Genomic DNA, 117,308 nt, shown 5'->3' on the forward strand with positions numbered 1-117,308 from the left:
GCTCTAACTGCCATTAATGTTACTAATAGAGTTCAATCATGGTTTAGTGAAGTGTGGTATTAGGTTCTAGGTCACTTGAAAGCACTAAATAGATCTGACCTTGGCCACTTTGTCCAACAAATTAAATAATTGATTGTCCAAATCGGTGGTGTTACAGGCAGGTAAACTCAACTCAATGGTAAGAGAACTAGCTGCATATTTAGTGTATTTCTTTTCAGGGTGTGATGGTGATGCAACATCACAGCCATAATCAAAAACCCAATTACCTGAAAAGGAACTAGTTAATCGATCTGTAAGACTGTAACCAAGAAATGAAATGATTCCCCTCGGAAAGAGACACCTTAATGCTTCTATTTTGTGAGAAAAAGCCTACTAATAAAGCAATAATCCTCAAATCAACTCAACACAGAGGTAGCAGGGAATAACCACAGGCTGAGGAGATGGTTACAAAACTTAAAATCAAGATACTGGTTCTGAGTGACTGCTAACAGGGAAAGAAGAAACAACGTAGGAAAGCTCATCACTTATATATGTTGGGTAAATGGAAGGCTTGATTGACCTGGGCTCTGCTATCTGGGTCCCTCTACTAATACTTGTATCTTAACATTAACATTAACAGTTGAAAGTAAAACAGAAAACCTGGACAGCCTAGATTTGTTCACAATGCCAAAAGAAGAAAAAATTTAAGTTGTAAGGTAGGCAGGTAGCTTGTAGGCCAAAGAAATCCTTCTAGGATATGGAATTGAGTTTTGATATGTGTAGTCTTTTCTATGGAGGAGACTTAAAAGTTAAAACAACCTCTATAATTAATCCAAAAAAGGAAAAGAAAAACCACCCCTATTGGGATTATTGTTCGCGCATGTAGATATCTATCCGTGCAGGCGTTAGAATATGACACGTGTTTATAAGAAAAAGAGAACGAATTATATTTGTTCAATTAGTTTTTTACATTTAATAAGTAAACGACGGTTCTAGATTCAGCTTTGAAGTCATCTTTCCTTGCAATGGTGGCGAAAAAGTCAAGACGTAATCTGGAAAAATGAAAATGCAGATCATGATGTAGAAAGAACTTAAGATTTTTCTTCTCTTAGCCCTTTTTTCCGTTTGTAGATAAATTGGTTGGATGCATGATATAGGTTTCTAGGGTTTGATGGTGATCTTCTTCCTCATATAATGTTTCATCTTCTATGGTAAATTAATTCTTAATTCTATGGTAAATTAATTCTTAACGGACAAAGACTTTCTACGACAATTCATTGAGTGGTTAAGGTTTGATGCTCTAATGGAGCTCATCATCCTAAACTTGATAATAGCTAGTTTAGCTTTTTGGGTGCAATGGCCAATTATGTTGAGACCAAGTTTATTTCTACGAATCTCAATAGATCTTAAGGGCAACCTTCTAGTTCTTGGTCAAATGCTAGTGAGTCAAATACATTTATACAACCTAAAATAATAGCCATGGAAGCAGGTTTAGGGTTTTGTTAAATCGGAGACATTTTTAGAAATAGGAAAATTGGTGAGAATATTACATATACCACAAGGGTTGAACCCATGACCTCTGAGATATGCGTCAGACTCTAACACTTGCGTGAACAGACATACACCCCAAGCACAAACAAAAATCCCCTCTATTAGCTTGAAGCTGTACCTTTTTCTTTTTGGTACATAAGCGTGGCCAACAGACCCAAGAAAAGTACAAAACCAAACAAGACTATCATCCAGAGCCTGAAACGTTTGCTTGAAGGATCTCTCTTAGCTCATAAGGGGGATCCTAAAGATGCATAAATTGTCCTATGGGATACATCAACATCTTTGACACCCAGTCCGCTACCACATAGGCTTCTCAATGAACATAACCAAAGCAAAAGCGACCATTTGTTCCGGCTAGTCTACAAATTCCTCCCACCAGTTGTGCTAACTTACCTTCAGTTCATTCACCTACTTTCAACAAGGAATTAAACGAGGTCTGATTCCAACACCCTAGTGGTGACTTTAAACTGTATCTTATTTTGCCTGTTGGCTTTCCGAATTTTCAAGGACTTCTACATGTAGGTTGACAAACCCAAGTCAAAATCCTCTATTCTGATGGATAGAGGTCTATGTTTTCCTCGCTTCTAATTCATTGTGTCAGTCTTCAAAGATGAGTTTTGCCTTCATTATGTAGTTGAGAAGTGTGAGGGGATCCCTGAATCCAGACTCTGAACACGTGTGAAAAATAGTACATGGGCATCTGGTCCATCTACCTTTTGCTCTTATGCTTTATTCGTAGCCGCCACTGGGCCATATGGGTTATGGTTTTAAATGGTAAGCTATAAATTTCTGATATAAGACCATGCATGCATTACATGGGAAAGCAAGAACGGATATTCAATAATATGATCCAACCAACTGGGGTTAGATGATTATTTTTTAATCCGACAATCGATTTTGAACACTACAAGAAGAATTAAAAGTACTGGGTTTCAGATCTAGCTAAGGGGAAACAAAAAGGTGCAGATGGATTGTCATTTAGTCGAAGATGGAGATTGATCACAGTGGGGTAAGTCCAGGGAAATGTCCACCAACCAGACAAACCAAGCAACCTGGAATCTAATTGAAACTAATTGAAGAGGTTAGCAACTGTTCTATGGTCCCCAAAGATTATGGATAATGATGAGGTTAGGTCACTAGGTCCATTTGAAATAATTTCAACATTTATATGATGTTGTTACCTCTGTGAATCCAAGGCTTATGTTGGTTTTTTTTTTTTTTTTTTTTTCTTCTTCTTCTTCTTTCTCTTTTGGTGTGATGTTAGTTTGCTTTGCAGCTATCAATGTTAATTTGGCTGGGAGGGATGGATCCAATATGTTAACTACGGAAGAGTAACGAATGTAGACATAGGGATGCAATACTGTTTTTTGGGCTCCATACTAGGAAAGATCAAGTCTAACTTTCTAATATCCCGATCGAAGAAATTTGTGCAGTTAGGAAGACATGCTTGATCTAATTTTGCACCTAAAACGGCATACTTGACCGCTAACATTTGTCCTATTTTTGGTAGACTTTATTTTATGTATTAAGAACATTAACATTACTTCATTCCATTCACCTACACTCTTAGACTAATTTGTTCGGCCGAAATAGCCCGGATTCTGATAATCTATGTATTTCCCTGCCTAATTAATATAAGTATTTCTATCTTTTTCATTAAAAAAAGAAACAACTATCAATTTTAGTTGACACAGCCCTTTTCATGTTTTGTAGTTGTGTTCTGTTTTTAGTCTTGTCAAAAAAATAATAAAGTACAAAATTTAAAAGGTCTGTATTTATCTTTCCAGCCATAAAGGTGGTAGGTTTGGATGAATTTTTGAAATATGTTATTGTTAGAACAAACATCAAGGAATCACGAACATAACCAGAAAAAGAAAGAAAAAAAAAAGAACATAGATGTTTAATGTGGTTTACACACCAATGTAATGTGCAATATCCACAGATGAATAAGAATAAAATGTCACTATGTAAAAGAAGAAAATAATGGAGATCTTTCAACTAGTTGTCGAAGTAATGCTACAAAAACTTCCACCCAAAACTTTAAGACAAAAATTCTAAATCTTACAATGACCTCATAAGAGAACATAGGGTACATAATTTTTAAATTTTAACTGGTTCAAACCCTCTACTTCCATCATGATCTCCCAGATCATATCATTTGGGATACTCGCCAAAATATGTCGATATAGGTTTATTTTGAAAATCAGAAAGAAGAATTCGGATCACAATGTAACAATTATTCAAAGAAAGAAGCTACATATTTTCTTCCTATCCTAATGCAAGGTAGGACGAATTTCTGAAAGATATTATTCAAAGAAGGTACATACTTTAATTGCTACATAATTTATTTTCGCTTATGAGGGAAATTCAATGAAAGTTCAGGGGCTTGAAGTGGTTTAACCTGTTGACTGGGCGGGCGCCTTCAAGCCCAAAATTCGTGATAGAGAACCATCAACGGAAGCCCGTCATTTAGGCCCATAGGAATAATGTGATGAACCAACCTTTACGCATCCCAAAAGCCCAAGGAAAAACTGGGTTATCAAGTTTAGCCCATAAAAAAGGTACTCTTCAGGTACTTCTGGGCTGCGTGTTCTCTGTGTAACTTGGAAAAGAGATTGATCAGAAATCCGTTACAGAAATACCACTAGCTTGTCCAACGGCTTCAGCTGGAGATGGGGAGACATTGTAGGTCTTTTACTAGTGAGGGGTCTGTGCTCTCCACACACCTCTTTGCCACATAAGTTCTACTATAAGCATTGAAAAAATTAATCAGAAGTGGGATTCCTAGTGGGCCTTCTTCATAATATGTGGTGGAGAGGTGTGAGGCGAACACACGCATCTACCCTGACATATAGAGGATCCGGTCTCTATTTTGTTGAGTCTAGATCACTCCCCATTAGGGGAGAGGTATGTACTACCCTCATGCTTCTTCACTATACAATAAGGGTGAGAATTCACTAGGACTCTCATTGCTGATTTATTTTTTTCATACTCAAATGTGGATCTCGTCCTATTGTGTGGTTGAAAAGCATGAGGATAACACATACTTTTACCCGAACTCAATTTCTTTCTCTAGTACTCCCATGGTGCATGGAAAACAAAGAAAAGGTAGAGCAGCAATTAGCACAGGAGGGATATGACCCACACCAAGTGGACCTGAATCTTTCTTTCTTCCAACCCAACCCGTCCCAGAACGGCCCCTCTTCCCCAGCTTCAAAGGGAACAACAGAAGCCCCAATTATGAGCCGGTCGCGCCCGGCCCCCCCCGCGCCCCTCCGGGGCCCCGGGAAAAACAAAAAAAAAAAAGGACATGTTGGGCGAGCCGGGGGGCTCCCCGACGGGGAGAAGATCCGGATTCATTATTGCAAGCACTTCCAAGTGTTTGGCATTAGTCTATTTTTTTCATTCTCCCTGATACATGTGTTTGGCATTAGTCAAGTCAAGATGTAAGAGTTTCTTTCTTTCTTTTTTTATTTTTTTTAATTTTTTTAATTTTTTTAAATTTTTTAAAACTTTTTTATTTTTTTATTTTATTGTTATATTTTATTTTTACTATACAAACGATCTTACATTAATGCCAAATATTATAGATGGACCACTTCAAAATTACGAGTTATCCATGATTAACACTTTGGGCTTGATTTGGTTAAATCATTCAAATGTAGTGTAATGATTGAATTACTCTCTCATACCTAATTCAATTCTTCTTTCACCCATCTTCTTCAAAAAAATTCCCAAACCCTAGGGAATAGTGGGGACAAGACGATAAGAGATGTAAGTTCTAGTGTGCTCAGTATTAAATAAAGATTTTTACATGTGGGTCTCTTTAGTAGACTATAAACTAATGTTGTATCTTTTTAGTGCGATATATTACGTGTGGGTCCTAAATCGATCAATACCTATAGTTGCGGTTACATGTACAAATTTCAAACCTGGAGGGAGTAAAATACACCTCAAGTTATTTAATACAATGTATTATGATTAACATGCCCTTTAATTATGTACAATATATATATTTTTTAAAACTATATATTAATTGACAATTTTTTAAAATTTTTTTTATTTTTTTATTTTTTTCATCGTACGATGAATTGTAAAAGGCAACGACAGCACTGCCCACTAAGGGGTGGGAGTGGGGACCACTTGCTGTTTGTCCGGTTCCCTGAACGATGCAACTTATAGGATCAGAAGGTCATGTATCATATACCAAGAAATGTTAAAACGTTAGAATACCTTTGGCATTTGCCTTTTGGGGGGCTTGAGGTCCCTATCCATCCATGGTTTGGTTTAGAGTTTGGAGTCTTGAGAGTGAGACACATTTGAGAGTTAAGTTATATATATAGAGAGAGAGAGAGAGATTTGGAGCAAAATCAATAGCCTGTCCAAAGATGGAGGGAGAGAGAGAGAGAGTTAACTCAGTTAAGTTATAGAGAGAGACACAGATTTTGGAGAAAAATCAATAGCCTTTCCAAAGATGGAGAGAGAGAGAACATCTGGAGTCTAACTGACGAGTAACAAGTGAGGCACAAATGCACTCTCCGCGGCGGTCCCTCCACCTCTCATTCTCCCATTCTTTTGTGACGCAACGCGTTAGGTCATGTGTCTTTCTTTGTCTGTTTCTGTTCCCAACACACCACCTTTGCCACTTTCTTGTTGTTTGCCCTCCACTCTATTCTAAATTACCAAACTGCCATTTTTTTGTTACACGGCATCATTATATTTTCTGTGGATTAAAGAGGTAGACGGGGAAGAGAGCGAATATGGATCCCCACCCCGTCGGGGTAGCACAGAGTGCTCTCCGACGGGTTACTGACCACACAAAACGTGGGGCCCACGGGTAAAATTTTAAAATCTTTTTTTTTGTGTTTTTCGAAAAGTATTTTCACCGTGGGCCCCACTCGAAGGGCACGGCTCGAGGAGCTGATCCGGACTCGAAAAGAGCTAGGATGTGACATTTCGAACGGCTAAACTTTCATATAGCACACACAACATAATAAATTTTCTATATATTGTATTTATCATAAAAAAAATTCTCCTCTTTTCACATTTTTCCACTTCATATTCGAAGGATGATCCATTAAAGGATTCACATCTGACTTTTCTTGTCAAAATTCATGTGGATCTCCTCCCGATATTTAACAGGAAAGCATTAAGAAGCATAAACCTCTATCCTAACTGGTAGACAGAACCCAATTCAAAGATGTAAACAGCAATTTTGCGGTATAACCACTTGCTTACACGGTACCTTCTGTCGGCGATTTTTTGCCCGACACGGGGCGATTTTTTGCCATGTCGCTCGGGGGCGACACGAAACCCCCCAGTGACACCGACTTTACTAAAAGTCAGCGATATATCGCCGACGGTCGATATATCGCCGTTGAATCACCGGAATCCATGGTTTTATGAATCTGTAACCCCTTGCAACCAGGTTTCTTGCATTTCCTCAACCGGCAAATGCAATAGATCTCAACAGAGATACAAACGAAGGCGCAGAATATAAGAAACCCTAATATGTAGTGAAGACAATGCAAAGAATCACCGGAATCTATGCTGTTTGCCTTAGAGATCGTCTTCTTTAACTCTGTCCCAATTGCTAACGTGTGCCCTTCCGCAGACGAAGAAAGTTAAGATGAGAATATCCAAATTGGTAGGAGTTTCTTCTTTCTTTGAACCTCCTACACAACCTACCGAAGGTTGCGGCAGAGATATCAAAATGAAGGTGAGAACTGAGAAGTTGGTACTCTCCGAGTCCGATGCAATGGAGAATCGTTAGGTGAGAAGTTGGTACTTTCCAGTTTCCACTTCATCCCACGCAACCCTGCACTCATCTGACGCTTCGTTTCCTTCACAATTCGCACAACACTTCCGCTTCCATCACTTTCTTCTCTATCATCTCCGTTAGCTTCTTCTCTCTCATCCATGTCCCTCTGTACTTTGCTACCGCCATCCTTTCACCGATCGTGGTTGTCGCTCCATCAGATGTGGTGAGTAAGAATAAGAAACCTTATCGCAACTATAGAAAGAGGAAGGTTTCGGATCTCTAGTTGCCAGCGAAAAAAAACTCTCGAAGTTATGGAAAGAACCATCTCAGACAAGAAGCAACGATCAGAGTGGATTTCAAATTTTCAATCGAAATAGGGGTTCGATGAAACCAAAAGTCGGGCGACTTTTGGCGACACGTCGCCCGAGTCGCCGTGTCGCCAGGGTACGACACGGCGACAAGGGCCGACATGTCAAACCTTGCTTGCTTATAATGATTGTTCTCTAATTTGTCCAATTATATTTTTTTTTCCTAATTAATGTCGGATTAGGTCACTTAGAGAGTTGGATTCCTTTAAAATGAAGATATTGGCTGCTGGCTCATCTGAAGAAATACATGCGGTGTACATGATATCAGCGAAAGTAGTGATGTAATGCGTATCTATTTCTTTTTCCAAAGCCACTCAAATAAATAATGTTATGTACCTAAATGATTTCACCGTGGTGTATAGGCGTTAAATTGGATTAATTTTGTATAAGATAGGTGTTGTTTCATTAACTTTGAAACTTTTGTAGCTAACATTTGATATTATAATTGAAACCATGAAAATTGTCAAGAAATGACTGAGTTTATATTTACTGAATTTTCTCTCACTCACATCAATGTTTTAGAATAAGTTTATTGAATATTTCTAGAAAGAGATATATATATATATATATATATATATATATATATATATATATATATATATATATATATATATATATATATATATATATATATATATATATATATATATATATATATATATATATATATATATATATATATATATATATATATATATATATATATATATATATATATATATATATATATATATATATATATATATATATATATATATATATATATATATAAAACAATTCATACTTTGAAGTAAGGTATCTAGACACATGAAAATTAAAGGGTAAATTAGAGATTTTACAAATGATTACACTATAATAACCTAAATAGTGGGTGGGGTACTAATACTCTATATTACTCAAAAAAGTTGACATTATGATTACCTTAATTTTGTCCTTAAGAAAATGAAAAGAAAATGTATATCATCGTTCAATTATCTTTTTCATGTGAAATAGGAATATACTTTGAGCCTAATCACAAAAAACAATTCACATTTGATAAGGATAAAATAAATAGCCACCCGGGTTCCACCACGGTCGGGTCAAGCATTCCAATCGGGATAGGGTTCAACCACGGTCGGATAAAGGATTTCGATCGAGACCGGGTTCAACCACAGTTGGGGTGGGTTCAAGGGTCGAACCAGTAAGTAGCGTAAGCACGAAGAAACCCGAAGGTTATAAAAAGAAACGTGTTCTCATCAAATTCGGGATGCACGATCATGCTGTACATGAAAACTACAACCAACTCATTAAAAAGGGAAAAATCCTACAATTAGACGGCCACCAAGAAGGATCTTGAACAAATCCAACGATTGAGAACAAGAGGTAAACCCTATATAAACTAAAGATCACACAAAGCAGATGTATCTGGAATCGTTTCGTCCAATATTTTTTTCAATTAAAGCTCTGCAACTAGCCAGAGCTCTGTGGTGATCCATTATTGATTTAACTTTCGGAGGTGGCTTCCCAACCACACAGTCAACCCACATCTAACATTGTTTTGTAGGCAAGTTTCAAGGAATCCTTAGGAGGAACAATTTTTAGATGCATCAATATTTAATGTCATATAATAAATAATAAAGGTTGCATCCTTAAAATTTTTAAATTGCTCGTTAGATCAAAATCTCGATTAAAATTGAAATCTCAACGATTTCAATCCAACCGATCAGAATGATTTGCTTGATGGTTAATACGCAGCATTGAAGCAAAGTCCTTAAAATTTCAACCCATACAACTATTTTGAACACTTATTATCTCCAATTTTAAAAATTTTGGACACGTTTTACCAACACAATGAGGATAAAATCTCTTTTCACCTACCTTTTTTTCTCTTGGAATTCCACCTTCCTGAGAAGGTGTTTCTACTTTTAAAAATAAAATGAATATATAAATGGTCCCTTTTCTATATGTAATTCCACCCCTAATCTGATAAAGCCTAGATTACGTTGAGAGACTCTTTTCCTTGTGCAAATATCAAATATAATCATAGAGGTGAGACAGATGAGAAAATAAGGTCTCCATGCATTTAACCTTCTTTCGTTCCAAAAGCACTCTCTCTCTCTCTCTCTCTTGCTCTCTTGCTCTCTGTCTCTATCTGTATCTAACATTTGGTTTCTTCTTCTATAGTGGATTGCTCAACTCGGTTCTTGCAGAGAACAGCCATGGCAGCCAGAATTCCCGTCGCTACGGGCGCTGAAATGCTCCTACTTGATCGAAATCAGTTCCTTTTTCCGAAACCTAACTCGGTTTTCTGTTCCTCATCTGTCTCATCTCCAATCGTTCTCCGTCGTCTCAGTGTTTTCCAGGCGAAGAAGAAGATGAGCTTGACTATTTGCTCTGTTATGGAGCATAAGAAGGAGTGGATAGGTAGTACTAAAGAAGAATACAGTACTGAAGAGACCACCGATGAGATTAATCCGATTTCAGTGCGAATTGCTGAGAAATTATCCAGAAAGAAATCCGAGCGGTTTACTTACCTGGTCGCGGCTGTCATGTCCAGTTTAGGAATCACTTCCATGGCTATTGCCTCTGTTTATTATAGATTCTACTGGCAAATGGAGGTTATTTCTCTCTCTCTCTCTCTCTCCGTGTCGATCCATGTGTTAGAATTTCTGGTTTCATATCAATTGTCATTGGCAGGGAGAAGAGGTTCCTGTATCGGAGATGTTCGGTACATTTGCTCTAGCCGTAGGCGCTGCCGTAAGTATAATTTTCTCTTCCTCTGTCACCAAAACTCAAGTGAAATCGATCGATTTCTGAGGGACCATTTGATAGATTCATGACTGACGGTGTTGAGGAATTTCAGGTGGGAATGGAATTTTGGGCTCGATGGGCTCACAGAGCTCTCTGGCATGCTTCACTATGGCATATGCACGAGGTTTTTCACTTCTTTAATTTCGATTCTCTTCCAAATCTTCCTGATTAATCAATTTTTTATTATTTTAAGTCAAGTCTCGAATAGATGACAGACATAAGTAGTCGAATCGAATCTGTTATTATTGACGGATTAACTAACTTGAAGAAATTGGGGATTTAACGAACAGTCTCATCATCGACCAAGAGACGGTCCTTTCGAGCTAAACGACGTCTTCGCCATTATCAATGCCGTTCCTGCAATCGCTCTTCTTTCCTTCGGTTTCTTCCATAAAGGATTAATTCCAGGTCTCTGTTTTGGTGCCGTACGTCTCTCCCCTCTGTCTCTCTGAATTACCAAACGCTCTGATTTTGTTTTGCTTTGCTTCAAAACTGCATTAGCCTTAGCTTCTGGGATTAAATAACTGTGAGATATTTTTGGTTTTGGTTTCAGATTGAAATACTGTTAGATTGAGATGTAAAGAGGAAGAAGAAGAATTATTGGTTTTTGACGTTTGTTTGAATCGTTATCGAATTTTTTATCTTTCAGGGTTTAGGTATAACAGTGTTTGGTATGGCCTACATGTTCGTCCATGATGGTCTTGTTCACAAAAGATTCCCTGTGGGACCTATCGCTAACGTGCCTTACTTCCGTAGAGTTGCTGCGGCCCACCAGGTAAGTTTATACTCACACACACATATCCAAATTGATAAAAATTTCATCAAAAGAAATTTGTTAAAATATTTCTTTTTGGTGGAAACAAATTCGAAATTGATGTTTGAGTTTGGTTAATAAAACAGATCCATCATTCGGAGAAATTCAAGGGAGTGCCATATGGGCTGTTTTTAGGGCCTAAGGTAATGCATTTTGTTCAAATAGATATATGTGTTAAAAACATCAATTGATTGAGAGGAATATGTTGAATCGGTGTGATTACAGGAATTAGAAGAAGTAAATGGACTTGAAGAGTTGGAGAAGGAGATCAATCGAAGAATTAAGCTATCGCAAGGTTCAGGATAACAATAAATTACGGATCATCTCTTTTATTTTTGTATTGAATTAGTGAATGCGATTATATTCTAGTGTTATAGAATGGAGATGATATTGTAAATTTAGCTGTCAAAGAAAAATATAAAAATATAAAAAATTAAATAAAGCCTTCAATTTTTGTTTTAATCCCTGTACCTCTTGGTAGGACCGTAGGAGTGGAAAATATATTAAAATTAGTTGTATACTTGTATGGGAACTTAAATTTATTATGATTTCTGAGTTTAAGTGGTGCTTTTGCGTGCAAAGCCAATCAAAGGATGAGTTAGTTAGTTACATGAGGGGGGATTATTGGCCTTTTAGTCGCTGTCAACTCTTTCCATCCATGCGTAACACACATCGTTCTCTCTCTGGTTCTGTAAGTGTAACTTTTGTGTTTTTTGGTTAAGTTTTTTGGTGAAACTAACTTTTTGAACTGGGGATCTCCGTCTACCCAATTGAGTTTGTCGTAGACTTATCTTGACATTAGAAATGCACCGTCACCCACGTCAACACGTGAGGAATTTACACGTGTTGCATTTACAGCCGGTGATAGATTTTAGTGGTTTCAGGTCCACCATTATGTGTAGATATTTAGAGATATATATATGAATACGTTGAGTGGACGTTTCATCTTCCACGTCGTCGTCTTTGCTTCTACGGTTCAAGTCCGACCGATTAAACCGTTTTCTGTTTTCTTTCACTATATTCTATACTGTGCCTAACCGTGATTGGAACTTGATGGTTTCGAAGTCAGAACCTGGACCGGTCAATTTTACTTTTTCTGTCTTACCAAAAAAAAAATTTACTTTTTCTTATTCTATTTATTGAAATTGACGGCAGAATCACCTTGGAGGATGTTTTGTTTGCTGTTTTGGGGTTATTTTCACTGTCGCTCTTCATCTTGGCTTGTAATAATTTTTTCAGATCCAAGATTATGATCTCTTTTACCTTTGTAACTACCACTACTCATCGATTGAAAAACCCATAAATCACAATCTAAGAGTCACATGAGAGATACTTATGTGGATTTTTGTTCGCGCCCATGCACAGCTTTTCGGCACCTCGTGTACAATTAATTTAATGGTGGACTATAAGGTCGATGCGGTGATTACATCGGTTCAGTTATTTTCTTTTGAAATTTATAGAAAATGAACCCAAAAGTTATCGAATTTAAAGTGTTAGACCCAAAATCCTTGTCTGATTTTTTTTTAGTTGAGTCCATTGTCTGAGCTGCAGTGGAGTTGCAAAGGTTCTAGTTTGCTAAAAAAGTGAACATGATTTAGAAGAATTGGACCCGAAGAGATTGTGAGGAACAAGAGGTACTGCAATTTTACTCGTTAGAAGACCAGAGAAATCGTTGGAACTCAAGTCTAAATTTTTCTAGGGTTTAAACACCTTGGGCTTACCGGGTTATTTTTTGCATTTCTCTGCAACTCGGGTTCAACTAAAAGTGAAGATGGGATTTGGAAACGAAGATGGATTTTGGAGTTGGTTTTTTTCTTTCTCAAAACTATAGTGACATTGTGGAACAGAAGGGAACATAATTGAAGTTTTAATTTAAGACTTCGGAAGGTTATGGTTTTTCTAAACTTAAGATGCATCGCTTCCTTTCTGGTTATCGAGTCAATCACGCTTCCTTTCTGGTTATCGAGTCAATCACGCTTCTCTTTCTATCTCTCAACTAGTTTATCCTTTCGGACGGCAAGAAAAATCATTTTTGGTGAAACTTTTGTCCAGTTTGCAGAGGTTTCGATCCATAGTTCCATTGTTGGATCTAGAAGTTGTAGATTTGCAACTAGAAGGAGTTGCAGGTTTGCAATGATAAGACTTAGCTTGTAAGATCTTCATGTTAATGGGGCTAGGCCGCTAGGGTATGTCCTAATCTGTATCGGTTTTGGAATCATCCCAAAGTTTGTCGTTTTGTAAATTTGCTTTAGACTAAGGGCATGTAATTGTAAATTATAAAGGTTTTCAAACTTTACGATTAAATGTAATGCATTAGAACCATTAGATTAAGTCCTGATAGGTGTCGATATAGTCTGTATAGGCGCAAACAAAAATCCTACTTATGTATCCTAGGTGTTATTAGGATTGAGAAATTGAGTGGTTCAATATATCCAATCCAAACCTTGAAATGTGTTAAAACAAATGCCATGAAACAGTGAATCAAAATAAATACATAGAGATTTAACATAGTTTACAAACTAATATGGTGTGCTCCATCCACAGATGAAGATGAAGGGTTTTTTACTTTGTTGAAGAAGTACAAAGGAACTCTTACAACCAATTGTCAAAAATGTCATTACAATAACTCTTACCCAAAGCCTTATTTGAAAATCTCAAATTTTTTAATGATATGGTAAACATACTTCAATTGAGTAAACGAATCAATCCATCGGATCGAGTCTGTTGGTTCAAAACCCTCTACTTCTACCACAAATCTCCAAAAACAAGTCATTCGAGATGTTCACAAAATATATTAATGCGAATCTATATTTAAAATGATACCCAAGAATTTATGTCACAACATAACAAAACACAATGTTGGTTCTAGTCAATTTCAGTTAGACGTAATCCACTCTTCCTTTGTGTGATGCACTAACAAGTAAGTGACTAGTCTCATGTAATTGAAACAACATTTTCTAGTGTAAGTCTTGCTCTACTTAAGGTTGTTTAATTCTGACTTAGTGATCAAAGTTCAATTTAAGAAAAAACCCATTTTCTCAGAACTCCAGAAAGGACGTGTATGTATGGCTGTCATTAATCCGCGTGGTGATGATAGAGCATTTTTGTGGAAACTCATCTTTTTGAAGTCTTGTGAAGATGAAATCATGGTATGGTGATTTACCAACCCATCTAGCTAGCAAGGCTTTTGGAATATCTCTATGTGCTCCATTTACCATCCCAGTGCGTACCATGCGTGGCAGGGTTGGAACTTTGAACCTTACCTCCTCAAAATGTGAATGCAAATTGTTTTCGTTCTTAGGGAACATTGCTCGATGATCTATACATCCACAAAGAGAAACATTTTACAGACACCATATCTTGCTTGTCGCATCCCTGTCTCTTCCCCACTCAACACAGTTCCTGAACTTTGGATCTAAAACTCAAGAGATGAGACACCACAAAGAAGAAGAAGAAGGAGAAGAAGAAAGGCAAGGGAAGGGAAGGGAAGGATCTGCTACCACGTGTGCATGGAAGGGAGGTGGCCGATTCGAAGTAAAACCTTTCAATTGATTGCATAAAAAGTGTCACAACCGCCAGATTAACTGTTTAGATTACTTGAATAAAATAAAGAATTGAACTACTATTCTGGTCATATTCTGGTCAAGGCGTTAATTATTTTATTTTTCTTTTTAAAAAGAAAAGAAAAAAATCCCTTTATAAAGCCTAGGTATGAACAGCCAAGAAAGGGACCATTAAAAGAAAATTAGGTATTATGTCTTTCTTTCTAACTAGATGTAATAATTTTTTTTATAAGGGTCCCTCCCTAGCTAGCTAGCTAGCTCCCAGGTTCATTAGATGTTGGGTAGTGAAAAAGGAGTCGGTCCCACCTCAGGTCAGGCAGGCTCAGTGGGGTCTGATTGGAGAGAAAGAAAAACAATTTATTTTAATGGGGAAAAGAAAAGAAAAGCCGAATTCCTGGGGCTTCCACGTTTTCTCTCTTTCTCTTCATAGTTCATAACAGCACCTATAAATGAACGACCGTACGATGCCAACGAATCTCCCACCACCGTCCAAAACAGTGATGAGTGAACCCCTCCCCACTATATTCTCTCTGTGGGTCCTACCTGTCGACGTTTAACCTTTTACTCATCCTTTCCCCCCTTCAGCATTGCTTATTGGATGAGACGTGTCCTAAATCTACCTTAATAAAGAATTAAGAATTGACCACCCTTTTAATCTTAAGATCCTAACTGCTAACTAGTAGAGATTAGAATTAATGATGTTTACCCGCTTTTGGGTGGTCGGTCCAATCCGGTTGGTTCCATTTCCATCTGGACAAATGTATCCACACCCACTCCACTTTCGTATAGACTAACGTGGCGCATGGGGAGCTCACTTGGCTTTCCATAATCAAACCCCCCCCCCATTTAATCACGTCTTTATTATGTAGTAAAAGACAATAAAGACTACACCTCATTTCTTTTCTTTTTTTTTTTTTGAAACTTAAATTTGATTTCAATTGTATTTTTTTATTTTATTAATGAGAAAAAAACCTGTGCTAAGATGGATGTTTGCTATTATATCTATCACTTGTTTCAATATATGGCATGTTCGAAATTAAATGAAATTCAGGAACGAACTACTACAACCCATGAAAGTGTTAAAATTTATTAGTACTGGTGCTGTGACCTCCATTTAGCACCACCGGGACCACTTAATAGGTTAAATCCCGACAATACACCAGTCTATGATCAAATTGATCATACACCGGACTTTACAACAATTCCTCTCCCTACTCTTACAATGCTCTTTTGTGCAGGTGATGTAAACCACAGGACAAAAAAAAACAGGATGCTGTTGGGGAATCACCGTCAACAATTGAGTTGTACATTGCTGGAGCGGTGTTTTTGATGGGGACAATTTCAATTTGGCTATTGTTAAGGGGTTGAGAGAAGGAATGGAGAAAGCAAGACAATACAACATACACGTCGAATCTATTTGGACTAATTGGGACCAAATCAATGATTTCATACCATGTCCTCAAAAGCTAGGGCCACTGGAATTAGTTCAAGACCTATTGATACTAGGACCATCCCTAAAAGGGATATCGATCATCAAAATAAAGCCAATCTATTTGCTGGAGATGGCACAAGGACTTGCCCATGAAGCCATAGGTAGACAAAGTGATAGGATCTGGATTGAAAGACCTTTAAATGATCTTACTGCTTTGTAATCTTTGTTTTCTTTGTATCAAGAAAAAAAAAAAAAAAAAAGGAGAGTTATACTAAAAATTATATATTAAATTAATAAATTAATAAGAGGAGAAGTACCAAAGGAGTGTGAGGAAAGCATAGTCCTTTATTTGCAAGAATAGATGACTCAAACTCCTCATTTTCATATTTCTAATGAACATCTAATCCCAACTAGAGTTGCCATAAGACAAAGCCTACTTTTATGATACTCAGGACTTGATGTTACGGTTCCTCTCATGCAGAGTAGAACACATTCTAAGGGAGTAGAATCTAGCTGCAGACTCCCTCTCTAGGAAGGCTAGAGCTCTTGGTGTGCGACCTCTTGATCATTATCCACTCATCGGTCATTAGTTGTTATAGTTTGTGTTTTAGACGGTTTCTCTATGAATTGTGATCTTTCAACCATTGCCTTTTCATGCGCAAATGAGTTAAGTAGTTCTTAACCCAAAAAAGGAAAGAGAAAGAAATGAAATTAAATAAAAGTGGCATCCCCATCAGGGGCGGACCTATGAAGGGGCCGAGGGGGGCCATGGCCCCCCAGATTTTTAAGATTTTTATATAAATTCCCTTAATTCCTTTATTTTTTCCACTTTTTTCTCTTCCTATACGTGAAATGTCGCTATTTGGCCCCCTCCCCCAATATTTAGAACAATTTTTAAAGGTAAAATAATGGGCACACATGTCATTCCTAATTAAAAACTAATTCCTCAATCCCTATTTATTCTCCCCACTATTCTTTCTTACTTTCTTCTTTTTTTCGTTTCTATCTATAAACCTGGTTAAAGGAAAATTTTGAAAAAACATCTTATTAGTTTAGGTATTCAAAAATCAAAATGTCATTTATAATTAGAAAGTAATTATTCAATCCCTATTTATTCTCTTCTATATCCTCTCTCCTCTCTCCTATTTTCTTCTTATTTATTATCTTCATTTTCTTTCTTTTTATTTATTCTCTTTGCTTTTTATAAGCGTGGGTTAAGAAAATTTGGGAAAAAAAATATACTCCACAATTAGGTACTCTTTCTATTTCTCAATTTATTTATCGTTTCTTTTTTTCTTTTTTTTTTTTATTATTTTTATTTGATTTTATATTTTATGTTTCTTTATTTCTTCTGCAATTTTTATTATTTGATTTTGAATTGTGAACAAAATATCTATAGTTAGTAGGTAACTAATTGCCAATGGTTTGCATCTCTTACCTAAAAAAAATTTGGTTTACATCTCCTACCAAAGAAAATATTGGCTTGTATCTAACTTTTTAGGGTTGAAGTCATGAGTATATATTTTTTCTATATTGTTGCTTTAATTTTACCTATATTTTGTCGGGAAAAAATATCATTATCAATAATTTATTTTTTTTTCAAATATGTGTGGGCCCCACAAAATATATGTGGGTCTATTCTTTAATATAATAAAATACTTTAGAGGTGGGACCTCAAATGAATCTTATAAGGGTCCACATAATATGTGTGACAAAAAAGTATTAGTACTTCCCTAACGGGAAGGTTATCTGGCTTTCGTTCTTCGACCCCCCCCAATATTTCATCCTGGCTCCGGCCCCTGATCCCCATGTACACTCGTGTAAGCTCCACTTACACCTTGACAACAGCCCAAACCACCAAATAGAGGAAAAGAAAAAAATAATAATTCATGTCCCCTATAAGGATAAGTTCGGAGTTGGTCTTAATCTTTGACAAATTTTCTACACGCATCTGCCCAAATCCGACCCGGTCAACATTGATTTGTAACTCCTAGTCTCTATCAAAATTCAAAGTCATTATAAGTCAATTTATGTAATTAGTGTTAGCCATTTATTTACGTTTGACTTTATAAGTGTGAATCGGATTATGTGGGGGAAAAGCTTTTCTACTTTTCCATTTTTATAAATCTCTTTTGATAGAGGATATACATGCACATAAGTATAGTTTAATTGATCCGAAATAAAATAGAAAAAGTATAGTTTAAATGTATGATGTTACTTTCCCGAAAATAATGCCTGATGACATTGATGCTTCTTTAGAATAAGAATTATTATTTTTTTAAAAAAAAGAAGATATATATTAAATATAAGGAATGTTACATTCAATTTTATAGCTATGGAGACAGGATCTCAACAGTTAGATCTGACCTACAAATGAGAACAAACGGACCCAGGCTAACCTTTGCTGTCTTTTATTCAACACCAGCTCCCAAAGGGCTTTAGAGATAATGCTTCATAATATTAATGTTTCTTTAGAATAAGAATTACTGTCTTTTTTTTCTTTTTTTTTTTATTTTTTAAAGAGACTTATATTAATATAAGGGATGTTACATTCATTTTATGTATTTTTTATATTTTTTTGATTCGAGTGCTAGCTGAGGATGGAAGAATATTTAAAAAGGAACACTTGGGATAAGGGAAGTAGGTTTAATGGTTTATATTTTTGGTATTATCTTTGGTGATATATTCTAGTGATACTATCATTTGTGTGTGTCGATAAGGTGTCTATTTTGATGCAGATGAATCTGAACATATGTGAACACAATGACACATCTAAATTATGTAATATATAGAAAGAAAAGCAAGGATTGAAATCCAAGCCTTTATGTATATAACTTAAATATGTGACGAGGCTTCACCCTTAGCTCTTTGAAGATTTTAACCCTTAACTTAAATAAGCTCATATTAAGGTGTTAGTATTTTCGCCAACTAAGTCAATGTGTACCAAATCCAATTTAATGCAAAAGGTCAAACCTTTGATAGTAGATAAAAGCATAAAAAAATTTACAAGATTGAAAAGTAAAACTTGAATTTACCAAAAAGTACAAAAATAAAAATGCATGTAAGATATAAAGCACATATGGTGGTCCAACATAAAAATAGCACTGACGAAACGTAGTCCAAAATAGAAAGAACTCTTGTGGCTGCATCAATCTACGGAATGGGCTTAAGCTGCAACCATGGGGGCCCAACTTTTATTTATAATTTTTTGGGATAAAGGAGCCCAACTTTTATTTTGAGGGGCTCAATATCCCTCCATACGTCCTCATTGATAGTCCAGAGCTTTTGAAGGAGATACTCTTCATGGCGCGATCCCGTAGCGAACGCTAGATTGGACTTGTGTCCCAACATTTGTAGGAAGAATTTATCATCAAAGACCAACTCAATTGGTAGTGACTAACGCCACAAGTGGGGAAGTCAGGTTCTAGGCTCATGGTATCTGTAAAGTCCCCACCCCTTCTTCTCCGACTCCCAATAAGTTAATATAAAGCAACCTTTAAACCATCAAAGGTCAGCTAAGTTGGCACTAACCAATGCATCCCAGGGAGGTCAGGTTCGGTCCTCCTTGATGGTATTTGTAATAGTCCCGATCCCCTAGTCTTAGTAAGTTAAATATAAAGCATCCTTAAAAGTTTTTTTTTGGGGGGGGGGGTGGAATTGAATTTAAGATCATGGATTTTGGACTTATTAGGTTGTAGTAGGACCAAACCCATCTTGTAGTTCATGGCCCATCATTCTGGGCTTAGGCTTCTACCAAAAAATAAATAAATTCTAGGCTTGGCCCATTATGAATATCCAAGAAACTAAAAGGTGCTGGAGCCCAACTTAGAGGTACCGGGTACGGTCGGTTGTTCGATTATATTCGGTTCCAAGTTCCAGCTTTCCAAACAGTGCATGTAACCCGGGTTGCTCGCTCCGGTCGCAAGAGGAAACTGCGGCAATGGATTTTCCCGCGCTCTCTGCGTCGATTCTAACCGTGAATGGTCTCGTGAAATCTAATTGTAAATTTCCTTCAAGTTTTCTAAGCCGCTATTCGCAGATAGAGGTCTGTTGCAGTGGCGGAACCGAGCATTTCAATGCATACGCTTCGACACACGGAGAGAAGAGAGTCATAGTCTCTGCTAATCATAGACCTAAAGCGATTCAACCTCTTTGCAACTCCGATAATCAGAACGACAAAAGTCGGATTCACTTCGTAGGCATCGGAGGCTGTGGTTTGTCCGCTCTCGCCATGCTTGCGCTCAAACAAGTATGTCCATCGGAACCCTAATCCTTTTCATCGTATTTCGATTTATCATTGTTCAGACAATGGTTTCAAATGACGTCACTATCGTACGGATGGGGTTTTTTTTTTGGGGGTGTGTGTATTGGGGGTGGGGCCAAGGACAGAGGTCAAAGAACCCAATCACCTCCTCTCGTGAGTGGGATTTTAATTTGCAGCAGTAGCTGTAGGCTGGCGGCCAAGATTTCGCCACATATGTAAAATTAAATCGGTTGTGAGAAAACTGTGTGATTTATATATAAATATCAAATTTTAATTTTAGGTTTAAAAGTTTTCAAATTTACAAAGTGAACTCTCTAATATGAACGGATAAATTTAAAGGTTTAAAAGTTTTTTCTCAGGGACTTCACTTTGTAAATTTAAAAACTTTTAAACCTTTGAATGTAAAATTAAAATTTAATATTTTTTTTGGAAAGTAGAAGCTTATACAATGTCCATCAAGGGAGAAGGAAGGCCTCCCGAATCAAAGTGCATTTCATTGTGATTAATAAACCAGCCAAGAAGTCTGCCGCATGGTTACTCTCCTGATATGAAAAAATACACTCTGCAAAGTTAGTTAGGTTTTTTTTTTTTTTTTTTTTTTTTGTAATTTATCTATGCCACAAGGTTTCTAGAATACTAGGGACATTTGTGAGCATCCAAGATCATTTGGACAGCTTCTTTAGAGTTGGAGTGGAGACTTACTCTTTGATCCCATGGTGCCTCGCCATCTCAAGGCCTTTTGAAATGGCCATGAGTTCCATCATAAAAATTTGATTCCCTTCCATTGCACCCACCACTGCAAAGAGGACTTCGCCTTTATAATTCCACCCAAAAAGCCATAGCCACCTAAGCCTCGTATGGGGAACCATCGTAATCGACACATAACCAACCAACGTCCGACTGTTCCCACTTAATTGACTTTAGAATGGGAAGACAATAGTTAACAATAATCCTCCACTTCTCAAAGGACTGATTCTGAGGGTTATCAGGGATAGAAATAGGCAACAACAACAACAATAACAATAAGCCTTGTCCCAACTAAATGGGGTCGGCACAAGATTCTTGCCCTCCAATCGTTCTGTCGAGGCCAGCAGAACAAGGCCTAAGCTATACAATCCCCACCACCCAAGGATCAGGCACCCCAGCTCTCTAGTTCCCAATATGGATATATGACCCGACAAGAGCATATAGGACCGTTGACGGGGGCCACCCAAACGACTCTCAAGCTATCACATGGAAGCAACCCCGAGCAACCAAAGATCGCACATTCATCAAGGCCACCATCCATCAGCATCCTCACCACACGAGTTACAAGAAAAGCCCAACACCGCACGACACAAGCTGGTCGAACAAGGCCTATAAAATTCCAAGCTTAAGGAAACGCGATCCAAAGACCCGGAGCACCTCTCCACCACCACCCAATTAATTCTTGGGAAACCTCATCTCAAACACCTCTACTATGATTGAACCAGGACCAAAACAAACCGAGGAATCTCTATCGCAAGACACCACCCACACGCGATATGACTAAAGTACAAATTAAATAGCTTGATCTACTAAGTAAAGCCGATCCAAAGCTACTCTCCAGACTAAGGAAACCCCACGGGTCTCATCAATCAAACAAACACCGCAAACGCACACACCGGGGGACCCACTGAAGTCTAGGAACATCCAACCGGCAAAAAGATAGGGCTAAAGGACCCGAGAGCCAACGAATCGGGAACATACGTCCCCCACCAACACTAGTCACCGAACCACAACAATCCAACTATATCATATATACGCAACACCCAGTACGCCAAATAACGCCAGGGACCACAGCAGGTCAATAAATACCAATGAAGATCCCTACACTCATACCCCATAAGTCTCAATAAGTAAAAGCCTCCGGTAGATCCGGCAAAACCCAAAGGCTCCAAACGAGTTAAGTGTCCAAACGGGTCAATATCTCCCCATACTCATCGATGGCTCATCAAAATGCCCCAAGTATTACAACTGAATATCTCCATGAAATGGAACCACAACACCCCCAATCAGGCACCGTGCCATAACTTATAAACAACAGTCAACCAAACTAGCCAGGGCAAGCCCCATACCAAGGGTTTCACGGACCTGTGTCGAGCATCCTCCAAAGCCACGGACATCAAACTACGATATAAGTCGGACATGGTGCCTGGTGAAAAGTGTAATGCCGAAACATAAGTGCGAAGAATGCTCATAGTAAACTGAGAAATATGTCCACCAATATCTCCTCACAAACTAATAACCATCTCAAAACATCTAACATGGTCAAGATCACTCTCCTACCTCATCAGCTATCATAAAAGACCCCCCGTGCCCAACAGATAACTCTCAACCCGCCCGAACAGCCACACCAACCAACCGAAGATCCTCAACATCCAAGCGCCAGTCAAAGCTAGCAAAAGCAGCGAACCCACACCACACCAGTCCATAAGAATGGATGATTCACCGAACACAGCCACCCAAACACAAGCCACATCACAGCAGGATCCCCAAACCGGACTACCATAACGAAGGGAGACTCAAACACACAGGATAGACCGGACCAGGAGGGACTAAGCACAACAAGACCACAAGCAGGGGGAAGCCCGGACACCGCAACGCACAACAACACGCCAGGGAAGAAACGGCGCGCACGAAAGAAAATGCAAAGAAGAAAAAGAAGATCAAAGCGAGAAAAAAAAGAACCCCCGGCCCCCAAAACAGAAAACCGAAAAGTCAAAAACACCGATAACCGGAAACCACCACCCACAGCAGAAAACCCCGAGGAGAAAAAAAGACAAGGGAAAACACCACACACCATAAACCCACCCAGCCCCCAAAGAAAGAAGGCCCGCGGCGCCGCGAGGGGGGGGCGGGGGGGGCGCGGGGGGGGGGCGCCGGCCCGGGCCAGGGGCGGGGGGCGCGCAGCTAAGGCGTCCTGAAAATGTTGGGTTTGGGGGGCGCTCACCCCGGGGCTGGGCGCAAACATTGGCGGAGTTATTAGGGATAGAAACAGGCATATCTGAGAAATTGAGAGGAACATGCAAATATTTAAGAACTTGTCCATCGCCCCTAATACAGTTGCTCAAAAGATCAACTGAATTTCTGAACCTGATTTTTTAGTTCGTTGCCGTGGAAGTGGTCGACCAATCATTTAAGCTCATCCTTCCAAGATTGTTTTGGAGAAAATTTAAAACCATTCAGCCCCATGACTGTGCTCCAAACTTGTCTGGAGAAACTGCAGTTAAAGAACAAGTGGTCTTGTGTTTCCACCTCCAAGCTACATAAGACGCAAATTGTGTTTTATTGTATGATTCCACGAGGCAATCTGAGATTTGGTTGATAAATGTTCCAAGGCGCAGAGCCAAGCAATAAAGCTGAATCGAGGGTGGATGTATGAGGACCATATCAGCGGAGCCTAGGGGACTTGTGGTGATGGAGCGCAAACATTTTTATAGGCAGATTGAAGAGAGAAAAAACCTGAATTTGTGGCCGACCAAACTGCTGCATGACTAGGAAGATTAAGATGGAGCTTTGTGTTTTTGATATCTTCCCAACGATCAATAAGAACAGGATCATAGTGGTAAAGAGTCCAAGAACATTGACTAGCACATAAACGGTTCACACGATCATCATGTTTTCTTCCAATTGCTTCCATAATGCAAGTAGTTGGAGTTTTGAGAGGGCCACCCTCAAGCCAGCAAGTAGTTGGAGTTTTGAGAGGGCCACCCTCAAGCCAAGGGTCGTACCAAAGCCAGACATTGCGACCATCCTTTAGTAAGTGCTTGATGCGTCTAGAGGCTATTTCACGGCTCTGGGAATCGCCTTGAAGGTGTTGGAACATCTACTAGGAGGAAGAAGAGACCAAACGGAATCATGCTTAAGCCATCTGTGATGAACAAAAGAAACCCAGCATGAAGAACTATTTGAAACAAGACTCCAGATATGTCGTGATAGAGCTGCTTTGTTCCATTCAGTCAAGCTTCTCAAACCCAAACCGCCTTCTGTCATAGGCCTACAAATGAGCTTCCAAGAAACCTTATAAAAACCAATGTTATTCCCGCCTTTCCAAGGAAATCTGGCCATAGAACTCTCAAGATGATTAATGATCAACTTAGGAAAAGGTATGACATTTAACCAATAACTCACTGTGCTCATCAAGACAGATTTGATAAGGGTCAAGCGTCCTGCATAAGAAAGAGTCTTATTCCTCCATGAATTTAATCTTTGATCCACCTTAGTAAGAAGAGGGGAGAAGTCTTGCACTTGAAGCCTTTTACATGATAAGGGGATGCCCAAATACTTCACTGGGAAAGAGCCGTGAGTGAAACCCAAATGCTCATCAAAGGCCATAGTCACCAGAGGATCACAATTACCAAAGAATATATTGGACTTTGATCTATTTATTGTGAGGTCAGAGATAGCTGAAAAGTCTGAAAATAATTGCTTTAGGGTCTTTGCATTTTTTGTTTGCGCTTCTCCATATAAGAATAAGGCATCTGCAAAACAAATTGAGGTAATCTTTGGCTCCTTGTAGAATGGATGGTAATCAAAAGAGCCTTCGTTGGCCGCCAAAGAAAGAGAGTTAGTAAAAACTTGCAAAACAATATTAAAAAGCATTGGTGACATGGGACATCCCTGTCTTAGCCCCCTATTAGCGTAGAATCTGGAAGATTGAGCTCCATTGAGGAAAATAACAAAACTTGGGTTTGTTACTTATGCCATAACCCATTGGATGAATTGAGATGGAAAATTGAGCTTGTTCAAAAGGGTGAACAAGAAACTCCATTATACAAAGTCATAAGCTTTGCGAAGGTCTACCATTGTAGCAAATCTAGGGGTGCCATGTTTCAACTGGTAATCATGAAGGAGCTCTTAGCTAAGTAGAATGTTATCAGTAATTTGTTTACCTTCAAGAAAAGTCGTTTGACCGATTGGCAATAAGTTTTGCAATAAATCTGTATAGACAACTCGAAACTGCAATCGGTCAAAAATCCCCAAAGGTATTTTTCACTTGTCCCTTGGGAATCAACGTCAACCGAGAGAGCTTAAGAACATCTGGCATACGGAGGGTGGTGAACAAATCCTGTATAGCTTTGCAAACGTCCGAACCAATAATACTCCATGCCTTCTTAAAGAAAATAGCTCCAAAGCCATCTGTACTAGGAGAGCTGTCATCATCAATGGCATAGACAACACCCTTGATCTCTTCTACCGAGAATGGTTGGATAAGTAATCTTCGCTCTTCCCAGTTAAGGGATCTAGTAGCTGAGATATTAAAATTTGGGCATACGATAGGGTCCGACCCACCGAAAGCATGACTAAAATAATTAACTGCTTCTGCCCTGATACCTTCCTCATCGGTGATCAAGTTCCCTTGAGCATCATGAATTGCAGAGATCCAATTTTTTGACTTGTGGAAAAAGTTTGTATTACCATCACCTTCCTTCATCCATTTGACTCTGGACTGCTGCCTGAGAGCACTTTCCCTAGCATTGATTAGGGATCTAAAAAGATGTAAATCAGATTTCTCTTGTTGAAGAAGTGCATCAATGTCGCCATACTGAAGCATTTCTGATTGGGTAAGATTTAAAGCATCTTTGGCCTCAGCAATATGAGCATCTAGATCATGAAAAGTAGATCTACTCCAGCTTTTAAACCTCTCTTTTAAAGCGTGAAGCTTGAGCAAACAAAGAGGAGCCATTAACCTGATGCTGCCAAACATCATGAACAAGAGGCAAGAAATCTCTATGGTTAGCCCAATAAGAATAAAAGTAGAATTGCTTACCCCTTTTCTGATTAAATCGCTGAAAATTTAATATTACATATATATCCCCGCAGGTACTCCCACAACTGTCCGATCCAATTTTACATGTGGCAAAATCCTGACAGCCAGCAGCAGTAGCTGCTGCTGCAAATTAAAATCCCCGTCAGTGTGCTTCCGTCAACCATATAATTGGGGTGGCCCGATGTGGGTTTTACTAGGATTTCAAAGTTTTTATCATTTTTAATTTTTACACTGCTCACCCTACATGATTAAAAATCGTGTCAGGGGAGCACATTGTTCTTCCTTGAAGGGAAATGAAAGAAAAGTGAAAAAAACATAGAATATGTGGGAGCCCATAGGGTTCTTTGAGTTTTTTCACAAAATCTTATCCCAAAATGGTGGGATTTTGTTTTTTGAGTTTTTGAGTATGGGGTGAGGAAAGTTAAGTTATACATCAGCATACAGTTCCTTAAATTTATAAAGTTTGTTTGCTCATTTTACCAACAAAGTGAGTTTTTTAAATTTCACTAGAAACGATACACTTTTTTCATATTTATATATATATACAAGAAATCATAATGTTACAAAGTAGATTGTTTTTCTGAAGTCAACTTATCCCATACCGTAGAACCTTTAGTCCCTAATGCCTGAGTAGCTAGCTTGTATAACACTTCAGAAGCTCCTTTGGGGGGGGGGGATCTTTCGAGAGGTATCCATAGTAGTTTTTTCACCTTTTAGTCCACCCCATTTTATTCCACCAAGCAAAATTTTTTTAATGATTTGGATTTACCTTCAGGGCATGGAGGTCAGCGGCTCTGATATCTTATGGAGCAGTTTCATGGATGGATTGGAAGAAGCTGGCGCCCGCTTGTATATAGGACACTCGGAATCCAACCTCCATAGGAACAATGGATCAGGTCTGCCGAAGGCCATTGTTGTCTCTAGCGCCATTCCACCAGACAACGTGGAGATTTTGTATGCTAAATCTATTGGAGTACCCGTGTTAGTATCTGTGTTGGATGTTTAGCAGTTAGTTTCATGATGATCAGATTGTGTTTACAGTAAGCTTTGCCTTCATATTAAATCTTCTCTTTTAAGTTACTGGCAACTCTAGTGAATCTCTATGCTTTGTTCAGATATAAGAGAGATTTTTGGTTGGCAAAGGTAACGAAACAGCATGATCTTATTGCTGTTGCTGGTACACATGGTAATTACAACCCAATCCTGCTTAAGTTAAATTTTCTTCCTTTTAATATCTTACATGCTTTCAATGAGTGATGCTAGACACCATATCTGTTTCTGTGTTACATTTGGGATGGAAGTATCAAAACAACAACAACAATGCTTGACCATATCCCTACTAAATGGGGTTGGTTGCATGGATCCTTGCACTCTAGTCAGTTCTGTTAGGGGTCATATTAGATACAGGACCTAAGCCAACATCTAGCTTTGAACTCAGATTTGACATCAAGCTCCTTGATGCATATGAATTGTTTATGGTTTTGGTTGAATTGCAACAATGTTATTCATGCAAGAAAGTCTGTCACTCCATGGGTAATAGTTCAACAAGAATTTTGGCTAACTCAAGACTACTAGGTGAAGAATCAAAATGGGCAGCCCCTCCAAAAGGCTGGCTAAAAATCAACATTGATGGATCAGCAAGGAAGGATCAAAATAACTCCATGCAAGCAGGGTATGGAGGTATTATCAGAGATAACCATGGCAGAATGCTTCTTTGTTTCTACCAAGGTTGTCACAACAAAACACCAATTGAAGCAGAAGCATATGCACTTAGAAAAGCTTTAAGCTGGGCTAGAGATCGTGATTTATCAAATTTGATTGTTGAAGGGGATAATCTTGAATTGATCAAGCTACTACAGCAAAACAATAGAGACCCTGAAATCTGCTGCCTCCTTTGGTTCGATTGAGTTTAAGCTTACCTTTAGAGAAGGAAATTGTGCTGCAGATTGCTTAGCTTCTAAAGGTGACAGACTCTGCAGTATTTTTGGAGTGACTCTAATCCTCCTCCCTTTCTAGTCTGGCCTTTATTGTTTGATAATATAGCCTGAACTGTTAAAAGAGGTTGTTTTATGACTGCCCCTAGCTCTTTTTGTTAATTGAATTGGGAATAAAAGTATAAGTTACTGAATTTACAGTTTTATGTATTATCAACATGTTGTGCATTAGTTGTTCTTGATTCCATAAATAGTTCACAAGCCCTTAAAACATTTGCATAATTACTAACTTTATTGCAGAAGAGCCTACAGTGTACATATGGAATAATAATGTTTATTGAAATGCTCTTCTGTGTATTACACAAATTAAAAGAAAGCAAGGAAAATTCTAGAAGGCTACCTACTAAGAATTTGTTTTAAGAATGATGATAACATCAAATGGATAGCGTTGTTATGCATTTTCAATGCAAAGAACCTTTATAGACTGCAATGGTTTAACCCCCCTTTTGGCGAACTTTTTTTTAATTCCCCTGAGTTTGTAATAATGGTAATTCCTGGCAAGCAGGAATATTGTCTTTAGCAGCAATAAACATATTACATATATTCTTAATGTTGTAAGAAAATTCCAGTTGATCATGAAGCAGTGCACGCTAATTTCATACTTAAGTTTTTCTGCTCTAATGCGTATTTCTGATGATTAATAATTGCAGGCAAGAGTACAACTGCTAGCATGCTGGCGTATGTTTTGAGTGCAATGGGAGATGATCTAACTGCTATAGTTGGGGCACATGTCCCTCAGGTATTTCTCTGTCTGCAAAGTGGTGTGTAAAAGAAATGTGAAGTCTTCATTCAGGAGGCATTTATTTCTCTTGTTGAAATGATTAGCATATTTTCAACCTAAGAGATCTTTTATGAATTGTTCCTTTATGTCAGTGAACTATATCAGTGAACTATATTATTTCTGTCAACAACCTGTCTTCTTGTTTTGCATAGAGTAATAGAATAACTACTTATGAGTTTCGTTGTCTCCTAACATGGAACTGATGTGCTGATCTTTTAAACATCCTCTGCCCTTCAGTTTCAAGGAGGAAATGTGATTGCAGGCTCCGGGCAGAATTTTGTTTTGGAGGTGTGTATTTTCCTTATGATGGTAGGCCTTAATCTGTAGGACACTGAATTTTGGTGTGGGACCTCTATGCATATGCAAGTGTAGGAAAGATTTTTGCTTTATATCAGTGCTTTTTGCAATTTATTTTGATTTGAACATTATCTGGCTATGACATCTTTTCATGTCATAAAATTGAAGGTAGACTTCAATCCCCAGCATAAAGCGTAGGAACACAGTTCATACAAGTAGATTTGACCATTACCTACTCAACAAATGTCTGATAATTCTAATTCTTATTTTCATAACACTGTAAGAATTTAACTTTTTTGGGGGACATATTCCACCTTTTCATTTTTGTTGATGCTTGAGGTGTTTTGAGCATCAGTAGATTCAATTTTTAATACTGATGGTAAGATGCTGGTTAGTTTAAAATCTTCCAATTGATCCTTCTTTGGTCAATGCTACATGCTAATATACTTTGCAAATTTTAGTACTGATGGAAGTTTTGTGCACTCTATGGTACACACCATAGGCTGATGAATATGATGGATGTTTTCTGGGATTATCGCCTTACATTGCAGTGATAACAAATGTGGAATGGGAACATGTTGACTTTTTTCAGGATGAGGTTTGATAAACATTGCACCCTTTCAGTTCTAGAATAAGATTTCATTGCAATGTTTTTAATCCATAATATGGATGACTGCATTTCCTGTCAATAGGAAGCAGTAATAAATACATTCAGGAGGTTTTTGAAGAAGATCAGGTTGGGTGGACATCTTATTTTATGTGGTGATAGGTATGATGTTGTTTACTCATTCGTTAGAAACATATGCCTGTTTTGGTGTACAAAATTAACTTTTTCAGTTTTGAACTGATCATGTTCAGAGGAAACATGTAACCTGCATCTATTTTAAGTGTAAACCTCACTGAATAGGACAGTTTTAAATACAACTTAGCTCAGCCTTATGCCAACTAACTGGGGTTGGCTACATGGATCCTTTTGTCCAATCAGCTAGATTCAAAGCCTTAACCATTAAAAAAATAGTTTAATATGATGCTATATCATTTGAGAAACTCTCACTTTTGTAACCCACTTGTCTCAGGTTAAGGTTCCTGGATGATGAAATTTCAAAAGGTCCACAAGCTGGGCTGTCGTTATGATGTGAACCATTTATTCATTTAATCTTGGAGCTCTAAAATCATGTCAGTCTGAAAAGTTGAGAGACCTATATCTAACAACTTTAGCTTCTAATGTTGTAATTCATTTTGCAAGGGACAACACAGTGAAGGTGCACGTTCCTTGTTGCATAACACAAGGCTGGGATATTTATCAGACCAGGCTCTGTGGATGCAAAGCATACAGCTAAACCTTGATGTCTACAGACTATCTACATATGGAATTGCAGATTCTAATGAATGGCATGCCTCCTCAATTCGTCCAAATTTACAGGGGGGTAGTGATTATGTACTTGTAAGTGCCATAAACATCTATGTTTTTCTAGAGATGCATAGACAATCTATACAAATAAATTTTTGAAATTTCAAAAATTTTCTCTCTCAATCAAGAATTTATTTATATTACTATAATTTAACAGTTAATTGGTGCCTTATTGTGTTTGTATGTTGCTGTTTCTTTTCAAGGTTCAACTTTAGCTTGTCTTTCCTTATTCTTTTATAGTGATCCTTCAATATGGTGTCGCCATTGGGTGTTAGTTGTGACTCATAAGTTTGGTTCAGGTCCTCACATGGGGAGGTGTGGGATCAAAGCTTATAGCTTATAGAAATTATACTTCTTGATAGACATGAGAAGTGTTTATTATATAGGAAAATTCTTCTCCCCAAGTGGTGTCACACTTGGGTGTTAGTCGCTCTCTTGATGGCTTATAGAAATTATACTTCTTGCAAGTCTTCATTAAGATTGGAAAATGCTTTTGTTCCCAAATAGTATTTTAATTTACATGTAGTCGTCGTCTTATGCTTCTGTGCTACCATGATCGCTTCACCACTACTTTCTTACTTGGTTTACCACCTTAGCACTACTAGAACTGCAGAGCATTGATGGGTTTGGACACGGAAATGATATGAAAGATAACGATGGTCATTGTTGGCTTTGTTCGTATATCGCATTTGAGTTTTGCTACAATTGTTTTTTAGCTTTTTTATGGGGACGAATGTAACTTTTTATTAGTTAGCATTCATCCAGAATTTTCTCATATAAACTGTAATTGATTTCTTGTAGTGTCATAAGGGGTGTCCAGTAGGAGACATCAGCCTACAACTACCTGGAGCTCATAACGTACTCAATTCATTAGCTGTGAGTAAACGATTTCCTTGAGTTTGATGACTTGTATCCTTTTGAAAAGAGTTTTCAGGTTTTCCAGGAATGTATTTTACTTCATGGAAACATACTCGGAATCATGTTTTTCTTAATTGATTTTGTGTCATTTACGGGTCCTTCCAATTATTGTTTCCGGCTCTCATTTCATGACTGTGATATAGCTGAAAAATTGATGGGCAAATTGCATGTATGTGATGGATGCCGTCCTTATCCTAAGATAGGGAAACATATGTACTCGTGTCTTGGTTTGGTTCCCCTGCTTTATATATTTCGCATCTTGTTGGACAGAATTCTTGGTGCATGATCACTGAGGCTCTGGCTGATTGGAAGTGAACTGAGAATAAGGGAATTGAAACTCGAGGGAAATAAAAATATAAACTTTTATAATCACCACCAACAATGTTAATGTAGGTAATTAAACTTAAATTTAGCCATTGATTTTTGCTTCATTTGTTGACCTAATTCCATTGAATTGAATTGGAAAATATGATGGGGTAATAAATCTAAGTGAAAGTTTAATTACCAATTTGGCTAGATTTAAATTTAGTCATGATTACAGAAGATACCCTTTTCTTTTTGAATCAGGTCCATTTCCCTTTGCTTCAATTATATGGAGCCTTCATTTATCTTTTGTTCTGCATATTTTTCCAGCATTCTGTTCACCATGTCATGTTTCACTGGATTCATTCTCATTATTGCTGGTGATATACTGATATGTATAGTCCCCTCAAGAACTCATTCTACTGGATCAGGGTTCTTTTGTCAAATTTCTTGTGATCCCATTTTGAAGTTCAGTTTTCATATCTATATTTATCATTCCAAGTGCAGGTTATAGCTACAATAAAAGCACTGGTCAGTGATCAGAAGCTGACTGAAGATGCACTAAACTCTCTGGGGTTGCACTTGAACAGCTTCATGGGTGTTTCAAGACGATTCCAAATGATTGGTAAGATAAATGGTTGTCGAATCTATGATGACTATGCACACCACCCTACTGAAGTTTATGCAGTTATTCGAGTGGCCCGTCAAATGTTCCCGTCTATGGCTTTATGGGTGATATTTCAGCCACATACTTTCAGGTTGACCTGGATTATACTGAGAAAATATATGCAAAGTTATTGTGTAGGCCTGCTGCATTTATGATCTAACTAGATTATGATTTTGGTCACTTTTGCAGCCGTCTAGCAGCATTCATGAAGGATTTTGCATCTGCCTTCATTGATGCAGATAGAGTTTTGATTACAGAGGCAGAACTCATAGGACTTTCATCTTCTTTTACAGCAGTTACAGATTTTGGCCCATCACTGATTAATTTGTTTTATGACTCAGGTATATGCTGCCAGAGAAAAAAACACTTGGAATGTTACTGGAAGAGACCTAGCTACTTCTATTATCAAACCATGGGCCGAGTACATTCCTTCTCTGGTATGGCAGTACTCCTAAATGTTCCAATACTAGTAATAAAAGAAATCAAAAGTAAATTTTTCTCAAAAGAGTCATTAGTTTATCCCTGAGCAACTACTGAGATCCCTAGTTGAATGTAAGAATTACTCCAACTAGAAAAGTAACAAGTGTTCTTTTACACGCATGGAAAAATTTGGACTTCCAAACCTCTTATTTGTTTGTTCATGCAACTTGTTTAACCTTGTATTTGCTTTCTTATGCTAGCAGGTGATATCATGATGGTCTATGAACTGAAATCTTCCATGAATAGTAATATAAAAAATCAAAATTAAAATTTGCTCAAAGGAGTCATTGATTAGGCTCTGTTTGCTTGGTGTAAAATTTGACCCCAAAATTTCCCGCTTCAAAAAATTCTACATGTAACATTTTACTTATTGATTGAAAAATGTCCCATTGTTTGTTTTATTATGAAAATAAACATCTTGAAATCTTTTAATATATTAAATTTCACATTTGTGAAGTGAAATTTACCATGGATAATTTTCCAGGAGACAAGTAGAGACCCCTAGTTGAATTTATGAAGTTACTCAACTAGAAAAGTAACGGCTTTTCACTCATGTGGAGAAACTCAGTTGGAAGCTACCTATTTGTATGCTCATACAATTTGTTTAACCTTGAACTGCTTTCTTATGGTAAGCATTTAATAGTATTATGGTCTATGCACTTTTTAGGAGGATGTGGTAGAAAAGCTGGTGCATGAGTTATTCAACCATCCAAATCGAGAAGTCATTGTGTTAACTCTCGGTGCAGGTTTTCCAGCTTCCCTATGATTGTATTCAGATGCTGATATCTATCTACCATAAAAAAAGAGGGAACTGATGACATTTTTTGTGATGCTTGTGTGATCAGGTGATATTACAACCATAGGCCCAAGGCTACTTCAGGAATTGCAATAGAAATCGGTGGATATGTCCCAGCCAAATTCTAGATTCTAGCTGCAGAAGGAAACCCAGCTGTGGGATTTCTGGTGTGAGGGAAGAGGATGATATGGAGGTAGCAGGTTCCATGGTTGTCAGTGAGGTTTTTGAAGTTGCTTTCAATACTTTTGTATTTTTGTGAACACAAAGACAGGAGAAAGCATTGCCAATGCAAGATTTAAGCAGGGAAAGCCCCATAAACATTAAAGCGACCAGGTATCTATCGTCTGAGTACCAGGGCTGCATGCCCAGCTGTTGCCTGAACCAAGGTGCCAGAATGATGTTGAGATTTGACGGCTTGGCTGATTAGAGCTTTGGGCACCAACAATGACTCAGGGTACGCATCTAACTCATTATGCCTCTAAGGCCCATTTGGATCATGGGAGTTCAAGCAGCAGAGAATCTGTGACACTGCATTTTAAGTTGTAGATGAATTGGCATAATAGATCCTTTTTCTGTCCGGATGAAAGTTGGAGACCTTTGATTGAAAAATCTATGGATAGACTCAGTGCTGGTAGTCATCTTGGTGAACAAAAAGAAACTGCCATGTTTTGTCTGGCAACAATGTGGCGACCTGTCTGCATTCTTGATTCAATTGAAAGATCAATTGCTGCTTTTGTGAGACAAACCCAGCAGTGGATTATCTGGCAAAATCAAGTGGCAGAGGATTAAGTATCGACTCTGATGCAGGTATGGCCTAGGAAGATGGTGGATGAAATGGACAATATGCAACATATAATCGTTGTTTCAGGTTTGGTGAGTATTTTGCTCAGACACTTTATCTGGTTTTTTATGGGGTTTGACCAACACTGAATGCCAAACAGCAGGAATTGTGGGGGATTACTCATTTTGTAACATACATTTCTCTCCATTTCTTAACTTGAAAATGTTGGCTTCATCCCGGAAAAAGAAAACAATTAGGATTTTGTTGCTGTAAGAAAATATCAAATGTATGCAACCTAGAAACTGTAATGCTTTAGGCCACCAAGGATTTTTGTGTTCATGCCTGATATTACATTCCTCTGGTGGTAGAGGCCAAGATTTTGATTATTAACTTTTGCATATGCGGGAAGAGTGACAACTTATTGTTTTTAGCTGGTCATCTAACGATGAAGGAAATAAACCAGAGGCTATAAACAAGGGTTATGTAGAGGAGATACGAAGAACATTCCTCCTTCAAAACTAGAATGCATTCCTAATTCTTAGAATGGTGGTTGCCGCAAAAGAAAATTTCACACCAGAATACCTTCACGGTAGGATATGTATATATGAGATATAAAGAAGGAAAAACTCCAAACAAGTTAGCTGTAATTGTGATACTGAAGCAAAAAATTGTGATACTGAAATGAAGGAAGGCACGGTTTATGTAATTTCTCAATTACAGCCCTTCATTTAAAACTCTTTCCGAAAAAGTTAGCTGGTGCCAAAATTCAGGCGTTTGAAATCACTGGAATGCCAAAAATTCAGTAATCTGAGAGCTCCAGTTGTTGTTTAGTTCAGTTGCTATCTGCTAACCTCCAAACAATGAGAAAAATCCACGCCTTTTGGGTTCCTCTTCCACCATTACAGCCGTCATGCTTTCCTGCTCAACAAGCCTCCATGCTGCTTGCTCAAATGCTAGTCCAGCCAATGTTGGCTGCGTATTCAACACAAGTGGGTAACCCCTATTTGAACTCCGAATTACCTCTGCATCATCTGGAATCGCTCCTAACAGAGGCAACCCCAACATTTCCTGAACATCCAGAATTGACATCATGTCCTCTCCTCTAATCAAATCCGTCCGAACACGGTTGACAATCATCTTTATGTTCTTGATTCCATCACATTCGAGCAAACCTGTAACTCGGTCAGCATCTCTCAAGCTGGAAATGTCAGGAGTGGTGACAAGGATAGCTTCATTGGCCGGAGTTATTGCAGTGATGAACCCAGCATCAATGCCGGCGGGACAATCGATAAGAATGAAATCTGGGGAACCTTCCAGCCGGCGTTTTAAGGCATCAACAACCCAGATGAGTGTTTTTCCGCCGAAACCCAGTGGAATCTTAGATCGAGGCTTCGAGATACAGAGAAGTTCAAAGTTTGACCAACGCTTGTCGCGGACTAAAGCCTGGTCAAGGCGGCAATCACCATTGAGAACCTCAATGGCAGTGTAATTGACTCGGTTTTCCAGGCCGAGGAGGAGATCGAGATTGCGGAGACCAACGTCGGCATCAATGGCGACCACAGAGAAGCCCAGACGAGCAAGGGAGAGACCGACATTGGCGGTAGTAGTGGTCTTGCCAACACCACCTTTGCCGGAGGTGATAACCACAACACGAGGAGTCTCACCGGTTAATTGAGGTTTCCTGTTCCATTGGAGGACCGATCGTATAACGTTGCCACCGTAACGAGTTCCATTCCTGAAGCTGGGTTTTGGGGCTTTCCCATTAAACAGTTTACCAGAGGTGAAGATTGAAGGACAGAATCTGTGAAAAGATGGATCAGGGCAAGTGGTGAACAATTGCAGAGAGGTCATGGCTGGGTAGAGAGAGCTAGATGGAGTTAACTTTTGATTTTGTTTTGATTTCTGAACCTGTCGAAGGTACCCAGTTCATATTCTACCAAATGGACCGACCCTATGAGATATATAATCAAACAGAGCCTCTATAAAAGAACTGAAAGGGGGGAAGAAACAAGAGAGAGAAGGGATTTCTCTATTACCAAAAAGCCCTTGTTAAGTATGGAAATGGCCCTAGTTCTCCTGCAAGTGCAAGTTACGGGAACTTCCATTTTCTCCTGGAATGTCGCCAACAAATGAAACTCAAAACCTCCCAATTCCACATTTCTCTGCCATTTTTTTGGTTTGGAACGGACCTCAGGAGTAGGTATGCTACTGCAAGAGTGCAAGGTATGAGAAAAGTCTTTTGATTCTGATTCTGCATGCACTCTTAGCTCATGGATTTCTTAAAATCGGATATATTTCTTTTGGGACCATTACATTGCTTTGGTGTTGTGTTGCGCCGTTGCCTTTGTTGGAATTGATTACTGGCAATATGATTTGAAAATAAACATGAACTAGGGAATAGAATATACTATATGGTCCTTGTTCTTATCCCAAATTTCTGAGGACCTGCCTGGCTCCAAACAGGGTGTCAAATCTAGATCTTACTTACAGGAGAATGCAAGAAAATTTTATTTTCTTTTTTACTTGCCTATATTCAATTTAGAGTTTGTTGAACTGAAAATTGTGTCCAAGCTCAGTTGATTTGTAAAATCAGCCTAAGAAATACTAAAAATGTTTCATGAAAATCCTTGGATTGCTCCCTGTAAGTTTAGACGTGTAAAAGAATTATGGAGCTGCTTTAACATGCTTTCTCATTCATGGATCTCATTAAAGTTTGATCCCAATTTGGAAGACCAAAGTGTTCACTCTTAAGGATAGTGCACCTTCAAGAGGTAAGAGCACGACAGCTTGTACATCATAAGTGAAACCACTGCATTATCAGTCGGAGGAGCTCTGCTTAAGCAAACGTATCTTGTCAGAAGAACATCTGAGTAATTATTCTGCTCTGCTCTTTGTAGTCTCCTGTGTTCTATAACAGTTGGTTCATTGTAGCAATAATATGAGTATATTTAATTGTGGGAACTCTCAGTTTCAGTCCCAAAGAAGCAAAATAATGATCTTGGGTATGGAGAGACTCCTAGTGAAAGGTGGATGTTCCTGTTTCCATGTTCTTCAGCGATTTATAGTTGAAGCAAATTTATAGAGATCCCATGCTAGAAACAATTCCTCGTCTGTGGCAAACCAATGCAGATGCCTGTGGATGGACACTCTCAAGTGGATCTTTTGGTTCCCGTGGATCAGAATATTCAACTTCAGTTGATGTTCTCTGAATAATTGAGAGATCCACTAGGATATACATATCAAAGTTTCTCAACCATCAAGGTCATGAGTGATGGAGTAGGATCTTCACATCATCACTTATGGTTGTCCTGGTACTAATTTTCTTTGAAACACAGTTGCAGAAAAAGATGAAAACAGATAATTGATCTGTACGATTCCGTCGATATGGATTCCAATATGACTTATCCAATCTTGATTGCCAAAGCCATGGATTAAAGCTTTGGACATTTCAGCAGTTATGTCCCTTCTCTGCGAAGGTGTGTTTGATCAACCTATTATGAGCTAAGATTCTCAATTGGAGGCTTAGAGGACTATGCTTCCTTCATATTTTTCTACGTCTCCACCATATATATGAGGGAGTTTACTTTGTCATTGCTTAGAAGTAGACCTCCCCTAAATATGTGGAGAATCAATACGAGGGGAACACAATCGTCTAACTACACCTCCCATATCATTGACTCTAGTAGCGTCCCGATAGTAAGTCCGTTGGGAAAGCATCAAAGTGTCATCAATTTTGACAAAAACCTGTAGTTCAAAGTTTGGGCCAAACCCATAAAACTGACCGGACAAGACAGAAGCAAGATTTAAAGTATTCAATAGTACGATATTGATATTTGGTCGATATGTATCCATATTAGATACAACTTATATGATACATTTTGACAGAACAAAAAGGATACAATAATGACAAGTAAAAATAATAACCAACTAGGTTGAACCATGGTCAGTTCGATTGCCTCGATCGGGGCGGTTTCCAGAGGTTAACCCATTGGTGAATTGAGCATAAAGGAACTCGGCGGTTATGTGAAGAAACATGATCCCTCCAAGTTCGAGATAGACAATCGTGCTTTATATGGAAATCACCATTAACTCAGTTTGAAGGCAAAAAGTCCTACGATCGGACAACTACAAATAAGACTTGTGAATTGATCCAAAGATAAAAAAAAAATAAAGCAAATTGCATTGGCACCCCAAAATATAGGCTTTAAAGCACTAACACCCCCACTTTATGTTTAAAAAGCACATAGATCCCCAAAATTGGATTTTCATTGGATATATTTGTTCCAATTTATTATTGAAAAAAGCTAAATCACAATTTATTTTTAAAAATATTCCTATAATAAATAGTGTCTGAAAAGGTTTTCAGGACAAATTGGATTAATATATCCAATGAAAATCCAATTTTGGAGTCTATGTGCTTTTTAAACATAAATTGAGGTGTCAGTGCTTTAAAGCCTCCATATTTTGGAATGCCAGTGCAATTTGCTCTAAAAAAAAAAGAGCAAACCTTATATAAATTGAAGCATAACAAAAAGGGAAGGTAATTGAATTGTCTCCCTCCATTAAATCTTTCAATTAAGATTTGCAATTTGCTAGAGCTCTTTGGTGGTGCTCTCATTGATTTAACAATTAGAGGTGGCTTCCTGACCGAAGAGTTGGCCTACATCTTACGTTCGTTTTACAGGTATTCAAAAATTAAACAATTTTCAGACACATCAAATACATATCCATGAGTTTTTCTATTAAATTACATAAATATACATTAACCAATATAATACAATACTTGGTAAGTGCCATAGTTTCTTAAAATCACCCAATCAAAAATAAATATCTATACCAAAAAAGAAAATAAATATGATATTTTAAACTTTTGTCAGTAGAGACTGAGATGGACTGTGATGTCCGAATCTTCCACCCGATTAGCGGTTGTTGATGTCCGCCGCCACCAAACCGTTAAACACTTAAACTCTTATCTACTTTTCTGGTTGTTGCTGGTTCCTTCCTGGCGATTAAGGCATAGAGCCGCAATACAGACACGTGTTTTCGATCTACAATTGAAAAGATCGGATGGCTGAGATCCAAGATAGTTGAGAGTGGGGCCCATTGATGGCCACTTTTTTAACATTTCATTATTTCCATAGTCCAGACAGAAGACCCGGAAGACCCGCAAGACCCGCTTCGAAGAAGACATGACCCGGACCCTGACCCATCGGGAGATAAAATGTCCTATTCTATCTTCGAGTGACATAAATACCCCTCCTACAAACCATCAAAAGACACAAATACCCTTCACCTTCGTTTCATGGAAAGAGGACTGTGGTGGCCCTTCTCTTCTTTTTATATCCTTTCTTCCTGTAGAAGCGTTTTCTCTCTCTGTTCGTCTTCGCACTGTTCTTTATTTCTCACTCTCTCCCTCTTCATCTCTGTGAGTGCTAGGCGAGGTAGTTAAGTTGCAGATCCTAACGCTTCACGTAACTAGACCTATTTATCTTTCTGCCTCTTTTTCTATCTATGCGTTGCAATTGAACATAAAGGCTGGGAATTCTTACTCTTTCCATCCCTGCTACCACGCTGCCAGGTGAGCATCCTATCTCCGGTGTTTTCTTTTTTCAATTGCAATCTGGTTAATGGGTTTGATCGGTTCCTGTTCTTTCTCTGATTTTGAGTAATTTTGTAGTTGGTATACTCTAATTCGATCTGTTAATTGGGTTAGCTTCATCATGTTGTTGTTTCTGTACCATCGATGTTACTTTTTAGCGGGTCGAGTCGAATTCCGATTTTTTTCATGGATCTGTGTTGGAAATTGGAAATTTGATACCGTAGAACAAAATTTGAGGCATAGACATTGGTTGGATTAGGGTTACGATATATTGAGCCATTCGTTGATCCTCCCTCACAATTCAGCGATCCCACGAGTTGTGGAATGGCTAGATTTTAACCATCTCGATTATAGTGTTTATTGTTCGGGCCGCAAGCCGCAACTCGCAACATGGGAATACTCCAATTTATGGGCATACTTGTTTCACCTTCCCAATTTGACTTTGCGAATTAGGGTTTGGGTGATTGAATTTTTGTGTAGAAACTAGTACCCTTTGTACAGTTTCTGGTTCGGAAATTTCCCAGTTCATGTTTCAATTGTGCTGGGTAACTTTGCCGTTCATCACTGCATGCTACCCAGGTTCTACGGTTGCGCAAATTGTGCATGTTGTCCCCGATCTGATATCTTATTTGCTCTTACCGTCTGTTTAGTTTTACTGATCCCTTTACTTGTGTTTTTTCTTTTAGTCTGGACTCTACCAATTGCCATTGAGGTCTTATAAGTGGGCTAGGGCTAGGGTTTGCTTTTCCACTCAGGTGCACAATCTGCTTCTCTGCTTCTCTGCTTCTTCTTTTTTCGTATCTTGCAGGGGTTAACAATTGTGTTTCTTAATTTTCATTGCAGTTAGAGAGGCCATGTGAGCTGCTTGATCTGAGTTGTGATTGTGAATTCTTCATTTTCGACCTTTTTGGTTGTTCTCTATTGGTTGCAAGATGGGTAAATGCAAAGGCTGTGGCAGAATGGTACCATGGGATGTGTCTGTGAATGCTTACCGTTTCACCCTTCTTCTGTCACCTGTAGTTTCTGTCTGGGAGTGCATCGTGCGTAAGATGAGATATTCATTTAGACCTGAGTGGGTGTAGGTTGGGCTTGTTGATCTTACATGGTATTCTCTTTACCTTGAAACTAACACATACAGTAGGTTTTCCCCCCTCTTCTTCTGTATGAAAATTTGTCACAGGGAAATGTATACTTCTAGCTGAGTTCTTTAGAAGAGAACTAGACAAGACAGGATTAATTGGTTGTAGGGAATTGTAGTGTTAATGGAAGATATGGCATGTGCTCAAGCTCCATCTGCTGTTAGGAAGGAAAAAAAGAAGCAGGGAAAAGATGAACTGGATCGACAAAAACAGGCTGAGAAGAAAAGGAGGCGCTTGGAGAAAGCTCTCGCTACTTCTGCTGCTATCCGGTCTGAGCTAGAGAAGAAGAAACAGAAAAAGATAGAAGAACAGAAACGCCTTGATGAAGAGGGTGCTGCAATAGCTGAGGCAGTTGCTTTGCATGTCCTCATAGGCGAAGACTCTGAAGATCAGTGTAAATTCAGGCTGAAAAAAGATGAACAGTTCAATCCATGGGATCATACATCCAACATTGGGCTCTTCATGGGAGGGCGGAAGGCATGCCTCCCTCATCAGGGCATATCAAAGCATTGTCTTGGAGGATTAGGGTGGGTACCTGATGCATATGGGTCTGGGTGTAGGTGGAGTGACTGGGGGGTTGATGGCTGGTCACTGTCACCCAAGGTTTTCGGTAGGGATCTTTATGCACCATATTTCTGTGAGATGGGGCAAGGAACAACTGAAATGTCTGCTGGAATTGTTGCGGCACAAGCAGTTTCATCACTTCAAATATCTGATGATTCATGTTCGGATACAATTGTCATAAATGGAATGGTAGGAAGTAAGGAGTATCAGTAATCATGGTCCTATCTCTGTAAGGAGCTTTGATCGTGGCTTCGAATAATGACTTTGTATATAGCATGGTGAATGTATCCTTGTTTGTTCGATGCAGGTGTGGTTTCGTCTATGCTGAATATCATTGTGGTGTTTGTCTTCTGAGTTTTTCTTCATTTTTGTTTCGAGTTCTCGTTTTCTGCCTGTAGGAGTCTAAGCTGTGTATTGCCATGTATTCTAGTTTTCTCAGTGTATAATGGATGGATGAGTAGTAGCACTTCCTGTGTTTTTGGTCTTTTAAGTTCTAAAGTTGATGTCCCGTTCTCCTTTTCTTTGGATTACTAGCTCACAAGCGCATTGTGCCAGAAAGGTCCAAAATTCCATGACTCAAGTACTTTGTTTTGGTATAAAGGTTAAGTTTTAATTTTTGTTAACTTAAAACCACGAGAAAATTGGCCAAAACAAAAAGTGGGGGGGGGGGGGGGGGGGATAACAACTGAAAAAGGGAGGGTGGTTTTTTTTAAAAAAAAAGGGAAAAGGATTCGGCATCTTTTTTCCCCATATCCCAACTACATGTTTACTTAAACTTGCATTGGATGAGGCCAAATCAAGGACCCATATGTGATCATATCCCAAAGTCAATGATTGAAACATTCACTTGTGAGATGCCACAAATGGAGCAAAAATCTGGAATATGACATCCTCTTTGCAACAACAATAAATCTGTTGGAAGTTTTTGGTGTAGAATTTTCCACGAGAAGTTGTTGATTTTTGGGGCTAAGGGGAGGTGCCACAGTCGCAACCAAATCTTATCCTCTAGAATTATTGCATCTGAGGTTGCTAGTTTGTATGTTGATTTAGTGCATCCCGTTTGCTATCGAAAACCAAAAAATTCTATTAGCTTGGTTTGTAACAAGGAGTTGGATTTCCAAAATTTGATTAGCAATTTCAGGTGACCACTAGTGTCTAACTTTCTCCTCCATCAAATGACCATTGAAGATGAAGTCCTCCACCAAAGATGGTGCAAGTTGTTGATTAGGAAATGAAGCCCGAGAAGGTTGAACATTAGGTATCAAAAAGTGGGACCAAGGATTGATATTTCTTCCATTCCCAACTTATTTGAAAAGTTCCTTAACAAGTAGATCTCTTGCCCAAATAATTGATTTCCATCCCCAAGAGTTAACAGGCTTTGCTTTTGCTTCCATAAACTCAACATTTTTTTAAATACTTTTCCATCATCACTTTGCTCCAAAGAGAAAGAGGAGTTGAGAGAAGTTCCGATGCTTTCCTAGCTAGAAAAAGCTTGATTCATTTTTCCAAAATCTCTAATGTTCAAGCCACGACACCACTTTGGTTGACAAATAGTTTCCCACTTGATGGTGTGTACTAGTGAGCCTTTTCCTTTTGACCAATAAAAGCTCCTTGTCATTGAGTTTAGATCCTATAAGACAACACTTAGGAGTTTGAAGCATGACATGAAGTGTAAAGGCATCACACTCACTGTAGCTTGAATCAAGACTGTTCTCCCAGCTGCCCGTAGGCATGTAGGTTTCCACCCTTGCAACCTTGAATTGACTCTTTGAATGAGGGTATCACAGTGATGCTTTTTCAATTTACCACTTACAAGTGGTGTGCCAAGATAGAGATCGAGCTCCAGGTGGGGGTTATATCGAAATGGGAAGGTAGCTCTCTTTTCACTGAAGAAGAAGTGCTTGGGCTATAATGGGATCTAGTTTTTGAAACATTGAGTTGCTACCGTGAGAAAGAACAATATCTCTAAATGATATTTTGAAACATAGCTGCTTCTTTATTGGTTGCTTGACCAATGAGTATTAGGTCATCGGCGAATGCCAGATGGGATATGCTTTCTCCTCCTCTAGAAAGCTTGATGTTTTTTATCTTCGTTTGCACTCTTGCCAATTCTAGGTGAGATGATAAAGTCTCTACACAAAGTACAAAATATAAGAGGAGAGAGGATCAACTTGGCTCAATCCCCTTGAAGGTGTGAAAAAATCTTGTGGGCAACCATTTAGGAAGATAAAGTACTATGTTGAGGTGATACAAAATATTATCCACAAGATCCATTTATCTAGAAAGCCGTAACTTCTGAAAGCTGCTTCAATGAAATTTCACTCGAGCCTATCATAGGCTTTCCTCATTTCAAGCTTGACTGCCATCAGTCCCTTCTTTCTTTTCCTATGCTGCTTGATTTTGTGCATCATTTCATAGCCTATTAATATGTTGTTTTGCATTTGTCTGCCCTTAATGAATCCATTATGATTAAAGGAAATGATCTTGGGCAGTAAAGATTTCTATCAAAGCAATATTGGTTTGATTGATAGAACTTGAGAAGGTACCTATTTGAAAGAAAGCCTGGAGAAAACTGATGACTTCCTCACCAATAGTATCCCAAGAGTTATGAAATAAATAAATAAAAAGAAGTAGAAAAACCATTGACCCTGGAGATTTGGATCCATGAAAAGGAATTGTTTGATTTCTTTCATTGGTTGTTGGGGCTGATGGCATTTGGGCATCCCTTTCTTCAATCCTCCCTCTAACAGTATCAAAGTAGCTAGCCAAAAGTGAAGGATTTGAGGTTGAATAAATGCCTTTGAAATGATCATTGAAGGCTGATGCAATCTGATCTTGATCTTGACAGGTGACGAAGAGTCCATCCTTATTAAGGCTTCTTATTTTATTCCTTGTTATGTGTTTCATAATCGCCAGGTGAAAGAAGTGGGTGTTCCTGTCTCCTTTTAGATTCCAGTTGGGTCTTGATTTTTGTTGCCATAAGGTTTCTTTTTGGTTTAGAACCAATCTCAACTTGGTAAAAAGAAGCTTTTCATGAATCTCCCACTCTTGATACGATCATGAAATCAACATTTCTATCTCAACCATAAAGCATCATTCAGTTGACAAGAGAAAATCACTTTGTTGCACTCATTTTCCATGGTTTGAAACTTTCATGGTGTTTCACCCAAAAAAAGGAAGAAAAAAAATCATGGTGTTGATTTGATAGAGATTCTTGTGCGAGTATCTAAGTGTCGTCCAGGGAGGTATGAGAATGCCAAAATTGCAAAAGTTGTAGGTGACAAATTCACTTTTGTTTGCATGATCTACTTCGGGATTTCTATCCAAATTGAATATTCTCATACTTTTGTTTTGGTAAAGTAATATTCGCATACTTTCATTTCGAAAAAAGGAGTGAACATTGTTGTGGGTTCAATCTTTTGATAAATCAAATATGAAGAATTATTTGTTTTTCTTCTACTAATAATTAAAAACCATGATAACTTTGTAATCATTTTTTAAAATTTGTAACTAGTTTTTCTTTTCTTTTCTTCTCTTTTCAGGTTCCAGCTCAATGCAATAGGATTAAGGATCTATAAGTTGGGGTGAAGCGGAAGGTTCTAATGAAGACTAATAGAAACTTCTAGGGGGTAGTTTTGAAGGCTTTGAAGTTTGTACATTGTGGGTTCTAAAGAAGAGTTATAGAGACTTGGTGGGGTTTTGAAACTGGCCATCCTAGAAGCCTAAAAATCTTAGAACAAGCCTAAAGCTACAACCCTACGGGAGAGAAACCCTGTTAATCACTTCCTTTTTCGTTTACTAGGTCTACCTCCCTGAAAATGGTACATTCTGTAGATCCACATGAGATCAAGCACTCTGAGGTGTAACCTGTTAGAACTGCAATTTCAGAAATCAAAATGATTTAATGCTACGTTAATAATCAATGAGGCTGGTTGTTTCGTGCTTGATCGTGGTGGCGGCTACTGATTAAAGCCCGCCAAATCGAGCAACCGAAGGTGCCGTTTCTCATGATGGAGTAGTGAGCGGGCTGAAGGTGTCCATGGAAGGTCTGCCTGAGCTGATTCAAACAGAGAAGTTTACTCGTATGATTATTCCACAGGCATTAGTGTAAATTGCTTATATTCACCTTGATCGGACAATTTGATTTTAGGAAAGCCGCCATGGATGCTTTGATGAAGGAAGTGAAAAACTGAAAATTAGATGCTTAGGTGAGTTTGCATTCCATTGGTAGAGGTTTTGTTATTTTTCAGTTTGCTTCCGAGAAGGACATGTCTCAATATGAAGATGTAGCCCTTGTTGGATTGCTTCGCTAGTGGTTTAGTTTCAATGTTGGAGGCCAGAATTTAATGTGAATACAGCCTAACCATTGACTAAATTAGTTTGGTTTTGTTTCACAAATCTTCCTTTTGGCATTTTCGAGTACTTTTTTCAATAGTAAAAGCAATAGGTCGTCCCACTCTTGATAACAGAACTAAACAAAGGTTTTTTGGTAGCATGTCCTAGTTATGCTTGTATCCTGGTTGAGGTGGAAAAGGGGGTGGAGCATGTGTTTGGAGTTCAAATCAGATGAATGGAACCTGACATTGGGAAGGTTTTCAGTTTTTTCCAATCTATCATACATATTGTGTATGAAGATGCCAATAAAATGTGTATCCCTTGCAAACGGTTTGAACGTATAACAACGCTATGTTGTACAAAAAGTCTAAGAATCCTATGCTAGAAGAGAAGTTGCCAGCGCTGGAGAAGACAACACAGGACAAGGTTTGGGAGGTCTTCTTAGGCATGGATAGGGAGGACTCCTCTTCGAATAAAACTCAGGAATTTTCTTAGGAGCATTTGTTGGAAACTCCAATTACTTTGAAATCTTTTGATGCACAGAAGCCATCTAATTCGTTTGGATCCCCACAAAGAAGAGTCTGTGGATGAAGTAGATTCTAGTGAATTAAATTTTATATAATGTGAAAAGTGCATAGGTGGGTGAGTTGTTGCCTAATGAAAAACCCACACTCCTCAAGATAAGGGGAGTCATAATTTGTTCTTTGCAGAAACTCTGATTCCCTTATTGCCTAATCTAAGGGAAGAAGTTAATATAATTGTCATGGACTCTAATAATTTACAAGAAAAGATGGATGCTAAAGTGAATTCTACAGTTTTAAATTTAAAAAATGCAGAAATTTTTGAAAATGATAAAGTGGTAGATACATTGCCAAAAAGGGGGCTCACACAAAGCAATTTGCACAAAATGATGATTCTCAAAATTCAGTTTATGAAGAGAACTTGGGAGTCTACCACATATTCAATTAAGGGGCCCACATGGAGGCTCATCTAGGGGTGTGAGTTACTCATTGATAAAATATCTCATGATTTGATCAAATGGTTTGGTCAGGTGTTGGGGTGAGGCCAAGACGCTCTAGTACAACTTATGAGATTAATTGGTGGAGTAAAAAAAATAGTGTAACTTGGTGCGAAGGAAAAAGAAGCAACTTTGTTCCATGGGTCTAAAGGAAGAAAATAAGTTCTCAAAAAGTAAGTGAAGGATAATTACTTTTGTAGCAATGAAAAAAATTAACTCGTTGGAGAGAGAGAAAACAATGGAATGAACAACCAAACTTACATTATTAGCTCTGGAGAGAGGTTTACTTATTTAAAGTTCTTTTAGAATGACACACTTTCAAAAGATTTACGGTTTGAAGTAGATGGCTGCAAATGTAATCTTTTACAGGAAGTTCACACAGCGTAGGGAACCAACCCAACCCAAGATTTGGAAACGCTGAAGATAGAATGCACGTTGCCAAGAATTCAAACAAAAAAATTTCCTATTTTAAGTATCTTTGAACAATTTTGCTGGTGTCATCCACACACAAAAAAGGAAAATGGAGACGATTTTGACGGCATGCCTTCCTAGCACGCACCGTTGCGGAAAGGCAATTCAAGTTTCTTACGGCCACCTTAATGAACAATCATGGCTGTATAAATCTCTCGAACCAAAGCAATTTGACAACAGAAGTACTATTCGAATCAACAGATTTGCAACACAAAAAACAAACACGTTTTTTCCTCTTCAGCCATAGAGACACCATGAGTGAAACGATCAGCATTTGGGAAGAAGGATTCCATGGAAAAAGCCTCTACCAGAGTGAGGACAGACAGGTACATGACAGCATGTCTATGCTCTTTAACTCCACTTCTCATCACTCACCATCGAATCAGCAACCCTATTTGGAGTGAAACCAAAAGCAATGAGGATGTAACATAACGCTGCATGATGGATGACCACCTAAATGTTTCAATGTCCCACTTCTCGACAGAGATGATTTCGTTGTAAAAGAAATCAAAATGTTACAGCACACTGCAGCAAATGATGCTACAGAAGCATCCTTCTCAAACATCACCCCTGGAATTCTGTTGTAATTGTTCGGTAGGTCGTTGCTGCTGTTGGGGAGTGTCTTCAGCCTGGCTTTCGAGTTCAGAATCTGAAGGTTTGTGGCCCACAGAAGAAACAAGATTTCTCAACCAACTGGCTTGGAATCTGGGGGAGCCTCCAGTGGAATTGCTTGGGGATTCCGGAGTAACAGGGGGGTTGGAGCCAATACCAGCTAGGAACCTGTATGCCACTCGGCTAGCAGATACAATCTCCGTCTTTGCTTGTCTAAACTGGACCCCAGAAAAACAAGCAGAGAAAATTCATCAGCCATGCCAAAGCTGGAAATGGGAGCAAAAAGTACATGAAAGTCAGCATATCATCACTTGCATTTAGCCTTCTCAAGATTCTCGTCTATGGACCATTCAGAATTCCAAACTTCAACGATCAACAATACAATCAAATTGTTATCAATGATGTTAATTTTCTACATACTCAAATCAGTTGCATTCTTATTCCATGACATTTCTAATCATTGAAAGAATTGCCAGTTCAGAAGTTACCATACTACAGCTACATGTGATAGTTCAGACTTGAAGGTCACAGGCTTGAACAGTCTCAAGGATGATATGAAAATTCCCCCATTCTGATGACCACTTATTATAATTTTGTCATTGACTCTCATAAATATGGAAGTCAATAAGTACATGCATTCCATGGTAAACAGCACCAACAGATTTGACCAGAAGAATATCCAAGGAATAGAATGAATTCAAGAGGAATGTCACATGCACACAGAGAAGGCTATCAACCAATAGAGAGAGGGGAGCATCTCACCCGTAATGCAGCATTTCCAGCTACTTCAGCAGCAGCATCACCAGCATTTGCAAAGCGGTTAACCCAAGCTGCAAAGACAAAATATATAATATAAGAACAAGGTCCATTCATGAAGTGCAAGAAATTTTATCAAAATCAGAGAAATTCTTGGATGAAAAGTATGTCATAAAGCTGATACTCTTATGCAGTGACTGCAGCAAACATCACTTAATTTTAAGATACCTTTAGGTCGTGCAGGAAAAAAAATCAACAAACAAGGTCTATTCAAGAAGTGCAAGAAATTTAATCAAAATCAGAAAAAATCTTGTATGAAAAGTATGTCATAAAGCTGATACTCTTATGCAGTGACTGCAGCAAACATCACTTAATTTGAAGATAAAACAAGGTCTAATCAAGAAGTGCAAGAAATTTAATCAAAATAAGAAAAATTCTTGTATGAAAAGTAAGTCATAGAGCTGATACTCATTATGCAGTGACTGCAGTAAACATCACTTAATTTGAAGATACCTGAGAAAAAACATATAACTATTGCGCTTTCATTACATCCAGATTAATAGATAGATAAGAAATGAAGTGTATCTAAGTCATGCAATGACTTGTGAAAGGAAAAGGTAAAGTTAAGCACGTTTCAAAGTAACTGCAGTTAATAAAATTAAATAACCATGAGAAGAATATCCCTTTCCAATTAGGAAATAATTGAAAATTTCCTAGGATAATCATGGGAATAAATTACCATCAAATACACAGTTCATATAACGATGTCATAAAACGGGAATTCGTTCTTTTTCAGTACATGATCTTAATAGATGTTCCTTCGCAATTATCTGCAGAAGCATCATTACCATGCCCAGGTTTTAGTCAAAAAGCCTATGGATTTGCAAAGATTAAACACAAATTGTTCACCAGAAGCATTGATTTCCTAGGTTTCCAGTTCTTTATTTTACACATATTCTTTAAAAGATTCTCTTAACAGTGCATTTGTTTGTGTAGTATGCCAGGTGTGTACTCATACTTCCCGTAAAGTTCACTAAAGAATCTAAGTTCATTTATCTATTATTTACCATTTTTTGTCTTTAAGCATGTGCAGGTATACTTGCTAAAATATTAACAATTAAGATGTCAATTATGTTGCAAACTTACTTTTTGTGCTTTTTTTTTTAAGAATCCTTCTTAGTATAACAAATATTTTTCAAGAGCAACTACTGTCCAGCCTTGTCCCAATTAAATTGAGCTGGCTGCAGGGATTCTTGCAAAAAGAATATTAATAATAACAGCAACAAGGAAAGAACATAACAAACTACAAGTGCACTCAAATCATATACAGACTACCTATGATAAGCGACATGGATCCTCGCCTCCCAATCAGGCATTTGAAGAACTCCATTTAAATAGCATTTGGAGAACTTTGTTGAACATGGCCATGCCATCTCAAATGACTTTCATGTGGCGTATCTTCTTTTTTTTTATGATTAAATAATTAAATTAAACACCAAGAAAATACGGAGGACGAAACAAAAAGGGGGGGGGGGGGGGATAGACAGAAGCCTAGCAGAAAAAACAAACTAGATGGCATTCCAAATCGTGTCTAAAGAGCGAGATTTGAAAGTCCATTTCCTAAGATTGTGTTCTCACAACAAGTGGTGGACAAAGGCACAAAAGACTAGCTTACCAATCCAGTCACAAATGGACGTGGTTTATCTTGAATCGGGCTACTCCTAAATCAGCTCAAATATTACCATTCCTAATATTTATCCCTTCTCAACATCCTCATCTCAACCGGTTGCTTTGGCATGAAGATCTATCTGCTCACTTCACGGTGCTTTGGCAACAAATTTCTTAGGTTACAAATAGTCATTCAATGCATCCCAATCAACAAAAAATATTTACTCTGAATATAACATTGACCATATGAGCACAGATACTCTCCTTGACATTACCCAGCAACTCATTAATAACCAACAAAATGGCTCAATGTGATCCCTCATGTAAGTCTACTCTGCTACTGTAGTTATTCCAGTTTATCTAACAGACCATTATATATGTACTTCACAAAGCCAAATGACCTCGGAAGCAACCCATAATCTGCTTTTTCTGCAAGAAGGATGATTTGATTTTTATTTTCAGTTTTTTTCTTTCTTGGTACAGGGAGGGGGTGGGGAGTTGCTCTGTAGCCATTTCCATCCGTTACCAGAGAACCACAACAGTCATTCTCCCATGATAAAAATAAGTGTCAATGTCATCTCCATCTTTTAGTCTGTCTAACCATTTACTCTTCATTTACTATAACATTGCTCATAAGCTTCAACAAATGGTAATTCATCTCTACCTTTTCATTCTATGGTGACATCAAATAGATGGGAATCAGATATAGACAACTGATGGCTACAACCAATTCGCACCAGCAATCATATCACCATGGTTCGTAGGGAAATCCCCTATCTTCCTCAAGCCATGGGAACCTTCTATGCCCTCCACAGGGTTGACTTCAGTGCTATTCCCCTGCAAAATAACCTTCCCGCTCTTCCCCTAGAATTTTGGAACCTCGAATGCCTCAGTCAAATCAGCTCTGCCATTGGGTGCCCTCTGCAAGCTGACCTGAAAACCCTCAATATGGAGCACCTTTCATATGCTCGCATGGGTTGATGTTCCTGCTGCCAAGGCACTCCCTGCCTTCATCCCCATTGAAGATGACAACGGTCTCCACTGTGACCAAATTATAGTGTATGACTAGGTTCTGCAAGGTGCAAGATTTGTTTGTCCTTTGGCCATAAAGCTTCCTTTTGTACCTCCGCCATGAAGTCTCCTCCTGTAGACTTCATTGCTGCAAACTCCATCATGGTGCTCTGCTTTCCCTTCCTGATGAGTGAATGGAGTTTCCAGCCACTTCCACTCTGCTGTCTCCGATCAATGCTCTTCAGCAAATCGTTGTTGAAGCCATCTCCACCACACCTTCAGCACCTAGTCTACAGGAGATAGCAATGGCCACTTGCAAAAGATCCGGTGTCCATGGTGGGAGATCTCGCTCTCACCACTTGAAAATACCGAGATCTCGGTCGAGATATACAAAATTTCGGGCATAAACTCGGTGGCCCATCTCGGTGAATTTTAGGGCCCCGGTTGGGTTGAACGCTAAAATTTGGTATTTAGCCTATTTAAGGCCTTTTGAACACACTGGTGGCCTTAGATTTGTGAGAAAATAACCCTAAGTATGTCTTCTAACTCGACCCTATGTGTAAAACCGAAATGATGTGAAATGCAAGGTTAGACAACATGTGATGTAGAGATATCAAGTAATTCAAGTTATCAACTTTCAAGTATCAAATACATTACATGTCAAACTATCAAAGAACTTAAATATTTTCAAAATTTTACAACCATAAGAAGTTTTAGAGTTTAGTAGATCATTTGTTTCCATGAAAGTGTAGATCAAAGCTAGTAGATCACCATATATTTATACTAGACTCACACACCCATTATAGAACATTCTACTTTAAAAAATTCAAATTTGGGGGAAAATCTTACCTTTGTTGAAGATCTAGTTGAAATAGGCTTGAATGATGATAATCTGATGTTGTAGATGTGTTAAGGATGTTTAGAAGTTGAATCCCCAACAAATTCCAGCCAAAAATCAAGTTTCTGGCAAGTTTTGAGGGTTGCAGTGAGAGAGAGGCAAGATATGCCTCTCTCGAGCGAGATAAGGGGTTTTAAAACCCCCTAAACCGGGTGGTTCAACCAGAGATGGCAAGATCTTGCCGAGATATGGCGAGATCTCCCATCTCTTAGATATCGTCTCTCCTCTCGTCTCACTATCCCAAAATTGCGAGATATCTCCCAAGATCTCGTGAGATCTCCCACCATGCCGGTGTCTGCTTTGGTGAACCCGCCTCAGCCTGACCCTTCCCAACCGCATAGATGCAAACCGTGATTCCTGCCTCAACTCAGATTGAGGTTCCCGCTGGCAATGATGGCTCCTCTGTTGACACTGCCTCCTTTGCTCCCACCGTACCCAGCACTGCCTCCTTGCCCAATATGGCCTCTGCACTCTGTATTTTTAACCCTTATCTTGATGTTTTCATCGTTTCAAAAACCTCACCTCCCTAGCCTAGCATTAACCCTGCAAGATCCATCTTGTCCCCATCGTTCGGTCATTGAGGCAAGCCTCCCTTCTACCATCAATGCTACTGTTGGCCCTTCAATAGATGCTACTGCTACCGCTGCCCCCTTTCTCTCTCCTCTGTTTCCCCTATAGGCCTCTCCCTTTGGTGCTCTCATTGTCCCCAATATTCCTCCCTTGGGTGGTCCCCCCTTGGTTCAACTCTACTTTAGGCCTCCTCTCTGTTCACTCTTTCTAACTAGCCAGACCACTTGGTCCTCTCCCTTCCCTACCCCTCTTCTAGGCCAATGGGCCCTTTGCTGGGCAGCCCATCCTCCTCCCAGCCCAGGTTCCCCTACTATTCTAATTCCTTCAGACCTATCCCACTTATTAACCCAACCCCATGGCCCACCCTGTTAGCCCAGCCACCTAAACACATATCTTCTCTAGAGCCTCCCCTCACTTCTCTCGACTGGCCTTCTCACCAGCGCATCCCTCAATCCCCTCTCCTCCCCTCTGGATCTTCTTCTCCTCCCTCCTTCCCCTGCCCCCCTCTCGACCCCCCTTCCTCCCTAGACACATCTCTTCTATGGACCCTTCCCTCACTTCTCTCGACTGGCCTTCTCACCAGCCCATGCCTCAATCCCCTCTCCAACCCTCAGGATCCTCTTCTCCTCCCTCCTTCCCTGACTCCCTCTTGGACCCCCCTTCACGAGGTCCACCCCGCCCCTGTGTTATTTCACTCCTTCCCCTTCCCCTCGTCACTTCCAAGTTCTTTGTCTTCTGATCATGAGGCTTGTAGAAGGAGCAATCATGCCAACAAAAGGCAGCATCAAATTAGTGAAGACTTTATTGTTGATTTCAAGTCGTTGTGAAATAATAAGAAAACGAAAAAATCTAAAAAATAAGTGTTGTCTCACGTGGTTAGTTTGCATTCCTTGTTGCTCATAGGTGGTTGCTAGGCTCGATGCCTTTTGGTTGCCTTTTGGTCGCGTGGTTAGTTTGCTTGTTGTTAAAAAATCACACCAATTACCTTTTCATTCTTGCTCCACTATTACTACTGCTCCTCTACAATTAGTTTACTCTGACTTGTGGGGGGCCTTCCTCTGTTCTCTCTACTGAAGGCCATCGTTATTATGTTTCCTTTGTGGATGATTTTACCCGATTCACATGGCTTTACACCATTGCTAAAAAGTCTGATGCTCTTCAGATTTTTCAAATTTTTAAAGCTCTTGCTGAAAACAAATTTTCTTGCTCTCTTAAAAGTTTTCAATCTGACTGGGGTGGGGAATTTAGGAGCTTCACTACTTTTCTACAGTCTTGTGGTATTATTCATCATTTGTCATGTCCTCACACATCTGAACAAAATGGCCGTGTTGAACGTAAACATCGTCATATTGTCGAAATGGGTCTTTCTTTGCTTGCTCATTCTGGTTTGCCATTGAAATTCTGGTCTGAGGCTTTTTCTACTGTTATCTTCATTATTAATTGCCTACCTACAACTACTTTAAATTCTGACACTCCTTTTCATAAACTTTTTAATCGACATCCTGATTATACCTTTCTTAAAGTGTTTGGATGTCGTTGCTTTCCATTCTTAAGACCTTTTCATAAACACAAACTTGATTTTAGGTCTTCTGCATCTATCTTTCTCGGCTACAGTCCTAAACATCATGGGTATAAATGTTTGTCTTTATCAACTGGAAAGGTTGTCATTTCTCGTCATGTTATTTTTTATGAATCTTCTTTTCCATTTCATTCAATGCCTTCTCCTGTTTCCACTTCTTCCTTATCACAATCTCCTTCATATGTTTCTTGTCCTTCTTTACCTGCACATATGGTTTTAAACTCAGTTCACATATGGGCCTACTAATGACGTTTTACATGTTGGGCTTGCTAGACATCCTACTGTTTTTGTTAATGGGCCCTATTCTTTTGGTCATATTGATGTAACTCAAACAGGGACTGTCGATGAACATTTACCAGGGACTGTTTCAATTAATAAGGTTTTTTATTCAAATAGGTTTGCTGCCAGTTCACATCCTATTATGATATCCAAACATCCTATGGTGACTCGTTCTATGGATGGGACCCGCATTCCCAAAATACCTAAGAGTTACTATGCTTCTCGGTATCCTATTCCTCTTGCTCTTTTTACTCATCTCTCATCTGAGGACGAACCAACTTGTTATAGTCAAGCATCTAAATCACTTGTCTGGCGTACTGCCATGGATACTGAGTTTAATGCTCTTTTGTCCAACACTTGGGTTCTTACCCCTCCACCATTGGATCGTCGATTAATAGGATGTAAGTGGCTTTATCGTGTTAAACATAAGGCTAATGGGACCATAGAACATCACAAGGCTCGTCTAGTAGCTAAAGGATATACACAAGAATACGGGTTGGATTATGACGAAACTTTCGGTCTTGTGGTAAAACCCACTACCATTCGCATTATTCTTGCCTTGGCTGTCTCTTCCAAATGGCCTATTCGTCAGCTTGATGTCAACAATGCTTTTCTCAATGGTAACCTCACTGAAGAAATCTATATGCACCAATCGCCAGGGTATGTGGACTCTCGATATCCTTCTTATGTTTGCAAACTGCAGAAATCCCTTTATGGCCTCAAACAGGCGCCAAGGGCATGGTTTCAACGTCTTAGTACTTTTCTTCTCCAACATGGATTTGATGGTTCTAAAACCGATTCCTCATTATTCATTCAGCATCACCCTACATCAACTTTGTATGTTCTTGTTTACGTTAATGATATACTCATTATTGGGCCCTCTTCACATGCTATTGATGCTTTACTATCCACTTTGGCATCTGAATTTGCTCTCAAAGACTTAGGTCCCGCTCGGTATTTTTTGGGAGTTGAGCTCATTCCTCTCAAAAATGGGATTCTCTTATCTCAACAAAAATATATTACTACACTTTTGAACCGAGCTGGCTTATTGGATGCAAAGCCTATTTCCACTCCTATGAACTCCTCTCTTCACTTCTCAAATATGTCTGCTAGACCAATGGCTGATCCCACACTATATTGGAGTTTGGTTGGTGGTCTTCAATATGTTACTCTTACTCGACCTGACTTATCCTATTCTATGAATAAGCTCTATCAATTTTTGGCCTCTCCTCAGGAGGTTCATTGGGTAGTTCTTAAAAGATTGATGCGTTACTTGAAGGGTACTCTGTTGTTTGGTCTTCATCTCACGCCATCTTCTTCTACTTCTTTGGAGGCCTACTCTGATGCTGATTGGGCTGGTTGCCCTGTTGATCGAAAATCGCAGAGTGGTTATCTTATTTAGTTCCAATCTTATTTCTTGGCAATCCAAGAAACAATCTACTGTTGCTCATTCTAGCACTGAGAGTGAATATCGTGCTTTAGCCCTCGCCACTACTGAGCTTACCTGGATTTTGTCTCTTCTAGGGGAATTGGGGATCTCCCAAGTATCTCCTCCGGTCTTATGGTGTGATAATATTGGTGCCCTCTATTTGACGGCAAACCCTATTTTTCATGCTCGAACGAAGCACACTGAGGTTGATTTTCACTTTGTTCGTGATAAGGTTGCTAAACATGATCTTTGTGTTCGTTATGTCTCTACAAGTGATCAACTTGCTGATATTCTCACTAAAGCTCTCTCCTCCGCTCGTTTTGGTATTCTACGATCCAAACTCAAGGTTCTTGGGGGACCCTTGACTTTGAGGGAGGGTGTTAGAGTGTAGCACATGTGTATTGTTTTTCATATATTGTACTGTTGTCATATTCTATAAATATAAGATTGTGCTCTCATATTGAGATCAAGGATTTCAGTCATTTAATACTTGTTTATTGAGCCATTTGGTTTGCTTTGTTTGGGTTTTGCCCCTTGTACTCTTGTATTTTATTTTTCTCTTCTATAATGAATTTATTTATTCATCCCCCCCCCCCCCCCCCCAAAAAAAAAATCATCAATTACAGGTCTGCGAGCTTAGCACAATACAATATCACCAGCTCAGATAAGCAGCTGCTGTTACATGATGAAGCAGCGTCAATTGTAAAGTTTGGAGGATTCAATGCAGTGATGAAACTTTCCATGTCCTTGTACAAACAATTCCTTGGATAATCGTGCTTAGCACACCATAGCATCACCAATTGTGTGATATATAATATATTGAGTTATAAACTTGACTACATATGAAGTTGATATTTTCCCAAGCAAGATCCATGGATAAAAGACAAACAAAAGAAAAATAAAACAAGAAGTGTTACCTGGAAGTTTTGGCACACCAATCCTTTCACAGAACTCATCACAGAAGTGATTACAGTTTTTCGATAATAGATCATATGAGTCTCCAGGCCACTCTCTGCTGAGTTCCCGCAGAACCTGGTTCACCTTGAAGACGGGAAAGTTTGTCTTTCCAAGGACAATGCGTTCACGATATGAATACATTGGATTTTTACCATGAGGACAACTAAAAACTCCTGAGCCATACTCACAAAACCCAAATGACCATTCCTCATCTCCGTGAACCTGCATGTGGAGTCATTTTAAAAGAGAAACCTTTACAAAACATCATGTATCCATGAGACCAACTGACACATAACCCAAAAACCAGGGAAGGTAACCAATAGAGCAAAACTTACAAAGCGGGGTGGAGAGGTGGGTTGTGTTTAATACAAGAAATACATACACTAGTGTATCCTAGAGAATGGGACCCAGGGGATTATTAACCCAATAAAATCTCTCTGCAGTTAAATTTCAAATTTCACTTCATGAATTCACATTACTACAATTTTGGGCTCTATCGTAAGGGAATCAAGACCTATCAAATTTTTATAGCTCCAGTGTCATATGAGAGGTGAAAGATCTTCAGTTGAAGACTAAATATCTCCAAAATCTATTAGATTTTAAATGTTATGGTCAACATACTCACAAAATACTTCTATGATACTGTTAATCCATCATTTCGTGAAATGCCTATGACAAGGTTACTTGAGTTTTATTTTTGCATTACCTTGGTGCAGAGGTGAAGGCTGCTCCATTGTGACCAAGAGGTCACACGTTCAACTTTCTAGAAACAGCCTCTCCGTGAAATGGGAGTAAGTCTGTGTAAATTTTGATCCTCCCCAGACATGCATATCACAAGCCTTCTACACTAGATACACCCTTTTTTAATGAATAATATTTCTCAATTTTTGAGGTTTGGTTTGTGAAACATTATTCTTCTATTAAACAAATCTGTTAATCTTGACAGATTAACCACATGCAAGAGGTTATAGGTTGTTGTACAAGATATGTCAGTGTGTAGCGCCAGATATGCAGGAGAAGGTGAAGCCAAGAGAGCAGGATGGGAAGTGGATCCATCTACAAGACCAAGCAGACTGTAGCCACACGAAAGAAGAATAAACTGTGTATTCCAAAGCATGTATTTTGTAGATGTACATTTCAGCGACAGCTAAGGAGAGACAAATGAAGAATCTGAAGAAAAACCAGAAAGAGAGCTCATGGAAGAAGACACCATGGAAGAATAAAGAACAGCTCAGACGAAAAAAGAAAAGGCTCCTGTTACAATGTGAAACAATATTCTTCTCATCAAATGAATTTTGACAGATAAACCATATGGAAGTGGTTATAGGTTGTTGTACAAGATATGATACAGTGCAGCGCACCACAGATACCTAAGGTGACTCTTCATTAACACGGTCCAATCTTGCTGAAGAGTAAGGGAGCTGAGATGCCAAGAGTGTGTCTGGATTTTATCTAATAAGCAAATCTATTAACTGATCTTTGTTTCCAACTTTTTCCATTGTTCTCATTTTTGTTCTAATAAGAAAAACCCTATCATACTGCAAACCCTGTACATTTTACGCTGTTCTCCATGAAACTTGTGCAGCAACCCAGATTTAAGATTCCATACAGCCTACACTATATGCAAAGATCTGCCTAAGATGATGGAATTGGGGGGAATTTGTGCAGGGTGTCCACATATAAACTATTTTTGAAAGATAACGGGAAACTGAATTTGATCATTTTACCAGAGAGAAATTTTCTCCAAATACCTGAGGCTTTGGCCTTTTCAAGATCTTGAAATAAGTGCAATAAGTTCAAGTTAAAGACAACAGACAAGATGGGAGGTCCGATTATACGATTCAAAAGTCCAAAGTAAATTTTAGTGTTGCATGTCAAAGGTGTAGCTTTAAATGAATCGAAGAAAGTAGTGACTGCAGGTTTCCAGATTAACAGAGGATATGACAAAAGTCTGGATGGTCTTCTTAAGTTCTTAACCTCAGACGTACATAGGGCTGGCCCTTTTCCAGAAGTCTTGAATATTCAATGCAACATTTCCTATCATTTATTTCAGGACTAAGAATAAAAATATTATGTTGAAGTCGTCATACCATTGGCCATTTCAGCTTGGATGTTCATCTCCTTCCTAAAGTTTTTGGCATATAAAGGAAGACTTGAAGGAGTTTATAAGGAAGACAAAATTGAAAACAGGAAAACTTCTTTCGTGAATGCTGATCCTAAACATTAGGGACTTCTCTAAAAATGCCATACAACATTCTCTAGAAAAATACCGACTCTAAACATGAAAATTGAGCTTCTGCAGGTTCAACGCGAAATACTCTAATAGTCTCGTATGGTTTTCATTTAACGACCACATCCAGAATCTATAGATCCTTCAGTGATTTTATTAACATTAAAATAAAAAATTTGTATATTCACAGATCTGTCGATAGGAAACAATATTGGAACTATCGCAAGTAGAACTTGTGACGAACAGCAGCAATAACAAGTTCTCCGTAACGACAAAGTTTTGGATCCAACCAAGCGCACATTCCAGAAATTACAAGAAAGAACAAAAAATAACTAACCTGAACTGCGCTATGGAAGATGCCTCCCAAACCTATCCCGTCCTTGAAGATCTTGTTGATGTGCATTATGGTGTTGTTTGTCTTTTCAGAACCACTGTTGGTGACATCGTAAACATGGAGGATCACTTCCGTCATCTTCAAAGCCAAACACCCTATCTCTCACTTACTCTCGCTCTGAGATTCTAATCTTGAAACCCTAAAGGCTTCAAAGGGTCCCCTCACCCCTGTAAAACTTGTTGTTACATGGCATCTTTTGTATTATTCGATACAAATCACTCCAAACTCCAATAAACACCGTCACCACCAACGATATCGATTAAAGGCGATTACCAATATGAATTACCAAATTCTAACTGAAATCTTGAAAAGAAAAAAGGAAAAGCGCCACCTCCAGTCCTCGGCGGCTCCACCACCACTACCACCGTGACCCCCTGATTATCCTCCTTTTTTCGCTGTCGCTTCTTGTCTCTGCTATTGTTTCCTGGTTACGATTTTGCTGCTCTCAATAAACCATAATCACATTCTCATTTCCACACAGTAGTTTAAACTTTAAAGCTGATTTCGATTCTTCAACTTTATATTTAAAATGTTGTTAACAAGAGTTTCGGTTATGGAGTCGGGTTGCGGCTAGATGATATACGGGTATGCAATCGGATCTTGCGGGTATACAAATATGCCTGCAGAAATGCCCTTGGTTTCGTATGGAAATTACGAAAATAACAGTTTCACAGTTAGCGGAAGAAAAGTAAACCTTATTGCGCACTAAAGTCGTAATTTGACTTGGAGAGGAAAGGAAGTACGCGCTCATTAAACAGATTTTTAGTGAATCACCGATAGAGAAAGCATCCGATGAACTGATGAAGACAAGTCGACAATGCCCATTAACCATTATCATTGATGTCTGATAGGTACACTATAACCGTCACCAACGAGGATTTCTCTCCCCAAAAAAAATTTTATTGGGGGCAATCGAATGCGGCGAGACTTGAACATCGTACATTAAACGTGTAGTACTTGCTATGAACAGTCGAAATCGAAATTTGACCGAAATTTTGATCTCGCAGGTAGTTGAAATCAAGAAAGACGGTCGATCTCAACCGTTGGCAGCACAATGTGTGAAGTTGAACCGATCTAATAGAGTTTGGGTCGAGTTTGGATTCTCTACCCGTTAGTAAAAAAACTAAAGATCTATGCTCCCATCACATTTCTACATCACATATTAGGAAAGAAGTTGACTAAGTTCTACCTCTGATTCATCTTGTAAATTCAAAGGTGGGCCTCCTTCTAATGTAGATGGAGAGTTGTAAGGGGAGGTACAAACCTTTATCTCGATAGATAGAGGATCCCAACTCTTATAAATATGTCTCAGCACATTAATCTCAGGCTCTCAATAGTGGGTCCAGGTCATCAGTCAAGGATTGCAGTATCATTGTGTTTGTATCAGGCACTCTGCTTAATACTAGGGGGTGCATAGAGTCTAGATCCTCTATCTGACAAGTAGAGATATGTGCTCCTTACGCCTCCATGGTTTTTTTTTTCTTTCCGGCAAGGGGTGGGGGTGAACATAGTTCCACCAAATACACAGTAGAAGTCGGTCATTCTTTTAGGCCGGAAACCGAAAAGGCCTTGTTAGCTAAGAGATTTGCAATTACATTAGAACGACTACATGGTGACACATGTTTTTATATAACCTAAATATTAGGACTATAGGAATAAACATACTTTGGGTAGTAAATTCTCAATTCCTTTTAAGATATTTATTTCTTTTTTGAGAAAATTACACGACACCCAGAATGAAACTAGTGACAACCTATTATTATCTCCAAAATTATATGGCACTCACATGCATCATTACAAATTACTTACAATTAAATTCTATTGTTAAATGATCTCTTAGGGCAGGTCTCTTATTAGCAACAAAAGTTGAGATTAAAAATATGATTGTTAAAATTGATTGCCTTGACTTCATCAGTCAGATCAAATGGCTGATATCTTTAGCCTGAAATTCTCAGGAACTCCAACCTTGTGGTTGATTCTCTGTCTCCATTAACCCTCTGATTCAGCTACCGATTGTTGGGCAGGTAATCGACCCATTTGTTTCTCCTTTTTGTGGTGAGAAATGAGAATGTCTTGACTTGTATCAGCTCTTCTTCTAAATAAATTTATTTCTTACCAAAACAAGAAGCTAAGTTTAAAGCGAGCACCAGACAACATGGAAAAGTGAAGAGGCACTTGAAATTAAAACTAAAATCCATCATTAATATTTCCAGAAAAAAAAAAACCATCACTAATTTACATTGGCAATTGAATCTAAAAATCTTGACAAGATTTCAAACGCATTTGACTCCTCAAAAAAATATTTTCATTATGGAGGCTTGATCCGGAAACATTTTGCACAATCCCTCACAGAAATACAAGAAGACAATGAAGTTCACAGGATACATGAACCAGTTCAAGCTCTCCACTTAGTTAAAACGAAGTCAAGCATCCCTATTATCAGACCTCTGTGTATAAGAAGATAAAATTACTCTGTATATAAGAAGATAAAATTGATCGGTGTATCATTGATGAGCCCACTCAGATAAACTGAGGTTGCTACCCAATTCAGCATCGTGTTGCTTGATTATTCTAGCTGACTGCAGAAGAATATCTTGCCGTGTGGAGTATAATTCATCTTTTCCCTACAGCAATAGAAAACATTAAGGCATGAAGTTATGTAGTGGCTAAAGAAAATGAAAAAGAAAAAAGAACCCTTTCAATCAACTACACATGATCCTAGAAATTGTGATTGCAACGGATCCTGTTTGAAGTACAGATCTGATAGCAACTATTTTTGGAACACCTTAGAAAAATTCAAACCAACACCTCATCAATCATCCTGAAACCTCATTTCTTTCTTTTCGGTTGGGGGTTGCATTTTATACAAATAATTAAAAGCGTGACTGATATCCATAACAAATAAAGCTAAAACTATGCAAGGATCTTTGATAAGATCATCCATACTGAAACAGTTTTCCATTTTAGAGAGAAGCAACTGATATTTTTTTGGGGGGAGGTGTGGAGGTGAAAACTCATATTCATATCAGGATGCTCTTGTTGAGCATTGCAGAATAAAGAAACTTTCCAAAGAGAATAATAATGGTTATTAGTATTAAAAATTGAATATACATAAAAAAAAATTATATAAATGCATTAAAAGAACTAATTACATTAAAAGATTGACTAATAAATTATGCAAGGAAGAAACATACCATTGGTTTAAGGTTGCATCCGATGGTCAGTTCAGCATATGAATTTTCTATTTGAGATAGGAAACAGTAAGGAGCCTCTTTTTCTAAGAAAACTCTTGGATTGGATCTTATCATAGACTTTATATCCTCTGAAATAGAGGGAATCTTGTCTAGATCATTAATTCGGAAGGGAACCTTGGTCACCATTGCACGCCAATTGGCACGTGATTTATTCACTATTACCTAGACAATTCAATTAAAATATCATCAACCAAAATGCCTTTGCCAACCTGGATAAAAATAAGTTCCACTAGCCACAGAAGAAAAAAATAATATATATATGAGAAACGAAGTCTGCAGATGCGCATGGAAGTGACCAAAAAAAGAAGTCTTCTATCCACAAAAGAACAATTCATCAACTATTGATTAGGTGAGCAGAAAAGAACTATATAAAAGAAAATAAAAAAGAGAAAATATTTGTGATCCAAATTCCTGGATTTCAAAAGAATTTAAAACAAAAAAGAACATTCTAGATGAACTGCAACAGGCTTCCTTTTGTGTGCAATGATGAAAAAAATCTTCAAACAGAATCAGCTTTATTGTATGACACTTGACACAAATTACAATAACAAAATGAGGAAATGTACTCTAAATTTATTAATTTCATGGAAATCAAACCACATTAATATATTTCCAACATCTCTCAGAAGAAGACAACCATTTAAGTTCTAATTATTACTAAAAAATTTAGGCCAGTAATATGGTCTATCGAGCTGATATAACAACTAATTGAAAGAAAGAAAATATTCCCAATTTTTACCATAGAAGTAAACAAAAATGTGCATGAGAAATTTAATTGGACCACTGGTCCACAGTACCAAGTTATTACTATGGATTTGATGGTATTTATTAGATACAACTGAAACAATAATTTCCCCTCCCCCCCTCCCCCAAAAAAAAAGGACAATCTACAAAATTCGCCCTGCACAATCCATAGCCTTAGCTGCCTTTTATTCATTTACCCTTATTCTTTCGATCCTACCTAATACTGCTAAACACAGACATGAAGACTAATGAAAAAGAAAGGACTTATGGTTTTGAACAGAAAATATAGATTCAATTGATGAGGAAATGGACGGGTGATGCAGTTAAATTACCTACATGGACTTATTTATCAAAAATACACTTTGAGAGTTGGGTGACTTATGGATCTGTTGGGCCTTTGATCCAACGTGTTTTCAGACTAATAGACCACTTTAATGACTCAAAACACCAAAACACAAAAAAAAAAAAGAGTTAACCCATTCCTTAAATAGTAAGGAAACAGAAACAACAATCCACCACCACCACCATAACCTTACCCTAATTGAAAAAATGGGGTCAGCTACATGAATCCAATACAAGATAGTAACAGAAACAAGAGAAGTAACACAAATAAAAAATGCGATATAGAAGACAAAGTTTCCCAAAGAATTAGATTGTGATAGACAAAGTAGAAAAGTTAGACCAACATATTATGTGATTGTCATATTCCTGAAGAGTGTATAGGCACAAGAAGAAGAAGAGCAGCACTGAGTCATCTGCTGCTACAGGGGATCATCCCTAGCTGAATTACTTAAGTAACCATCTCAATTGAGAAGGACAAGTGGCAAGGGTTGAGTGGACAGCAACATTACCTTTAGCTTATGACAGTGACAGAGAATGTGGTCCAGGTGGCAAGACAGGATTGGTTAATCTACAAAAGTTAGTTAATAGGGTTTTTGGGGACCATGTAAAGGGAGAGAGGTAAGGGAGGGTTTTACCTTATGCGTGAAGTCGATAGTCAAGCAAGGAGCTCTTGCTGGGGGGCAGAACTGGGTTCCCAGATGAGTATTAATGACTGTAATTACAATTTTGAGTTAATTTTAGAAATTCAGCCATTCTATCAGTAATTACAATTTTGAGTTAATTTTAGTAATTCAGCTATTCTATCAGTCTACGCTTATTTTCCTAGATTTTGTAACTTGCCAATGGCTTGTTGAATGAATGAAACGCCTGTTTGCTATCAACTCTATGTGCATTGTTAATGTTAATTGAGGTCCAGAAGAGAAATTGCTGCACAGAAATCAGGGGTCTTAACAGAATGCCATATGGCACGGTTAAGAAGTGCCACACTGATTAAATTTGTGTAGCAAATTGATGTTGTTAAGATGTATGAGCAACAAGACTATGAAGAATAAGGTAAGAAATGGCCATATTAGAACGGAGTTCAGAGTAGCCCCTGCACCTGGTATGCTATGAGAGAGTCATGAGTGGTGGCATGGTCATGTTCAACGAAGGCCTCTGGATGCTAGAGTTCGAACAAGTGATTAAATTCAGATAGAAGGAATTAAAAGAGCCAATTGCAAGCTTAAAATAACTCCAAGTGAAGAGGCACGGCAAGACATGTCTAGTTTAGGTCTCATATCTTGTATGACTTCATATTGATTGTAGACCCGATCCAGGTAGCCGACCCCATTTAGTTGGGATAAGGCTAGGTTGTAAATCACGATTGTGGTGGTTGATGTTGTTGCATCACTCTCTCTCTCTCTCTCAGTGAAAATGCATGTCTCTCTACATGTTCATTTCTTTGGGTACATTTGGACACTTGCTTGGGCAGTGCAGAAGGTGTAAATTTGTATGCTCCCCCATTCCACAAAATGACAAGAAGTCACTGTACAAAGAGCACAAATCCACAGATCTATGTGCCCATCCAAATGAGTTAGAAACATCTACAAAACGATCTACTTGGTATCTTTGTTACTCAATTATGTACAGAGAAGTGAAAAACTGAAAAAGGAAAATGCAAAGTATGAATCCAAAAGTGAGAACCCATCGATTTTGTGTTGGGCAAATATTAGATGCCAATTAAAAGAGAGAAAATAGAAATAGCACACCTGACTTGAAAACAGGGAATTTGGAACTATGACAGGGAACTTTTCAGCATTTAGTAAGGATGTTGTTGTCAGTCCCATTTCTACCACCTGACCTTCTATTGATCCAACCTGCAAAAATAATTGTTTTCTTCAGCCCAAAGAATAAATTTAATACCAGATACTATTATCAACTCCAAAAACAATTTTACGGATAAGAGGCCCAAATGCAGTACAATTTGTCCAACCTGCCAATTCCAGTCAAGGAACCTCTATCCTACAAATAGATTATAGTTGACAAGGCAAGCTGCAACAAAAAAAATTTTACACTTGAGATCTGCTGGACCTCTCCAACAGGTTCAGGTTCATATTTTCTGACAGGATTAAATTAAACATAACCCATCCAGGCCAACACATTGCATCCTTGAACATAAAAGTCTAGTGTATCATAATATGTATATGGTTGCTGCTTGGAATGGACCTATTCCATTTTGATTTTTCAGTTGGTAGGATCTTAACAAGAAGGGACTCATCTTAGTGTCACTAAAACGAGAATCAATAATGGCTAAGAAAACGTCTTATGAAAATGACAATTTTTTCTGCAAATTTATATTTATTTAACTGGCAAGCAAATCATGAATCCAAATGAGTCCATAACAAAGCACAACCTTGTGCATTCAAATGCCATGGGATCCCAATATGAAGTAATTTAATTTGTGTGGCAAAATGAAAACTTTCTGATATAAAACTCAGATGACCACAATCTGAGCCTGAAAAAAATCCATAGAGCATATTACTGAAGTAGATTTGAGTACTCCAACCAACCCATCAAAGTGAGACAAACTAATCCTAGTGGTACCTTTTAAGGCCATGCAATTTAAGATAAAAAGTAAGGCATTAGCATTATAATGATTCTCTATAACCAACTAAAATGTTTCCTCTAGTGCAGCAGTCTTTATGCAATACAATCAGACTGAAGTACTCGACCAACCAAACATAATTAATGAATTTTGTGATAACTGAATCCTGTGAGGGTGCCAGCAGACATCTAATGCAAAAGAAGAAACACCTTAACCATGGCAAAATTTGTGAAGAGAAATCAAATAGAATAAATAATAAGGTCAAAAGGCATGGCAAACTAAAGAACATGATTAATTTACTTTAATGGTATCTCCCAAGGAAAAAGGCTTTGAAGACAACCCGCTCAGCACATTTCCAAGAATGTCTTTAGATGCAAAAGCAGTGGCAACTCCTGCAAAGATAATGCAGAGAAAAATAAAATCTACTTGCAAAGAGTTAAAATATTAACAAATGATCATGACAGTAACAGTTATAATAATAACTCAATTACTTCAGTCAATAGTTGAGAATTTTGGTGATTGATCAAAAAAGTGGTCTAAAGGAATTTTGTGATTTAAAAAAAAAAAAAAAAAAGAAGAAGAAAGAAACTTATAATTCTGTTTAGCATTTTGGGTTGATGGGTTGACTTTAAGGATAGTTAATAGACAAGCTTCATTTTGTTGCTAGGGGGATTAGAGGTAGGTAAAGTTTAATTTTTAAAAAGAAACTTTTGTAATCATTAACCTATTTGATTGTATAAGTTACTTATATTTTATACCATATTTAGAATGATAAGTTTACATGTAGTTTTTATTTACTTGTCAAACGAATATTGAATAATTTGGAATTAGTCATACACAGAGTAATGACTACAAAAGCTTCCATTTTAGGTGTGAAAATTTCAGTTCCCTTCCTTTAATTCCCCCTTGCAACCAAATGTAGACACAGGAAATGGACCCTTTTCCCATTGGACATGAAAAGACCAGGTCACATACTGGTGAATCTTTGCAAGGTCCAATAGTTATTGTGCAAACAACATATAAGCAAAATTTCTATTACACAGTCAGTTTAGACAAGCATGTCCACGGTATTAGTTTGGCCATGTGGCAGGATGATGTGGCAGTTATGATTATACACAGACATGCAGAAAAGAAAATCTATAGCCATGCAGTACAAGTGTCTTAAGAAGCCAATACTCTGCTGACTCAGGACTAGATATCAAATTCTCAAGCAGATGGATGTTCTTCTAAGGGAAAAATACAGATCCTTTTCCAAATAAAGTTGTAGGGTCTCAAGGAAAAATATTAAAGCAACAGAAAGATAAAAACACTACCAGTACTTGAAAATGATAAGCTGATAAATAGAACCATCATTCAGGATACTGATGATTGTTAAAGAGATATGAGGACTCACAGATTGGAAACAAAGAGGAAAGTGCTAACATAGTCCTTTACTAACTTTTCTATTGTATGAAGGCAACACCATTTATTTTCAAAACAAAGCAAACAATTAAGAAGATTTTCCTTTTTAAGTCAGTTAATTGGGCTTCACTGCCCTTGTTGTCTTTTGGGTCTTTAGAGGGTTGCACCGTTATTGTTTATTCCATCTGGAAGCTAAATACTTTTCACTGATTAAACTAGTACAGCTTGCAGTAATTTCCTTCCTTGAAATTGCCTGCCTTTGGGACAAAACACATTGTTGGCCGGATCCTGGTATGCCAAATATGAAATAATGCTTCTTTTTCCATCCATGCATATGCCATATAAGTCATAGACAAATAGATAGACAAGAAATTATTATTCTTTATGGATTCAAATTATTCTTCTTTAAAGGATTCAAATTATTCTTCTCTATGGATTATTTGCTATTGTTTTGGTATTGATGGGAACAACACTTAGGTGGAATAACGCATACAGGACCTCATATTGATTCAGGTGAGAGTGGACCTCGGCATGTTGAAGAGATAGGGAAACAGGGAGTTGGCTACTGGGATTTTATGTTTTTTTTCTCAGCTGCTGAGCTTCTCCATCTCTTTTTGCTCAACTAGTAGGCATCAAGAAATAAAGCTTCCATTTATTGTTTGGGTGATTGGTGAATTATAAATGATAAGGGAAATTCACTGAACTAATATAACATATAAAGAAAAAATTCAATTACAGGGCAATGGGGTTGTCCGGGAAACTCTTCCCATCAGCTGACATAACAGTTTAAACTAGAATGAAACAACATAGTACAAAGTGGACAGGTTTAGTCACCTTGTGCTTATTCTTATGTTTTGCTGCTTTTCTTGATTAGTACAGGATGCAAGCCGGATATGTACACAAAATTACATGATAAAATACTAACAAAATATTTTACAAATGGGAGAGGGCGATTATCACCCTAGCTACTTTTGCAGAAATGTCAACTGTTCCCAATTACCCACCAATCTATAGCATGCTACTCAAAAGGTCTTTTGACGACAGAAAGACCAAAATGTTCAAGGTGTTCAATATGACAATGCAAAACCAAAAAACGGTAACTTTAGCATATATATTTTTTTTAAAAATCTTATGATTATATGTGGAGCAGAAAAGAAATAAACAATAGTCACACCAACAAAACATCACCTCCTATTCCTCCAACGGTCAAAATAGATTGCACGGCAACCCCACATGCCTCAGCAAAAGCCATCAATCCCAAGACAAATAGACCCACGGATGAGAGCCTGTCAAGGGTCAGCAACCCTTCTCGATCAAGCCCTACCACATTCTGGGCACGAGAAAATACATTTGTTTTCCACGTATGGAGAAACCAGACAAATGAGATTATAACTGCACCCCTCCAAGCTTGAGCAATGTATTGAGATGCAATTGTGGTCGGAGCAACTATCAGACCTCTACACATGGACCCAGGACACAAGAACAATTATAATCACAAATAAAAAGGCAATGAAGTTAAGAAGAGCTTAAGGAAAGAAGCATTAATTACAATTGAGAAAATGCCATGAAGGTGACTAGATAACGCAAAGGGTCTTCCAAAGCACCCCAGAAGCTTTTCTCATAAGGATGTTCCCAAGATAGGTTTCCAGATAGCAATGCAGCAGTTCCTTGCATGGAGTATTTGTGAAATTTCCTCAATAGCCTGGGCATGACCACCCAAGCCAACATGGTAGCAGTCAAGGTCCCACCAACAGGAATTAAAATATTTCTTAGGTATGGATTCGAGTCGAGCAATGTTTGAACATGAGGATTCAGTTCATCTGATACCTGTTTAACCTTTTCCCCCGTTTGAGCCACAACATCCGTTGCTGATTGCAGAGCATGCTTAACACTATCAACCCATTCGTTCCCAACCACATCAGTCGAGTTAACACCCGAATCACTTGCAGCGGGGACTCCTGGGTTTTTTGAACCATCACTTTTGCCCCCAAAAAACGATGAATACGCTCGATAGCTTGAGGGGCTCCCTAGAAACCCAAGAGAGAGGGTTCTCTTAGATTGCAAATTAGCTGACTCATTATACAGAATCGATCGAAAAGACGATGATCTAAACTGGGCAGCTGCTACATTCCCCGGAGAACGCTGCGAATACAAAAGTGATGAACTTCGAGGAGTCCCTTGGGTGGCTATGGTGAATCTCGCCAAGGATCGGTAAAACCGAAACGATCTCATGTTCGTAGGATGACGAAGAACAGAACCAAAAAAAAAAATCCTGCCCCAATCTCGGTTCCTTCTCACATAAATAGGTGCGTTTTTAGTTTTTGACCCTACAACCGCAATCACATGCGATTGAGAATTCTGGGAGAATTCAAGAAGACCCATAATGATTTGATGTTGTCTACATGTGTGGAAAGACATGTATGCCCTTTTACACCAACTAATACTAATATTATATTAAGGCTGTTTGGTTAACGAGTCTCAAGATTTCAAATATCTGAAGATTTCAAATCTATGGAGTCATACTTTATAAAATTAACTTTTTTGTTAACCGAATATGTGAAATGAAATTTGTGGATTCATCAGCGATTTTTGTGAATACTCAAATGTTTGGTTTTTTTGATAGTGGGGATGAAATCTCTAAATTTCACCCCATACCTATAAATTTACAGATTTACGTTTTTAGTGTAAAAAGATAAATCTCTAGATTTCATGAATATAGAGATTTTCACAACCAAACGGGTATAAAATCTTGTATTCATGAATCCAGATATTTGAAATTTCTAGATTCATATAACCAAACAGGTCCTAAATGTGTGCAGGGATTTTTAACAAAATGATGAATGCAGCGGGATGGAGCATGGGGATTGAAGTCGATGGACATATTACATCTGTCAATTTTGGCATTATAAACACTGAAGATACTTTGGAAGCAACACTAGTTGGATTGCAAGCAGGAATCAAGATTGCGCAAGATCAGGGATTTGAAGTGGATGAAGCCTAGAGTAACCATTTGGCACTAAAAAATCTCTTACCAAAACCTATCTTCTTTTTTTTTTGCCTTTATCTGTTAATTGATAACTTAATGCAGCTAGCTACTATAACACAACTATTAGGTTTGATACATTCCCATCCCTTGTGCTCCATCAATGGATCACTAACCTAGCTCTAAAAACTACTTTAGGAGGAGTATAATCTAATGTCCTACACTCTTATATTTGTAATTGTTTTTAAGTAATTTAACTTTTTCTTACTAAAAGCAAAGAAGAATAGAACTACTAATTGGACTTCAAAATGGAAAATCTAAGGCGCGGTTGGAAAAAGGGGGGAAAATCGAAAAGGAAACTCTTAAATCCTAAAAGAGAGGGGGCGGGGTGGGGGGCAAGGCCGATCGGAACCTGCCCGCCCCCCCCCAGCTAACCCACATGGTGGGATTGGGGAAAGGGGAAGAAAGGGTCCACCCGATCCTTTCCAAACCCTCCTTCTCCCCCCCCCACCGGGGACCCACAGTTTCCCACCCCCCCAAACACGCCTAAGTGAATACATCCCATCACTTTTCCAGTTTCCGGTATTCCCTTCAACAAGACAATAAGGATGGGTTTTTTCCTTTTTTGTAGATAATATATTTATTCATGTTGCATAGCCACATTAAAACAAAAGTCCTTAAACCATGGAGTAGATTAAGGGTGTCAATTGCATATCGAAACCGTTTAACTATACTGAACCGCGCCGTTTAAAACCGCACCGTACCGTACCGAAATCGATTTTTTTCGGTACTGTTCCGATTTTAGATATTCATACCGTTGATATGTACCAAATTGGTACCATACCAAATTAAGGGATATAAATTGTAATTTTACAATTAAAACACTTTACATTTAGTCTATCCCTAATTCCCTATTTCAGTTTTTCATTTCATCATTCACTCCTCTTCTTAGATTTACTTGTTTTATCTCTATTAATTAGATTTACTTGCTTTATCTTTCTTAATTTCAAATTTTATTGATTGGTTGATCACAATTTTATTAGGATCTTAATGAACTAATAACAAAAGTGGCATAAGTTCATTCGTACCAAAATTGTACTGCACTAAATACCATGTTTAAACCGTTTTCCCGTACCAATTTAATACCAAAACCGTACCGTACCATTTAAATTTGGTACGGCGGTTTTGTTTTCGGTATTCAAAGTTGGTACCGTATCGAAACCATATCAAATTACTGAAACTGTACCGATTGACACCCTTAGAGTAGATACATGCCATAGTCATACAATGGTTACCAAAAAAGAAAAAGATACAGACCGTACAATTAAACAAGCTACCAAGTAGGCCTTCTAGCCTAAGTAGTCCACAACACAATTGCAATTCCTAGTAACATGAACAAAATTAAGAGAATAAAATAAGAGCCCAACTTAACAATATTCTGGATTATGCGAGCAATAGAGATTTGGATGGGCTTCTCGGGCTGAAGCAATACATTCAACACCTCCATGCAGTCCATTTCAAAAATGAATGAAGTGAGGTCTTCTTGAATTAATTTAGGTTTTTCTCAAACCTAACAACCCTTCTCTCTTCTACCCAAAAAGAGGTGAGGTCTTCTTGGAGAGCAAACAACATAACAACTTTAAGAGCAAGAGCTTCCCCTTAGAGCTTATGAGAAGGGGTAGGGTTGGGATACAAGTCATACAACAAAGAGAATTTCCCCTCTATAGCACATTTAATCTTTCTTTTTTTTTTGAGCAAAGGCTTCAGCTCGTTTCATTTTCCATTAAAATCGAAACTTTTGGCACAAGAAAGAGTTACCTAACAACTTCCTTGTCCTCTCAAAGATTAAAGGGATTGTGCCATGTTGATTAGACCTCAAAAATTCATCGCTCTCTGAAGAGATTGAGCATTAAGCTCTTCGGGTAGAAGATCAATTCTTTCTTCTTTTTTTTCATGGATGAAAACAACAACATGGAGCTCAAGCCATACAACCCTAGGCCCTAGTGCAATATATAAGAAATAGAAATGCTTTTAAAAGGTGTGTACTTCTTTTCCGATGGAAAGAAACAAAGGTGTTACATCTAATCCTTTTGAAACTTTATGTTCAGCTAATACGATGACATAGGATTCGATGGCTATCTCCATTAATCTTACAGCCCTTCTTCCATTAACATTCTGAATGTCTTTTCTGGATGTTCTTATCACAAGTTAAGCAAAGAGATTTTCTGGGGTGATAATTCTTAAGATAGCAGATAATCTGCAAATTATAGTGCTCTTGTTGGGAATGAGTGAGAAAATCTTTTGGTTGATGCTGATTTACAAGATTATCTAACAAGTAAGAGCCATTGTTGTTAAATATGCAGTTATGAAAAATGATCTACAGAACATAGTGGTAGAATCAGACTCTGTACAATTAGTGGAATATAGTATTGACTATCAACTCCTCCTATTCATGGCAGTTGCAGTTCACCACCTCCTACGTTCATCAGTAGCACTAAATTCATTGTTGTTAATATTTGTCAGGTTTTTTTTTTTTTTTTATTTCAGTTTATTCCAATGGAAGTTATTGTGGGTCTTGGGAGGAGAAGTCTTATCTCTTATTAGGTAGCTTCATCGAATTTCAATTTCAACTTCAAAGTTTCTATCAAGTCAGCCTCAAAACCCAAGAGCGTAACTTGTTGTTCCCAATAAAAATTTTCCTTACCAAGAAAACTTGTAATAAATAAATCTTAATAATAAGAAAAGGCAAGTGGGTTCTTGAAATATTGTAAAGGAATCCTTTGACAGGAATAGAACTTGTGAAAATGGATTTTTATTGGGAGCAGTCCTTGATGCATGCAGTTAACAGTGTTGATTGTGTCACATAATTAAAATAAAATCGAAGGTTGAGAATCAAGTGGCGGGGTTTAGTTGCAAATGCTATTTTTTTATTTTTTTTTATTTTAAGGGTTTAAAGTTTATTAATTTACAAAATCAAACCCTTTATTTACCCGACAACTCCCAAGTTCCTACGCCTACTTAGAAGATGAAGGTGTGTTATGCCGTTTGATCAACTGTAACCCTAACCTCGGGTGTTCCATTCTTTGAGAAGACCATCTGTTATAGCTTAAAGTCGGTATTTTTTTGCCTTCCAAAATATATCGCTTCTTCAGCTCATCATTGACAAAAACGCCGTTTGACCGAGGATCAGGAGCAGCCAGGGGAGGGTTAGGGGTGGAATAACTTGCCAACACCAACAAGAGATTTAGTGAATAAAGTAGAACTTCAAGAAAGGGATGCACACCGATGGTGGAGAAAAATACTACAAAGAGGAAAAGAATTTTAGTCGATTTTCATTGTATCAAATTTTATCCCCCTTTTTGATGTGCAAAAAAACCAAAAAAGACAATAGAAGATTAGATCATATGTGCATTAAGTAGGTTGATGAGCATCCTAGTTGCCCTATCATCTACCATCTATCATCTCTAGTCGCAGGGATTTGAGTAGGCAAGACGAAGTAGAGAGATTTGGGAGTTTGTTGGTTGGGTAAATAAGGGTCTGATTTTATAAATTAGTAAATTTTAAACCTTAAAAATATAAAAATAAAAATTATATTTACAACTAAAGTCTCTCTACTTGATTCTCAATCGTTCGATCTTATTTTGATTATGTGGTGCGATCAACAAGGTAGACTGCATGCAACAAATAAAAATTCCATGAAAATATCAAAGAGACTTCCTTTTGTTATGGAGCTTTTAGTTTTAAAATGGGATTACATGCGGATCACCTCTTTCCAGCAGAAAGCGAAAAAGAAAGATGAAGAACAGTAACTGCAGAAACTACTTTTAAACATGGTAACTAAAGTTATCCTAACGGTGTGACAAAGGAATCGTGAAAGAGACATTTTAAAAGGCAACACGTTTTAACTAATTGCCTCGGGATAGTTATCTCTTAGCTGGGGTCCATTTCAAATTTCTTCATATGAGGAGGATTCTAGAGCCCTAAAAAACTGATTGTCAGTACCTGATCCTAATTGTAGGATTGAATTTGGATGATTTCGTGTGTCAAGATATGAAATATTTACCATCCAAAACATGATAATAATATGGGTATATATATTAGGGATAATAAGCAGTATTGTAGGTGGGTTTTGCTATTTAATTTTCGACATTATATTGAGTAATTAATTTGATCAGAAGATGATGTGTTAGTTTGGTTTGATAGGTTGATCTAGCTTTTGGTTATTTACTGCTACTCCACGGCAGCACGAGCACCCCACATTACCTGCACATTGAAAGTGCTAGTTATGGGCCAGTGGATCTGGTCCATTACTCAATATAGTCCAGTTGGTAAGAATGGTAAAGAGAAAATGTTAGTTAGTTGGCTCACATCACCTCACCTCAGCAAGGCCCATCTACGATTCCATCTTACTTACATACCTCAACTGACAATTCCAAGTTTCCAACAACATCATTGTCCTTTCCAGCCTTCCCTCCCTCATTCTCCCACTAAAAGCTTCCACGTCATTCCAAAACAATAACTTCTACCATTAAAAATTTAACAGTAGCAAGTCGGAGCAAGGATCAGCAGATCGATCTAAGCGGGTCAATCCACTATCCTATCATTTTCCCATGCATTTCACATTTATAGTATATTAAATTAAACTTTTATTTTTGAAAATCTCCACTCAAAAGGGTTCGTCATTATCAATTGAATAATCTGCAATAGTTAATTAAACTCTTTAATTGGTAATTTGAATGATTAGATTTGAAAGACCCATATTAACCTACGATCTTTCATGAAATTTGAGATTTTTACCTTTAAAATTTTGAATGAGAAATGTCATTTTGACAATTAATTAAGGCCTGTTTGGTTACATGAATTCAGAGATTTCAAAGCTCTTGATTCATGAATTCGAAATTTATACTCGTTTGATTGTGAGCATTCCTATATCATGAAATCTAGAAATTTACCTTTTTATACTAAGTTTTCTAAGGCTGTAAAACCAAGAACAAGATTACACCAGCATGTGACCGAGAGCCGCATCAATCCTGATGTTTCATCCACGTGGCAGTCATATTCAATTTATGGAACCCGCAATTTATACAAGTGGACAGTAGCTCAGACTGCAAACTTTTATTTTTTTTTAGTAATAACAAAACTTGTAACTAATTAAATTCGAAAAGGAAAGCTAAAATCGTGAGCTGTCCCGTTAAAAATTAAAAACACTAAAACGGTACTCATTACTAACGACTTTCTGGATTCAATCTCGCCTATACAGAAACGGGTACGAAAATACGCGATACTTTTGTTTTGGACAGGGTATTTCCGTAATTAGAAAACAATCAATCGAAACCAGATAAATTGGAAGAGACTCGAAAATAAAAATGATTTCGAGGAGTCGAAATGGTCAAGAGCAAAAATTTTCACTTTCCTTGAAATTATCAATTTGGTTCTTAGTTAATGACTTGACTTGTGCTCTTAAAGTTTCTCAATTCTCCCAAGCATCTCATTTAATCAGAAAGGGAAAGGCGGTCCAACATCGAGAGCTTCTGCAACTCTTCTGTTTTCTGAATAATTTCACATTTTCGGTTCAGATTTTCTCCAGAATGGTTATATGGCGAAGTGACACAGATCTGAGTTTATGGCGTTCTCTGTAAATAGCGAACGGATTGATCAGATCGTCGTTTTGAAGTCTTGATTTTTCTCTTCCGCAGTAGAGGCTTTTGCTTTTTCGTTGTTCTTTTCTTCTTTTGTTTTGTAGTTTTCAATCCCTTTCAGGGTTTTCTTCTTTGGGGGCTAGTGAAACCTGAAAACCCCACAAACCCTAGACCATGAAGGGAACGCCGAAGGGAACGCCGAAGGATTCAGAGAAGTTACTCTGGGATCAGATGAGGAGCAACTCTGCTAACCCCATTGCCATTTCTGCTGGTCCTTCCCGGACTCTTTCGAAGCTCATGGTCTGGCTCATCGTTTTTATTTCGCTTACCTACATGGTTTACACCTTGAAACTGGTTTCCAGTTCATGCAACTGTAACGAAGATGCTTTAGGTCCTCTCCACCTTTTATCCAGCTCAGCTCGAGTTTCCTCTGTAATGGCGAATCAGAATAGAACGGTTGAATCTGTCGACAAGGTCCAGAACCCCAAAATTTCTCAACAAATCGGTTTACAGGACATTGTGTTTGGCATTGCAGCTTCGGCGAACCTGTGGGAGCAGAGAAAAAACTACATCAAGCTCTGGTGGAAACCTGAAGAAATGAGAGGGATTGTGTGGTTGGATAAGCCTGTTAAGACAGAACAAGACGAAGCCCTCCCACCTCTAAAGATCTCAGGCGACACTTCCAAGTTTCCTTACAAGAATCGGCAGGGTCACCGGTCGGCGATTAGGATCTCGAGGATTGTGTCGGAGACGGTGAGATTGGGAATGGAGGATGTGAAATGGTTCGTGATGGGTGATGATGACACGGTTTTCATCGCAGAGAACCTGGTTAGGGTTTTATCGAAATACGATCACAATCAATTCTACTACATTGGGAGCTTATCAGAGAGCCATCTACAAAACATTTATTTCTCCTACGGCATGGCTTACGGCGGCGGAGGTTTCGCCATTAGTTACCCATTAGCTAAAGCTCTGGAAGGTATGCAAGATAGATGTATTCAAAGATACCCTGGTTTGTACGGCTCCGATGACCGAATGCAAGCTTGCATGGCTGAGCTCGGCGTTCCTCTCACCAAGGAGCTGGGGTTTCATCAGGTTTGTGCTTTTCCTAACCCTTTCAAGCTTATTTTGAGGTGGTTGGATTCCGTTTGTCCTCAGCCGCTGAAGGCGGGGATTCTCTCTCCATTTTTTCCTTCTCCGTCACTGTATTTTTTTCTCTCACTAGTAAGAACCACCGTCACTTCGACACTTCTACACTTGTACCGATCCAAAGCCCAAAGATCGCCATGTTTCGGGCGATATGATTATTAAGCTTGTCATAATTATGTTTAATATATAATTAGTACTACTTCTTCGCTTCATAATTACAAAGAACTTAGTTATTGGTCAAGTCACTATGAGTTCCTCGCTTCCTTGCTTATAATGTAAAACAGAAATTCCTTAAATTTCCTCTGACATTATTGGTCTCTGTAGCTGGGCTTCAATGGGCCCGAATGTGTCGGGTGCCAATAAATTGGTGGTTCTTGTTGGGCCCAAAGCAGGACCTTATTTGTCCGCGTCCATTGAATTTTGAAACCATTCCAGTCCATTATTCACTGTTGGAAAGTTTAGAAATCTAGAAATCTAGAAATCTCAACACTTGCCACCACCACTTTACAACTGGTGGAAATCGACTTGTATTAATTTGCACGTGTCACAATCTGTCTGCCGCGTGGGGCCCGCTATTTTTGTTTTTGTTCTTTTTCATTTTAGAATATATATATATAAAAAAAAGTGTTGACTGACAAAATTGATATGTGCAGTACGATGTGTATGGGAACCTTTTTGGGTTGTTGGCAGCTCATCCGGTGGCGCCGCTGGTGTCGGTGCATCATCTAGATGTGGTAGAGCCCATATTTCCCAATACGACCCGGGTGCAGGCGTTGCAGCGGTTGATGGGGCCCATGAAGCTGGACTCAGCCGGGTTGATGCAGCAATCGATATGTTACGATAAGGAGAAGACGTGGACCGTATCGGTGTCGTGGGGTTTCGCCGTTCAGATCTTCAGGGGAGTTTTCTCTCCGAGGGAAATGGAGATGCCTTCCAGAACATTTCTGAATTGGTACAAAAGAGCGGATTACACTGCATACGCCTTCAACACCCGACCCGTGAGCCGAAACCCGTGCCAGAAGCCTTTCGTTTTCTACCTCACTAACACCTCCAAAATTGATCCCGACACGCAACGTACGGTGACGGAATATGTGCGGCACCGGGTGCCCCACCCCCCTTGCAAGTGGAAGATGCCGGATCCATCAAGCGTGGATAGGATATTGGTTTTCAAGAGACCCGACCCGCATCTCTGGGAGAAGGTAATTGGATATTTCATTTCTTTTTCATTTTCATTGCTTCTTTGTTCCTTCTCATCATGATTGCTGCAAGGCAGGCCTGCAAGAGTGGTAGTAAGTAGAAAGTTAGTTGGACGTAGATGGAAAGGATTATGGAAGCTTCGCTGTCCTTTAATGGAGGTCCGGTCCTTAGTGGGTTTGGTGCACCGACTCCTACACTATGGTTGTCCACTCAATCATGCATGGATGGATGGATGGATCGGTTAAACCCCAGAGTCCAGACCGGTTAGGTTTTAAGGGTTTGACAAAACTCGTTTCATCAGCGTTGGGTTCTGGTCAATTTTTCCAACCTTAACATTTTGTATTAGAGTTTAGAGTTTAGAGTTAACAACACCACATTTGGTATTAGAATGTGAGAGGAGGGCTGCCCTAGACAGGTTTATTAGAGTGGGAAGCTGTTCTTACGAAATTTGAGGCACATTGGTCAAGTCATCTAAACTCCATAGTCTACGAACGTGGTCTCCAATGGGAGCGAGATTTGGGGTGTGACTGGGGAAACTCGGCTGCGTATACTTTGGGAAGTAGCGGGGGAGGGAGGATCTGGTCATCTGGATGGGTGGGCCGTGGGGGGGCCAGGCTTTGAAATTATGGTTTCCCACCATCGTCACTATTTTATGTGAACTAGTTTGACAATGTGTAAGATGTTTGGCTTTCTCTCATTGGTAGATTAATTTTATAAAATTCTAATGAGATCTTAGTCTTGTAATAAACTATTAGGGGTTAGCTAACCGTGTTGATTTGTTTGTATTTAAATGGAGAGGATTTTCTGACTCCAATGGTTGGATTAATGAACTCGTGTCAAGAATCGAATTGTGAGGGTTGGAGAATTTCCTCTCCATGTGGGGATGGGGATGTGGGTAGAGAATAAACTTGGCTAACTATGTGTTTTGTGTTGTGTTGTGTTGTGTTGTGATGGACAGTCTCCGAGAAGAAATTGTTGCAGGATTTTGCCTTCGAAGCGCAAAGGTATCATTTCGATTCATGTGGGTGCATGTAATGCAGGTGAGATCAGCCAAATATAATAAATACCAAAAAAGAAAAAAGAAAAAAGAAAAAAGGAAAAAGAAAAAGAGAGAGAGAAAGATGCATGAGAGCCCCAGGACAGGAGGTGTTGGAGAACCCTGGCAAAGTGTGATAAAAGAAGAAAAAAAAAAAAGAGACGCGGGTGGGGCTGGGAGGCAGTGGCACCAAGGGATGGATGATCTTGTGGTTGGTTCTTTGATTGTTTTTAACTTTATTCCATGCTTCTTCTTCTTTTTTTTTTTTTTTGTAATTTTATTGTAATTCTTAACTTTCCTCGAATCCTAGTATTATCAATTTAATTAATCATCATATCTTCATTGTTTAGAAAAAAGAAAAAAACAAAAAAAATGAAGAAAAGGTCATTTCTGTAGAGAAGGCCCACTGCCTGAGCTCTCGATGCTTGCTTGTTTATTTATTTAACAAGATTCTGACTGTGAAGCACGACGGAGAATCAAAAGCAAGCTTGCTTAAGAAGGGGAATTCCCCTTAGTGTTGTTTTAATTATTCCAGTGGACAAAGACTAGACTAATAAGGTAATGGGTGCTGGAAAGGTCTAAGATGTGATCATAGGATGATTAGTTTTTTAATCAGAGAGAATTTTTATGTACTCATTCAATAGGAAAAGGAAGGTGGACTCCCTTGCAAGATTTCCGCTGGTATGCAATTGGTCCGTGATGAATCTATACAACTTGGACTTTATTCTTTATTTTTTATAATAATGAAACCTAGAAAACAATCTACACAATCTCATGTAGTGCAAACTGTTGCCGAAATGAAAGCAACAAATATTCAAAAGAAAAGAAAAACCGACAAGTCAAGACTCGTGACATAATGGGGGTAGGTATGCTATGACTCAGGAGTCTTGACATCTGTAGGATCTTGTCATTTTCAATTCCAAGTTATTGGAAAAATTGCTTAAAGAAAAATCGGGCAACTTTCTTTGAGAAGATGAATAGTACAAAGGGAAAACCAACCCCTTTAACCAAAAACCCTTTTAAAAGGGGGAAAAAATAAATTTCCCGCAAAACAATAATTATTACAAAAAAAATTTGTTTTGTCTGGGTCGGGGGGGGGGGGGAAAGAAGGGGGGAGGGGCGAATCTTTTCAACAAGGGGGGGGTGGGGTGGGGGGGGGGAGTGGGGGGGGGCGGGGGGTGGGGTGGGGAATAAAAAAAAAAAACAACAACACCAAACCACCCCCCTTACATATTATAGTAGGGGGGGAAGTAAAAAAAAAAAAAAAAAAAAGGGAAAAAAAAAAAAAGAAAAAAGAAAGGGGGGGGAGGGGGGGGGGTGGCGGGGGGGCCCGCCCCCTCTCCATTAGGTGATTACCTCATATCAATTATCTATTGAATCAACTGAATTAATCAACCTATAAACCCTAACCTAGTCAAGCCAACCGATCATGTGATTTAACAAGAAATTGGAAGCAAGAAGAAGAAGAAGACACAGGTGTTTGATGACGGAGTTCGGCTCTTGAGCCTACGTCTCCGGGACTCGAGTGTGAATCCAATCCACTATAGGTTTGGGTGATTACAAACTAAAGAAGAAGAACAGCAAGGAACATATAACCCGAATACAAGTATCGGTTCTCATATGACCATCGAACGATCGCCTTGCTCACACGATCGAAGCCCTATCTTTCCATGATCAACAACCACCTAGAACCATAGGTACAGAAGATCGAAGATGGAAGCCATGAACGAAACCCTCAAGAGATGCTTCAAGAACCCGTAGCAGAGAGCAAATGAAAATCAGAAAAACCGAGTTGCATAACTCGTGCGAACCAAAACCCCAGCCTTAATAATAAGACTTGAACCACATGAACCAAAAGAAACCGGTTCGGTTCAATCACTAATAATAATACAAGATTACCAGATTACCCCAACATTCTCCCCCTTAATCGATCCCCAAAAACTAACTATAGTGAATTGGATGCGACCGTCATCGTCCACGTATACCCGCACACACAAGACAAAGAGAAAAACATAGTACAAAACAAATAAAGAATATGCAAAATACCTAGGCACACTAACCATGCAACACTAATGACTCCATGCGGATATACCATGCAACAGATCGCACTGTAGAGAAAACCCTAAACATAACTCATAACTCATAACTCACTCATACAACAATGAAGAGCAAACATGCACACACCGGGCATATATCCCCAAAACCGAGATAAACAGAATAAGAGTTATAAAAATTTGGGCAGACATCTTCCCTAAAGCGCAACATATGCAAACCTAATAAACAAACACAAACATACCGGACATCACCACACCATAGATAAATGGAAAAACAAGTATACAATCTCCACAAAAGATAATAACCCACCACATAGACTTACTCATGCCAACACAAGCATAATAAATATATGAATTAAAACAAGTAAGACTTTAAACAAGAGACTTGTATAAATTTCAAGAAATCCATGATGATATCCAAAACCAACCTAGATTAACAGAACCTCACAACATCAACAGATGAACAACATGGATCCTGACATAATTGTCAATGTCAATACAGCCCATAAATCTACAAATGCTTACAATATAAGCCAAGTCAAGTCTAAAACATATCATATGATACATAAGAGAACTTAACCAACTAGAGAAAAGAGATTTAAACAATTTAAATATATAAAACATAACAAGTAAGCATAAATCTCTCCCCCTCAATCAGTAGATTCCAAAACTTAGGAAATTCCTACCAAATCCATGTATTTTCATTTCAAATTCTGATTTTAAAACCTTCCCAAAGGAATACAATCATGCAATCAATATGTAAATCACATAGATGCAGATATAAGACATAGAAAATGAAATGAGAAACTAGAGGCAACTGTCAACCTAAAATGCAAATACAATGCAAAAAACTCAACCATCAAGTCTTATATATCAATGCCAAGGGTATTCAAATGAAATCACAACAGAATTCATTAACAAGTCATATTTCCAAACTTAGTTGTTAAAATGCCTAAAGAAGTTGCAAATCTTTCTTTCTTCCACACTAAAGTAAAGAAAGACAACAAGTATCCAATTACCCATTAAAATAATGAAGAGAGTAACTCAGGATAGCAAACATTCTAATAGCCTTACATTTAACCAACAAGATGAAAATATTCTAAACAAACCCAAATAGGCAATAACACTTCCTCAATCCATCAAGGCTTACTACCACTACCGGACCAAGACCTCTTCACCCACTCACTACACATGACGGGTACAAGTCACAACTAGACACATCTAGGTCACCTAGAGTAGAAACCAAACCAGAGATAAAAGAAGTAAACTCAATAAAACTTGACAACCGACCAACGCACCGGACTCAATGACCACATAAAAATATAACTGCAAACAAGACATAACCTAATCAATAAAACTGGTGCAAGTCATCTTACCAGACAACTCAATAAATCTGACAATAACTACTCCCAAATCAAAATCATACAAGCTGACAAACCATATCCCCTGAATCTCATGTGAACCCCAACCTGTGAGGACACACCCTTTTGACAACACCTATGTCAAGACCAGCACCAATGCTGAACTGGAGAACAAACATCTCCCCCTGGAGACCAACCTCTCCAAACACTTGACAACAATGTGTCAAAAAACTAGCACTCATGCTACACATGGAGACTATACCTCTCCAAAAAAACCAGGGATATATCTAATGCTATACCAAGTGAAATAGGAATCCTCATGTGTAACCAACTATAATAAACAGTCTCAACACCACCTATTACCACTCTAGCATTACAAAAACAGTCAGACAAGTATACCAATGCCAATAAAAGCATCCATGAGAGTACAAAACAACAACAAATACATAACATGCCATCACTATCATAATTGGTCAAGAATTCTCACACAACAAGGTATATCTTAACCAATAGAAAAACAGGCATAAAACATGTTGTCTCAGATTTATGGAAAAATAAACAACTTCCTTACACAAGCATATCACCTTAAAAAATAAATAGACCACCTCCTTTTAACAAAGGAACAAAATAGGATAAACCAAAGTGTGCACCCAATGGAAAACCAAACAACCAGGTCTTAAAACAAGGTTTATGCTAACACAGAAAGCACCTAGGTCATCAAAGGACCTCAAACATGTTTATTTCACCAGAATTAGGCACATTATTATTAGTTGTCTCATTTTCTTGCAGTTTCTCTTATATGCAAAACAATCTTTCTTAAAATGTCCTACTTTCTTACAAAAGAAGCATCTCTTGAGGTTTGCATCAGACTTGTTGTTCCCATTATTATTCTTATTGTTATTCTCATGACTTTCAAATACTTTTCCCTTCCCTTTGGGTCTCCTTTGTTTGTAAGAGCCTTTACCCTTAACAAAAGATTCTCCCCCACGCCCTTAGTCATACCGAAGCCAATAGTTCGGACTCCTATTCTTTAAGGCATCAATCAGTTGTTCTAGGGAAATGTTTTGACAAGCATATTTGATTGAGTTCTTAACAACAAGATAATCATTATGAAGTGAATTCAATAGGATAATAGACAAGTCCCGATTTTCCAATTTAGTCTTTTCACTGTATTGGCTAAGTCTTGAATAAGCTTCTTAAATATATCTAGGTTCTTGTCAAGGGTAGTTGTAGGGTCCATCTTAAACCCATACAACCTCTCCTTCAAATAAATTTTGTTACCTAGATTCTTCTTCGGTATATCCGCTCAAGCTTGTTCCGGACTTTTATAGGGGTGTTGTCTTCATCATCAAGACACACGATGACCCCATCCGTGATGTTCCGAGCATGCATCCAATTGCATTCTCCATCACTTCAGATCCTCAAGACCGGATCAATACTTTCAAAGAAAGCATCTGGGTCATCAATTGATCTTAGGAGCTTCTGTTGAGCCATTAAGGCTCGAACCTTCCTCTTCCAAATCCCAAAGTCCCCTGTCCCATCAAACTTCTCAATGTCTACCCTGGAACCCCCCATAGGAGTATCCACACTTAGGTAACTAGGACTCAACCCTAGACCTACTGCTCTAGTAGAGCCTGTGGTAACTACACTAACCACACTGGGAGGAGTGCCCTCCCCTGGTAGACCAAATCCCTTACTTAACTCCACTTTGAAGCAGATAAATCACACACAATCAGTATATATTGGAATTAAATCACAATACTGATATAAACAATTCTGAAAAATATAATGAACACAATTAATCAATCACAATTTTATTATCTACTCATATACATGTGTCAGCAGTATTTAATCAAACATTTATTAACTCAATAGGCCAATATAAACCAAATAAAGTGCCTAAGTTATCAATTGAGATCACTACTGCAGTCTTGTATAAAATTCTAGCAGAAATTATATAACCAGTGATCAATTAACAATTAATAAAAAACAGAATAAATCTCATACATAGATTATCACAATTACAAAGTCAAAACAGGTCATAAAAAGATTAAAACCGAATACCTACTGGTAACATACAAGAGCAGCAGTAGTATATATGACCAACATATGACAGAAATCAACCTATATTCATATGAGATTAATTCAGCAAATTAATCTAATCAGAATCACCAATCCTCATATAGATTAACATTGGAAATGAACCAAAAATTATCAGCAGACCAGAATGGTAAGCAGGAGAAGCAATAAATCAATCTATATTTTAAAATTAGGTTATCAATCTAACAGGTTATCACTTGCTGAAATTATATAAAAAACAGATTATATAACCAGCAGTAGAATCATCCGAATTATAATCAGCAGAAGCAGAAGCATATACAGATTATATAATCAGGAAAAATGATTCAATAATTTAACCTATTGCAATATGAGATCATAGAATCGAATTAGATATAGGAACTAAACAAAAGCCCTAATCCATCTAATTATCAATCACACGAAAAATGAACCGAAACACCATGTCTCGGGCACGAGGTAACCTTAGCTCTGATGCCAATCTGATGTACCCAGGTCTCAAATTACGTTATCATTAGGTGATTACCTCATATCAATTATCTATTGAATCAACTGAATTAATCAACCTATAAACCCTAACCTAGTCAAGCCAACCGATCATGTGATTTAACAAGAAATTGGAAGCAAGAAGAAGAAGAAGACACAGGTGTTTGATGACGGAGTTCGGCTCTTGAGCCTACGTCTCGGGACTCGAGTGTGAATCCAATCCACTATAGGTTTGGGTGATTACAAACTAAAGAAGAAAACGACAAGGAACATATAACCAGTAATACAATGTATCTGGTTCTCATATGACCATCGAACGATCGCCTTGCTCACACGATCAGAAGCCCTATCTTTCCATGATCAACAACCACCTAGAACCATAGGTACAGAAGATCGAAGATGGAAGCCATGAACGAAACCCTCAAGAGATGCTTCAAGAACCCGTAGCAGAGAGCAAATGAAAATCAGAAAAACCGAGTTGCATAACTCGTGCGAACCAAAACCCCAGCCTTAATAATAAGACTTGAACCACATGAACCAAAAGAAACCGGTTGGTTCAATCACTAATAATAATACAAGATTACAAAAAAACCCACAAGGAGGGGGTTTTTTTATTATGTTTTTTTTTTTTTTTCCCTCTTTTTTTTTTTTTTTTTGTTATATGAAATGGTTTTTTAAAAAAGAAAGTGTTTTTTTTTTTAAAAAAAGAAAAAAGAGGGAGAGGAAAAAAAAAAAAATAGGAAAATGAAAAAGGAAAAAAAGAAAAAAAGGAAAGGAAAAAAAAAAAAAAAAAAAAAAAAAAAAAAAAAAAAAAAAAAAAAAAAAAAAAAAATAAAATTATTTTGTTGTTAATGAAGGGAGGGGGAAGACAAATTTTAAAAATAATAAAATAATTAATAAACTTATCTCATTTACTCTACCTTCCGTTGAATTTCGTTTAATAATTACACTAAAACAATATACAAAAAAAAAAAAAAAAAAAAAAGAAAGGGTAGTTAATAATTAATTAGATCTATAACATTTGATTAGTTACTTACCTCAAGCATTATATAATATCACTCTCTATGCTCCCAACACTGGCAGTGTTCTCTATCTTTGTGACTCTTGTCCTCTGATTCTTCGAAGTGAAGCATGACTCTTTGACATAAGTTTAGGGTTTAAACTTTAAAAGGGTTAATATCTTTACGGTATATGGTACGGTAAATGGTAATCGGTAATCGGTAAAACGGTACGGTAAACGGTATTTACCGACGGTATGACACTGTTTACCGTAACCGTACCGTACCGAATTACCAAATTCGGTAATGGTAAAAACCGTACCTAATTTGAAAACGGTACGGTATGGTAAGGTTTAAACGGTTCGGTACGGTACGGTTTAACGGTTTTTTAACCAAATTGACACCCTTAATTGCATATATCCTCGGAAGATTGACTGACGAAATACAAGTGAAAATTGCTGACTCGTCTCGAAAAACGTGGAATCTATGGCCATTGCTGCCTCATCCTCGTCTTCTTGCTCGAGTTCTTCCAAACCTCACAAAGTCTTTTCCAGAGCTCGCACCTTGCATTGTACCTCTGAAAATGTTGAAGTCCACCTGAAACTGTGTCTGTACCTCTGAAAATGTCAGACTTCACCTGAAAGTGGCTGAAACTGTATCTACAACTCTTAAAAATGTTAGCGCGGAATCGACAAAATTCGCCAAATTTTTGCCAAAGGGCGAATCTCTCCCAAGTGTAGCACATTGATTAGTTACTTAAGGAGTAATGCCAATGGAGGAGGAGTAGGATGGTTAGGAACTTGCTTCTCAGTGGAGAGGTCATGGGTTCCACTCCTACCAGCGGCATATGTAATATCCTTATCCCTATATATAAAAAGCGCCTTTGTACCGAAAAAAATATTGCGTCCAAGACTTGAGGCCCGTACCCTTGATGAATTTGGTGATTTGCAACCCTTGGGCTGTCTTTCTTTGCAAAGGTGCGATGAGAAAAAAAACATGTGGGTCCCATGTGTATTGGGGTGAGGGAGAAGGAAAGAAAGGGTTTTGTGGAAAAGTGATAAGGGTGGGTTCCACTTTTTACTTTTCCCAACTTTCTCACAAAGTCCCACCAAATATGTGGGATTTTAAAATGGCATGTGGTGGAAAAGTTGGGCCGCCACATCAGCAGACAAGTTTCCTTGATTCAAACAACCAAACAATCTACCATTTTGCGATTTAAGGGAAAGGTAAGAAATCTACACTCTTTTCAAGAATTTTTCCACCCCACCTTTATTCCAGCAAACAAACGCAGCCTTGGTGAAATTGGTGATTTGCCGAGCGACGTCTGACTGTCTGAGGCAAAACTACATGGGGTCGGTTTTTGAAATTTTTTTCAATGTTTCGTTTATCTTTTTCCTCACCTGACGTGTCAAATATCATTATTCCGCCCCCTCAATTTTAAAAATACTTTTTAAAATAAAAATAACGAATATAAATATAATTCTCAATAATTACCTAACGATTACAAATTTACAATTAGGTTTTTTGTTTCCTTTTTATTTACTCATTTTCTCTGCTTCTCTCGATTTTTTTGTTATTTTCTTTATTTGACTTTTAACCATTTCTTTTCTTGATTTTTTTTTTGTTATTCCTTTTATTTGATTTTATATTATAAATGACATGTCTATAATTTGCAGCATAACTAAATTTTCATAATTAGTTTGATTAGCTCAAATCTTTTAGTGTTGAAATCATGTGTGTTCCTTTTTTTTCTTTTCTTTTTTATATAGAACCCACTATTATGGCCTAAATAAGATGATACCTACTTTCAAAATTACAAGTTGTCATTAGAATTTTCTATTAAGTGGATGTGTAAAATGACTTAAATGCTTTTTTGGCAATAAAATAACTTATTATCCCATTTAATATTCTCTTATACCCAACCCTTGAATTGCCCATCTTCTTCCTATCCTTTGCGAGCAACTACTGCCCACCCCATCTCTCTCTCTTTAAGCAAGAAGTGAGGAGAGGGTTTCAATTCAGATTGATCAACGCATGGCCTTTTGGTTTATAGATCAAATTGGAAGCTTTTGGAAACTAAGAATAATGCATAGCAAGTTTTCATGAGTTTCTCATTGCAATTGAATCAAGCTTGGTTGGGACTAAGGGTGTCAATTCAGTACAATATCATACCGCATTTCAAAGCTAGATATTAAAACCGTATCAAATTTATATGATATGGTGTGAGAACAATATTTTTTAAAAACGGTACGATATGGTTTCGATATAAAATTGGGACGAAAAAACGGCAGTGATCATTATATGATACAGTATAATTTTTATTGTCACAAAAAGCTAAAGTATTGATTGGAGCATATTACATTACTATTTTCCATTGTCTAGTAAAAAAAATTTGCAGCCAACCCAACCAATGTGATCCCAAATGCTATTGAGTTCTAATTTATAATGCTCTCCACAAGCGGTTTATAAACAATTTGATTTAATGCTTTATTTACTGAATACTTTAATCCTTGAGCATACTGTTGTATATGTAAACAGGGGTATACTTGTCCTTTTACTTACTCTTAGGACTGAGTGAGTCTTATTTATTTGTTAGAGGGCCAAAGTGGTCTTTTCAGCCTTATGTTAGTATGCTATGTATTTTGGGGTTTAGGGTTAATCGATTCATTTGATTCTCTCATCTTCTCTCTCTCTCATTCTCTATGGTTCTCGTTCTTGGTTGTGTGAGTGGTGTTTCGGTTGTGCTCTAGTGTTCTACTTCTTCTTCTTAGGTGATGCTCTCATGGAGGTTGAATAGCTTGTGCTATTGATGCGTTGAAGACACTGGTTTGCTGTGGTGTTCTTGGCTTGCGCAGGAAGAGAGATAAAGTTTCGATTGGGCTACGATTTCAAGTGTAGTCATTCCTTAGTGTTGTGTTTTATCTCTTGGTCCATGTATATAATTCTTACTTCAAGATCTTAGGGCTGTAACATGATTCTTGCTGTTGCATGATCTGATGAGTTTACTACTCATCTTTGGATGTATGTCATTTGATCGAACAAAGTAAATGCTGGTGTATTGTCTTGCTTGATTTACTTTTTTTCTTGTTGCAATTCCACTGCGTTTAGGTTACATTGCTTTAACACATACAATCGAGTCCCATTCTAGTGACACTCAAAGACAATGGAAGTTATGTTCGATATCAAAATTGAAGTAGTTGGCTGTGATTGCATTTCTCCCCCAAAAATTTGTTACTTTGATCAGGTTTTCTAATGGCAAGAACATAAGCTTATGTCATTTAAAAAAATATATACCAATGGAAAAACAAAAGTCTAAAACGAAGAGAGTTGGGGTTTTAAGTTTGAAGTAAAATTACAGAAATAACTCCTAATGCAACACGGTTTAGATATCGTACCGTACCTAGATTCAAAATTCGGTTTTGATACATGCTGTACCAACTTTTCAAACGGTTTGATACTATACAGGTAAACAGTTTCAATACACAATTGACACCCTTAGTTGGGACTGATAATTGAAATTGAAAATAGAAAAATCGTAAAGAAATACGATATTAAATCACGCTCTCCACGGAAGGAAAGGATAAAGACAATCGAGCCTTTGGAACAAAAAGAAAGTAACTTATACATCGTTGTCGTTAACCAAGTCGAAGAAAGGAATCCTCATCAAGGATTTATTTACTTCCATGGTCACTGCTTCAACATATAGAGGACCCCATGAATTACCCACACGTTATAAGCGTTTTGGTTGGGCTATCTGCATCAATCATCTTCTTTATGCCAAAATCACAAAACTGGAAACAGCAACAAGCGACCCTAGAAGATCCCAGAATTATCAGCGAAGCCCTGGAACAAGCCCAAGAAAGGTTGATAAGGCATCACGAGATCTGTTCGTATTACCTCTGCAACGAAGAATAAGTAACAGCCTTAGCTAAGGAGTTCGAACTGCAATGAACGAAGCTCTTACAACTTCATAGGTTTGAGAATTGGATAATCATGGCAGATTTCAATCCTTCTGCTCAGTTCTGGGCTTATCGACATTAATGTTTTTTGGTAAGAAGGGTTATCGACGTGGTAACGTTCAGAAAAAGCAAGAAGATATTGAAATGGGTGAAGCTTCATTCTTGCATTAAAGAAGGTCCAAATCAACCCATTAACACCCCTACCATATCCCTGAAAGGCCACAGCTACCAAAACTGAAATCACAAGCTAGACATCAACCCAACAACAACTCCATAACTAAGAGTCAGAATAACCATTAAAGATAAAAAAACAAAATGATCTAAAAAAAAGCGATGAATAGTCCTCAGTCGCCTGTGACACATTTATTTCAAATACCTAGTGGCTTTAATGTATATGCTTGTTGGGTCCTGCACATTAAATGCCCAAGACTATCAAACCACACACTATGGACCGTCTGGTCAAAATTTTGACCTCAGCCATTGAAATTCAACGATCAAGATTCAATTTAGACCGAGATTTCGGATTTGACGGTTTGAAATCTCAGCTTGATGGTCATACGTGATCCAAGCAATTTCCATGGTTCTTCTACTATCTCCAAGTAAATTACTTGACGGGTCTCTCAAGTTGATAACATATAAAGATTCCTCTCCGGTTATTCCCCTTTTAAACTCTTTTTGTGAAATTGCTTCAGTCATGACTGTCGATCAAAATTTCAATTTCGACCATTGGATTTCAACGGTCAAGATCGACCGAGATTTTGATTCGACAAACCCAAGTGTTTCGCTTGATGATCGTGCGCATTAACTGAAGCAAAGTCCCTCTTTTTGAGGATCCAGATGACTAGGCCCAGTTGTACTTCTTAAATCCACACAGTGGGCTTGGTCTAAATTCAGAGACTGAGGAATGGTCTTAAATATGGGCTTAAGTTATTGGTAAGCCCAACCTGTGTCTAATAGAATCCATGATGGGCTTTGGATGACCTTGGACATATCATCACCAAAACCACGCTTCAAAACATTGGGCCCGATTCACAAATTTGCCTCGCTATTACAGCTGGCAAACGCGGTCGAGAAACGTGTCGATGGGGCTGCTCTCTGGTTCTTCGTTACAAGCATCCAACAGCGTAGTGGGACCCACAAAGCCAGAAAAGCAGAAGCCGACGAGTGGATGTGGATCAGATTGGTTGAGCTGGGTTGAACGCGCAAACGACCCCAAAAAACACGGCGCACGGAGAGAACGATCGGAGAAGATACAGAGGAAAAATTCTTCTTGCAGAATTATCACGGTAACGCGATTCAATTTAATCGGTGGCCTGTGATTTGGTTTCTGATCCAAATTGCAGCTCCTCAGATGGGTGATCTCACTCACAACTCCAAATTTAATCTTCTTCTCCTGCTGCTTTTCTTTCTTCAGCTTTCCTTGTCCACTATTCTTTCCTGCGCCTTCTCTCCGGTAGATAATTATCTCATCGACTGTGGATCCAACGGCGAACCTACCGTCGATGTTGACCACCGGAACTTCCTTGGTGACTACTCCAAGCTAGGATCGGCTTTCTTGGCCGCAACACGAAGCATTTCCCTCGAAGACCAAAACCCCTCTCTGGGTTCTATCTCCCCTCTTTACCACACGGCTAGGGTTTTCACGAAACTCTCCAATTACGAGTTCGAGATCAAGCAGAAAGGCACTCATTTGGTACGTTTACATTTCCGAACTTTTTCTGCCACCCGCTTCAATTTATCCAACGCTCGCTTCCATGTCTCCGCCAATCAATTCTTGCTCTTGAGCGACTTCACGGGTCAATCTGCCATTGAAAACCCTATTTTGAAGGAATATCTTATCTGGGTCGATAGTAAGAAACTTGTTGTTTCCTTCATACCTTCATCCCAATCTTCTCTTGCCTTTGTGAATGCCATTGAAGTTATTTCTGCGCCTGGAGATCTCATCGCCGACACAGCTCGGTTGGTAAAACCTCAGGGGATTGACGATTACACGGGGCTGACCAAGCAGGCGCTGGAGACTGTTTACAGGTTCAATGTTGGAGGTCCAAAGGTCACCCCTTTTAATGATTCCTTGTGGAGAACTTGGATTCCTGATGATGGGTTCTTGTATCTGAATGCCACTTCAAAATCCGTTTACACGACCGGCCGGATTAAGTACATCCCAGGAGGAGCAAGCCGTGAGGTTGCTCCAGACAGCGTTTACAACACTGCGAGAGTTATGAATGATGCTAATGTTGCGAAGCCTGATTTTAACATTACTTGGAACCTCCCAGTGACTTCCGGCTATCGATACCTCGTTCGGATGCATTTCTGTGATATTGCCAGTATCTCCCTTAATCTACTTTATTTTGATGTCTACATCAATGGGCATGTAGCCTACAAAAATTTTGATCTCTCAGAGCTTACAGGCCAAGTGCTCGCTGCTCCTTACTACGCAGATTTCGTTGTTGACTGCACTAATTTGCAGGCTCTAAGCATAAGCATAGGCCCTTCGAGTTTGAGCAATCCCTCTAGAGTCAATGCAATTTTGAATGGGGTGGAGATCATGAGATTGAACAATTCCATGGGTAGTTTTGATGGAGAGCTCTCTTTGGATTCTATTTTGCAGAGGCAACCTTTAGAAAATACCAGTGGTTTTATGCCTTCGATCATTGGAATAAGCTTGATGATTGCTATTGCTGGTGTCGTGTACAGGAGGAGGACTGAGGTCAGAGACTATGTGGCATGGTCACCTTTGCCTGTGGATGCCTCAGATAGCAATTCAAATTCAAATTACAGATGCTAACTGTTTCCAAGGAATATAGATCCTTCTAAAAGGATTGGTGATTGTTGTCTTGGTATGTAAACTATGTATCTTACCTGGGACATTTGTAGCAATGATGCTAGTGTCTTCATAACATGGTGTATTAAAATCTTCCAGATGAGTTCACGTTTTCAAGCCTAAAGTATTTGTAAGTGCATGTAGTATTTCTTTCAGCCAGTAGACTTCATTCCACGAACTCTCCTTATCATCCGATTGATGCGGTTTGTATTCCTTCAGTGGCCTTGTTTGAGCTGTGTAATACTGCATATCAATGTATAGGCCAAATGGATCATGACCTTGTTATACTGCTATGAACATTTTACATTGTATTTGGTAACATTCAATTGGAATACAATTTCCTCTTTCTCTCACATCAACCACTGTATAAGAGTGTTCTTTCTCTAAGTCTGTTTTGAAAATTTTGTGGATGTGGCATATTAATTGATGACAAAACTTTCTTCTTCTTCCTAAGTTGTCAAATGCTATATTGTTGGAAAAGAAAGGATTATGGTCTCATAGTAGAGTTTTAAAGGTTCATCATCTTGCAATAGCTAGGTTTGTTCTTATAGATTGACTGTCAGAATTGAGAAGCCTACCAGTTCCATTGATGGTGGCTACAGTATCTCTTTTGGATGCCTGGACTGCAAGGTTTCGTGGAGGTGAATGATAGGATTGACAATGTAAACAGTTTGTTGCATCCGCTAAGCAGAAAGCCCTTCAAAATTTTCAGTGCATTTACATTACTATGCAATATCTTTGCTGGGTAGGTTTAAGATAGGTGTTTTAGTGTTCCGCACACATTGATGTGTTTTACAGGGTGTATTAGCAAACATTTTGCTTTGTTTGCCCTTATTTTTTTTGGTAGAATTTGTTTTGCCCTTATTGCTTCCATATCTTGTTTAAGCTTAATTAATTTTTCTTTACTATTCTCTTTCTTGTGTTTGCAAGTGATGTCATGAATTATGCCAGTTGTATGGGGAACTAAATGAATGATCCAGCTTTAATCTTTTTGGGTTCTGATTTGAGGCTTTAGAATCCAAAACAGTACTGAATCCAGCAGCTATGATGTGTACAGATATATGATATAATTCGGGTAACATGTAGCATCCCTAGTAGTTGAATCCCTAATTAATGGTGATTACCAAAAAAGAAAAAGGCCCTAATTAATGGCTATTGTTGCTGTTATTTGTACATTATCAAATTATCTTGCTTGTGGTGGGATAAAACTCAACAGGAAACCGGATGAGGAACATGCCCCAACCAGGAGTGGAAAAGGCCAATCTAACGCCGCCAAGCGCCAGCGGGCCAAGGAGTGAGCCGAAAGCATTCCTTGGAACAAAAGAGAAAAACATGAGATGTGTGCCCACGAAACTCAATGACATTCACCAAGCAAGAGGGACATCCACGACGAAGGCAACGACATGATGATTTGAAGCCGCCTCCCCTATTGCGTCCATAAGCTATGCGATACCTAACGCCCCAACCAGCCTCCGAAACCATGGCATCGACTGCCAAACGGATCTCCTGCCAACCCACAACAAAACCAACGCAGCGATTGTCAACAGCGGCACGAAATAGTACTCCCTCCGGAGGACCCAGAGCGCAACGCGAGTCCCGAGTGATCACACCACAGCGACTAGCCTGAGTCACAAGGACTGCCAGCGAACTCAGCGCCTTGATGCTAGCGAATCACACGCCACCAAATAGAAACGGCCTCGAGATACCGATGATAAACAACGAGCCGTACCAAGAACCGCCACCGCAAGCCCCCACCGCAACCAGACGCAGTAACCACATCACAAAGCGCCAGGTTCGAACCCAACCAAACCGCCCACAAAGACAAGAAAAAAAGCTTGGGTTCCTCCCCCACCTAACACAACACACCCACCCCGGGCGGCCCCAGCGCAGAGCGGACAGCAAGCCAAGAGGCCACCTTGGACGATAGGCCCAAACCGAGCTTTACCACAATCCCATTTCCGGTTGAGGTTGAAGCTCTTCGTTTACGCCTGTCTCATTGATCAGCATGTGGTACGCTGATTTACGTAAAAATACCCCTCTTATCAGCAGCCCAAATGAGTTGATCCTCTACAGGGAACATTGGCAATTGGATTTATAGAATGGCTAAAGAAATCTCCTCTGGAAACAAAGTAAACACATTTATCTTGCTTGTTTCGTCTTCCTTATGAATTCTTTTTCTTGCATTTCACAATCGCTAGCAATAACAGTCCATTGTTTACAGTAGAAGATTCTTGGAATTCAAATCTGATTTCTTCCATTTTCACAGGTTCAGTGGACCTTGCGTTAGTTCAGCGCAATAAATGCAACGAGCACGTTCAGGGAAAATGTGCATCCGTCGGATTAATCTTGGTTGAAATTTTGGTCGCGACTGTTTGTTTTTCAACAGTCAATGTCAAAAATCTCGATCGAAATTTCAATTGAACGGTCGTTGTTTTAAGCTCAACAGCTCAGTGCATTTATAAATGCGCTGAACTATTGCGTCTGCCAATCCTCAACATTGAACTGTATTCCTTTGGTCAAAATGACTAATATTTCATGTTTGGGTTTTTCTAGCTTAGAAGATGCAGAATTTTCCATTTACCAGCTACAACTTGACCTCTACCTTAAATAAGCTCTGGGCTTTGCTGTGGAGTCCACAAATGTTTTCCATCTACCTACCCACTATGTTCTCAGCTTCAGAAATCACATGGGATTTGTTCTCTTTGTAATCTCTTGAAAAGGAAATTTGCAGCAGGAAAAGTTGGGCATTAAAACTGGGAATCCAAGGGCTGGCAGGCAACATATACAACTGTTTTCAATTCCACTGAACGCTTACCACTTACCCGACAGAATCATCAAATATGAACTTTCTACCTTGAATATACCGTTGAAGCAGGATGGCGATCAAATTTCTTTTAAGGGCTGAGGATGGGTATCAACCCAGAACTATGCATGAATATATACAATCACAGAGATCACTTGTTATAAGATGCTGGTGCAGTTTATTATTTTAGACCATACATGGGAGGGAAGACGTATCTTTAACCTTGTACAAGAACTAAATAGAGAAATACAAAAACATGGTACTACTTTCAGTACCTACTGTAGATTGGTGGTAACAGATGAAGAAATTGCAACTTCAGAAACATGGCTTGCATCTTCCAGGACTGGAAAGAAGAGGTCCTTCATCTTCAAATGTGTTTCTTATTGATTCTGAGTCTCTATAAAATAAAACGTTCCTGATTGTATATCTGTATCAAATGACATAAACACTTGGAGCTACTATCTACCTTCATTGGTCAACAATTGTGAAAATACTCGAGTTGTAGTTAGCTCAGAACTTCCATCACTGTTCTCTTCAACCCGTGTGCTACTAGATGGTGCACAAGGTGGAGTAACAGTAGGCAATGGAGGTTCAGTTCTAATTCCTGAGCTATCCTGATGAGGCTCAGTATTCACTGCAGTCAGCTGAAGCTGTAGTGCTTGTTCCAAGTTCCACAGAACATCACCCATTGTAGGTCTATCAACACCATAATCAGCCAAGCACTTTGCAGCCGTATCTCCAAATTTCTTTAGAGACTGAGGATTGATTTTGCCAACAAGATACGGATCCATGATCTGCTCGAGTAGCCCTTTCTCGTGCCATTGCATTCCCCATTCTGCTAAGTTCATTTGCTCCCTTGAAAGCAAAGGATCAATGGCAGGTTTGGCACAGAGCACTTCCAGAAGAACAACACCAAATGAATAAACATCTGATTTGTCTGTGAGCTGCTGCCGCCTAAAATACTCTGGATCCAGATACCCAAAACTGCCTTTGACACCAGTGCTTACATGAGTCTGGTCAAGACAAGGACCAGATTTTGAAAGCCCGAAATCTGCAACCTTAGCCACATAGTTCTCATCAAGCAAGATATTGGTAGATTTCACATCTCGATGGATGATTCCCTGAGCTGAACCAGTGTGAAGATAATGAAGCCCTCTAGCAGAACCAATGCATATCTCAAGCCTCTGCTTCCATGACAATGGTGGCGACTCTGAACCATACAAGTGTTTTTTCAATGGCCCTCTCTCCATATACTCGTATACCAGTATCATCTCAGACTGCTCTTCACAGTACCCAACAAGGGAAACAAGGTGCAGATGGCGAATTTTAGACAAAATTGTGATCTCTGTATGGAATTCAGGAAGTCCCTGCCTGGAGCCTGGCACACCACGCTTCACTGCAACTTTCGTGTTATCTCTAAGAACCCCTTTGTAGACCAAACCAAATCCACCAGAGCCAACGAGCAGATTCTTCTCGAAATTGTTGGTGGCAAATTGGATTTCTGCAAAAGAAATCTTCAAGCCATGGTTCATACTGAGCCCAAGAGATCGGGATACACTGCTGGTACCTTCAGAGACCCTACGGTTGGAACTTGCTCGACGCCCACTCGTGGGTGACCAGGAAACACTTCTCTTCTTATTCTTTTTCTTGCGCTTGAGTACCAGAGCAGCGAGAATCAAGACACAAACAGATACAACCGCAAAGCCTCCAACGACTGAACCCACCAGAATTCCGACACGCTTTTTCTTGGAACCCTTGTGAGAAATAGAACCCCCACCATCAATCATCTTCAAGATCTCGACGCCATTCAGGATAGCGTTTCTTTGAGAAGGGGAACTGATATCAGACGGGGCAACACTTATCCGCATAAACCCATTCGAGTTTTCTGCATCTGTTACAAAATCCATGTAGTAAGGGGCTGCAAGCAAGTGAGTTGTAAGAACAGAGAGATCGAGATCTTGGTATGCAGAGTAGTCGTTGATGTACACATCGAAGTAGAGCAGATTAAGAGCAGCACTAACGATATCACAGAAATGCATCCGAACCAGGTACCTTCCTCCGCCGGAGCTGAGAGGGAAAGCCCATGTTATATTGAACTTCACCAAACTAGGTGACATGCTCTTATTCATCTCTTGAGCAGTCATGTAAACATTATCGGGAGCAATTTCTCTTGTGGCTCCTCCACTCTGGTAGTTTGGTGGACGACTGCGAGAAACAGCCTTGGCGGCGGATTTCAAAATCAGAAAATCCTCATCAGGGAGCCAACTTCTCCATAAAGTGTCGTTCAAAGGCGTGATTTTGGAACCCCCAACATTGATTCTGTGAACAGTTTCCAAAACCCGTTTGGGCAATCCTCTGTGTTCCTCTATTCCTGCATCACCAACATATCGAGTACCCACATCAAGGAGGAGATCAGAAGGAGCAGAGAAGACCTCAATTGCGTTAACGAACGCCAACCCCGATTCACCCTCTGGAGCAAACGAAATTTCAAGCTTTTCCTTGTCCACCATTAATATGTACTCCTTGAGGATAAGTGAAGAATTGTGGTTTCCGTCTCCGAAGTTAAAATCAACAGAAAAGGAAGACCCAGGAATCGAGATATGGAAAACAGCTGAACTGAGGTCGTAGCCCTGAGAAGAGAAAGGGAAGAAATGGAAACGCATGATGTGGGTTCCAATCTTCCTGATTTCGAACTCATAACTGGAGATACTCTTGAATACTCTTGCTGTTTGGTACAAGGAGGATGATCTGGGAGATGGGTTTGGGTTCGTGAGCGCAACCGTTCTACTTGCAGAGAGAAAGATCGAACCCTGGTGAGTTGAATCGCCGACGAAGTCTCTCTTGTCGACTGTAGTGTTGGCGTTGGAGCCACAGTCGATAAGATAATTATCATCAGGAGTGAAGGCCAGTGAAGGAAGATAAGGGTCTGCAAATGCAAATTGAAGAAAGAAGAGAAGAGTAAAGCAGACAATTTTAGGCCTTCCCTCCTCCATCAATGTAGATTAGCAAGTAAGCTCTGTTTTTTCTGCGGTGGAAATGGATTGCATCATGGTAAGAGGTGTGACCAAATTTGAAGACTAAAAAGGAAAAAATTCTTGAGAAGTCATCCTGAAACTGACTTAATATTTTTCTAATTTTGTCAGCAAGTCTTAGATTTTGAAGATAGAGGATGTAATGGTAGGAAACAGCTGTGTCTTAATCCTTGCGTGTTCTTCTGGCATAACACTAAACATTATCATCTTGAGTCGGGCGGGGCCCACGGAAAACGGGGCAAAAATCGGGCCGCGCTCGCGCGTCTGTTGAGTAGAGGTGTATGGAGGAAACAGCTGTGTCTTAATTCTTGCGTGTTCTTCATTGAGTAAGAATTAACACTAAAACATTAAATCATCTTGAAATTTTGACCTGTGAGTCTTTTTAGTAGGCCACAAAAAAATTACTGTTGAGTGTCCAATATATTACGTATGGGTTCTATAAAGTAATATCGTTAGTCACCATTAAATATATTCAAATTTAAAAAATGAAATAATCAAAATACCTTTGAAGTTATTTAATATATATGAATTATATATATATATATATATATATATATTAACTATATAATTAATACTTAATGACCAAATATAAATATTTTTTAAATTTTATATTAATAAAAATTTGTTCACATTTAAAATTTGAATATATTTAATGGTAACTAACAGAGTTAAGTCTCTTTAGGACTCATACGTAATTTATTACATTAAGAGAATCCGATATTAATTTAGGTCTACAAAAAGGACCCACCCCTAAAAAAAACTCAATCATCTTTTGAAAATGAAAACAGAAGAAAGTTCTTGTGTAATAATTGAAAATTGAAACAAAGAATACCGTGATGGGTTTAGGTTGGAAAAAAGAAGCATTAGCACAAAAACTATTATATATTTGAGCATGTAAGCCTGTAAACCACTGAAAGTGGAAAACAATTCAAAATATCTTATGCCACTCTGTTTACTTCTAATCCGTCTTAACTTTTTTAATAAGTAAATCCTTTTCAGGAATAGTTATAAGCAAAGCCCATGAGCCCATCATTTGTAAAGAACTGTTTAAAATATGAGAAATAGATTTCTTCTCCCTATTTCCTGTTGATTTTTAATTATTTTAAAAAAATTATTTGATGTACTTTTCTTCAACTAAGTCCTGAACAAAAATATATATTACACTTCCAAGGAATAGAATATTTTGCTTCTAAGATTCAGGACCTTTTGATGGATTCATAACTAAAAAAATCATAAAAATACTAATCCCTTCATAAAATAGAATAAAATAAAATGTTCAAACTTATCAATTACATACAAATCAGAATCTTTTCATATATTGGGAGAAAATAAAATTCTCATATGATTGATTAGCTATTAAATTTGACATCCATTGATTAGCTATTACTTGTAGACTCATCTATCATAGTGTGACTTCGATGTTGTGCATTAAATGCACAGCATGTGAAGCCAATGGTCGAGATCGAATGTCCATTTTAGTGTGTTCATAAACTGAAATGGATGGTCGAGATTTTGATCTCGACCGTTGGCTTCACGGTGCTACGCATTTAACGTAGAACACTGAAGTGAAGCTCCATCTAGCAAAGGTTAGATGAATCCACTATATCCCAAAAAAAAAAACTATTCATTTGAAAGTTGAATATAGTTGTCGTTTAATTCAAATGATTGAATATAATTATTTAACGCAATCAAATCTGCATATAAATCCTTGTCATAACATTTTTGAAAAGAAAAAAAAAAAAAGTAGAATTTTCCATATATTTCTATATAAAAAAATTAAAAAAAAAATAAAAACTTTTTTTCTAACATAATTCCTTCTTCTCTTGTTCTTTGATGTGAATCATTATTACTTTACTTGTGGTATGATTTGATTTGGATGGATTGAATTCGTTGATGAAACCACTGAAGTCCAAGCATAGCGGAGAGATTTTTTTCAATTTTGATTCTTTTCACCTGATATCCCATTTGGGATGCAAAATTTGAAGTCCCCATTAACGAATCCAAGTTTCCTGTTAAGACACCTCTGTATTTTTACATTCTTATGACCACCAGATAATATCATCCATCGTCTATAAATTATCAAACGTAAAATGTCTTTCTTGTTTCTGCAACTTTGCTCTCTGACCATTCTTGATTTCATTGACCTTTCTTATTTGTATAATGCTGTACAATCTTGGACAAACTAGAATGGTCAAAAAAACCAGCAAAGGTAGAGGATGAGACTTGTTATATCACACCATACTTGAAAAAGGAGAAACACAGTTTCTAGTGAAGTAGCTAATGGTGACACTACCTAAATCTTCATCAAATCACATGAAGTGATTGATAATTCACCAAGCACCAACTATCCCATTTTGAATGGAGTTGAAGAATCATATTTAAGTTGTTCTTCCAAATACCTCCCTACTTGAAGCTTGGTTTCAAATAATTCGGCCTCTATTCTGCAACTCTTTCTAGGTCTCTTAAGTCCTTCAAAAATGAAAGAGATTAAAGAATACACCAAAATAAAAGGAGAGACATTCATATTATACATAGTCATTACAATGATGTTTTTCAATGAACATGTTTACCTGTAACATCTAGCCAAGAGATTAGAACCACCTTCTCCAAGATGAGCAATGTAATAGATCAAAAGAGTGCCTTTTTAAAGGGTTCATTGCCCTTTTCTTTGCTCAACATCTTTACTGTAAATGGATATACTCTTAAGGCAGAGAAGGAATAGATCCTCACACTTTCTTTTATGGGTAAACTAGATACTCGCATTGACAGACCTGCAACCTAGCCTCCCCCTATGGTTTCTCATGATAATGGTATGAAAAAGATAAGTAAAAATGGTAACAAATGAAAAAACAACAGAGAGAGAACAAGATAAACTCATTTTGCAAGTAAAACATAAAGTATGCAAATTCATCACTAGATGCTAAAAAGTGGAAAAGCAAGTTCTTGAAAGGTTATGCAAGTAAAACATGAAAAGAAGGGGGGGGGGGGGAACAGAAGCAAAATTGGTCAGCTCTGCTTTGAATTTGTGTCATTTCTGTAGTTTTTTGCTGGTTAGTACTTGGTGTGATTCAGCTATCAAATTCCAAACATGGTAACGAATGAAAGGATAACAAACATGAGAAACTCAATTTGCAAGTTAGAAGCAAATTTGGTTAGTTCTGCTTTTGAATTTATGTCATTTCTGTAGTTTTATGCTAGTTAGTACATGGTGTCATTCAGATATTAAATGATAATCTATCCAATGATAAACTAACTTAGAAGTGTGGGACACTAACACTTGGCAGTTACAAACTTTCTTTGGGTCCCAAAACTGGGTCAAAGACCCAAAGAAATGAAACTACATATGGTTAAGATAACGGCCAGCTAAATCTGCCTGGAGAATCCCTTTTAGATCACTAGGTGGATCCGGAAAGAATGTCAAAGAGTTCCATACTTCTTTATTTGGATGGGGAAAAAAAATTCACTGCAAAGGAAAGAAGATAAGAGGCGGGGGGGGGGAATGGAATACAAGACAACTAAGGGAAAGCCCAGCCAAGAGCACAGAAAGGCTGAACTAAAACACCAAGCTAACAAAACAAAGGGGTGTGCAGATATACAATTCTTAGAATTCCACCCTGTTCTTTCTTCTTTCTAGAGGACATGAAATCAACAAGGAATCCTCCGTCGGCTTGGAAACACTCCTTTTGAATGCGGTTGCTTCTCCTACAACCCTTTGAGGAAGGGTTTTCAGGCAAAGGAGCTTCCTCAAAGAAGTTTTTATTGCAAAACAAAGGGGCAGCAGCAACCCACAATCAGGACTTTGGGGGGGGGGGGGGGATGAGATTGGCTTCAGCCCAGGCTTTTTAGGATATAATGGACTTATTCCCCAGAGTAAGGGCTGCACTGAAGACTGAAGAGGCAAAAGCAGAGGAAGAAGTTTGTGGTTTTTAAGAGGCAATGAATTGATCTATAGGACAGATTGGTGACAGAGAACCTCCAGCCAAGAAGCCAAATAACAAAAGGCTTTGAGCTACTCCCTTTGCTTTGCTGCCCTGTTTAATCATGCAGTTCATGTAGTCACTGAGAAGAACAAGGCCAACAATATTGTCTTGGCATCCTTGTGGAAGTAATTGGACTGTAGAATCTGTTCAATGCCAGAAGCTACTCTGAATAAGGTATCTTTAGTATTCTCAGATATTAAAGTTTGCAGTTGATGTTTCTATTTTGAAATGTCATGTCAGTATCATGCCAACACAGATGAATCTATAAAAGATGGTAATGGGGGACAGAATAGAGAAGAAAGAACGATAAAAAAGATGGGGGAAGGAAATGGGTGCTAAGAATCTGATGGAACAGGGGAAGAAGGAGAAATCTCAGCAGAATCAATCTTGAATAAGGGGAAGAGGGAGAAGAAAACTCATAAGAAGGAGAAGAGAAGAGAGGGGGGGAGGGGGCTGCAAAAGTCCAAACCTGAAGCTTCAACTCATCTGTTCTCCAAAAGTCTTTTTTCTATTTCAATGTTAGGGCCTATTTATAGCTTGGCTAAAGCTTTACAAGAAATAGGAACTTACCAGATTAAAAAGATAAACTAATATCCTACTAACTAGTGACAATAGTATCTTATAAATATATAAATAAATTTAAAACTAATAGGCTTTATATTTCAGCCACATGCATAGATAACTAAAATAGAAACTAAACTAAGGTGCTAAATCTCCCAAGAATCAAATCTTCATAAAATCTGATCTTGAGCCCCACAAAATCCTCTATGAATATTCCTAATATGCCAAATAATGAATGGGCTGTGGCACTGTTCACGTAAATAGCAACATGAACAGTATTTTTTTGCCCCCTTCTTCATGCTTTGAGGTGGCCTTTAGTGCTGGTTCGAATTTGTTCCTGGCTGGTTGTCCTGCATCAGATGGTGCATTTGCAATAAGTGTGAAAGAAAATAGAGAACAACTACATTGATTGAAGCAATATAGTGAAAACATCATTAGCAAGGTTTACTATGAAAAGAATTACATTTTTTTGAGGGGCGGGGGGATGTGGGGGAGTAAGTCTAACAATGATCATATCCCCAGAATAACATAAAAATATACATATATATACTTTGCCTCCTTGATGGGTTAAAAGAGTAAGTAACATCTAATTGTCAGCCACATACACCAGTCGGAGATTACAGATAACTCTAGTTAACAACACCTTCACTTGAGAAGTAGTCAACCAAACAAGCTTACAGGCACATTTTAATGGACAGACATGGTAATAGGAATCAAACACTTCCTTAATTGGAACCTAGAAAGACGAGGCCAACATTCAAAAACTTTTTTAACTGTATCCAGGAGGGAGGGAGGGAGGGGAGGGAGGAAGGGAAGGAATGCATATCTTCACAATCAAGGAACCAGTAATCCCTAAAGAAACATAATCTTTCATTAATTTTTCTCCTACTTGTTACCCAACAAAATAAAAACAAGAAGTCTCTGGCTAATTGCTCCAGATCAGTTCATCAAGCAAAGCAACAAAAGAGAAGAAGAGTAGGACAACACCTGGATGCATGCCTGATCTTTCTTCAATATCTTAGAAGCTCAATAAATCCATGAGCCCAAGGATGTGCACAGAATTGACTATAGAACATCTCCAAGTTAGTATTATCTTTAACAAGGAAGAGGTTCAGTTGAGGCTGCACAGAGTCAGTGGTATTCCTGATCAGCTCGCCATCCAAAAACAGTGCTTTTCCTTCCTCATCAACTTTTAGGTAAACATTTGATATCTCAGTAGTATCTCTGTCTTCCAGGTGAAACCTAAACCAATCAATCCCTCGAAACACATGAATGTAGACTAATATCTTTACTCTTCAATAGGGTGCCCATGCTCTACTGTTAGCAAGTCTCATAATAGTTTTTTCTTTCCCTCCTCAAGGCTCTGGCCATGATGGATACAAGCTTCAATTGTAAGATTGATAAGTACATTTTTGTGGTTTGGAACAAATTGAAGGTGAGGATATCTGAAAGAAACATGGATCATCAACCTCAGGCTCCCCCTCCTGCTGCTGTTCCTACAAGTCTCATCATGAACATCATCAGGAATCAAGAAATGGCCACTGGAGCCTAATATATTTCCCATACGTATCCAAATTTGTTGCTGACCTTCCCTACCCGCCTTCCCTACCTGCCATCAATGTCTCCTGTAAAATGAAACCAAATTAAGAACCACCTACCTATCAGGTCAGACAGCAACCAATTGGCAGAACTATAAATTAAAATAAAAAAACAAAAAAACATTGGGTACCCAAAACAAAATAAAACAAGAAAAAAGAAATTGACTAGTTAATTCAGAGGACCACCACTCACCCAGTCATCCTCATTTGTTAGGACACAGCTGTGATTTGCTTCACTCAATTCACTGATTTCATTGTAACTTGTCATCACAATGCCTCTAAACTGCTCTGCTTTCACTCTGAGACCTTCACGGCAAAATCTTTTTGTAGAGGGCCAAACAAAAAGGTTAGGTTCATTCATAACTTCAATTGGACGTGAGGACACCATATCCTCCGGTGTCCTTTGTAGATTCTGTCTTCAATACCTCCAGCATTTTTAGTTCTCCAAAATCATCAGGCAGTGATTTAATATTTTTTTTGTCCAGAAAAATTTCAACTAAAGATTCTTTCAGATCCCTATGGACTAAGCGAACTCTTTGAGTGAGCGACATCCAGTGAGAATAAGCTTCTGGAGAGAACTCAACTTACATATACCATTTGGGAGTTTCTCAAGACTAGTACAACCACTCAAGTCCAAGTAAATGAGCTTTTGAAGCTGTCCAATAGATTCATGTAGATTAATCAAAGATGTACAATCATCAAGATTCTTTGATTGATACACATCCAGTGAATATAAGCTCCTGGAAAGAATTCAATTTACACATACCAATTGGGAATTTCTCAAGATGAATACAACCTCTCAAGTCCAAGTAAACAAGCTTCTGAAACTGTCCAATGGAGTCATGTAAACTAACCAAAGATTTGCAATGGTTGAGATGCAATCTCTCTAAACGAGGAAAACCAGAGAAGTCAGGAAACTCAGTCAAATTCTAACACATACTGAGTTTGAGAACTTTCAATTGTGGAAACAGCTGCCTTATTCCCTTTTTCTAGATGGCAGTTCAAACAGCTACAAAGAAGAAGAATGATTAGTGAATTGGAAAAATATTGATGGGTGATAAATGTTTGTTTATATGTTTAAAAATGACCGAGAAAAAGAAACCACAAGGGGCCAGAGGACACGAGGCTTGGCAATGGGTAATAACGGCAACCAAGGCGCGGGGCGGACCGACGAGACGACCGGCCTAAAAGGACGGCCCCCCAAACCACACACCACAGCACCACAAGCCGGGATAGGAGGAGCGAGGGGCAACACAGTTCAACCCCCCAAGTGTCCTAGTGGGGCAGAAGTCCGCGCGGCCCAATGACCTGAGGTGCACATCATCTGGTATCATCTGGTGTTTTAGTCGTCTCGTCTTGGTAGAAATATTCTTACATGACCTCCAGCCTGAAAAAAAAAAAGGTACCTCATTCTCAAGCCTATTATTGTTCCAAGCTTGATGGAACCAACCATGGCTTAAGTCAACCATAATTAAGTCGTCATGATTAAAATACGTAGGTAGTCTATTTAGTTGACAATGATGCCAGCTCAACCATCTTAAGCTAGAAGGACGACTCAGAAAACTTCCCTCCAAGGTTGCTTGATCAACTTGCAGTAATCTTAGGTTGGGCATCTTCTCAAAACCTTTAGTAAGTAGACGAGTTTTGAAATTTGTTCCTAGCCCAATGATACCTTCAACCATTTCATTCCCCTACAATAGAAAATTATTCCAACAAATAAATGGAAATGAAGATAAACATAAAAAAAATTTGAAGCTTTGTCAATGTAGTATTCCATAAATTGTTGTATATGCTCTTATTAAAGCCAATGTCTATTTGTGTAACTAAAGTCACATGCTTATGTACCACTATAACAAATTAAGGAAGGAAAAAAAAAAGATTCTCATAATTTATTCTTACTGTACCAGTTACCACTATTTATTACTTTCATGCAATCATCATGAGACCATAATCTACTATGTTTATGGGGATCCACAGGACTTCCATTGTAGGGAATTCTACTACCCATATCTCGAATTTGATCTTGCATTACCAATTCATTCTTCTCTCCAATCTTTAGAAGAGATTTTCTTTTGAGGACTTCTATGCGGTATTTCAATTCAAAGCCACAGGGCCTCCCATATAGGAAGTACCTTGTCTTCCTTCCATCCTCTGAAAAGACATGCAGCATCAAGAAACATTGCTTTCTCAACATCATGTAGATTATCGTAGCTTATTTTTAACTTTTCATAGATATCATCATGAGGTATTTGTTTCAACATCTGAAGCATGCTTTTCCATATTTTTTATCTTTTGTAGAAGATAAATCAGAACCCAAAACCCCTAAGGCTAAGGGCAATCCACCTGTGGTGCATACTATATCAATTGAAAGTTGCATATAATCATCAGGAATTTTTTTCTACTGAAAAAGCATATAAAGTTATAAACCAAATAGTCTTAACACTTTCTTCTTTGCCCATTTCTTCAGGTTCATATTCTTTCAATTGTTTACAGGAATTTTACTCAAAAGGCTGTTGTCTCTAGTTGTTATGATTATTCGACTTCCAGGACCAAACCAATTGAGATCACCAGCCAGTGAATCCAATTGAGTATGATCATCCACATCATCAAGGATGAGAAGAATATCTAGTTTTCCAAGTCTTTCTTTTATCAATCTTTCTTTACAAGATTTTGGAAAGAAGTTTTTCTTGTAAATATGCTATACCATTTCGTGATGCTTGATCTCTAATATCTTCAAGAAAGCAGCTCTTACTAAAGTTTCTGAAGATATGGTTGTACACAGCTACTGCAATAGTTGTCTTCCCAATACCCCTAACACCACATATCGATAGAAACTGAACATCCTTGGAGCTGGTATTTAATAACAGAGATAATACAGATTGTAGGTGTGATTCTATTCCAATAGGGTGTTTGGCCCCAGTCAAGGATGAAACCCCTATTCAATCGGCTCCAAGCTTCTTGAACAACTGAACTGACTAACTCAGATTGATCCCTACGATTAGATAGTTTGTAGAAGAAAAATCATGGACATAGACAATTGGAAGTAAAACTTAAGCCCATAGATAGTTTGTAGAAGAAAAATCATGGACATAAACAATTGGAAGTAAAACCAAATCCCCTAAAGAAAGAAGATACCAAAAATCACATCTTTTTGATGGACTTCTGATATGGAGACTTACTCATTATCAAAAACCCATCCGCTTTTATCTCCAACTGCCCGCAAGGCTTCCTTCCACTTCGCAGAGTTTCTGGGACTTCCCTGTCATGTGTCTGAGTCATGTGTCTGAGGTAGAATCTGAAACCTTCCCTTCTGATTCTTAACGTTCGATACAGTGACATTGTAGAAAAGTTCCTTAAGGCACCATTTGCTTTCAGTGTATCTTTCACTAAAGACAGCAATAGAGAGTTCTGCGCCTTTGATTGCTCGCATAAGTTGTGGCCCTCTATCTTCTCCCTTCCACAATTTCTTTCCTGTCAATGAAAGCAAAGATTCCATGAACCTTTAGTGTTCTATGAATGTGACCAACAAATGATTTGCGTGTCTTCCCCTCTGAAATTGATAAACACATCATAGCTTGAAGAAGATCCAGCAAGCTGCACCAACCCCATATATGCTCACCTAAAATTTTCAACCACACAATAAAGATGGGCCTACGTAGAATTCACTGAGATTTCATTTTTAAATATTTCTCAATTACAGGAAAGCCCATCTCTAAAAAAAAAATTGCCATAATTCAAATAAAATTGTATAACATGCCATAAAAAAGTGTAAGATAAGCATAAAGAATAGAAAATCCTAACTTGTAAATATATGGGATCTTCTTGGCTAGTGTAGTCTCTTACGTATACGTTGATTCTACAAGTTTCAGACGTTCAAAACATGATTCAATTTGTTTTAAGAAAAAAAAAACTAATATTTAAATTAATTATATGCACCCATGATGTTTTAAACTACTGATCAACGTCAAATGCACCAGCCAGTAACAACCAAATACATGCAATACTATTGCCTTTAGAAGATAAACTCACCAAGTAAGAGTGGAAATTATCCACTATTTTGCTTTGAACATGCGCAATTGAAAACACAGAACCCACCACCTTGAGAATTCGATTCCATTCGCTAACAGCCCTACCCATCTCCTATTTTCTTTCTATGCGATGAGCCGATGATCACATAGGGACGAAACACTGATTGTCCTTTCTGCAACTTTTCTTGACTTCGTTCAGAGAAACATCCACCGTTGCCATACAGACGTAGACACGAACGGTTGCCATGCCTCACGCGAACAAACACCTCCCCATAAATGCTCATCTAATCCCATGGATTTACACACCTGTCTACCATTCCTTCAGCTTCCCCTCAAGCAGCCGCCGCCATGCTCTCACCCTCACCGCCTTCAGTGTATCTCCCTGTCTCCCGCTCCAAATTCTTCTCTTCTGGGTCACCTCCTACCATCAGATGCTGCGAGGACATGCTCGGACGGTCCAGATACCATGCCAACGCTTCTGCGAATGGCTCTGCTAATGGTGGCATGGCCAATTTCCCGGAGAAGATTTCTGCCATCAACCCATCTGGGTCCTTGCCCCCTAGGCCTCGCCGTATAATTCTGGTTCGACATGGACAGAGTGAAGGAAATGTAGACGAAACTGCTTATACTCGTGTTCCTGACCCCAGGATCAGCTTGACAGAGAAGGGTCTCAAAGAAGCAGAGGAATGTGGGCAGAGGATCAGAAAGTTAATTGAGGGAGACCAGGTGGATGATTGGAAGATCTACTTCTATGTCTCTCCCTACAAGAGGACTCTTCAGACTCTGCGTGGTCTCGGCACTGCATTTGAGCCTTCCAGAATCGCCGGAGTTAGGGAAGAGCCTCGTCTACGTGAGCAAGATTTTGGTAAGAGTGAACTATGGATTCTCCTTTTTCAGTTGTTTTAGTACTTTGAGCGAATACGTGGTGGGTATCTTTCGAAATACAACTGGGGTTTACACTTTACATATTGACTTGGTTCTGTACAAAGGAAACTTTCAGGACAGAGAGAAAATGCGGCTTGAGAAGGCTTTCAGGGTCCTCTATGGCCGTTTCTTTTATCGCTTTCCCAATGGCGAATCTGCTGCAGATGTCTACGATCGAATAACAGGTGGGTTTTTGAGTGATTTGTACTAGACTTCTTCTTTCAATTGGTTGCAGGTTGCAGAGGTTATTTGGACATTCACTGTTGCAGGATTTAGAGAGACCCTAAGGGCTGATATCGACATTGGACGGTTTCAGCCACCAGGTCAAAGGAACCCCAATATGAACTTAGTAATTGTCTCTCATGGTCTCACATTGCGAGTCTTTCTGATGAGATGGTACAAATGGACTGTCGAGCAATTTGAGGGCCTCAACAATTTCTCAAACGGAGGCATGCTTGTTATGCAAACAGGATCTGGGGGAAGGTGATTATTTATGCCTTTTTAAGGACTTCACTATTCAATCACTCATGGTGTTGTAATTCATTTCATGTCATAGAATTTAGTATGAAGATCTGTATTTATGTCATCCCATCTATATTAATCTTCTTAACAGGTACAGCTTGCTGGTCCATCACAGCAGGGAAGAGCTAAGAGAGTTTGGTTTAACAGATGCAATGCTTGTTGATCAGGAGTGGTAAATGATTTTGACTTCCTGTGATGGTGCAATTTGGAAAATAACGGGTTATTCCAAAAGATTTTATACTGAACATTGAGTATTCTGTTTCTTGGCTTAATGTTAATCAGGCAAAAGACGGCAAAACCTGGAGAATTAAACTACGATTCTTCAACTGCTGGACCATCGTTTTTCACACACACTAGTTTTAAAGAAGATAACGAACCTGTTAGAGATGGCCCCTGATGCTTGCATGTTTGGATTGGATGATCCAGAGTTCCCGACATAGCTATGCCTGGCAGGGAGTGGAGTTTTCAAATGTGAAGCTTACCAGCGAAGAACAATATGCTTGACCGCAACAGATTGAAACTGATGTACATTTAATCATCTGCAGACGTCTTCTACATGCTAGTGTGGTCCTTTTTTTTCTTCTTTCTTTTTGTTTTGCTTTTGCTTGTCTGCATATTGTCACAATAATGCAGAATGAAAGACACAAGAAAATCTTCAATCTGACCACCAATGCTTGTCAATCACATTTGCCTTCTCAAGCAAATTTTCCCAGTTGATTGCCTATGGGGCCCTGAAATGACTTAAGACGCGCTGAAGGACAGATTCATGTTACTGCTTGATCAAAATGAGCAAGAACCTGTAAAACAAACCTTTTGGAGAACCATGCTACAGTTGCTTATGATAGTTTTCCTTGCCCTGGCTAGTGACATTTTCACTTAATCCAACCGAAGCAACCTTCCTGCGGGAGCCTTCACTCAATCTGTTTTTTCCTCCCCCAAAAGATCATTAGATTAAACTCTCCAGCGTGACTCTTACCGTAGGTAATAGAACTGTTGTCTACAAAAGTGGTACATGCCACCAATATCTGAGTTAAACAAAACTTCTTTGCCTCGCAGGCAATGAATTCTGAAATTAAGTTCTGAGACCTACTAATATATGTGAAATCTATCTTATGAAAGGAAAAGAAGAACTAATATGTTGAACTCCTTGAAGAATGCTACGGCATGCCCAATTGAGCGAATGAGGCATGCCATTCAAAACACATATAGCCTGTTGGCAGTCTGAATGTATAATCAGCTTATTCATTTGCATTGATTGAGCAAGAAGAATACCTTCACAAATAGCCTCAATCTCCATGGCCGGAGCTGAAATGCTGTAACTGTACTTTGCTTGAGCAGCAACAAAGTTGCCAGAGGAGTCCCATAAATAACACATTGCCACGACCTCCTTTTCCATCCCCTTTGCTCCATGCACCATCTGAAAAAAGATGATGTGTCTGCTATATCTAAAGGCGTCACAATTTGTGGAGAATGAATTGAGGTTGACTCGGCTGGACAAGATTCAAGTTGCAGAATTTCTGCTAAGGTTAAAATGATTTACAACAATGATTTACAACACGTATTAACGAAGGGTGTTGTCCTCTACAGAAAGCATTATTTCTTGCCCAACATATGCACCATATTAGTGTAATCCACAATATGTCAAACAGTGCGTAAATCAGCGACATTCTTGAAGCGTGTGTGCACAAAGTGAATCCAATCATGTAAAGAAGTGCCATGGAAATCAAGGGTACTTATTCTAAATAGACAAAGACGCCAACAGAAACTCAGTCCATGAGAATGTGAGACTTTTCAGTACCAATCAGTCGAGGACTGGCAAGACCATGCCCTGCACATATTGCTAACATTCTATCAGGTTTCGTTTGACATGATTATCAGACGATGCTCCTTGGACATGTTTAATAGAAATATAGAATGATGAAAACCCACCTTTTACAAACTCTGATACAAGAATGATTGCCTTCCTTGGGAAAAATGGAAACACATGGGCAAAGAGGGCAACTTTCAGAAACTCTTATCTCAATTTTAATTCAGAAGGAAAGAATATTCAGAATATGTAGAATCTGACATTTAATGTAAATCACACTACAGCACCGCCTTCAGCTGCACCTGGTGATGTTCATCATCTCCTACATGATTACATCAGACTAATACCATACTAGTTGGAACGGCCCATCAGTCCACTGTAAATTTCTTGGAAGCGTAGTTCATTTACATTCATTAAATGTAGCAACAGAGATAATCAATAACTGAGTCTATATGAGCTCACCCAATGAGCATATAAAGAAAGAATACCACAAATAGGATTCTAAAACAGGACCAAAGAAGGAAGCAAAGAAACTCAGTCTAAGAACGAATAAGCCAAACCACATAAATTGGTACTCTTTTAATGCTCTCCAAGCTCTAGTATGCATATGACTGGCTCCAGCTTGGATCATCAAGAACAAGTATTATAAGACACATCGATCTTGTGATCACAAGGTCATGGTAGACGTCAGTGAGCAGAGGTAGAACATCATCGAGGGAACAGTATCAGTGTGTTAACCAACAATCAGCAATTTCAGAAAATAATGATCCTCATGTCAAACAAAAATTTAACAAAAAATAATTAAAATAGGTGGTAATGAATATCAAATGCAATCCACGATATCATATTAGCAACAACAATGTCAAAAGCATTTAACAAAAAAGCTAGTACTTTCTAAGCAACATCTCAAAGAAGGATAAGAACGCAGCCTCCAGCGGAAACATCAAAAAGGACTTCTCAAGAAAGCCAAATATTAAGTAGTATTATGTTAAAACGAAATCAAACAGAGCTCCAAACAGGAAAACTGAAAACTCCAATGATAAAATAGGCAATGTAGGCTACTACAGGCCAAATAGCATCAAGTTGCTGACCAAATAAACAGTATAGGTTACCATGGACCAGATAATATAATTTATTGTGAACCAAACAAGATCAAGTTATTATTTTTCCAAATACACAGTGTAAGTTAATGTGGACCAAAGTGTCAATATTGGTTATCACACTAGACAACATCAAGTTTTTGGACCAAATAAATATTACTTGTCATTGAATCTCTAATTCACCTCTTCATGGTAGAAATAACTTCCATGAAATTAAGATCCCAAAAAGAATTTCCAATCTCCATTTATGGCAGGCATATAATTGTCACGCAAGTGCCAATCTTCATAAATTGAAACCCCAATTTGATATGGTGAGGGCTGACCATATAAGTAAATACCTAAGCCCACTGGCAATTTTATAATCAATTTACTCAATCCCAGGTTTAAAATCAATGATGAGCACACCCAAGGTAGCTCAATTTCATAGTAGCAGTGACAAGCTAGTACTAAACAAGAATTTAAAGATCCACTAGGTAAGTACAGAGGGGCAGTGATAAGTGTTTGATGTGGGGAAGCACAGTTAATTGAAGGATATTACAAAAATAAACTGAAGATATGGGTAATTTAAAAAACAAAACTGGGAATAAAACCAGCAGCCATAAACGAGGAAATTTCAATCATTGGAAACAGAATTATGGAACTGAAATTTACTGTCTAGGGTGTAGACTTGAAAACAGATGTGGAGGCAACACAGTTAAAGCTAACGGCAAATTAGAAATCACAAAATAAAGGCTAGAAGAGGTTCTCTAAGAATCCAACTTACGAAGGTTGTCTTCAACCTCATGGCAAAGAATGAGGTACAGAAGCCCAGAGACGTTTCAGATTTGCAAGAACTCTCGTAATCAGCTTTTTAGATAATGATAATCTAAGGAAGAAAATTCGACCGAGACAGGAATTTCAACCTTGCAAAAGGCTGAAATTTCGATGTTTCGGTCGGAATTTCGATCGAAACTAGACACTTTTTTCTGGAAATTTGAACTTAAATTCGGGCCTCATATGGACTCAAAATGATTTGGATTCTTGCATACTACCAATTTCAAGCATGATAAACACAATTGAACTAGTATTTTGTCAAAAAAAAAAACATTGAAAATTTATCATTCAAGTATATTAACAAATGACTGGTTCCAACAAGTACAAACTGTATTGCATACAAACATAAAATCATCAGCATACATGAATTGTTTGGTAGAATGGTCATATATACAACAAGTCAACAACATAAAATGACCAACTAGATCAAATGACGGTGTCTCACATATGTTACGTTGAAGTCTATATATCATATATACATAAAATAAAAATACATAATTTTAAAAAATAATTATTAAAATCAAAAAATAAAAAATTGTAGCAAATAATAAAAGATAAGCTTAACACGGGAACACGGACCCCCGAGGGGCACAGCCAGTAAGCCGCAAGGCCCCCGAGTTAATAAATGATTAAAAAGGACAAGAAAACGAAAATAAATTGGTGACAAAAAACCCGGGAAGTTTTATTAGCGCCCACAAAGGCGCCAACACGAATCAAGCAAGAAGGGAAACCAGCAACAAAACGCTCATCGTTTGAATTCGGCACAACCCTCAAACCCTAAAAACACAAAATGGAAGCAGAGGAACAAACAAACCAAAATGACCAGCCACACCACTAGTCTTTGAGAAAAAACAAAACGATGAATCTACAACCAAAAAAGCAAAACAAGAGCACAAAAACAAAAAAGAAAGCAAAAGCCAAAAGAAAAAACGATTCACGAATGAGAGGAACGAACACGAATCCATCTAAAATAGAAGAAGAAAAACACGGAAAAAAAACCGAAAAAAGACCGCAAACAAAGAGAAACCGAAAAATTTGAAAATAGAAATGGGATACAGACAAAACCCGAAAGAACGATGCACACCCGCGATCTAAAGAATGAAGCAAAAACCACCCAAGGAAAAAGCAACGACCAAGCGAAACAGAGAAAGGAACACGAGGCGGACCGGGGACGAGACCAACAAAGAGCAGAAAAGAGAACGCTCATTCTTTGGCGAGCAGAGGACAGGATGGTTGATCTCCAAAGTGGTACCAACCGCGACGGCGAAGATCAACCCCAACCCGAGAAACGCAAAGGGAAGAGAGTTATTATTTATTTATTTTATAGTATTTATTTAGAGATTAAAATAAAAAATAAAAATCCAAACGAGGGTATTTGCACCAATTTATTAAAGGTAAACTGCCTTATTTAATCATTTATTAAAACTACGGGGGCCATATGCGGAAACAATGGACTAAAGGACCGGACAAATTGGGGGTCCAGATGAAAATTACCCTAACAAAACACAATCATAGATCATAGTCATAGGCTAAACGTATATTAATTTCAAGGCAATATAAGATCATTTAAGGCTTAAACAAAACAAAAATAAAAAAAATTAAAAGGGAAGTTTGGAACTGTTAGGTATGGCTCATGCTTCACATTCTATTGTTGCCGAAATTTTCTTTGTAGCTGTTGTGACTTACGAGATGTTTGGAGGCAAAAAAAATGAGCAAAAGAAGTGTTTGAAGGCAAAAGAGTCGTGGAAATTAGGTGAAAATGGGATAGAAATCAACAAAAACTAAGGAAAAACAAGTTAGAATGTT

At 38.4% G+C, this 117,308-nt stretch overlaps 9 protein-coding genes, 1 long non-coding RNA gene and 1 pseudogene across 12 annotated transcripts; 6 read left to right on the forward strand and 5 right to left on the reverse strand.

Annotated features, from left to right (window-relative positions):
* Nucleotides 1-9,669: 9,669 nt before the first annotated feature.
* On the forward strand, nt 9,670-12,338 carry LOC149029917 (beta-carotene hydroxylase 2). The gene is made up of 8 exons (XM_089142237.1): nt 9,670-9,687; nt 9,823-10,256; nt 10,336-10,395; nt 10,502-10,573; nt 10,740-10,874; nt 11,099-11,224; nt 11,350-11,406; nt 11,489-12,338. Exons 2-8 carry the CDS (start codon nt 9,858-9,860, stop codon nt 11,567-11,569), a joined length of 930 nt encoding a protein of 309 aa, XP_088998363.1. The 5' UTR covers nt 9,670-9,687; nt 9,823-9,857; the 3' UTR covers nt 11,570-12,338.
* A 7,785-nt stretch (nt 12,339-20,123) lies between these two features.
* LOC149029918 (uncharacterized) lies at nt 20,124-35,254 on the forward strand. 2 transcript variants are annotated; one of them, XM_089142238.1, is made up of 14 exons: nt 20,124-20,507; nt 27,089-27,294; nt 27,429-27,499; nt 28,958-29,046; nt 29,326-29,376; nt 29,888-29,983; nt 30,078-30,154; nt 30,643-30,829; nt 31,598-31,672; nt 32,525-32,775; nt 32,874-32,943; nt 33,026-33,121; nt 33,832-33,910; nt 34,010-35,254. In XM_089142238.1, the coding sequence occupies exons 1-14, from the start codon at nt 20,199-20,201 to the stop codon at nt 34,054-34,056; spliced, it is 1,704 nt and encodes a 567-aa protein (XP_088998364.1). In that variant the 5' UTR covers nt 20,124-20,198; the 3' UTR covers nt 34,057-35,254. The 2 variants fall into 2 exon arrangements, with proteins under 2 accessions (XP_088998364.1, XP_088998366.1); XM_089142240.1 differs by lacking the exon at nt 20,124-20,507 and having other exon boundaries at nt 27,206-27,353.
* A 52-nt stretch (nt 35,255-35,306) lies between these two features.
* LOC149029919 (septum site-determining protein minD homolog, chloroplastic pseudogene) lies at nt 35,307-36,941 on the reverse strand (annotated as a pseudogene).
* A 3,151-nt stretch (nt 36,942-40,092) lies between these two features.
* LOC149029920 (uncharacterized) lies at nt 40,093-42,624 on the forward strand. Of its 2 annotated transcripts, XM_089142241.1 has the most exons (3): nt 40,093-40,319; nt 41,027-41,095; nt 41,184-42,624. In XM_089142241.1, exon 3 carries the CDS (start codon nt 41,603-41,605, stop codon nt 42,254-42,256), a length of 654 nt encoding a protein of 217 aa, XP_088998367.1. In that variant the 5' UTR covers nt 40,093-40,319; nt 41,027-41,095; nt 41,184-41,602; the 3' UTR covers nt 42,257-42,624. The 2 variants fall into 2 exon arrangements, with proteins under 2 accessions (XP_088998367.1, XP_088998368.1); XM_089142242.1 differs by lacking the exon at nt 41,027-41,095.
* Nucleotides 42,625-47,387: 4,763 nt separating this feature from the next.
* LOC149029921 (deSI-like protein At4g17486) lies at nt 47,388-60,745 on the reverse strand. Its single transcript, XM_089142243.1, has 4 exons — nt 60,194-60,745; nt 57,587-57,848; nt 49,242-49,309; nt 47,388-48,697 (listed from the first exon to the last, which is right to left on the reverse strand). The coding sequence occupies exons 1-4, from the start codon at nt 60,326-60,328 to the stop codon at nt 48,425-48,427; spliced, it is 738 nt and encodes a 245-aa protein (XP_088998369.1). The 5' UTR covers nt 60,329-60,745; the 3' UTR covers nt 47,388-48,424.
* Nucleotides 60,746-62,387: 1,642 nt separating this feature from the next.
* LOC149029922 (Mechanosensitive ion channel protein) lies at nt 62,388-70,906 on the reverse strand. The gene is made up of 6 exons (XM_089142244.1): nt 70,125-70,906; nt 69,764-70,032; nt 67,475-67,566; nt 66,339-66,446; nt 63,445-63,666; nt 62,388-62,874 (listed from the first exon to the last, which is right to left on the reverse strand). The coding sequence occupies exons 1-6, from the start codon at nt 70,805-70,807 to the stop codon at nt 62,755-62,757; spliced, it is 1,494 nt and encodes a 497-aa protein (XP_088998370.1). The 5' UTR covers nt 70,808-70,906; the 3' UTR covers nt 62,388-62,754.
* A 6,027-nt stretch (nt 70,907-76,933) lies between these two features.
* Nucleotides 76,934-80,913, forward strand: LOC149029923 (fringe-like protein (DUF604)). Its single transcript, XM_089142245.1, has 3 exons — nt 76,934-78,292; nt 79,000-79,545; nt 80,502-80,913. Exons 1-3 carry the CDS (start codon nt 77,372-77,374, stop codon nt 80,601-80,603), a joined length of 1,569 nt encoding a protein of 522 aa, XP_088998371.1. The 5' UTR covers nt 76,934-77,371; the 3' UTR covers nt 80,604-80,913.
* Nucleotides 80,914-92,669: 11,756 nt separating this feature from the next.
* Nucleotides 92,670-94,687, forward strand: LOC149029924 (receptor-like kinase). The gene has a single exon (XM_089142246.1). It carries the CDS (start codon nt 92,865-92,867, stop codon nt 94,296-94,298), a length of 1,434 nt encoding a protein of 477 aa, XP_088998372.1. The 5' UTR covers nt 92,670-92,864; the 3' UTR covers nt 94,299-94,687.
* Nucleotides 94,688-96,911: 2,224 nt separating this feature from the next.
* On the reverse strand, nt 96,912-100,342 carry LOC149029925 (putative receptor-like protein kinase At5g24010). Its single transcript, XM_089142247.1, has one exon. It carries the CDS (start codon nt 100,128-100,130, stop codon nt 97,596-97,598), a length of 2,535 nt encoding a protein of 844 aa, XP_088998373.1. The 5' UTR covers nt 100,131-100,342; the 3' UTR covers nt 96,912-97,595.
* A 4,304-nt stretch (nt 100,343-104,646) lies between these two features.
* Nucleotides 104,647-107,385, reverse strand: LOC149029926 (uncharacterized). Its single transcript, XR_016171214.1, has 3 exons — nt 106,502-107,385; nt 105,698-106,335; nt 104,647-105,060 (listed from the first exon to the last, which is right to left on the reverse strand). It is a non-coding gene; the product is annotated as an uncharacterized LOC149029926 (long non-coding RNA).
* Nucleotides 107,386-110,622: 3,237 nt separating this feature from the next.
* On the forward strand, nt 110,623-112,635 carry LOC149029927 (phosphoglycerate mutase-like protein AT74H). Its single transcript, XM_089151939.1, has 5 exons — nt 110,623-111,201; nt 111,326-111,445; nt 111,530-111,743; nt 111,874-111,954; nt 112,065-112,635. The coding sequence occupies exons 1-5, from the start codon at nt 110,685-110,687 to the stop codon at nt 112,177-112,179; spliced, it is 1,047 nt and encodes a 348-aa protein (XP_089008065.1). The 5' UTR covers nt 110,623-110,684; the 3' UTR covers nt 112,180-112,635.
* Nucleotides 112,636-117,308: the final 4,673 nt, after the last annotated feature.

This window comes from Hakea prostrata, chromosome 1, assembly GCF_041222555.1.
Source record: "Hakea prostrata isolate BN-2017 chromosome 1, UWA_Hpros_2, whole genome shotgun sequence".
Taxonomy (NCBI): domain Eukaryota; kingdom Viridiplantae; phylum Streptophyta; class Magnoliopsida; order Proteales; family Proteaceae; genus Hakea; species Hakea prostrata.

What these genes read in the sequence shown, in the direction of transcription:
- LOC149029923 (XM_089142245.1), top strand. Translation starts at nt 77,372, where the DNA reads ATGAAGGGAACGCCGAAGGGAACGCCGAAGGATTCAGAGAAGTTACTC. An exon ending in AGGAGCTGGGGTTTCATCAG is followed by an intron (nt 78,293 to 78,999) that starts GTTTGTGCTTTT and finishes TGATATGTGCAG; the next exon opens with TACGATGTGTATGGGAACCT. An exon ending in ACCCGCATCTCTGGGAGAAG is followed by an intron (nt 79,546 to 80,501) that starts GTAATTGGATAT and finishes TGTGATGGACAG; the next exon opens with TCTCCGAGAAGAAATTGTTG.
- LOC149029921 (XM_089142243.1), bottom strand. Translation starts at nt 60,328, where the DNA reads ATGACGGAAGTGATCCTCCATGTTTACGATGTCACCAACAGTGGTTCT. An exon ending in TCTTCCATAGCGCAGTTCAG is followed by an intron (nt 57,849 to 60,193) that starts GTTAGTTATTTT and finishes CTCCACATGCAG; the next exon opens with GTTCACGGAGATGAGGAATG. An exon ending in TGGTGTGCCAAAACTTCCAG is followed by an intron (nt 49,310 to 57,586) that starts GTAACACTTCTT and finishes TTGTCTTTGCAG; the next exon opens with CTTGGGTTAACCGCTTTGCA.
- LOC149029925 (XM_089142247.1), bottom strand. Translation starts at nt 100,130, where the DNA reads ATGGAGGAGGGAAGGCCTAAAATTGTCTGCTTTACTCTTCTCTTCTTT.
- LOC149029927 (XM_089151939.1), top strand. Translation starts at nt 110,685, where the DNA reads ATGCTCTCACCCTCACCGCCTTCAGTGTATCTCCCTGTCTCCCGCTCC. An exon ending in TGTCTACGATCGAATAACAG is followed by an intron (nt 111,446 to 111,529) that starts GTGGGTTTTTGA and finishes TCACTGTTGCAG; the next exon opens with GATTTAGAGAGACCCTAAGG. An exon ending in CAAACAGGATCTGGGGGAAG is followed by an intron (nt 111,744 to 111,873) that starts GTGATTATTTAT and finishes TCTTCTTAACAG; the next exon opens with GTACAGCTTGCTGGTCCATC.
- LOC149029922 (XM_089142244.1), bottom strand. Translation starts at nt 70,807, where the DNA reads ATGAGATCGTTTCGGTTTTACCGATCCTTGGCGAGATTCACCATAGCC. An exon ending in TTCATGGCATTTTCTCAATT is followed by an intron (nt 70,033 to 70,124) that starts GTAATTAATGCT and finishes GTCCATGTGTAG; the next exon opens with AGGTCTGATAGTTGCTCCGA. An exon ending in GATGCAACCTTAAACCAATG is followed by an intron (nt 62,875 to 63,444) that starts GTATGTTTCTTC and finishes CTATTGCTGTAG; the next exon opens with GGAAAAGATGAATTATACTC.
- LOC149029917 (XM_089142237.1), top strand. Translation starts at nt 9,858, where the DNA reads ATGGCAGCCAGAATTCCCGTCGCTACGGGCGCTGAAATGCTCCTACTT. An exon ending in CAGGTCTCTGTTTTGGTGCC is followed by an intron (nt 10,875 to 11,098) that starts GTACGTCTCTCC and finishes TTTATCTTTCAG; the next exon opens with GGTTTAGGTATAACAGTGTT. An exon ending in GAGTTGCTGCGGCCCACCAG is followed by an intron (nt 11,225 to 11,349) that starts GTAAGTTTATAC and finishes TTAATAAAACAG; the next exon opens with ATCCATCATTCGGAGAAATT.
- LOC149029924 (XM_089142246.1), top strand. Translation starts at nt 92,865, where the DNA reads ATGGGTGATCTCACTCACAACTCCAAATTTAATCTTCTTCTCCTGCTG.
- LOC149029920 (XM_089142241.1), top strand. Translation starts at nt 41,603, where the DNA reads ATGGAAGATATGGCATGTGCTCAAGCTCCATCTGCTGTTAGGAAGGAA.
- LOC149029918 (XM_089142238.1), top strand. Translation starts at nt 20,199, where the DNA reads ATGGATTTTCCCGCGCTCTCTGCGTCGATTCTAACCGTGAATGGTCTC. An exon ending in ATAGAGTTTTGATTACAGAG is followed by an intron (nt 32,944 to 33,025) that starts GCAGAACTCATA and finishes TTTATGACTCAG; the next exon opens with GTATATGCTGCCAGAGAAAA. An exon ending in TGTGTTAACTCTCGGTGCAG is followed by an intron (nt 33,911 to 34,009) that starts GTTTTCCAGCTT and finishes TTGTGTGATCAG; the next exon opens with GTGATATTACAACCATAGGC.